Source organism: Lissotriton vulgaris, chromosome 3_1 (genome assembly GCF_964263255.1).
Source record: "Lissotriton vulgaris chromosome 3_1, aLisVul1.2, whole genome shotgun sequence".
NCBI classification, from domain to species: domain Eukaryota; kingdom Metazoa; phylum Chordata; class Amphibia; order Caudata; family Salamandridae; genus Lissotriton; species Lissotriton vulgaris.
This window is the reverse complement of record NC_141689.1, coordinates 141,847,750-141,991,928: the sequence shown is the minus strand read 5'-3', so window position 1 is coordinate 141,991,928 and position 144,179 is coordinate 141,847,750. Positions and strand designations below refer to the sequence as shown.

Below are 144,179 nucleotides of genomic sequence, written 5' to 3'. Positions count from 1 at the left end.
CTCACCCTATACTCCTACTTGCCACCTTTGATCTATGGGCCAGCATTTGGCGGTTGTACCTAGGGTGAGAAAGTCACGCACAGGAGGACGATCCTTCAGCATCCTGGCAGTGAAACTTTGGAACTCTCTCTCTGTAGTATGGATAACTATCTGGTTTTTTGCAAGGTCATCCCTCCAACTTAGGATCTGCCCTCTACGGCTGCCTCCCATCCTTCTTGGCGCTTAGCACTGGAACGCCACTTTGCTGGGGCAGCTATGCTCTTTATAAAACTCTGTAACATAACATATTGCCCCAATTTGAAATGGCAGTTGCACATCATGCGCAATGACAACATTAGTGTCACAACTCATGATGAGGCTGCCTTTGTTTTTAAAAGGTCTTTATTGCTTCAAAAGTCCGTCAGCAATATGGCCACCAGTATTGGGATAGCTATGTAGTCCCTCTTCTATGTTGGCAGTGTCCTTAGATTGCTTTACGGAGAACGTTATAGTCGGTCACCGAGTAAGAGAGCGGAGTCCGGAGCTCCCCATCCTTGTGGTCACACACCCTGCTGGGGCAAGAGCTGAGGTCGCACCTCTCATATCCCACACTGAGGTTTACATAGGAAAGCAACATTTTGGTTGAGGGTTTCTTCCCTTTATTTCTGATACACTTGTGCTGCAGGCCGACCGCTTCCCTCTTCAGGGGTTGTAGGTAACAGAAACCCCTCAGTGGCTATTCGCACCCTCCTGCTCTGTTGTTTTGCATTATATATATTTAACAGCAGGGGACTTGAAATGTATTTGGCTGCGGGAAGTGTCCTTCGGTCCACTGCATTCATGGGCTCAGTTTTATAAATCCAGCACAGCAGGTTCATAGCCATCCATGTTTGAGCATCTTGCACTTTTTTGGTCACAGAGAAATAAGGATTAAAATGTTTTCATAGATGAAAGCAGTGTTTGGGGTGACGCTGAGTCCAATTGACCAATATGTTAAGAGGATATTGGTGGAGCCTCAATTCCAAGCAATGTTTAAAAAACATTGGAAGTGACGCATTAATTACGCGTATTGATCTAGAAACATTGGTTAGAATAGATTGAAGTTTGGCATTTGCAACACTGGACAGTTTAATGGGCTCTGAACTAAGAAATGTTAAGGATACGTTTTTAAGGACACTGTGTCGCTAACAGTGTTTTGAACTGGATGGGATTTAAAGTCAATTTTGCAAGTTTGGTTGATTTATGTGGGGCTAGTAACTCAGTGAGAAAGTGATTGTCTACAGGGAATCATTTTTTGGTGCAGCACCTTCTTGAGAAGTAGCATTGTGCATATATTCCTTCTGGTTTAGATTGTATTTTTATTGTTATTTTATAGCATTCTATGTGGATGGACTCTGTGGAGAACTTGTCGCTGGCCAGCACCCAGAAATCAATTATTCTTTAATTAATATAACTTAGGCATATTTAATCTATCAATCAATCAATCAGGAGTTTGTACAGCACACTGCTCACCTGTTAGGGTCTCAAGGCACTATGAGGGCTTTGTTGGTGTCACATGAAGACCTAGGTTTGTGTTTTTTTCTGAACTGGAGCAGTGCGGGGTATTGCCGGATGTGGAAGTCATTCTATGCCTTGGCTGTGAGGTAGGAGAAGGACCTTCCACCCGTTCTGTTCCGGTAGATGTATGGGAGAGAGGCCAGGGAGAAGTCGGCTAAACAGAGGTTTCTCTTGGGGGTGTAGAAGGAGAGACAGTGGTTGAGATATTGTAGTCCGATGTTTTGTAGGGCCTTGTATTTATGCATGAGCAGCTTGAAAGTTATTCTTCTTTCGACGGGGAGCCAATGGAGATCGCGTAGGTGTTGGGTGATGTGGGTGTACCTAATATGTTACCTAAGGTATAATAATGATCGTAAAACATCAATATTAGATACAAGAGGACAGGTTTTAGAAATTCTCAAATGCACAAAATAAAAAGCAGTAACTGGTCCATTATTTGACATGCCCTCCTAGCACCACTCAACCACGTAGATTAAAAAGAATATGTGTTGATTGACTGGCCTGGGCGTAGTGAGCGTAGTGAGCGTAGTGAGGCTACGCGCAGCTACGCTACGCAAAGTGGGCGAAAAACTATGCCCACATGCGCACTTCGCGTAGCCCCACTACGCATGCCCCCCTCCCGAACATACCTAATTTTTAAGAAATGGGCACATAAAAATAATTAAAAGACACTTACCTTTTCCGCGGCATCCCGGGGCTGCCTCTGCTTGTTCACGCCGTTCACGCCGCCGTCTGCTAACCAGTGCGCATGCGCGGATAGCTGCGCATGCGGATTTCTCACGAGAAATGCGCATGCCACATCTTCAACAAAGCCGATGCCATCATCGCACCCCATCTCCAAGACATCATCAACTCCTCCTTCCACGCCGCCACCTTCCCGGAGAGAAACCAACAGCGGACCCCACCGACCTCAAGAACTACCGTCCCATCTTGCTCCTTCCTTTTCCGGCCAAAGTGATCGAGAAGGCCATCAACAAACAGCTTGCCGCCTTCCTCGAGACGAACGGATCCCTCGACCCCTCGCAGTCCGTGTTTCGGGCCAACCACAGCACCGAGACCGCCCTAATCGCAGCCACCGACGACATCAGTACCCTAATCAACAACGGGGAAACAGCGGCCCTCATCCTCCTGGACCTCTCTGCGGCGTTCAACACTGTCTGCCACCGCACCCTAGTGAAGCGCCTCAGCAACGTCGGAATCCGAGAGAAAGCGCTGGAGTGGATCATCTCGTTCCTTGCCCGAAGAACCCAGACAGTCCGCCTCCCTCCGTTCGGATCCGAGGCCACCAAAGTCATCTGCGGCGTACCACAAGGATCTTCACTCAGTCCAACCCTCTTCAACGTCTACATGAGCCCCATCGCAGCAATCGCACACCAACACAACCTCAACATCATATCCTACGCCGACGACACCCAGCTGATCCTCTCTCTCACCAACGACCCCACCACCGCCAGAGCCAACCTGCACGAAGGGATGAAAGACATCGCCGACTGGATGAGGAACAGCCGCCTTAAATTGAACTCAGACAAGACGGAAGTCCTCATCCTGGGATCATCACCCGCCGCCTGGGACGACTCCTGGTGGCCCCCGGCCCTGGGCACCGCTCCCAAACCAACAGACCACACCCGCAACCTGGGCTTCATCCTGGACTTCTCCCTGTCTATGACCAGAAAAGTCAACGCCGTCTCATCCTCATGCTTCAACACCCTACACATGCTCCGCAAGATCTTCAGATGGATCCCCACTGAAACCAGGAAGACCAACACCCAGGCACTCGTCACCAGCCGACTGGACTACGGGAACACCCTCTACGCCGGAACCACAGCCAAACTTCAAAAAAGACTCCAACGCATCCAGAACGCCTCCGCACGACTCATCCTGGACATCCCCCGACACAGCCACATCACCGGACACCTGGGAGACCTGCACTGGCTCCCCGTCAGCAAGAGAATCACGTTTAGAGTCCTCACCCACGCACACAAGGTTCTCCACGGCCTTGGCCCCAAGTACCTCAACGACCGCTTGACCTTCTACACGCCCACCCGCCAGCTACGATCGACCAGCCACGCACTCGCTACCGTACCACGCATCCGCAGAGCCACCACTGAATCATTTTGTCCACCATAAGCGTGGAAGGGTATGCTCAGACATGAGTCCCTTGCTCACTGCACCATCAGGATTCAAGCAAGCCAGGCCGAAGACGGCTGTGAAAAAAATTGGCTTGGTAGTTTGGTCTGCCCTGTTCCCATGATGCACTGGGCCAGGGACAGACTAATTTGCATGTAGCCAGGTTCTGAGCTGGGATGGTGCAGTGAGCTAAAAAACGGTGATGGATCAAGCCCTGATCTGTTGACTGGGTAGGAGTGTTCTGCTTGATTCAGATAGTCTGTCCATCACCAGCCCCTTTTCTGAATTGTTTTGTCCACCATAAGCGTGGAAGGGTATGCTCAGACATGAGTCCCTTGCTCACTGCACCATCAGGATTCAAGCAAGCCGGGACGCAGACGGCTGTAATGCCAGAAACCGGTCCCCGGAAGCATGTTTCCTTTCCAGTAAAAGAATTGGCTTGGTAGTTTGGTCTGCCCTGTTCCCATGATGCACTGGGCCAGGGACAGAATAATTTGCATGTAGCCAGGTTCTGAGCTGGGATGGTGCAGTGAGCTAAAAAACGGTGATGGATCAAGCCCTGATCTGTTGACTGGGTAGGAGTGTTCTGCTTGATTCAGATACTCTGTCCATCACCACCCCCTTTTCTGAATCGTTTTGTCCGCCATAAGCGTGGAAGGGTATGCTCAGACATGAGTCCCTTGCTCACTGCACCATCAGGATTCAAGCAAGCCGGGCCGAAGATGGCTGTAATGCCAGAAACTGTTCCCCGGAAGCTTGTTTCCTTTCCAGTAAAAGAATTGGCTTGGTAGTTTGGTCTGCCCTGTTCCCATGATGCACTGGGCCAAGGACAGACTAATTTGCATGTAGCCAGGTTCTGAGCTGGGATGGTGCAGTGAGCTAAAAAACGGTGATGGATCAAGCCCTGATCTGTTGACTGGGTAGGAGTGTTCTGCTTGATTCAGATAGTCTGTCCATCACCAGCCCCTTTTCTGAATTGTTTTGTCCACCATAAGCGTGGAAGGGTATGCTCAGACATGAGTCCCTTGCTCACTGCACCATCAGGATTCAAGCAAGCCGGGACGCAGACGGCTGTAATGCCAGAAACCGGTCCCCGGAAGCATGTTTCCTTTCCAGTAAAAGAATTGGCTTGGTAGTTTGGTCTGCCCTGTTCCCATGATGCACTGGGCCAGGGACAGAATAATTTGCATGTAGCCAGGTTCTGAGCTGGGATGGTGCAGTGAGCTAAAAAACGGTGATGGATCAAGCCCTGATCTGTTGACTGGGTAGGAGTGTTCTGCTTGATTCAGATACTCTGTCCATCACCACCCCCTTTTCTGAATCGTTTTGTCCGCCATAAGCGTGGAAGGGTATGCTCAGACATGAGTCCCTTGCTCACTGCACCATCAGGATTCAAGCAAGCCGGGCCGAAGATGGCTGTAATGCCAGAAACTGTTCCCCGGAAGCTTGTTTCCTTTCCAGTAAAAGAATTGGCTTGGTAGTTTGGTCTGCCCTGTTCCCATGATGCACTGGGCCAAGGACAGACTAATTTGCATGTAGCCAGGTTCTGAGCTGGGATGGTGCAGTGAGCTAAAAAACGGTGATGGATCAAGCCCTGATCTCTTGACTGGGTAGGAGTGTTCTTCTTGATTCAGATACTCTGTCCATCACCACCCCCTTTTCTGAATCGTTTTGTCCACCATAAGCGTGGAAGGGTATGCTCAGACATGAGTCCCTTGCTCACTGCACCATCAGAATTCAAGCAAGCTGGGCCGAAGTCATCTGCAATGCCAGAAACCGGTCCCCGGAAGCTTGTTTCCTTTCCTGTAAAAAAATTGGCTTGGTAGTTTGGTCTGCCCTGTTCCCATGATGCACTGGGCCAGGGACAGACTAATTTGCATGTAGCCAGGTTCTGAGCTGGGATGGTGCAGTGAGCTAAAAAACGGTGATGAATCAAGCCCTGATCTGTTGACTGGGTAGGAGTGTTCTGCTTGATTCAGATACTCTGTCCATCACCACCCCCTTTTCTGAATCCTTCTCCTACCTGGCAGCCAAGACTTGGAACTCCCTCCCCACTCACCTTCGACGAACCCAAGACCATCTCTCCCTCAGGAAGCAGCTCAACACCTGGCTGTTTGAGCAGTAACATACCCCTCTCCCCCAGCGCCATGAGACCCTCCCGGGTGAGTAGCGCACTTTACAAATGCCGTGATTGATTGATTGATTGATGCGTGGCCGCCCGTGCATGCGCATTGGTTTGCAGACGGCGTCGTGAACGAGCAGAGGGAGCCCCGGGATGCCGCGGACAGGGTAAGTGTCTTTATTTCTTTTTATGTGCCCATTTCTCAAAAATTAGGTATGTTCGGGAGGGCGGGAGGGAGGCGGGTGGCGGGCAACTTCGCTACACCCAAGAAGTGGGCGTAGTGTTGCCTGTTTCCCCTACTTTGCAAAAGGCGAAGTAGGCAATACTACGCCCACTTCGTGGGCGTAGCGAAGTTGCCCGCCCAGGGTTACTAGTAACTAATTCCAGACACTGTATTCGAATGTGCACAATGTGGAGATTTAAGCCTTATAGCTTTTGTATCAGCAATAATGTTTGCCCTTTTAATTTGCACCTGCAAATATAACCCTAACTGCATAAAGAGTTCAGGAGCATGTTATGTTATGCTATATTTACTAGTTTCTAAAACGCTCAAATACCCGGATGCATCTTGGCGCTGTCCTAACCAATTGCAGGCGTAAGATGTGGCCCTCAAATAAAAGAATATACAGGGATTTGTATAGCCAGTTCTTTAACAATTACAGGCAAGTATATTGGGGGCTTTCTTGATGTGAAGGGGAGGGTGTTTTTCTGGCTCCAATATAATGCTTTTTCCTCCCCAGGTTCCCTTTTGAACCTGGAGGGCACCACTAGTTTGGCTATAGCTCAACGTAAAGTCCTGCTAGGGGTATATCGTACAAAGCTCTGTTGAAAACCAAAGAAGGCCATGACTGTGTAGCGCTTTGTAGGCGACGCATAGTACCTTAAATGTCATTCTACATCTGATTGGGAGCCAATGCAATTGTCTTGTGCCTGTAAGGCTGAATGATGTTTGGGGATTTTGTATAGATGCCTAACAGCTGTATTCTGAAGCGTTACCACTTGGTTGGCAGATAAACCATTACAGTATTTCAATGTCGTCATGATCAGTGATGTCACAAGAGTTTTTTGTATCAAGCTTCACAATGGAATTTCACTGTGCATCCATGAAATTATATATATTTTGTTTTAATAATTGGAATTGCTTTCTATACTACTCTGGATAGCACACTTCACCACCTTAATTGTTTTACAGATTACTTGTTGCCCTGTCCTGATGAAGACCCCTGTTTAAGGAATTAATTGGGCTGTCTTCCTTTTGAGCTTGAAACATCGACATATATAAATAACCTGTACTGGAGATATGATCCTCATCTTAACGTTTTTCCATAACAAAGGTTTCTAAGTAACACATTGGAAATTAGAATTCCAGACGGGCTCCTCTTGTTTTGTATGAATCTGTATATATTTGTTTTCTGTATATTGGCACTTATACCTTTGCCTTTCCCTAGATTTCTTTCATGAGTACTCTCTTCAATCACTTTCTCACTTATCTTTGAGCAACTTTTTGTATAAGAAATGAATGCATACATTTGTATAAATTATCGAATTTATGATAAAGGGTTAAAAACCATTTTTGCATTCATTTAGTGTCTGTTTTTGATGGTGTGGGTACCTTTCACAAGAATATAACCTGTTTGGGACTGATCCAGCGCTCTTACTAAAATTCTGCATAAATGATGTCACTATCTACCACCAAACTTACCAATCAATACCAGGCCCATAGAAATAACAGAGCAGCTGAATCATGAGGCGAATGGATCTAATATGTTTGTTTAAGACATTCACAATAAACAAGACCAGCTTGTCATTTTAAAAGTTTATTCCAACATATTCAGGAAAACTTAGGTTTGGAACTTTATTAAGCAAGCATTAGAAAAAGTCATAAGAAAGTTTTATTCAGCATTTATAAAGAGAGCTTAATTCAAGAAAATATTAATCATTAGCAGAAATAAGTGAAAAGAGCATTTCAAAAATCCTAACTAACTCTCTGTCTCTACCCTCATCGCCTCAAAACAAAGTCTTAAAAAGTTACATTTCCTTACGTGTATTCATCGAACAGCAGAACACGTCCCTCTGGAATCAAGAAGCGTAAGCCAAAAAATCTGCTCCTGGAGCCTATTCTTATACCCTAAATTAAGCTGAGCTAACTATTTTTCACATTCCATCAGCTGAATTCTGGCTCCCCATTGGCTGAATCACCTCACGCCACAGTAAACTGTGACATCTTCCACCACGAGACCAGGCTTTTACACAGAGCCATTGTTCATGCATAGAGTCCTGGCGACAGTTCCTTAGTCTGCTACATTTTGTGGCAAAGATGTTCAAGCAATACAAAATCTGTCACGTCTCTTCCTTTCAACCTTGAGCCTGTCAGTTCTGAGCTTTCCGTGGCACAACCAAACCTCTCCACAGAGTCGTCTTTAGCAGTTCTTTTTCAAAGTTTTTCATAATAAAAGTTTATAAGCTTGTCATCCTTTTTCAAAATAAATGTTCTCCTGTGGCTTAACATTCAGCAGGCTTTTTCTGCGCCACTTTTGCTTGCGTTACTGCGCCACTTTTAGCTTGCGTCTCTTTCCAGAAAACTATTATTTAAACAAACACAAAACAATAATTAATTCAGGTAATGAAAGTCATTCTGTTTCCAACCTACATAGCTAATGTTAACCCATTAGTATAAGTCACCTAGCAGAAGCACACAAATAAAGCTGCACATTTAATATCTACCATTCTTCATAGATTCCAGCTTTAGGTTTCTGAAAGAGTAAAAAGATGATTAAATAATACACAGACAGACAATCACAACATAGGAAAAACATGTAAGCACATATAATAAAGCGCATGCCATGAATGATCAGCGGCATAATAATAGTGACAAAGACAATAGGACAGACATGACAAACAAAACAATATTAATCACATGTTACAAAACAGACTTACAAATGCAACAAGAGCACATATTATTAGTTTCCCACGTGTTTATGTGTGGTGCAAACTTAATCTAGGTTGAGTTAATTAAACAAATCATGCAACAGCTCATTAATTGATTAGTTCATGTTATAGGGAAATGAATCCACGAATCAGAATAAAATAATTTCTGAAGCTCGCTTCATCAGGACTAATTGTTTCTGTATCACTTTATACCCAGGTCTTATAGCTTTTGAGTAGGTAGCTACCTGAGAGGATTTTTTTTTGTAATTATTTTTTCCCAGGATTACTAGTAGCATCAGTAATTCCTCACCTAAAGTTTGCGATTGCAATGTCTGAAAATGAGACACTTGATTACACAGAAGAGCATATTAATAGGCTGATACGAAGACAAACAAACACGGGGTTCCGGAGCTCAGAACCTTCCTCAATTGATTTCACTTTGAATGATATGACCAATAGGCTTGAGTGATTAGAGTAGAAACTTATAAGGACAAGGCTACATGGTCACTTATTAACAAAATACCTACAGGCTAAAATATTTTCACTTGGATTACAAGTTAAAAACGAGCCTGCTATCTTTGTGGACATCCCTATGTTTAAAGAGAACTTTAGCTTCATATCAAGCAAATGTTCCCGCCATTTAATGGTTCTCAGTGTCGAAATATCTTTGGAACTAGTTGAAAAGCTGATAAAATAAATAGTCGACCTTAAACGTGAAATCACAGAGGATACTAACTTTGGTATGCTAGCCCGAGCTATAGTCCCCCTAGGAGAACCGGCACTTGGCTTCCAACCACACCTAAGGGTTTTTTATAAGTGCGGAATGAGCTGTGTGTGTTGCTTCGCCATGAATAAAACTGTAAAATTTCAATACAACAGCGCGAAGACATATGAGGTAAATCATTTTATAAACTGCAACTCAACACATGTAGTATACGGTCTTAAATGTACTTGTAATAAGATCTACATCGGTAGTACGATAAGACCCCTAAAGGAAAGAATTCAAGAGCAAATTCGGGCAATTCGTAACAACAATATGCAATACACGTTTGCAGTGCACTTCAACACCATACATGCTAATACTGAGATCTATAAAATAGGGTTTCATGGCATTGACTTGGCAGTAGCGGGAAACCGAGGTGGGAAAAGAACTTCCAAACTACGCCGAAAGGAGAGCAAATGGATCATATCATTACGGGCTGTGGAACATGGGATCAATATAGACAAGGAGCTGAGAGTATAGAGGGGGGATGATATTTCTGGATGGTAATGGCGCTACAACAAATATCGGCAATTGTAGGAATCTTCCTTAATATAAGTTACAGTCGTTGGGTGCCTAGGTATGGGTTATCATCCAAACCCTCCGATGATCCGTAGATCTAATACTAATTCATGAAATTCCTATCACACCAACTTAGATTATTCTGTTACAATCTCCAAAGTATCATTCACAAATACAATATAGAATTTTAAGAACGGTATATCAATAAATACATATAAAAATAAGTATAGGATCATATGCGTTATGAAGATTATAAAAATGTGTAAAAACATACTTATAAAAAGGAGAGCTAAGGATCATGTCCATTATACAGTAATGTGGCAGTTGGAACTAGGCTAGGAATTGTGCTGGTGAGAAATCGCGTACTTGGGACTCCTCACCAAGTTTTTTTCTGCTTGTTCCAAAAACCTTACTTGGGCACAGTTTAATTTAGTGTTCCGAGGGTCAAAGCAAGCCAAGACTGCTGCTCTGCACGATCTAATCATGTTTGTGTTCCAGAGTTTCCTTAGGAGGGACCGTCTTTCGTTCAGCAGGTTTGGGCAAAGACAACTAGTTAACTGAACTGGACCCCTCCTGCGGCGACAAGCCGGGAGGTAGATTGCTGCAGAATTTCATACGTTAACCTGCTGAATGCGAGTGTGAGTTAACAGGAATTTTAGACGGCGTATTTTAAAAGTTAATTTTCATTTGTTTGCACATACCTAATAATCTGCCCTCGATAGTCCCTTTCCCTGCACTTTCACGGCTACAGCCGATTTTCGGGCTGTGTAGCAAGTTGAAGGGAAATATTTACAACGGCAGACATCTTGGGTGGGAGGCAGCAGCTTCGACAGCGCTCTAGCCATCCCGATATAAGGATACGGCAATTCTCCGCGCTAGCGGACGCGTTTAGTAGACGCGCCTCGTTCAGCGCCAGAGTCACGCCAGAGTCAGCCCGTCTGCGCCTCGGACGTGCCCATGGCCATGGATTACCCTGTACGATATCCTATTAATGTACTACAGGGATCATCCGGGGAAGAAAGCTATAAACCTAAGACAGCACCCCTGCTCATAAAATATTCCTTCGAGCAACTGAAGGCTCTGAGACCCCCAAGACATTTGTCCTGTAGTCTTTTTGAGTTACGCAGGGAGAAAGCTATATGCCACAATTGTACCTTTGCCATAAATCCTGTTGGGACGAAAGCTACAGAGGATAAAGCCAGTAAGAAATACCCTAATTATGATCCCAGATCATTCTCTTTCTTTAGCCTGAATTGCCGTACCCTACCTAGGCATAAGACTGAGATTTTTAATTTACTATTAGATGAGACACCTGACGCCATGTTCATAACTGAAACCTGGCTCCAAGAAAGCTCCGGACCTGATATTGCTATGGCTCTCCCGGAATCATACGCGATTATGCGACTTGACCGGAAAAATAAGTTAGGTGGAGGAATAGCAATCATTTAAAAAAAAAATTACAACTGCGAATTTATCAAACTCCCATGCTCCGGCTGTGAAGGCGCTACCTTTAAACTTATACTTGCCCCAAACTTCACTTTCTCAGGAGCGCTTATTTATCGACCGCCAGGTGCGGCGTCAAACTGGTTGACTAATATGTCACAATATATTAGCCCCTTAGTAATGAAAGCTGCTAATTTCACAATCCTTGGTGATATGAACTCACACTTGGATAAAGAGGATTGTACAAATGCCACCAAACTTATTGCTGATCTAGCGTCCCATAACTTAATTTTGAAAAACTCGGGACCTACACATACCGCGGGTCACTTATTGGATCCCATCTTTTCCAATATTATTAACATCGTCACCTTCCCTGCCCTGCCTATTCCCTGGTCAGACCATTTCCCTATCAAATTTTCTTTTCAAGTGCATTCGTCGAATAAGGACATAACTTTGGTCCCAACCCATGTTATTAGGAAGTGGAAAAAATTAGATATTAACACCCTCAACAATTTTTTAGAAGATCATATACCATGCACCAAGTTAAGGGTACAAGATTTATCGACATCAGTCCAAGAATGGCTCATGATAGCCATTGACACATGTTTACCTAAAACAAAGTTAAAAGGCAACAATCAGCGTCCCCCTGCTCCGTGGTTCAACGAAATCTTAAAGCAAGAAAAAACCAAATGCAAAAATGCTGAGCGTCAGTGGAGGAAGACTTATTCTTTAGAAGCTAAGAAAGAATATAAAACTAAATTAACACACTACCAAATGATGTGTAGTAAAGCCAAAGCTGAATTTGTATGTACCAAAATCACAGAGACCCTAAACCAATCAAAAACACTTTTTAAAATCGTGAAAGAGTTGGCAGGTTCAAATACCTCACAAACCCTGCCAGACCTCAATAAAACACAGTGTGATCAACTAGCCAATTTCTTTGTCAATAAAGTGGATACAAAATATCAGGGCATTAAACAAGCTCAAAATGCAAATCTGAATGTTCTTAAAACCTTTCCTGATAAACTGAACAATCAAACTGATACAATAGACCCCAGTGTCCAAGATAACTCCATCGCCACATTATAAAACTGGCCTATGCTTAACACCGATACCGTTGTTGATTTACTCAATACGATTAAATCAGGTTGGCCTAAAGACCCTTTGCCATGCTCAGTCCTAAAACAACTAAATAAGAAAGCTTTGACTGTTATTACCGATCTCTTAAATTTATCTCTTCAGGAAGAACATCTACCTGATGAATGGAAACATGCAATGATTCATCCCCTGTTGAAAAAGGCCGATGCCGACCCAAATCTGCCTTCTAACTTTCGGCCAATATCCCTTCTGCCCATTTTTGCAAAAATTCTGGAGAAACATGTTCACCGGTCTCTCACGGAATTTATTACCACTCATGATTTGTTGCCTTCCCATCAATCAGGATTTCGCTCGGGTTTCTCTACTGAGACTACTTTGCTTGGTGTAACAGGGAATATCCGAGCCTTGATGGATAGAGGAGAAACTGTGGCACTGGTGCTTCTTGACCTCAGTGCCGCATTTGACACTGTGTCACATGCGGTACTTATGCAGACACTCCACTCTATAGGCATTCGTGGTGCTGCCATTAACTGGATTAAATCATTGTTAGAAAATCGTACGTTCCAAGTCTATTCCCAATCCGCTTGTTCAGACACCATGACTTTTAAACATGGAGTACCACAAGGCTCGATTTTGAGTCTGTTACTTTTTAACTTATACATGAGCCCGCTTGCTAAAGTAGTAGATGAGACTGGATTACAAATGTTTTCCTATGCTGACGATTCTCAGCTTCTCTTCTCTCTTTCCGCTGCCGGAAATGATAAACCCTCTATTTTAAAAATAGATTTAGTAAAGATCGCAGGGTGGATGCAAGAAAACTTTCTCAAGCTAAACGGTGATAAAACCGAGCTAATTGTTCTGGGAAAAAACAAAGAACTCTGGGGACCCCAACATTGGCCATCTGAAATGGGTACTCTCCCCATTCCAACTACACAGGCTCGAAATCTAGGTGTCATAATCGATGACTCGCTAAATATGCACCAGCAAGCTGTGAAGACCTCGGCCACTTGCTTTGCAATATTAAAATGGCTAAAAAAAATAGCTGGATGCTACCGGAACACACCAGGAAAACAGTCATCAATGCCCTAATAACATCTAGGCTTGATTATGGCAATGTTTTATACTTGGGAGCAAAAAAGGCAACGATCCGTAGACTACAAACAGTGCAAAATGCAGCTGCAAGACTGTTATGGAAAATCCCTAACTCCTCACCCACCTCAAAATACATCCGAGAACTGCACTGGCTGAGAATAGTGAATCGGATCAAATTTAAATCCCTATGCTTTATGCATAAGATCTTCACTAAAACAGCCCCCAAGTATTTACAAAAACTAGTCCGTCTCTATCACCCCTCTCGGGCTTTGAGATCTGCAACAGCAAATCTTTTTGTTATCCCTAAAATAAAACTTGCACGCATGGGTGGTAAATCCTTTGCTTTACTTGGACCCTCACTTTGGAACGCCATGCCACTTGCTCTGCGATCAGAGGTGAGCTATATAAAATTCAGAAAAGCCCTAAAAACATGGCTCTTCAACATCTAAATATGCCTGTCCAACCATCTACTACTGAATCACTAGCGCCGGGAAACCCTTTGTTGGGTAGCTGTTGCGCTATATAAGTTAAATAAATAAATAAATAAAGGATGTGTACTATGTCTTCTTTTTGATTCCCGCAGAGTCTGCATTGTTCCTGTCTGTGAGCTCTTTTCCATTTTGGCAAATGGACTAACATGTTGAATACTCCCATTCTCAACTTTAGGAAACTTAATTTTGTTCGAGCAGTGAATGGTTGAGTTAGGTACTCCTGTGGGGTCAACTGGACATAGGATTGCAAGGACATCCATCCGTGACTTCTTTTTGCCAGCCGAGCCTTGTCTTCCACGGAAGAGAGCTTTTTTGTGCTTGTAATTGTGAGATATAATTCAGCACCATTTGACAGGTCAACAATATTCATTACACAAACAATTTTCTATTTGTGATCAATATTTTGTTTATAAATGCTAAAGAATGCATTGTCCTCATTGTGTCATCATTAAAAGTTTGATTTTTTTATACATATATTTTTTAATTTTTTTATAATTCAAACTAATGTGGCCTCATTAAATTTTGAGACCCAATATCCCGTACAGAATCATTTATGCTTCTTTCACTGTTGTTCCGTCACTGTGTGGATGTGCGGAAACGCCCCTTTTCCTGAAGCCCGCCAATGCGTGACTTCACAGCAGATAGCGACTGTACCATTAGTAATTAGGTGCATGCACGCCGACTGGCCGGCTCTGTCACATTTACGTACATTTTTTTCGGGAAGCTCTCAGTCAGATCCTATTTCCTTGGAAGACATCTTGGAAATTAACCCCTTCTATGCTCTTGACGGCTTTGTTCTTTTCCGTCATGACCACAAGTGCAAATGTGCTCATGACGGAACCATTCCATCATGAGCACATTTGCAAAAAATCCCTCTGCTGTAAACAGCAGAGGGATTGCCCATTTTTTTCTTTTGACTTGGGAGGTAGAGAAGAGCTTCCCAACCTCCCAAGACATAGTTTTGGTTTTCCTTGCAATGATGAACGTGAGCAATGCGAGCTGTTGTCATTACAATAAAAACAAAACTGACACTTAGTTTCAGTTTCACAGTTTTGGTGCTCGTGGGGCTATATCAGCGCCCCAAGCACTGACATTCATGAGAGGGGTATTATTGGAAAGGGAAGAATGTCCTCTTTCTAAAGGTACCACTCCCTAGTGGATTCCTGCTTGGTGATCTGCCCAGGAGGGCGATCCCAAAGCAGGCATCCACACACTTACAACCAGGGAAGGGGGAGCGGCCCCTTGAGCGATCCTCTCAAGCCATACCCCCCTGGACTCCCCTGATTATCTAGCTTTCAGAAATGTGTGGCTTTGGTAGGTTTCTCTAGATGGCCACCGAGCCCAGGGCCAAAAACCCAGGTACCCTCTTGCAAAACAGGGTATTTTTCTGGTAGGTAATTTTGATTTTGAGGTCTCCTCAATATGTTTTGGGCCCTTGCCTGCCGCGGGTACTTAGTCCACCCATGGAAGTGAGGTACCATTTTTATCAGGACACCTGGAGGAATGCTGGATGATAGGAAATTTGTTTCAGCCCGCTGATTCCACTACTTTCCCTCACATACATTTTGAGAAAAAGAAAACATTTTCAGCTGAATATGACAAGCCCGGAGAATCAAGAGGCACGCACTTAGGACCCGCCCCTGTCACTGGTGGTTGGTCGGCCGGGGCGGCCCAATCGGCGTCCGGCCCACCCACTTCCGGGTCAGGCGATGTCACGTGACCTGGGTGATAGGGGACGGAGACATTTGGCCTATTTAGGGTCAACTCCATGTGACTGGGGTCTCTGTTCCCTCTACCACTCCAGGATACCTGACTGCACACGCCAGCACCTGGCCATTCTCAAGTTCCAGGCCGGCATTCTGAAACTAGAAGCAGAAGGATCGGGCGTCGTCCACGTGGCCAGGTAAGGAGTCGAGTGCCTGGGGGGCCTCGTGGGCAGCCGTGAGTCACGGTGGGTGCTGGGACGGGTATAGGATTGTCGCTGCCTTATGGGGTTTACGGCTGTGTGCGGGGCTCCTTCAGGGTGCAGGCTCTTGCCGGGCGGCGTGGACGGTCCTTGGGGAGGGACCGAGAGCAGGGAAATCTTGGCACATTAGAAGCAAAACAGAGCAGGCCTCACAAGGCTTTGCAAGTGGTGCGCGGCGCGGCATCAGGGTAGCAGCTATCTCGAGTTAGTGCGTGAGCGCGAAGTACAGACAGCATGGCACCTAGGAAGGGAGGAAAAAAGAGGAAGGATTCTGACTTGGAGATAGCACAGATTATGAAACTACTTCTGGCAAAATTGAGCAAGGATGCTCCAGAGAGCGGAGAGGATAGTGATTCCTCGCAGGAGGATCAGCCTGAGATAGTGGAGCGGCCTCGCAGGGAGGGGGTGCCACCTAGGGCCGCTTTCCCTCCACTAAAGAAGAAAACCAAAGCTCAGCCAAGGAGGACGGGGGGAGCAAAACAGAAGAAGAGTAGGCCTAGCCCTGCCGGGGGAAAGGAGGACGAGGGATCAGCAGGTCCCGTCCCCACTCCTCCATTAGATGCAGAGGCTGTTGAACCTTCCACACCCATTCCGGCTGTGCCACAGGTTGTAGTTCCCGCGCCATCAGACCCAGTGAGGTCAGTACTGTCTGAGATTAGGGAGGTGGTGAAGGCATTGGCTCCGGGAAGCCGGGTACCAAAAACCGTGGACCCGCCGGCCCCACTCCCACCGCAGCCGGTGGCCGCAGTGGCGGTCACGCATGACCCAATAGAGAGCTTGCTGGCATCAGTGACCACATTAGTGGGCCAATTATCTACTCCAAATAAAGTATTAGAGAGAGTGAGCGCTGGAGCGGCGGCACCTTGGGTTCCACCCCAGTTTGTAGAGCAGGGCGCAGTACAGGACATTCAGAGGCAGTTGGCGCTCTTAGTTGAATCGCGCAAGTCTACCCCCAGCGTGGCAATTGGAGCGCAGCCCCCCGCGACAGCATTAGCTGCAGCAGCTACAGGAGGTAAGCCTGGTGACACAGCAGTGAAGAGCAGCGAGATAGGGGGTGTGCAAGGGAATGTGTTGTCTCAGTCAGGGATGTTAGCTACACACGTGACTGTGGAGGTGCGGGAGAAAATCTTGAAGGGCGCTTAAGGAGATATATTCTCCCTTATCAGGCCCAAGAGAAGAGATGAGGATTACAAGGACAGGGATGGGAAAGAGCACTCCTTCCGGGATCGGAGACCTAGGATCGAGGAAACGATAATGAACTGGCTTTTCGGTTTTCATGTGTATGTCACAGTATTGTTAGAGAAAAGGCCAGAGTTGGCTATCCAATTGGTGTTTTACACTAACAAGATCGTGAAGGCACACTCCACACACCCGGGCTCAGTTTGGTTGACTTACGATAGGGAGTCTTGTTGGGCGAAAGAGGAGAACCCAGCCATTTGTTGGGATCAGGTAGTGGTGAATGCCTGGTTAGAAAGCGTGAGCAGTAGGGAGCACCCCGCTAGGCAGCCTTTTCGGACTACCCAGGGAGGGCCGGGTGAGAAGAGAGGGACCTGCTGGGCATTCAATAGCAAGGGGTGCACATGGCCCCCGGCAATGCAAGTTTAAGCACGCATGCGCCTTTTGTGGTCACCCCTCTCACCCCGAATTCAAGTGCAACAAAAAAGCCAAAGAGTGTGGGGGTCCTACTCCCAAGGATATCAAGCCCCCCCCAGGTGTAATCTGCCTACCCCGGTGGATATTGGAAGACTGACTTATTGGCTGATCGAGTACCCAGACTGGGCTGCAGCCAAGGTGTTGTTTGATGGTTTTTCTGAAGGTTTTCATATCCCAGCGATACATGTCCCCCCTATGAGCCAGTGTAGCAACCAAGTATCTGCGAGAACCCATTCCTCTGTAGTGGCCATGAAGGTGGACAAAGAACGGGCCTTAGGCCGAGTAGCAGGCCCTTTCTCGGCTCCTCCATGGGAGAATTATGTGTGTTCCCCACTGGGAGTGGTGCCCAAGAAGGAGCCGGGGGAGTTCAGGATGATTCATAACCTCTCTGCACCAAAAGGTGCGTCTGTAAATGACTCCATTGATCCGGCATTGTGCTCAGTGACGTACTCGTCCTTCGATGCTGAGGTCCAGAAAGTGAGGGACTCAGGTCGGGGGGCATTGTTAGCTAAAACGGACATTGAGTCAGAATTTCGCATGTTGCCCGTTCACCCTGAGGATTACCATTTGCTAGGCTTCTAGGTGCAACAGCAGCTTTATTATGACAAATGTATGCCGATGGGGTGCGCGGTCTCCTGCAAGTACTTTGAGACCTTTAGCTCCATGCTGAAGTGGTTTTTTCTTCTCATAGGTCAGGGTGTACAGATGTGATTCATTTTTTGGATGACTTCATGGTGATGGGCCCGGCGGCATCGGATGCGTGCACCCTGGCTCTTTGTCAACTGGTAGCTATGTTTCAGGAATTTGGAGTGCCGCTGGCACCGAACAAGACAGTGGGCCCCGAAACATGCATGTCCTTTCTAGGCATCGAGATTGATACGGTAGCAGGGGAGTGTAGGTTGCCGATGGATAAAGTGATAGCCTTTTCCCTAGCCATTTAAGCAGCCCTGGCAGGTCCTAAGGTGACCTTGCACCAGAGTCAGGTGTTGTTGGGCCAGTTGAACTTTGCTCTGCGAATCATTCCCATGGGGCGCCCTTTCTCGAGGTCTATAGCTAGAGCGATGGTAGGTCTTACCCAGAAGCACCACCGGGTGTGGTTAAAAGCGGAAGTTAAGGAGGACCTCAAGGTGTGGCGCGATTTCCTTAGGGACTTCAATAGGCGGGTAGTGTGGCCCGCTCCGCCGGTGTCCAGCGTTAAGCTTGGCCTGTACACTGATTCGGTTGGATGCATTGGTTTTGGGGCGATTCTGGTACCCGCCTGGTGTGGGGCGGTTTGGCCAGCGGCGTGGCACAAAGCAGGCTTGACAAGGAACTTAGCCTTTCTAGAACTTTTCCCCATTTGGGTGGCACTCACGATCTGGGCAGAGCGCTTCAGGGACAGGGCGGTGACTTTCTGGTCAGATAACATGGCAGTTGTCCAGGTTATCAATCGGCAGGGGGCCACTTGCCCGCATGTGCTAAGGTTGTTGAAGCTGTTGGTGCTGGCATGCTTGAGATTGAATTTGACTTTTAAGGCTGCGCATATACCAGGTGTTGATAACCATGCTGCTGATGCTTTGTCTCATTCCAAGTTGCAGGACCTCCGGAGGTTCCATCCGCAGGCGGAAGAGCGCATGACTACGTTCCCTACGTCACTGTGGACAATTGGAGCCCCGCTTTGGCGGGGCTGGTAGGTGCCGCTCTGAGTGATCGCACCAAACGTGCCTATCAGTTGCATTTTAACGCTTACAGATCATTTGCAGAACAGGCAGGGACAGCGAGGATCTTTTCTCCTGAGACGATCTATGCATTATGGGATCAGGGCAGAGCGGTGGCATATGCTAGGGCCTCCCTTTCAGCGATAGGCTTCTTTGCAAAACTGGCGGGGGAGCGGGACCCTGGGGCCTCGTTCTTGATCAGGAAAGCATTAGCAGGGTGGCCAAACTCGAGGGGCCGCGGCGGGACTGTCGTAGGCCTTTGGATCTCCCGACCTTGATTGATATTCTTGGGGTGTTACCCTCTATCTGCGATTCTCTGTTTGAGGGAGTCATGCTGGGGGCGGCCTTCTGCCTGGCCTTCTATGGGGCGTTCCGTCTGGGTGAGATAGTTGGGGCCTCCAGATTAGATCATGGGGGGGGCTGCAGTTCCGGGACACCACCCTTTCCCCGGGCGTCTAGTGCACCTTCTGAGACGTTCCAAGACAGATCAGGCAGGGAAGGGGGCCACCATTCGTTTGCAGCCAGCACCTGGGGTAGCGGCCTGCCCCATATCCCGTATGCAGGCGTACCTGGCCCTGTGCCCAGCTGGGGGGGGGGGGGGTAGGGGGGGCGGTGCTTTTCATTCATGAAAATGGGGATTGCCTGTCTCAATACCAGTTCAAGGCAGTGTTTGGTTTGGCTCTAGGGAAACTGGGGCTAGGAGCAGCAGGTTACTCCTCACATTCCTTTAGAATTGGCGCTGCCACTCTGGCGGCCAAGGTTGGTCTCGCCCCTAACGCTGTAAAGGGCATTGGGCGCTGGACGTCCGAGTATTATAAGAGATATGTGAGGCCAGAATTGTTGTGACAAAATGTGCATATTGTGTCTAACAGTTCCATTTCTCTCCTTCTGATTAGTATGCCCGCGTCGGTGGTGTGGGTACTCGGGCACTCGTTTGTGCGTCACGCGACGGTGCGCTTGCAGCAACGAAAGGTGGTGAAGCCAGCTGAATTGGACGAGACCGAATTCCTGTGGTGTGGCGTTGGGGGGATGCAAATCTGGCACTTGAGGCGGCTCGTCGAGGAACTCAGGGTGCAGGAGGGACACAAGTCACCTGATTGGATTATCTTGCACTTGGGAGGCAATGACATGGTCGACAGAGGACGCTTAGCGGTCAAGGAGGCCCTTCTGGCAGAATTTGCCTGGTTGGGGCCTAATATTTTCCATCAGCTAGGATTCTTTGGTCAGGCATGCTATCACGCAGGACATGGGGTACAGGAGTGGGTACCAGATCATTGAACGTTTCCGTAAGACGACTGAACGGCGAATTAGCAAGGTTGTGCTCAGTGAAGGGCCGCTTGCGCTACATTCAACACAGGATGATTTCCGGAGAAGCGATGCACCACCAGGATGGGGTGCATTTGTCGGACTTAGGAACAGACACTTTTATAAGAGAACTTTGGTCATTTATTCTGAACGCAAGTGGGGAGGGTGTCAGACCTGTGGGCCTTGGCCACCCTTGTGGCTGAGAAGAGACCTGCGATCAGTAAACAGTGACTAAACAAAATGGATGGGAGGCCGCCTGGCGAACTCCATAGGCCAGCTCTGAGGGGGGATATGGTAAGCTCTCCGCTGGGAGGAAGTGACTATCGGCTGGGGAGGCTAGGGCGACAAATTTCGAGCCTCCCGAGCATCCCTGGGCAGCCTGGTGGTTGAGAGGTAGGCCCTGGTAATGGCGGTCAAGGACCGGAGGTTGGGGCCCACCACTCTAAGGGGCAGGTGCGTGGCACCTGGCGTAGGATACCCAGTTGCGAGATGTGAGCAAGATGGGGTTCCTCCATTAGGGCTGGGAATGTGGAAGGAGCATGATATGTTCGTAAATGTAATTGTAAATATCAGACATGCATGTTATTTGCTTGTCATGTTTATACAATGTTGTGATTAGGCATGGCCTTTTTTACCCCACCCGAATTTCTTGGTGATTTCAACGAGGGGACTCTGCATGTCTATGTCAAATTTGAGGGAGGCGGGGACATATCTGGAGGGTACGGGTCCTATGAGGTTTGCAGGGGATTCTGGGTAAGACAATGTTGGGGGGTCCATGCAAACCACAACTCTATGCACTCCCCCAGGTGTCTAGTGTTCATAAATGTGGGTTTGGTGGTTTTTCAAGTTGGCCGATGAGCCTGGAGCCAAAACCGCAGGTGACCCTCCTTGCAACATCAGGTTGTTTTGTGATAGGTAATTTGGTTGTCCACTTAATGTGTTTTCGGCCCTTGCCTGTCGCGGGTACTAGGCCCACCCACACGAGTGAGGTACAAATTTTTTGTTTGAGCCTTACTCGAATTTTAGTAAAGTATTTTAAAAAGTGCTACCTACTAGAGGCTTTGGCTGGCCTGAAGCATGAGTGCACATGCGCGTGCACGCGCGCAGCCGCCATTTGTCTCCTCCGTCACGGGTCATTACATTGCTTTCCCCTCTGCCTCCGTCTGATTACTTTAACTTTCACTTTTGTTGCTTGGCTTGTTTTTTTTCTTTTGCTTTTAGCAGTCAGCCTTCAGCTTCATTTGTGTCTTCAGCATTCAGTGCACGCTTCCACCAGGCACACACACCACCAGCTGTCAGTGCACGCTTTCACCGGGCACACACACCATCAGCCGTCAACGCACGCTTTCACTGGACACACATCGCCAGACGTCATTGCATACTTTCACCAGGCACACACACTACCAGCCGTCACACACTACCAGCTGTTGGTGCATGCTTCCACCACGCACACACCACCGGATGTCAGTGCATGCTTTCAAAAGGCACACACACTCCACCAGATGACAGTGCACGATTTCACTGGCCACACACACCACCAGCCATCAGTGCAGACTTTCACAGGGCACACACACCACTTACCGTCAGAGCACACTTCCACCAGGCACTCACACCACCAGCCATTAGTGCACACCTCCACCAGGCACACACACCACCAGCCATGACTGCACACTTCCACCAGACACACACTACCAACCGTCAGTGCACGCTTCCACCAGGCACCCCCACCGCCAGCCATCAGTGCACACTCCCACCAGGCACTCACACCACCAGCCATCAGTGCACGCTTCCACCAGGCACACACACCTCCAGCCACCAGTGCACACTCCAGCCAGGCACACACAGCACCAGCCGTCAATGCACACTTTCACCAGGCACACACACTACCAGCCGTGGGTTCATGCTTCCACCAGGCACACACCACTAGCCATCAGTGCATGCTTCCACCAGGCATACGCACCTCCAGCCACCAGTGCACACTCCAGCCAGGCACACACAGCACCAGCCGTCAATGCACACTTTCACCAGGCACACACACTACCAGCCGTGGGTTCATGCTTCCACCAGGCACACACCACTAGCCATCAGTGCATGCTTTCACCAGGCACACACAGACTACCAGCCATCGGTGCACACTTCCACCAGGCACACACACCAGCCTTTCATAGCCGCTTTTACCAGACACACACACCGCGAGCCATCGGTGCACGTTTTCACTGGGCACATGCACCACCAGCTGTCAGTGCATGCTTTCAGAAGGCCCACACACACCATAAAGCCATCAGTGCATGCTTTCACCAGGTACACACACTACCAGCCGTCGCATACCACTAACCTTTGGTGCATGCTTTTACGAGGCACACACCACAAGCCATCAGTGCATGCTTTCACCAGGAACACACACACCACCAGCCGTCTGTGCACGCTTCCACCAGGCACACATCACCAGCCATCAGTGCACCCTTTCACCACACAAACACCACCAGCCGTCGCTGCAAGTTTTCACTGGGCACACTCACCACTAGCCGTCAGTGCACGCTTTCACCAGGCACCCACACCACCATCTGTCAGTGCACGCTTCCACCAGGCACACACACCACCAGCCATCATTGCACACTTCCACTAGGTACACGCACCATCAGCCGTCAGTGCATGCTTCCACCAGGCACACACACCAAGAGCCGTCAGTGCATGCTTCCACCAGGCACACACACCACCAGCCGTCATTGTACATTTTCATCAGGCACACACACCACCAGCTGTCAGTGCATGCTTCCACCAGGCACACTCACCACCAGACGTCAGTGCACGCTTCCACCAGGCACACACACCTCCAGACATCAGTGCACGCTTCCACCAGGCACACACACCACCAGCCGTCAGTGCACGCTTCCACAGGGCCCACACACAACCAGCTGTCAGTCCACGCTTTTCACCGGGCACACCCACCACCAGCTGTCAGTGCACATTTTCACCAGGCACACACACCAGAGTTTCTTGATAAATATGTGTTCGATGCCTGGGAGGGAGTGGGTCGAGTTTCCTTAAACCATGCTGATTATGCAGGTGCAGTGCATGAACTCCTGTGTGAGTAAGTAATGCTGCCTGGGGCTCACTCACTCCACACTTGTAAATTGTGCTTGCACCAGACATTTTCTCATTTTCAAAGTGTGGCGTATGCCCACAGCTAGGCGGCCCCCATACCCCCGGGAATGACTGCTCCCTACAACCAGGATGGAAACAACATTCAGAGCAATGTAAACAAGTTCATTTGATGCAAAAACCATGTCCAGCTATTGTAGATTTGCAACTTAAACAAAACAGCAACAAAAAACAAACTAGCATTGGCATAGCCAATAGAGCGCGCTTTTTGGTCAACAATATTCATTACACAAACAATTTTCTATTTGTCATCAATATTTTGTTTATAAATGCTAAAGAATGCATTGTCCTCATTGTGTCATCATTAAAAGTTTGATTTTTTTATACATATATTTTTTAATTTTTTTATAATTCAAACTAATGTGGCCTCATTAAATTTTGAGACCCAATATCCCGTATAGAATCATTTATGCTTCTTTCACTGTTGTTCCGTCACTGTGTGGATGTGCGGAAACGCCCCTTTTCCTGAAGCCCGCCAATGCGTGACTTCACAGCAGATAGCGACTGTACCATTAGTAATTAGGTGCATGCACGCCGACTGGCCGGCTCTGTCACATTTACGTACATTTTTTTCGGGAAGCTCTCAGTCAGATCCTATTTCCTTGGAAGACATCTTGGAAATTAACCCCTTCTATGCTCTTGACGGCTTTGTTCTGTTCCGTCATGACCACAAGTGCAAATGTGCTCATGACGGAACCATTCCATCATGAGCACATTTGCAAAAAATCCCTCTGCTGTAAACAGCAGAGGGATTGCCCATTTTTTTCTTTTGACTTGGGAGGTGGAGAAGAGCTTCCCAACCTCCCAAGGCATAGTTTTGGTTTTCCTTGCAATGATGAACGTGAGCAATGCGAGCTTTTGTCATTACAATAAAAACAAAACTGACACTTAGTTTCAGTTTCACAGTTTTGGTGCTCGTGGGGCTATATCAGCGCCCCAAGCACTGACATTCATGAGAGGGGTATTATTGGAAAGGGAAGAATGTCCTCTTTCTAATGGTACCACTCCCTAGTGGATTCCTGCTTGGTGATCTGCCCAGGAGGGCGATCCCAAAGCAGGCATCCACACACTTACAACCAGGGAAGGGGGAGCGGCCCCTTGAGCGATCCTCTCAAGCCATACCCCCCTGGACTCCCCTGATTATCTAGCTTTCAGAAATGTGTGGCTTTGGTAGGTTTCTCTAGATGGCCACCGAGCCCAGGGCCAAAAACCCAGGTACCCTCTTGCAAAACAGGATATTTTTCTGGTAGGTAATTTTGATTTTGAGGTCTCCTCAATATGTTTTGGGCCCTTGCCTGCCGCGGGTACTTAGTCCACCCATGGAAGTGAGGTACCATTTTTATCAGGACACCTGGAGGAATGCTGGATGATAGGAAATTTGTTTCAGCCCGCTGATTCCACTACTTTCCCTCACATACATTTTGAGAAAAAGAAAACATTTTCAGCTGAATATGACAAGCCCGGAGAATCAAGAGGCACGCACTTAGGACCCGCCCCTGTCACTGGTGGTTGGTCGGCTGGGGCGACCCAATCGGCGTCCGGCCCACCCACTTCCGGGTCAGGCGATGTCACGTGACCTGGGTGATAGGGGACGGAGACATTTGGCCTATTTAGGGTCAACTCCATGTGACTGGGGTCTCTGTTCCCTCTACCACTCCAGGATACCTGACTGCACACGCCAGCACCTGGCCATTCTCAAGTTCCAGGCCGGCATTCTGAAACTAGAAGCAGAAGGATCGGGCGTCGTCCACGTGGCCAGGTAAGGAGTCGAGTGCCTGGGGGGCCTCGTGGGCAGCCGTGAGTCACGGTGGGTGCTGGGACGGGTATAGGATTGTCGCTGCCTTACGGGGTTTACGGCTGTGTGCGGGGCTCCTTCAGGGTGCAGGCTCTTGCCGGGCGGCGTGGACGGTCCTTGGGGAGGGACCGAGAGCAGGGAAATCTTGGCACGTTAGAAGCAAAACAGAGCAGGCCTCACAAGGCTTCGCAAGTGGTGCGCGGCGCGGCATCAGGGTAGCAGCTATCTCGAGTTAGTGCGTGAGCGCGAAGTACAGACAGCATGGCACCTAGGAAGGGAGGAAAAAAGAGGAAGGATTCTGACTTGGAGATAGCACAGATTATGAAACTACTTCTGGCAAAATTGAGCAAGGATGCTCCAGAGAGCGGAGAGGATAGTGATTCCTCGCAGGAGGATCAGCCTGAGATAGTGGAGCGGCCTCGCAGGGAGGGGGTGCCACCTAGGGCCGCTTTCCCTCCACTAAAGTAGAAAACCAAAGCTCAGCCAAGGAGGACGGGGGGAGCAAAACAGAAGAAGAGTAGTCCTAGCCCTGCCGGGGGAAAGGAGGACGAGGGATCAGCAGGTCCCGTCCCCACTCCTCCATTAGATGCAGAGGCTGTTGAACCTTCCACACCCATTCCGGCTGTGCCACAGGTTGTAGTTCCCGCGCCATCAGACCCAGTGAGGTCAGTACTGTCTGAGATTAGGGAGGTGGTGAAGGCATTGGCTCCGGGAAGCCGGGTACCAAAAACCGTGGACCCGCCGGCCCCACTCCCACCGCAGCCGGTGGCCGCAGTGGCGGTCACGCATGACCCAATAGAGAGCTTGCTGGCATCAGTGACCACATTAGTGGGCCAATTATCTACTCCAAATAAAGTATTAGAGAGAGTGAGCGCTGGAGCGGCGGCACCTTGGGTTCCACCCCAGTTTGTAGAGCAGGGCGCAGTACAGGACATTCAGAGGCAGTTGACGCTCTTAGTTGAATCGCGCAAGTCTACCCCCAGCGTGGCAATTGGAGCGCAGCCCCCCGCAACAGCATTAGCTGCAGCAGCTACAGGAGGTAAGCCTGGTGACACAGCAGTGAAGAGCAGCGAGATAGGGGGTGTGCAAGGGAATGTGTTGTCTCAGTCAGGGATGTTAGCTACACACGTGACTGTGGAGGTGCGGGAGAAAATCTTGAAGGGCGCTTAAGTAGATATATTCTCCCTTATCAGGCCCAAGAGAAGAGATGAGGATTACAAGGACAGGGATGGGAAAGAGCACTCCTTCCGGGATCGGAGACCTAGGATCGAGGAAACGATAATGAACTGGCTTTTCGGTTTTCATGTGTATGTCACAGTATTGTTGGAGAAAAGGCCAGAGTTGGCTATCCAATTGGTGTTTTACACTAACAAGATCGTGAAGGCACACTCCACACACCCGGGCTCAGTTTGGTTGACTTACGATAGGGAGTCTTGTTGGGCGAAAGAGGAGAACCCAGCCATTTGTTGGGATCAGGTAGTGGTGAATGCCTGGTTAGAAAGCGTGAGCAGTAGGGAGCACCCCGCTAGGCAGCCTTTTCGGACTACCCAGGGAGGGCCGGGTGAGAAGAGAGGGACCTGCTGGGCATTCAATAGCAAGGGGTGCACATGGCCCCCGGCAATGCAAGTTTAAGCACGCATGCGCCTTTTGTGGTCACCCCTCTCACCCCGAATTCAAGTGCAACAAAAAAGCCAAAGAGTGTGGGGGTCCTACTCCCAAGGATATCAAGAGCCCCCAGGTGTAATCTGCCTACCCCGGTGGATATTGGAAGACTGACTTATTGGCTGATCGAGTACCCAGACTGGGCTGCAGCCAAGGTGTTGTTTAATGGTTTTTCTGAAGGTTTTCATATCCCAGCGATACATGTCCCCCCTATGAGCCAGTGTAGCAACCAAGTATCTGCGAGAACCCATTCCTCTGTAGTGGCCATGAAGGTGGACAAAGAACGGGCCTTAGGCCGAGTAGCAGGCCCTTTCTCGGCTCCTCCATGGGAGAATTATGTGTGTTCCCCACTGGGAGTGGTGCCCAAGAAGGAGCCGGGGGAGTTCAGGATGATTCATAACCTCTCTGCACCAAAGGTGCGTCTGTAAATGACTCCATTGATCCGGCATTGTGCTCAGTGACGTACTCGTCCTTCGATGCTGAGGTCCAGAAAGTGAGGGACTCAGGTCGGAGGGCATTGTTAGCTAAAACGGACATTGAGTCAGAATTTCGCCTGTTGCCCGTTCACCCTGAGGATTACCATTTGCTAGGCTTCCAGGTGCAACAGCAGCTTTATTATGACAAATGTATACCGATGGGGTGCGCGGTCTCCTGCAAGTACTTTGAGACCTTTAGCTCCATGCTGCAGTGGTTTTTTCTTCTCATAGGTCAGGGTGTACAGATGTGATTCATTTTTTGGATGACTTCATGGTGATGGGCCCGGCGGCATCGGATGCGTGCACCCTGGCTCTTTGTCAACTGGTAGCTATGTTTCAGGAATTTGGAGTGCCGCTGGCACCGAACAAGACAGTGGGCCCCGAAACATGCATGTCCTTTCTAGGCATCGAGATTGATACGGTAGCAGGGGAGTGTAGGTTGCCGATGGATAAAGTGATAGCCTTTTCCCTAGCCATTTAAGCAGCCCTGGCAGGTCCTAAGGTGACCTTGCACCAGAGTCAGGTGTTGTTGGGCCAGTTGAACTTTGCTCTGCGAATCATTCCCATGGGGCGCCCTTTCTCGAGGTCTATAGCTAGAGCGATGGTAGGTCTTACCCAGAAGCACCACCGGGTGTGGTTAAAAGCGGAAGTTAAGGAGGACCTCAAGGTGTGGCGCGATTTCCTTAGGGACTTCAATAGGCGGGTAGTGTGGCCCGCTCCGCCGGTGTCCAGCGTTAAGCTTGGCCTGTACACTGATTCGGTTGGACGCATTGGTTTTGGGACGATTCTGGTACCCGCCTGGTGTGGGGCGGTTTGGCCAGCGGCGTGGCACAAAGCAGGCTTGACAAGGAACTTAGCCTTTCTAGAACTTTTCCCCATTTGGGTGGCACTCACGATCTGGGCAGAGCGCTTCAGGGACAGGGCGGTGACTTTCTGGTCAGATAACATGGCAGTTGTCCAGGTTATCAATCGGCAGGGGGCCACTTGCCCGCATGTGCTAAGGTTGTTGAAGCTGTTGGTGCTGGCATGCTTGAGATTGAATTTGACTTTTAAGGCTGCGCATATACCAGGTGTTGATAACCATGCTGCTGATGCTTTGTCTCATTCCAAGTTGCAGGACCTCCGGAGGTTCCATCCGCAGGCGGAAGAGCGCATTACTACGTTCCCTACGTCACTGTGGACAATTGGAGCCCCGCTTTGGCGGGGCTGGTAGGTGCCGCTCTGAGTGATCGCACCAAACGTGCCTATCAGTTGCATTTTAACGCTTACAGATCATTTGCAGAACAGGCAGGGACAGCGAGGATCTTTTCTCCTGAGACGATCTATGCATTATGGGATCAGGGCAGAGCGGTGGCATATGCTAGGGCCTCCCTTTCAGCGATAGGCTTCTTTGCAAAACTGGCGGGGGAGCGGGACCCTGGGGCCTCGTTCTTGATCAGGAAAGCATTAGCAGGGTGGCCAAACTCGAGGGGCCGCGGCGGGACTGTCGTAGGCCTTTGGATCTCCCGACCTTGATTGATATTCTTGGGGTGTTACCCTCTATCTGCGATTCTCTGTTTGAGGGAGTCATGCTGGGGGCGGCCTTCTGCCTGGCCTTCTATGGGGCGTTCCGTCTGGGTGAGATAGTTGGGGCCTCCAGATTAGATCATGGGGGGGCTGCAGTTCCGGGACACCACCCTTTCCCCGGGCGTCTAGTGCACCTTCTGAGACGTTCCAAGACAGATCAGGCAGGGAAGGGGGCCACCATTCGTTTGCAGCCAGCACCTGGGGTAGCGGCCTGCCCCATATCCCGTATGCAGGCGTACCTGGCCCTGTGCCCAGCTGGGGAGGGGGAGGGGGGGCGGTGCTTTTCATTCATGAAAATGGGGATTGCCTGTCTCAATACCAGTTCAAGGCAGTGTTTGGTTTGGCTCTAGGGAAACTGGGGCTAGGAGCAGCAGGTTACTCCTCACATTCCTTTAGAATTGGCGCTGCCACTCTGGCGGCCAAGGTTGGTCTCGCCCCTAACGCTGTAAAGGGCATTGGGCGCTGGACGTCCGAGTATTATAAGAGATATGTGAGGCCAGAATTGTTGTGACAAAATGTGCATATTGTGTCTAACAGTTCCATTCCTCTCCTTCTGATTAGTATGCCCGCGTCGGTGGTGTGGGTACTCGGGCACTCGTTTGTGCGTCGCGCGACGGTGCGCTTGCAGCAACGAAAGGTGGTGAAGCCAGCTGAATTGGACGAGACCGAATTCCTGTGGTGTGGCGTTGGGGGGATGCAAATCTGGCACTTGAGGCAGCTCGTCGAGGAACTCAGGGTGCAGGAGGGACACAAGTCACCTGATTGGATTATCTTGCACTTGGGAGGCAATGACATGGTCGACAGAGGACGCTTAGCGGTCAAGGAGGCCCTTCTGGCAGAATTTGCCTGGTTGGGGCCTAATATTTTCCATCAGCTAGGATTCTTTGGTCAGGCATGCTATCACGCAGGACATGGGGTACAGGAGTGGGTACCAGATCATTGAACGTTTCCGTAAGACGACTGAACGGCGAATTAGCAAGGTTGTGCTCAGTGAAGGGCCGCTTGCGCTACATTCAACACAGGATGATTTCTGGAGAAGCGATGCACCACCAGGATGGGGTGCATTTGTCGGACTTAGGAACAGACACTTTTATAAGAGAACTTTGGTAATTTATTCTGAACGCAAGTGGGGAGGGTGTCAGACCTGTGGGCCTTGGCCACCCTTGTGGCTGAGAAGAGACCTGCGATCAGTAAACAGTGACTAAACAAAATGGATGGGAGGCCGCCTGGCGAACTCCATAGGCCAGCTCTGAGGGGGGATATGGTAAGCTCTCCGCTGGGAGGAAGTGACTATCGGCTGGGGAGGCTAGGGCGACAAATTTCGAGCCTCCCGAGCATCCCTGGGCAGCCTGGTGGTTGAGAGGTAGGCCCTGGTAATGGCGGTCAAGGACCGGAGGTTGGGGCCCACCACTCTAAGGGGCAGGTGCGTGGCACCTGGCGTAGGATACCCAGTTGCGAGATGTGAGCAAGATGGGGTTCCTCCCTTAGGGCTGGGAATGTGGAAGGAGCATGATATGTTCGTAAATGTAATTGTAAATATCAGACATGCATGTTATTTGCTTGTCATGTTTATACAATGTTGTGATTAGGCATGGCCTTTTTTACCCCACCCGAATTTCTTGGTGATTTCAACGAGGGGACTCTGCATGTCTATGTCAAATTTGAGGGAGGCGGGGACATATCTGGAGGGTACGGGTCCTATGAGGTTTGCAGGGGATTCTGGGTAAGACAATGTTGGGGGGTCCATGCAAACCACAACTCTATGCACTCCCCCAGGTGTCTAGTGTTCATAAATGTGGGTTTGGTGGTTTTTCAAGTTGGCAGATGAGCCTGGAGCCAAAACCGCAGGTGACCCTCCTTGCAACATCAGGTTGTTTTGTGATAGGTAATTTGGTTGTCCACTTAATGTGTTTTCGGCCCTTGCCTGTCGCGGGTACTAGGCCCACCCACACGAGTGAGGTACAAATTTTTTGTTTGAGCCTTACTCGAATTTTAGTAAAGTATTTTAAAAAGTGCTACCTACTAGAGGCTTTGGCTGGCCTGAAGCATGAGTGCACATGCGCGTGCACGCGCGCAGCCGCCATTTGTCTCCTCCGTCACGGGTCATTACATTGCTTTCCCCTCTGCCTCCGTCTGATTACTTTAACTTTCACTTTTGTTGCTTGGCTTGTTTTTTTTCTTTTGCTTTTAGCAGTCAGCCTTCAGCTTCATTTGTGTCTTCAGCATTCAGTGCACGCTTCCACCAGGCACACACACCACCAGCTGTCAGTGCACGCTTTCACCGGGCACACACACCATCAGCCGTCAACGCACGCTTTCACTGGACACACATCGCCAGACGTCATTGCATACTTTCACCAGGCACACACACTACCAGCCGTCACACACTACCAGCTGTTGGTGCATGCTTCCACCACGCACACACCACCGGATGTCAGTGCATGCTTTCAAAAGGCACACACACTCCACCAGGGTATAGAGACAAAATATCGACTCCAAAATATCGACTGGACATAATATCGAGTTTAAAATATAGACTGGACAAAATATCGACTGGACATAATATCGACTACAAAAATATCGTTTTTCAGGTAAGTGAAGTAATATCGACTGTATAAAATATAGATAGCAAAAATATCGATTTTTTAATAATATATAATATTTTATAGTGTATTTTTATGTAATAATATGTGTGAATAGTGTGTATTAATGTTATTAAATATTTTATTACATGAATTTTGTTTTGATAATAATTGCGTAATGTAATTCTGTAGCGGGTTGTGGGTTTATAGGGGAATAGGGTGGGAAGTAATTTAATAATAATTAATTAATTAATATATGTTTGTTATTATTTTTAATTAATAATTAATTGATAATTAATTAATATTAATTAGTTAATTAATTAATATAATTTTGAATATATTTTGTATTAGTAAATAATTGTTAATTAATTAATTGTAATTAGTTAATTACATTAATTAGAGTACATTTTTTATATATATATAATTTTGTGTTATTTTTAAGTAATTAATTTTGATAAAATAATATTAATTATTAAAATAATTACACCTAATGTTCTAATATATTTACTTTATTGTTAATTAATAATTAATTGGTAATTAAATAATATTGATACATTTTGGGTAAAGGAGCATTTTTAGGGTTCAGGGTCAGTTTTCAGGTCATGGGTAAAGGGGTATTTTTAGGGTTCAGGGTCAGTTTTCAGTTCATGGGTAAAGGGGTATTTTTAGGGTTCAGGGTCAGTTTTCAGGTCATGGGTAAAGGGGTATTTTTAGGGTTCAGGGTCAGTTTTCAGGTCATGGGTAAAGGGGTATTTTTAGGGTTCAGGGTCAGTTTTCAGGTCATGGGTAAAGGGGTATTTTTAGGGTTTAGGGTCAGTTTTCAGGTCATGGGTAAAGGGGTATTTTTAGGGTTCAGGGTCAGTTTTCAGGTCATGGGTAAAGGGGTATTTTTAGGGTTCAGGGTCAGTTTTCAGGTCATGGGTAAAGGGGTATTTTTAGGGTTCAGGGTCAGTTTTAGGTTTTTGGGTAAAGGGGTATTTTTAGGGTTCAGGGTCAGTTTTGGGTTTTTGGGTAAAGGGGTATTTTTAGGGTTCAGGGTCAACAAATAAGATTTAAAAAAATTATTTTTATATTTTCATTTAATTTTTTATTATTATAAATTAATTTAAGTCGTTTTAAGTATATTTTAGTAATTAAAATTTAATATTAATTTAATTTAACACTGTTTTTAATAAAGTCGATATTTTTTACATCTATATTTTTGTTAACGATATTTTGTACTCGATATTTTTGTACTTACCTGTTTGTAGATACAAACTCGATATTTTGACTGTCGATATTTTGTCCACGATATTTTGGCAAGTCGATATTTTGGCAGTCGATATTATTTCAGTGATCCCTCCACCAGATGACAGTGCACGATTTCACTGGCCACACACACCACCAGCCATCAGTGCAGACTTTCACAGGGCACACACACCACTTACCGTCAGAGCACACTTCCACCAGGCACTCACACCACCAGCCATTAGTGCACACCTCCACCAGGCACACACACCACCAGCCATGACTGCACACTTCCACCAGACACACACTACCAACCGCCAGTGCACGCTTCCACCAGGCACCCCCACCGCCAGCCATCAGTGCACACTCCCACCAGGCACTCACACCACCAGCCATCAGTGCACGCTTCCACCAGGCACACACACCTCCAGCCACCAGTGCACACTCCAGCCAGGCACACACAGCACCAGCCGTCAATGCACACTTTCACCAGGCACACACACTACCAGCCGTGGGTTCATGCTTCCACCAGGCACACACCACTAGCCATCAGTGCATGCTTCCACCAGGCATACACACCTCCAGCCACCAGTGCACACTCCAGCCAGGCACACACAGCACCAGCCGTCAATGCACACTTTCACCAGGCACACACACTACCAGCCGTGGGTTCATGCTTCCACCAGGCACACACCACGAGCCATCAGTGCATGCTTTCACCAGGCACACACAGACTACCAGCCATCGGTGCACACTTCCACCAGGCACACACACCACCAGCCGTCAGTGCACACTTTCACCAGGCACACACACTACCAGCCATCACACACTACCAGCTGTCGGTGCACGCTTCCACCAGGCACACAAACCAGCCTTTCATAGCCGCTTTTACCAGACACACACACCGCGAGCCATCGGTGCACGTTTTCACTGGGCACATGCACCACCAGCTGTCAGTGCATGCTTTCAGAAGGCCCACACACACCACCAGCCATCAGTGCATGCTTTCACCAGGTACACACACTACCAGCCGTCGCATACCACTAACCTTTGGTGCATGCTTTTACGAGGCACACACCACAAGCCATCAGTGCATGCTTTCACCAGGAACACACACACCACCAGCCGTCTGTGCACGCTTCCACCAGGCACACATCACCAGCCATCAGTGCACCCTTTCACCACACAAACACCACCAGCCGTCGCTGCAAGTTTTCACTGGGCACACTCACCACTAGCCGTCAGTGCACGCTTTCACCAGGCACCCACATCACCATCTGTCAGTGCACGCTTCCACCAGGCACACACACCACCAGCCATCATTGCACACTTCCACTAGGTACATGCACCACCAGCCGTCAGTGCATGCTTCCACCAGGCACACACACCAAGAGCCGTCAGTGCATGCTTCCACCAGGCACACACACCACCAGCCGTCATTGTACATTTTCATCAGGCACACACACCACCAGCTGTCAGTGCATGCTTCCACCAGGCACACTCACCACCAGACGTCAGTGCACGCTTCCACCAGGCACACACACCTCCAGACATCAGTGCACGCTTCCACCAGGCACACACACCACCAGCCGTCAGTGCACGCTTCCACAGGGCCCACACACAACCAGCTGTCAGTCCACGCTTTTCACCGGGCACACCCACCACCAGCTGTCAGTGCACATTTTCACCAGGCACACACACCAGAGTTTCTTGATAAATATGTGTTCGATGCCTGGGAGGGAGTGGGTCGAGTTTCCTTAAACCATGCTGATTATGCAGGTGCAGTGCATGAACTCCTGTGTGAGTAAGTAATGCTGCCTGGGGCTCACTCACTCCACACTTGTAAATTGTGCTTGCACCAGACATTTTCTCATTTTCAAAGTGTGGCGTATGCCCACAGCTAGGCGGCCCCCATACCCCCGGGAATGACTGCTCCCTACAACCAGGATGGAAACAACATTCAGAGCAATGTAAACAAGTTCATTTGATGCAAAAACCATGTCCAGCTATTGTAGATTTGCAACTTAAACAAAACAGCAACAAAAAACAAACTAGCATTGGCATAGCCAATAGAGCGCGCTTTTTGGACGCTATAAGTATTTAGTTATGCAGCAGAATATCCTTGGTGCAACAACACCAACTGTTGCATGGCTAAAGACTTATAAGGACCCAAATGCGAGACCTATTGGCTATGCCAATGTTTGTTATCTGAAGACTTTGGGGAATGTGGGGAGGGTGGAATTGTGTGGATTCCAGAACTTTCGATCACAGAAATGTGAGTAAAATGTATTTTTGGGACAAAGTTTGAGGTTTGCAGGGGATTCTGGGTAACAGGACCTGTTGAGACCAACACAAGTCACCCCTCCTGGATTCCCCTGGGTGTCTAGTTTTCAAAAACTTTTGCTAGGTTTGGTAGGTTTCCCGGCAGAGATAGGGTTCAACATCTACAGCTTGGCACTTTGCCCAAAAAGGATTTGTTTTCACTGTAAAAATGTGGTGTGTCCACGTTGCATTTTGGGCCATTTCCTTTCAAGGGCACTAGGCCTACCCATAGAAGTGAGGTATCATTTTTATCGGAAGCCTTTGGGGAAAGCGAGATTGGTGAAATGTTTTGGATCCATGTAGATTCTAGGACTTTTCTTCACAGAAATGTGAGGAAAATGTGTTTTCATTACAGAGTTTGAGATTTGAAAGGGATTCGTAGTAACAGAACCTGGTGAGAGCCACTCAAGTAACCCCTTCCTGGATTCCCCTCTGTGTCTAATTCTCAAAAATGTATAGGTTTGCTCGGTTTCCCTAGTTGCCCGCTGAGTTAGCGTTGGAACTCTACAGCTTGACACAGTGCAAAAAAAGGGCCTGTTTTCACTGTAAAAATGTGGTTTGTCCACATTGCGTTTTGGGCCGTTTCCTGTCATGGGCACTAGGGCTACCTACACAAGTGAGATATAATTTTTATCGGGAGACTTAGGAGAACTCAGAATTGTACAACAGCTGTTTTAACCTATTGACTTTATATGCATTTCTGCCTTCCTAATGTAACACAATGTGTAAAAAAGAAGTCACTTTGGAAAAATGTCTTTCAATTTACAGGCTAGTATGGGTAACCACAATTTCGGAGATGTATTGATTCTAAACTAAAGTTTTGTTCCCATTTCGGAAATATGTAGGTGTCTTTGATCCTTATTTTCCACTCTTTATATTTTACCAAATGAACTGCTATATACCTGGTACACAATGAAAACCCACTGCAAGACCTGCTCAGTTATTGGCGCTGGGTTCCTCGGGTCCTATATATCCCCACAACCTGTAAGGTCCAGTGGATGTAACAGTATATTGCTTTTAAACATTGTCATACTTAGAAGAAGGTGAAAAGGTGAAAATGTTGGCACAAATGGATGTTTTTTTCAATTAATTTTTATTTTTTCTTATTTTCAACTCTTAATTTCTATAAAAAAAACTTTGAAGGATCTATGCAAATGACCCCTTGCTGCATTCAGAATTCTGTCTACTTTTCAGAAATGTATAATTTTCCAGGATCCAATATTGCTTTCATAACCATTTCTTCCACTAACTGGAAGTAGATTGAAACCACAAAAAGCAGCAAAAATAGGATATGTCCCAGTAAAATGCCAAAATTGTAAAAATGTGGTTTTCTTACAAAATTTTGATTCTTCCTGAAAGCTGGGAAGATGATTATTTCAGCGCCACAAACCTTTTTTTGATACCATTAGCAGGTGAAAAAACTGACGCTTTCTTCTGCAGCACTTTTTCCTAATTTTTCCCCAAAAACTAAATTTTGCTGTATTTTGTCTAATTTCTGGGTTCCCCCATGGGAATCCACAAACCTGGGCACTTTTAAAATCCCTATGATGTTGGAAGAAAGGGGTGCAAATTTGGCATAGATACCTTATGTGGACAAAAAGTTTCAGGGGGCCTAAGCACACCAAATAGCCAAAAAAAGGCATAGCACAGGGGGGGGGGGTAAAAGACCTAGAAGAAAAAGGGTTAAAGATATGTGCGAATTCCCATGGAGTGTTCTTTCTAGATTCAATTGGCTTGAATTGAATGTTATTTCAAGGCAATTGGAAAACCCTCCCCTCTGAAGCCTGACTAAACGTACATGGGTAATTACCCCCTGGTACACTTTACCACTGCATTCTTCCATTAATCCGCTACCATTGTCCTATCCCACTCATATTCTGATTCCGGTGTAAATTTATTGACAGCCACACCCCTGATAGGATCCCCTCTGTACCTCCGCCTCCCCTTTTCCATTTGTGGAACAGCATAGCTCCTAATTCAGATCCCTGTACATCCGGTGTTTATAGTTAAACACACCAAGGTGAGTTTTGCCCTCTATTCTGTGCCCTTTATAATTCATGTACTATACTTTGTTCTGGTTAATTGACCTGTCTTTAAATATTCCAGCCCATCCACAGATTGAATCCTTGCAGCCCATTCTTTGAAGTGATTTATTGGACCCCGGAACTGTCTGGCCCTGAATGTGCGGTCCTCCACCAGTCTTTGCCGGTGGTCTCTAGTTGAGTTTAATCAACTATAAGTAGTACCCTTGACAGACACCCCAATGATCTCCGTACTGATTAGATCTCCCCCACCTTACTTGTTTTACAGGTTGCTCATTGTCCTTTCATAATGAAGACCCCTGTATAAGTAGTTATTTGGCCTGCCTTCCTTTTGGGCTTGAAACGTCAACATATATAAATCACCTGTACCGGAGATACGGTCCTCTTCCTAACTTTTTTCCATAATATAGGTTTCTAAGTAAGCTGTTGGAAATTAGTTTTACAAGGAAATTCCAGACAGGATCCTCTTGTTTTGTATGAATCTGTATAGATTTGTATTATGTATATTGGCACTTATACATTTACCTTTACCTTGATTTATTTCACGAGCACTCTCTTCAGTCACTTCTCACCTTTGAGCAACTTTTTTTTATGTGAAATGAATGCATACATCTGTATCAATTATCAAACTTATGATAAAGGGGTAAAACTGTTTTGCATTCCTTAAGTGTCTTTTTTCATATAACCAGTTTGGGACCAATTGTTTCTGTACTACTTTATACCCATGTCCTACGTCTTTTTTTGAGTTTCCCCATTGTTTAGTAATTGCTATGTGGACTACAGTGCTGTAAATTGGCAGCAATGGGTTAGCATTAGCAGAAGACATCCTGTATTTAGAAGTTATCTTATCCGTTTTGTGAAAGCCATTTTGTATTTCTGGCAGCCATTTTGTTTGCCATGTGCTGCCACGTGCTCGTCATGTGCTCTGTCCTCCCTCATTGTTGACTGCTCTTGTAATCTGCCTAGAAATGATCTCTATGTAGCATCTCCCACCTTCGCACATGCCCAGAAGGGCCTAGCTAGTAGAATGCACCTGTTTCTCTAGTATAACTATCAGGCTATTTTTGCTGCTGAATGGAGAAGAAACTCTCCTCCCACTTTACTGAGCAAGCAGATCTTGTATGCCCATCTTAGTCATTTTGCATGCTTACATGAGCCAGGACTGCCCCTTGGTTTTATGCTTACTATGTAACCCTAAGCATTTATAAGGCCTCTGTTTTCTGTACTCCTCAGACTGCCTCATTCAGTTGCTAAGGCTTCTGTGTGACGTAGTCTCACCTCATTTGAGGTTAATAAAGATGTTCTTTTATAATTCAGCTTCTGTGCCAATTTCTTCTTTTTTGGTTTAAAAGGACCAAGTATCATGGGACCCCTAGGAAGGTTATTTGATTTCATCAAATTATGCGCTCCAACTTGGGGCTCATCAGAGAAGTGGCTATCGAAGGGAGTGATCTTGTCAGGAGACAGAAATCTACTGATGAGGACAGGACAGGATTCTACTAAGGAGGTACTCTGTGCAAGGAGATTCTGGGGATTCTCTGTCTCTGCAGCCCAGTATATTTCTGATATTCCTGATTTTAATCCTCCACATGATGTCACTCCTGACTGAGAACTTTTTGAGTATTTAAAAAAAAGACCGTTAGGTCATTCAGAACTTGGCAGTTAGAATTTGGACAACCATTTGTTTGGTAAGAGTCGTTCTGCAGCACTTGCTATTGGTTTTGATGCCTTTGATTGGTAAGGTAGTTTTGTAACACTTACTGTGGCTTAGATTTGCATTGGCCAACTTTTGATTAGTATGTATGTAATATGTAAATTGCAATTTATGTCGGCAGGTAATGAGGAGATTTTTCTCTGTTTGACTTTGTTTGAACGGCACAACGTATGAAGAGTACCTTAAGCTTTACTTTGATTATATAATATTTGCATATTTTGCAATATTTTTGGCATGCCTGTTTCAAGCACACATCGAAGAATTTGTTGCTTTTTGGAGGTACCATAGTGAGATGTGAAGTGAATTAGCTGTCTCCCCTGAGAGAATAGCTAGATAGGTTTAGGTATGAAAACATATTTCTTCCTTGGGGACTTATCCCCAGGGAATTAAAATATGACAGAAATACAGACAAGGATCCTTTTTCTACGCACGTTTATGAATGGAGATATACAGAACGATTATTTGGAGTTCTGCCAGCCAAAGCTAGTGAATTGAGTGTATTTTGGCTTCTTGGAAGTAAAACAGTTTGTTGGGCTGGTTTTTTTGCAGTCTTTTGGAATATTATTGAGAAGCGCTTCATGTAAATATGACTTACAACTAGTATTTACAAATGGTTTGGTTTTAGTACAGTCTGTGGGTTGTCCTTTGTTTCTGTCTTAAGTGTTGATTTGTGGGTTAAATGTGTGTTTAAATGTCTATGTGCTTTGTGGTTTTACATTGCAACTTCTGTAAGTAAATAGCGATTGCGCTCTTTGTGTAAGGATTGCTAGCCTTAAGCACGCTGGATTATGTGTCCTGAGTGTCTGACCCCTTCTCTATGTGTCTAAAATGAGCTCAATGTGTGTGTTAGTGTTTTTTCTTGTTGTCATCAGTCTGTTATGCAAAATGTAATTTAATTAATATTAAATAAAATTTAAATAAAAATCCAGAAATGAACCATGTAATGTGCTGAATAATTATATGTTACTATTTAATTGATAAGAGTAAGCAATTATTCACATGTACAAACTGCCAATACTTAAGAGATAAAATTAGAATTCACATTCAATTGGAATAAAATAGGACTCAAAACGAAATTGTGTGTTTTGCAATAAATAAACTTACAGCATTTGTATTAGATATTATCAGGCAAACACATCATCTGACTAAATTGGATGTGCTGAACTGCACACACATTTTAGAACTAGAAATGTCTCAGTTTTAAATATACTTTCACTGTGATTACATTTCAACAATAAAAAAACTTTACTCAGCTGTGTTTTAACTGCCGGTTAGCAGCAGCTGCTGTTTTGATTGTAGGCCACGGAGAAACAGGAATGTTGCCTCAGTCAGGACTTGGTCAGTTAAGCACGGGGTAAAATCCTGCATTTCAGAATGCTGTTTTAAAAAGTTACAAAAATCAGATTCATTATTTTAGATATGAGGAAAATGTTTAAGGTAGGGATTTCCATTCTTAAAAGCCTTTTTTATAAGCATATTCATGGTTCTGATATTAAAATAATTGTCCTTTCAAAAAGTGGCGCAAGAATTTGCCATGTTTCCAGTTAGGCTTCTGTGCTTAGGCTTGTGAATGAATGTGTCTAAATATGATAGGCAAGAGATGCAGCTTGCTTTTCATGTGGAATTATCAAAAATGATTGGTTTTATTAAAAAATATTTTTATTAATTATGAAAAAAATATTAAAAATAATTGTTTTTAAATTTGTTTTTTAATATTTATAAAGCTTAATACTCATACTGTGACCTCCTAGCATTAAAATTAAATGTAAGTTGTGTTGGACCACATAATGAAGACATTTGCATATGCAATATCACTCTGTGCAGGCATTATAAACTCATTTTTCTAACGGTTAATTATACTATATGTCTAATTTTTCATTTCTGGGCTATCTAAAGAACATTCTTTATAATGAATATTATACAAAAAAATTATAGGATATTCAATTTTAAGTGCCCCAAATATCAAAGTCAAAATTTGGTAAAAAGCACTATTTAAACAGCATTTTTTCCATTTAGAGTAGCTTTTAAAGTGCCTTAGGCTTCAGTAAATGCAGACATTTAGGTATAATACAAATAGCTGACTTTTATATTATTAGACAAGTATATTGCACACTGCTTATAATTGAAAAAATGTATAAAAACCTAGCAGAAGTTATTGAACTGACAAACAGGGGAATGGGTCAGTTTTCTGCTTTAACTGTGACTTTGAATTAGGGAAAGCTGCATTCGCACACAGAATAGGACAGCTGGGAAGAGTTAAATGTCAGTTCTATATTTAGAAGCCTGGCAGGGCTCCCAGAGTAAAGTCTTGCTTTGACATTTTGACATCTTTATCTTATCCGTTTTGTGAAAGCCATTTTGTATTTCTGGCAGCCATTTTGTTTGCCATGTGCTGTCACGTGCTCACCATGTGCTCTGTCCTCCCTCAGTGTTGCCTGCTCTTGTAATCTGACTAGAAACAAACTAGATTTAGAATCTTCCTCCTTCGCACATGCCCAGAAGGGCCTAGCTAGTAGAATGCACCTGCTTCTCTAGTATAACTGTCAGACTATTTTTGCTGCTGTATGGAGAAGCAACTCTCCTCCCACTTTGTTGAGCAAGCAGATCTTGTATGCCCATCTTAGTCATTTTGCATGCTTACATGAGCCAGGACTGCCCCTTGGTTTTATGCTTACAATGTAACCCTAAGCATATATAAGGCCTCTAATTTATGTACTCCTCAGACTGCCTCATTCAGTTGCTAAGGCTTCTGTGTGACGTAGTCTGACAAATTTGAGGTTAATAAAGATGTTCTTTTATAGTTCAGCTTCTGTGCCAATTTCTTCTTTGTTGGTTTAAGAGGACCAAGTATCAGTGGGACCTATAAGAAGGTTATAAAAACCAGTGCTATGACAGTGACTGCAAAAATTCCATCAACAACGGCCTACAACAAGGCTGTGTGTTAGCCCTGCTGCTCTTCAATCCCTACACCACTGATCTGCTTATGACTCTGGAAGGCGCAAGTCTAGTCACCCCAAAATTTGAGAGCTTATGCCTCCAGATTATGCAATATGCTGACAACATCGTCTTCATGGACCAAACAAGAACGGGTATACAGAGAGCCCTCAACGCCCTCCACACATATAATATGATGAACAAACTCCTTGTGATTCACTCTAATACCAAAGTAATGGTCTTCAGCAACTATTAACTAAAGAAATCTGCGCACTGGCAAAAAGGAGATCAGCGAATAGAAACCTGCACCAGCTTCAACTACCTGGGTGTTTGGCTTAACACAAGGGCAAATCAAGCGGCTCACCTCAAACACCTTAGGTCCAAGGCAGCCGGGGTCATACTCAGCCTGAGACGCTTAAACTCTCAAGTACACAACCTAAAAGCCTAGCCAATATTAAACATTTTACGAGCCAAGCTGCTGCCAGCACTGTACTAGGGTCATCTAGCCTTTCCAGGTAAAGTGGGCCCATGCCTTATGAACTACCAAATATTACCGGAATAGAAAACAATATTCTCCATTCTCTGGCATGCAAGGAGGTCTAGGATAAGTATGGAGCTGGGCCTGGTAAGCGCAGACCTCCACTGTGTAGGAGACATAGTGAAAAATGTCATCTGCATCCTGCACGCCCCAGCCCTATCACTAAAAGCTCGATCACAATCCATATTTTCTGACAAGCTTTCCCCATGGCACTCGCAGCTGCAATCAGCCATCAGTACATTAAAAGTTGAAAAAACAAACTTGGTCAATCCAGCCACCTCCCTGTCAATGGGGAAAAAACAATAAATGAGCAAACCACTCAAGCATCATACGAAAGGGGCATTGAAAGACTTCAACATAAGCCCCTCTTTACAGCCCCGGATGCCTTGTACATCCTGGGGAAAGCACAACCATAATTTGAGCACCCCCTTGCAACAAAATCCTCTACATGAGGCTGCTAGATCTTTCAATCCATGATTTCAATCCAACGCAGCGATGGGCAGCAATCACACAGGCTATGCAACTACCACCTTGAGTCTTGGCCACATCTGCACTGCTACTGCCCCCAATTTACTAACAATCGACGTTGCCTCATAATTCCACTCTGCCGGGGTGACTCCTATAGGTGCTGCGGGGAATTATCAGAATTATGCCTCACCAAGAAGACAGCACAAACCCTCACAAGGTTGGGGTAATTCACCAACATCATCCAAGAGGCACTGCACACAGCCTAGCACTGCAAACATTGATAAAGGTAGGAGGAGAGATATAATGCGGAGGACCGTCCAAGCACCATTCAATATCCTGACGCGCCACCTGTTAAACTCAATGAGCACTATAACTTTATTTGGACTGCCTACATTTCACTCATAAACTTTGTCTTATCTTTAAGAAAACATTTTTGAATGTATTATTTCAATTTTACAACAAAATACACGATTGTAATGACTGTTTGTAAAACTTTGTAAGTGGCTTTTAATTACTGACTGGCATTCTGTTTTTATGGGCAATGGAGTCATCCCATTTACCCACATATAATGATTTTTAATAATCGAAAATGGATAAACAAATACTATAGTGAGTTTAATTCTCATTCAGTCCCTGGTGCTTGAAAATGAACACGCACCTAAGTGATCTGAACAATTACTTACCAAAGAAATGGAGCTGAAAACTGTATTAAGTAATATGCAGTGAACTTTATTGCTTTACAGATTCCAATCGCGAGAAACTAAAGCACATGCATGATTTAGGATAAAATACAAAGACGTTGGTGTACATGTTTTAGCTAACTTCTGAACAATAATGGCATACACAATGATTAACTTCTACTTAACACATTGGGCCTGTGGAGCGCTTGATCTAGAAACCTTCTACTATGCAGGGATATGTTCTGACTTCTGAGGTAATGGTGCTTTAAATCCAGAATTCTTGGTCAGGGCAAGGCAAGACATTCAGAGGTACCTGATACCACTTTGAGCTCAAAGGCTGGAATATCTGAGATGCTATTGAGTCCAAGAACAAAGGTAAGTGTCTTGCCTATAATTCTAATATAACTGTATCTTGAGGTCTTTTAATTGTAGGCTACAAGGACAAAGATACTTAACAGATCTTTGATTCCAAGGCTGAGGTATTTCAAATGAATGATCATGTATTTAGAGCGAAAGACTTGATACACCAACTGTAAAGGGCTTGCCACCAACACCCATGGGAATGAAAACATCTTCACCAAGTGACTCCAATTCATTATTGTTTAAGGTAAACTTCAGAGAATTAAACATGAGTTAAAGAGAATATGCTGGCCTCTTAGAAATATTCAGATTGGTCTACAACCATGTTACTTGAACCCTTTGCAGCGCTGGCCCCTGCATTTACAACCTCCTTGATGCTCTTCTTCTCTTCTGCTGATAAGGGTGGGATGGCTGCGGCCAGCTGGCAATTGATTTTCGCAACTCTCGCCTCAATACCTTGGTCAAACTCTTTTCTTTTTGAAATCACCAAATCTTGGATTGACTTTTGTGCCTCTTCACAGCCACTTTGTAACTTCTCCCGCTCAAGCTTGAACTCTGGGCTTGAGGAAGGCATAGTAAGAAGCCTTCCTAACGCGCTTACGCGGTTCATCAGGTAGCGTTGGGACACCTCGCAGTAGGTAGAGGAGATCATGTTGACTAAGTGGGCAATGTTGCTGGCTGCGAAGGCTTGGTTGTACAACATGTCTTTCACAAAGGCATCAGTGGAATAGTTGGGAATGTTCTGCACTGATGTAGCAGACTCCACCAATGTATTGACATCTTTTGAGAGGCAGGACTCAATGAGGCTGGATATCATCTGGAAGAAGCAGATCATCTTCTCCCACTGCTCCTTTACCTTCCCCAGAGCTTTCAGGCCTTCAATGAGCATATTTTTGGCTGATTCAAAATCAATCTTTTCCAGATTATGGCCCCTCATTTCAACCAGGATCTGTGTTAGTTTTTCATTTTCTTTTTTAAGGGTCTCAAAGGATTCCTTGTACATGTCCTGAGTTCTTTGTAATTGAAGGTTGGCTTGTTCTACTCGTGCCTGGGCCATTTGTGCAGAGTGAGTGCCTATGCCAACCTTGTCTTGAGTGCTGGCTGCATTCGGTGGCTTTTTCTGCACAGGCTGAGAATCAGTTTCTGTTTTGCAATAAGTATCAACTTTTAGTGACCTGCTAAATACTGAATTTATCCTTTGAACAATTAATTGTAAGTAGCTCACGTCTGTTTTATTAGACAATGCAGCGCTTTCCAAGTCTTCACATATAGCAACAGCAGATTGCAAAACAGAATTCATTATTGTTTGTGCTTTACACTCAGCCTCATCGTCTATATCATCTTTCAAAGTCAATATCAGTCTTTTTACATAGTTTGTTGTCACTGAGTTCTCTCTCTCATCATAAACAACCGTTATGTTAATAGTTGTGCCTGTACTATCCAAGACTTTTCGAAGGCCGTCTGTGATAGCTGTCATTTGATTGGACTTGGAGCAGATATTGTTAGTCGCCTGGATGGTCTTTACATCACCTGTACCAGCAGCACCAGCAGGGCTGTCCGTGTCAGTGCTTCTGGGTACCATATTGTGTGAAGACATAGTCAGTGCGTCAAGAAGGCCACCCACAAAATTAGCAGCCAAGGTTTCCCACACAGAGGGCACTTTATTCAGAGCATCCTTGTAGGCACCTGCAGCATCCTTAAGTTGTGTCTCAGTCATCTTCTTGAACTCCTCTGCCATTTGCAAAGATTTGTTTGCAGATGCTTCTCTAATGCTGAGCTGCTCCAGGGCGATCTTCACATCGGCCAACTTCTTCTCGTAGCCCTTCTTGGAGTTCACACAAGCTTCAAGCACCTCCTGGATTAGGTAAATTGTGTTAGCAAAGCTTGTCTCCACAGACTGAGCCAAGGATATGCATTCCCTGGATGAACTGAGAAAAGCGCTTAGGCGATGTGGGAGCAGGGCATTAACAGTGGCAGTGGGCTGGAACAGAATTTTCACTATTTCTTTAGCAGCACTTGGCATGGCACCTGTGAGGAGCCTGATCTGATCCATGTTTTTGTTTGCTGTGCTGAAGGAAACCCAGGCTTTATTGCAAACCTGCATTAGGGTGGCAGAAAAGGACTCTGGGTACTTCATGTACTTGAATCCATCCTCTGGTGGATTCAGATTGATAGAGAAGTCCCCACTGGCTGATGAAATGGCCGCCAGCTCTCCCAGGATAGCGATGGAGATGGGGGCCGGCATCAGAAACTCCTCCCAGTTAGCGTACGGCGCCATCTTCTGTGCAATATCCTGCCTCACGTCCTCTGCTTTGGTGACACTCCGGATTGCATCGTTGAGATTTGCAGCTGATGTTTTACACTCAACTTCCCTCTTGGATCCTAGAGAAAACGCATTGCAGAAAAAGTTGTATTAGTTAAGTTAGTAAACATTATGCATGGGAGAAAACTAGTGGTAACAACTAAAATCTGGTGTAAAATATGTCCAGTGGGAAGGGCTCTCACATTATTTCTGACATTCAATCACAACAAAAATAATCTTCCTATCCTGCTGCTGAAGTAATCTCCCTCACAACTAGACTTCAATTGTAGTGATGGAGCAAGGTTTTGCACGTAAAGTGACTTGCTTGGACTCAACCCTCTCTAAATAAACAGTATTGTATTAATTAACATGTTTTGTTTAATAATAATTGCACCACAGAACATTTCTAGTATCTAGGGAAAGCTTTTCTATGAACTTTTACTAACAGTAAGGCAAATGCATTAAAATGGCTGCTGCAACGCAGGAATTTCACTGCCAGTATGACAGTAGGAGCAAGGTTTATCTTCTCATTTGAAAAGATATTTATTTGGGATAAATGTAACATTTTATCTATAATACATAGCAGCAAGAAAGCATGGGTAAATAAACACTCTACACACTTCATTAATATAGCATAACTAGATCAATCTATTTCTCTTGCATGCAATGGCGATGATAAAGAGTATATTCTCTTCCGTGTGACACAAGTGTACATCTTGTCCAATGGCTTCTCCCTCTTTGATGCCTTAATTCATGTATCGGCATGCCCTGATTGAAAAAAGGGACTACTAGAAAAAGGAAGCATAACTTAGACATAAATTATTGTAGCAGTGAATGTGAGATGCTACTGCTAGGATTAATGGTGGCTTCTGGCAACACTAAGTGGCTTGGCAGCGCATAGGGAAATAATAAAGAAAAACACTCACCTGCCTCTGCCAAACATGGTCCTGCTGCCGGCCGCCTTAGTGCTCCACTGCTCCCGGTGGCCACACAGCACAAGCTTCCAAACTCCCCACACAATTCAGACACTGCTCTTTTGCTATTACCCAGAATTAGAGCAATGCTGAGATTGGCTTGAGCCGCCTAGTTTAATGATAGCTCAGGCACGGGGAGTGTGGGCCTTTTATCCACCTGGCTGTACAACACAGCGAATGTATGACATTACATTGCGGTTTTTACAACGCAAGTCGTTACAACGACTTGCGTTGAAGGGTGCTGGACTTAAGAGTAGTATAATTTACTATTCCAACTCCAGTCTACGTGCAGTAGGGAAGGTGTTGGATATTAAATTATACAATTCCTTGTCCTAGAGCGCCATCCAGCGCAAGTCGTTGTAAGGACTTGCGTTGTAAAAACCGCAATGTAGTGGCATCACAAAGTAATCCCCGCGTTGTAAACAATGTTTCCCCTACACAGCTGGCTTGGAGAAATCAAAGTGTGTATGTCGGTTTGGCCATCCAAAGATGGGCAGCCAAACTGACATGCGCACTTACACTGCCCACCACTCCTCCTCCCAGCTGTCCATGGAAGATGGGCTGGCCCTGCCCCACCCTACAGTCGTGGCATTGACTCTCTCAGTCAGAAAACGAAAAATAAAATGAAAATAATATCGTTTTGTTATCATTTTATTTTTCATTTGCTAGCGCTGAGTGAGCCAAGGCTGAACTTGCAGTAGTTGGCACCAAGCATTTTTCCAGTAGGCCGTCAAGGTGTGGGCTGGTTTTTGACCCATGGGGGCAGTGCTGCAATATCACCCCGTTGTAACAAAAGCAGCAGTGGTGCTTGAAACTAGCACCAACCCCCCCACCCTCCAGGCTGGCGCTTCTCTCAGTATCCCCCCCCAGGCCAGTCGAGCAGTATTGCCTGGGCTGGTTTCTGTTCGAAATCCGGCGTGCGCTGAGCAGTAAGGCAACGCTCCTCCACCATTACAGAGAAGTTTCCTCTGGTTAGGAAAATGTAACTAAGAGGTCATTATTGTGTCAGAAACAGTTAAACATATTAGTAGACATAGGGACCCTAAGACAAGACTAAGTATGGGCTGAAAATTCGTTCCGCTCGTGGAATTTGCGGATTTTCCGCGATTTCGGGATCCACGAATCTCGCGGTAAAATCTGCGAATCCGCGAGTGGGATGAATTTTCAGCCAAGCACTTACAGGGTTACAGCAGCAGGTGCAAAAGTTGAAGCAAATTTTTTGTAACCTTTTACAAAAGGGTTACAAAGAAATTAACTTCAACTTGGGCACCTGCTGCTGTAAGCCTGTAAGTACTTCCTGGCGCCTCGTTGCCTACTTGCAACTATTCTCTGACCCTGCTCTGACCCTTGAAGCAGGGTCAGAGAATAGTTACAAGTAGGCAATGAGGCGCCTGTCACGAAAATTAAACCTCAACAGGAAGCACTGACAAATATAAAAACAAGCATTTGCAATGCAATAGGTCTCGCATTAGGAAAGTTTAAGCTATTGGTCTTGTAAATTACAATTTTTTTTATTTATGTGTTGGTTTTGAAAATAGCTAAATTAATAGCTTTGTCATTTACAATGCCAATAGTTATAACTTTTGCAAATGTGACACCTATAGCATTTGTAATGCAACATGTTATGTATTTACGTGACTTAGATGTATTGATATTACAAATTAGGAATGGCTTTTAATTTTTTTAAATAATTAATACTTAAATAAAAGTGATTTTAATTTTTAACGGCAATAGCTTAAACTTTTGTAAACAACTTTTGTGAAGATTATGTTCAGTGTATTTTATTGTGACGAAAATCCAAGAACAGAAGTGAAATATGAACATCTTTTTGTGACATTTGTAATAAAGCTTGAAACATTGAGAGAACATATTTGAACCAGTTGTTGTTGAATGGTTTCGCCGATTGATGCTGGGGTGGCGCTGAGTGGTGCTGTGGTGGTGCTGAGTGGTGCTGTGGTGATGCTGAGTGGTGCTGTGGTGGTGCTGTGTGATACTGGGATGGTGCTGAGTGATGCTGGGGTGGTGCTGAGTGGTGTGTGGTGGTGCTGAGTAATGCTGAGTGGTGCTGTGGTGGTGCTGAGTGATACTGGGATGGTGCTGAGTGATGCTGGTGTGGTACTGAGTGGTGCTGTGGTGGTGCTGGGTGGTGCTGTGGTGATGCTGAGTGGTGCTGTGGTGGTGCTGAGTGATACTGGGATGGTGCTGAGTGATGCTGGGGTGGTGCTGAGTGGTGCTTTGGTGGTGATGAGTGATGCTGTGGTGGGGCTGAGTGATGCTGTGGTGGTGCTGAGTGGTGCTGTGGTGGTGCTGAGTGATAATGTGGTGGTGCTGAGTGATAATGTGGTGGTGCTGAGTGATGCACAAAAACGAGTCTAACAGGGGGCAGAAGGGCAGAAAAACAAGGGAAAAACGAGTCTAACAGAGGGCAGAAGGGCAGAAAAAAAGGGAAAAACAAGTCTAACAGAGGGCAGAAGGGCACAAAAAATTAGTCTAACAGGGGGCAGAATGAATCCCGCCCTGCGTGTTTGTCCACGAAGATGCCACCATTTTGTGCAATACCTCTACTTAACTGGAGTACTTTCTACTGTCTAATCAGTATGTGCTCCCTCGTTGGCTAAATGTATAGGGGCAGATTTGCAATAACTGGCGCATCCCCAGGGATGCGCCAGTTATTGTGCGCCGCAGCTCCGCCACCCATGGTGCGCTGCATTTACAATGCAGCGCACCATGTGGCAAAAATGGCACAGATGCGTCACGCATCTGTGCCGTAAAAGCAGCGCATTGCTGGAGCTGCGTCGCAAGCGCGATGCAGCTCCAGCAATGCCCGGGGGGGCCCTATCTCCCCAATGCTGCGCCGGAACGCCTCCTGATGGCGCAGGGCTTTACAACGTGATGCATCTCTCAGATGCGTCACGTTGTTAATACCTAGCACCATGGCGCATGTTTTGTGCTGCCGCTGCGTCACAAAAGTGACACAACTGCGGTGCAAAAGAGGCGCAAGCTGCTTGTAAATCTGCCCCATAGTGTTTTTACAACACTGCAGCTGTGTAAAGGGCCAGAAGATGTGTCTCCAGTGACCATGTGTGCCTGTGCTTGTGTTACAGGCACACATGGTCACTGGAGACACATCTTCTGGCCCTTTACGCAGCTGTAGTGTAGTAAAAGCACTATACATTTGCCCAATGCAGGAGCACTTAATGGATTAGCCAGTAGAAAGTACTCCAGGGCAAATAGCAAAAAAATCAGCGGAAAAATTCACGAATTCAAGGATTTTTTTTGCGATTTTGCAGGGTAATCCGCTAATTCGCAGAACGCGAATTCGCAAATTTCGCCCATGCTTAGACAAGACAGATACATAGTAGGCATGAGAAAACACTAGTACACCCAGGCATACTTTACATAGACATAATACACATAATAAATGTACATAAGCAGACTAGGTGTACTGATCCCACTTCACAAAGTCATTTTCACTTGTAAAAATAATTTACGAGAGAAGTATCAGGATTTGCAGCTCATCCTAATAATGGTGGGATGTTTTCTCCTGTTGAGAGAGAATACATTTCCAGGGTAAGAAGAACACCCCCAGACTTCAAGCAGTGTCAGGTAAGGCATTCCCCAAGGGAAATAATAGGTTCTACTTGGAGAACAAATTTAAACAAAACTTCAACTCAAGCAAGCCTAGAAAACTTCAATGTTGCCCAGGCTTCTAGATGAAAGTTTTATGAACTGGAGAAAGTAGAAACTTGACCACTGTGCAAATGTGTAATTGTCATACCAGAAGGAATGTTCATACTAGACATATACCAAGTAATGTAATTTAATGTAATGTAACCAGAATTTATAAAGTGCTCTATCACCCTACGGGTTTCCTGGCGCTGAAAAGACAGAGGTTCCTCTACACACACAGAGATTACCCACCAGAGGCGATGCAGGCACTACACCCTAAGGAACAGGTAAGTTTTAAGTTTCTTCCTAAACTGTGGGAACTTCTCTACTTATCTGATATAAGGTGGGAGGCTGCTCCATAGCTGTGCTGCCAAACAGCTGAAGGCTCTGCCTCCATATCTGGAATTTCTTGCTCTAGTGGATCAGATGAGCAGAAGAAGAGCGACGAGTTTGTGAAGGGGCGTGCCAGACAATTATTTTCTGCAGAGGTCTGGTTTTCATAAATGTATGGGTTTACTAGGTTTCCCTAGGTGCAGGCAGAGCTAGGGCACAAAATCTACTGCTTGGCACTTTGCAAAAAAATTGTCAGTTTTCACTGTGAAAATGTGGTGTGTCCACTTTGCATTTTGGGCCATTTCCTTTTGCGGCCACTAAGCATAACCACACAAGTGAGGTATCGTTTTACTTGGAAGACATTGTGGAATGAGGGGTGGGTGGAATGTTGTGGATCCACGCAGATTCCAGAACTTTCCACCACAGAAATGGGAGGAAAATGTGTTTTTTTAGGACAAATGTTTAGGTTTGCAAGGGATTCGGGGATACAGAACCTGGTGGGAGCCAGTCATATCACCCCATTATGAATTCCACCTGGTGTCTAAACATCAAAAATGTATAGGTTTGCTAGGTTACCCTAGGTGCCGGCAGAGCTAAGGTTCAAAATCTACAGCTTGGCACTTTGCAAAAAAAGGGTCTGTTTTCATTGTGCTTTGGGACATTTCCTGTCACAGGCACTAGGCCTACCCACACAAGTGAGGTACCATTTTTCTCAGAAGACTTTGAGGAAAGCAGGGTGGGTAGAATTGTGTGGACCCACGCAGGTTTCTGAACTTTCCACCACAAAAATTTTAGGAAAATGTGTTTTAAACAAAATATGTTTGCAAGGGATTCTGGGTAACAGAACCTGGTAGGAGCCAGTCAAGTCACCCTATTCTGGATTCCCCTGGGTGTCTAGTTTTCAAAAATGTATAGATTTTTTCCATTTCCATAGGTGTTCAGCAGAGCTAGTGATGAAGCAAGGTTGCACACATACAGAAATGTGCTGTATCCAACCCTCTTGAAATAACTAACTAACTAACTAATATATTAATCAACATGTTTTTTCCATTAATATTTGTATTACACGACAAATTTAGTAAACTGGGGAAGTTTGCGTATGTGCTTTGATTAACAGTAACCCGAGTGTCCTAAAAATGACCGCCGTAAACGTGGGAACTTTACTGCACATGCGTCCGCTACATCTACGTGGTATGACTGCCCTTTGCTTTTGGTGGGAAATTTCTTGATTCTGTGCACTAGTGCCAGAAATGGCCGCTTCAAACTTCACATGCTAATGCTTATGCTGCTGCTTGTACTAAGCTTGTACTAGTTCTGCTTAACTATTAATGCAAAAGTTAAAATCAAATAATGGGGGTAGAGTAGAGATAAATGGTATACGGTGCAATCATTTATGATTGTATTCTAATATGTTTCTCTTTGACTTTGGTGATAGCTCGTATTTGGGCATGAGGGTAACCTGAAACACCATTTTGAGTATACATAGCGCATGTGCAGGGAGAACTGAAAGACCTCGAGCTGTGGCATTGAAACAGTGCCAAGGACTGTCTTACCGGCGGTGCACTTGGGAACCTCACCCCAAGACCTGTGAAAAGGGTGACAACTTGCTAATTTGTACAACATTGTATGCTAAAATGAAATGATATTGGTGGGCGGAATAAAGTAATGGGAAAATAAACTGGGGGTGGAAACTTGATCGATATAAGTCAATTGAAATGACCTTATCTTAGTATGGTGTGTTGACCTTTCTCGTCTTTCTGACCGATCACTGAAAGGCAACACATACATTTGCAACATTTAGGGGTGGTACATTGCCCTGGAAATGGTATAACTAAGGTAGGCTTAGATAGAGAAATTGTCCGGCTTGTCCGAATAGCTGACCTGTCACTGACACTGACCCAATGCACGCTATAGGAGATGTAGAGCAAAGGTGCTGGTGGAGCCCTCTGTCAGAAAATTGGAGGTGTTTGCGGGGAAATGATTGATTACCCGATTGGGGTACTTTGAATTGGCTTACTGAGAGAGAGGGTGTGACGCTGGCGTTGCACTTAGCAGAGGTCACCTGTCCTGAACTGTACCTGGCTTGTCCCATGGGCACCTGATTAATTGGGAGCCTGGTCTTTTTGCCCCAGCCCGTGGCCAGGATTGGTCCGTGCACCATTCTAGGTAAATATAATCCATGCGGTATGTCCTTGTGCTATTTCCCTTTCTCACCCTTTCCAGGTACCAATGTCTAAAGGTGGTACTGTGATTTCTTGCAAACTTTAAATCTTATTAATCACATGTTACTTATGAAATGTATGGTCTCTGTAATTTGGCTGAAGACTCACTTAAACTTGCATAGATAAAGCATTTAAAACTTTCTCCCGAGTCTGTGGTTATTACAGGAAAGGCAATACTGTTTAAATACTGTCTGTTTATTCTAACTCCTTATTCGATCCCTAGGACATATAGCAAAGGTGACGAGGATTGGTAAGTCATGGTTTAACCGGTATAAGTCCTAAAAGGACTCAAAGTACTGATAGGCGTTAATAGTAGTAAAGGCAGGACCACTAGTTCAAAGTGTGAATGTTTATGGGCACAGGTGAGTATGGTGAAATTGAGCTAATGGTCTTGCGTGCTATCACTAGGAATTAAAAGCTAAAAGTTGGCACTTTGCAAAAAAAGCATCCGTTTTCACTGTGAAAATGTGGTTTGTCCACGTTGTGTTTTGGGCCATTTCCTGTCACGGACACTAGGCCTACCCACACAAGTTATGTACAATTTTTCTCTGAAGACTTTGGGGAACGCAGGGTTGGTGGAATTTTGTGGATCCACACATATTCCAGCACTTTCCACCCAAAAAAATGTGAGGAAAATGTGTTTCATTTTTACAAATATTTTTGTTTGCAAGGGATTCTTGGTAACAGAACCTGGAGTGAGCCACTCAAGTCACCCCATCCTGGATTTCCCTGGGTGTCTAGTTTTCAAAAATGTATAGGTTTGCTAGGTTTCCCTAGGTGCCAGCAGAGCTAGGATTCAAAATCTACAGCTTGGCACTTTGCAAAAAAAGGGTCAGTTTTCACTGTGAAAATGTGGGGTCCACGTTGCATTTTGGGCCATTTCCTGTCACCGCCACTAGGCATACCCACACAAGTGACATATCATTTATCTCGAAGGCCATTGGGGAATGTGGAGTGGGTGCAATTTTGTGGATCCACGCAGATTCCAGGACTTTCCACCACAGAAATGTGAGGAAAATGTGCCTTTTTGGACACATTTTTAGGTTTGCAAGGGATTCTAGGTAACAGAACTTGGTGGGAGGCAGTCCAGTCATCCCATTTCCTGCCCAGGCACTAGGCCTACCCACACAAGTGAGGTACCATTTTTCTCTGAAGACTTTGGGGAACGCAGGATGGGTGGAATTTTGTGGATCCACGCAGGTTCCTGAACTTTCCACCACAGAAATATGAGGAAAATGTTGTTTTTTTTTAGGTTTGCAAGGGATTCTAGTGACATAATTCAGGGAATGTGGGGTGGGTAGAATTTTATGGATCCACGCATGTTCCTGAACTTTCTACCACAAAAATGTTAGGAACATTTGTTTTTTTTCTAATTAGGTTTGCAAGAAGATTCTGGGTATGTGAACCTGGTGGGAGCCAGTCAAGTCACCCCATTTTGGATTCCCCTGGGTGTCTAGTTTTCAAAAATGTATAGGTTTGCTAGGTTACCCTAGGTGTTCGGCAGAGCTAGGATTCAAAAACTATAACTTGGCACTTTGCAATAAAAGCGTCTGTTTTCCCTTTGAAAATGTGGTGTGTCCACATTGTGTTCTGGGCCATTTCCTGTTGCCGGCACTAGGCCTAACCACACAAGTGAGGTACAATTTTTCTTGGAATTTTGTGTGTCCACACAGGTTGCAGAACTTTCCACCACCGAAATGTGAGGAAAATGTGTGTTTTGGCAAATATTTAGGTTTGCAAGGGTTTCTGGGTAACAGACCCTGGTGGGAGCCAGTCAAATCAGCCCATCCTGGATTCTGCTGGTGTCTAGTTTTCAAAAATATATGGCTTTGGTAGGTTTCCCTAGGTGCCGGCAGAGCTAGGGTTCAGAATCTACAGCTTGGCACTTTGCAAAAAAAGGGTCTGTTTTTACTGTGGAAATGTAGTGTGTCCACATTGTGTTTTGGCCATTTCCTGTCGCAGGCACTAGGCCTACCCACACAAGTGAGGTACACTTTTTCTCAGCAGACTATTTGGAATGCAGGATGGGTAGAATTTTGTGGATCCACTCAGGTTCCTGAACTTTCCACCACAAAAATGTGAGGATTTTGGGTAACAGAACCTGGGAGGAGCCAGTCAAGTTACCCCATTCTAGATTCCCCTTGGTGTCTAGTTTTCAAAAAAGTATAAGTTTGCTAGGTTTACCTAGGTGTTCGGCAGCGCTAGGAGTCAAAATCTACAACTTTTCACTGTAACAAAACCATCCGTTTTCACAGTGAAAATGTGGTGTGTTCACGTTGTGTTCGAGCCATTTCCTGTCTGGGCACTAGGCCTACCCACACAAGTGAGGTACCATTTTTCTCAGAAGACATGCGGGAACGTTGGGTGTGTGGAATGTTGTGGAACCACACAGATTACAGAACTGTCCACCACAGAAATGTGAGGAAAATGTGTTTTTTGTCAAATATTTAGGTTTGCAATATATTCTGGGTAACAGAACCTGGTGGGAGCCAGTCAAGCTACCCCATCCTGGATTCCACAAGGTGTCTAGTTTTAAAAAAGGTGTAGGTTTGCTATTATTCCCTAGGGGCCTGCAGAGCTAGGGTTCAAAATGTACAGCTTGGCACTTTCAAAAAAAGGGTCTTTTTTCACTGTGAAAATGTGGTGTGTCCACGTTGTGTTTTAGGCCATTTTCAGTCATGTGTGGCCCCATACTGGATTACCCTGGGTGTCTAGTTTTCAAAAATGTATACATTTGCTAGGTTTCCCCAGGTGCCGGCAGAGCGAGGGTTCAAATCTACAGCTTGGCACATTAAAAAAAGGGTCAGTCTTTACTGTAAAAATAAAGTGTGTCCACGTTGCGTTTTGGGCCATGTCCTGTCGTGGGTTCTCAGCCTACCCACTCAAGTGAGGTACCTTTTTTATCAGAAGACTTAGGGTAACACAGAATTGTAAAGCAAATGTTATTACCTATTGACTTTCAATGTATTTTTGCCTACTGAATGACAGACAATGTGTAAAAAAGAAGTCATTTTGAAAAATAACCTATAATTCTCATGCTTGTATGGGTACTCCCAATTTTGTAAATGTGCAAATATCTACTGTTTCTAAACTCTATATTTTGTTCCAATTTCAAAATGCATAGGTGTCTTTCATACCAATTTTTCCATGCATATATTTTTCCAAATGAATTGCTATATTCCCGGTCCATAATGAAAAAACATTGCAAGAGCCTGCTCAAATGTTGCCTCTGGGTTCATCAAGTTCTTGGTGAACCTACAAGTCCTATATATCCCCACGACCAGAAGGTCCAACGGTATATTGCTTTAAATTTGTCCTTTATTTAACTGTTAATTTCTATAAAGAATCATTGAACAATCTACACAAATGACCCCTTGATAGTTTCAGAATTGTGTCTACTTTACTAAAATGCATAGCTTTCCAGGATCCATTATTGCTTTCATATCCATTTATACCATCAACTGGAAGAAGGTTGAAAGCACAAAAAATAGCAAAAATAGGCTATATCCCAGTAAAATGTGAAAACTGTGTAATAAATGTTGGTTTTCTGACAAAAAGTTTTCAGTCCCAAAAATCTACCTACGAAAAAAGCACCTGGACCACATGCTGGCAATGTTTGTCTGATTAGAGAATATTAGAATAACAGGTGTTTATTAAGTCAATATATATTCAAATCGACTAATACTCCCAAGTCATTCACATAGCCTCGGGGTTCTCAAATAGCCTTGTTAGACCTGTCTGACTTTTTGGCGTAGTCCCTCCAATTTATTATTTATTTTGTCCCCTTTTTGCCCCTCATGCCTTTATTTATTTTTGTGTCCACTAGCTTTTTCAAGGTGTTGGTCTAGGGGATAGGTGCTTTTTCACCCTCATATTATCACCCGCAGATTATGGTATCCCTGACCCACTCTGTGAACGAAGCCGCATCAAACTTTAGGGCCTGCATGCAACTTGTTGCAGAGTGGATGATTTCCAACTCCCTAAAGTTGAATGGGGATAAGACAGAGGTCCTGGTCTTTGGCAAAGTCCAGGGCATGTGGTCAGGTGAGTGGTGGCCTCCTTCTTTAGGTAGCTGCCCCACACCCACACAATCTGCCAGGAACCTTGGTGTAATCTTTGACACCCAGCTCTCCATGGAGCTTCAGGTCAACAGAACGGTGGCTACCTGTTGGGGCGTCATCAGGACCCTGAAAAGGATCGTCCACCATCTTTCCCCACAGGCACGGAAACAGGTGGTGATCGCCCTTGTTGGCTCAAGGCTCGATTACTGTAATTCACTGTACGCCGGGGCCAACAAGGGCCTTCTGCAGCGTCTGCAGGTTATACAAAATGCGGCAGCGCAGTTTGCTCTCGCCCTGCCTTGGTTGGCATCCATGACCTTGGCTAGGAAGAATCTCCATTGGCTCCCTATTCCCTCAAGGATCACGTTTAAACTCCTCTGCCTAACATATAAGGCTCTAACTGCAGGCTCGGCTGATGCCCTTGGATCGCTACTTACTAGATACGTTCCGAGCAGATGCCTACGTTCCAGTGAGCTTAATCAACTGGTAACCCCTAGAGCCAAGAAGGCTAGATGGGGGAGCAAAGCTTTTTCTATACTGGCACCTCAGATGTGGAACTCACTCCCCCTGGAAATCAAGTCACTGCCTTCCCTCGACCTTTTTAGGAAGTCACTGAAAACTTGGCTTTTTATTAAAGCATACCAGTAAGCTCTGTTTCTGTCTGCTAACAGCCTGTTATTTGACTTAGGCGCCTTGACGCCCACTGGGCATAGCTGCGCATTACAAATGCCATTTCATTCATTCATAGTTTTTCACCTCAGGCCTAGAGGCCTTTCCTGACAGGAATTCCCTTGGAGTCACAAAATGGTGGCTACCAACTGTCCCAACTGTCATACCTGGAACCTGTCCCATAGGATAGAGTAGGGCATTCCAGAACCTTCTGGTCCCTTCTGGACCTCTGAGGGTCAGCCTATAAAAGGCGGAATGCTGGTCAGCCATTTGGTCTTACCAGAGGGAGTCAGCTGGAGGACAGGCTGTAGCTGAAGGTGGGGGTAGGATAGTCAAAGGGTTGACCTATTGATTCACCACCCTTCCTCCCTTGGGTTACTTGACTTGTCCCCGCTGCTTTGGATTGCTGGAGACCCTGGGCACCTGACCAACCCCTAGTCTAGAAGTACGGGGGTGTGGAAAGGAGAAGGAGACTGCAGCGCTGTGGAGCGCAGTCCTCTGCCTAGTGGAAAGACTTGAGAGAGACTTTTGCTGAGCATTGCTCAGAAGGAGAAGGGCTAACCTTTGTGTCCCCCTTGTTCAGTTCCTCAACTGAATCCTGCCCCTGGTTGCCGTGGTTTCTCCTAGTAATAAAATCCCACAGAGTTCCACCTCCTACCTGCTGTGGCCGATTACTGGCTGTGGAGAGGAGCAAGCACTGAGGGAGCGGAAGCGGAGTGAAGCCGAACCGGTCTGCTCGCGAGCCAGCGCGTGGTGAGCAGCGCAGGATCGGAGCTGTGGCCACCGGTGCTGTGAAGAGGGGAGAGGTGTAGCGAGGAAGTTGCTTCATTGCAGGAGCAGCCCTGTTGTGTTTTCCCCGGTCCCGGAGTGAGAGGAGCGGAAGGGGAGGCACCGTCCGGAGAGCGCGATCTCCAGTGAGGAGACACTGCACCCCTGCGCATGTCCGGTGGAGCCGACGGGCTCTGAGAGGAGGAGTCGGCCGGAATCAAGGACGAGGTACAGAGCGGCTCCTGTCAGCGGAGGCGCGCCCTGCCTGCATCAGCCCAGAGGTCGAGGGGCTGGGTAGGCGGAAAGTCCGCAGTCATTCCTTGGCAGAGGGGAAGTGTCATTACCGCTCCTCCCCGCGCCAGCACCGAGTTTGAACAGCTGGCTGGGCGGGAAGTAGCGGATTCAACTGCTGCCGATTGGAGCTTCGGCGGAGCCCTCCTGTCGGCTCAGCCCCCTTGAGAGTCGGACCCTAAAGTCTCTATCAGAAGTAAGAAGTGTGTGGGAAGAGGGGAAGGTTAATCACCCCAAGGGACTGAGTAGTGGTACTTAAAAGGAAGTCTTCCTGTGTGGGGAAAAGCTAATCTTTGTGCATAAGCACGTGATTCAGTACTACTGTTCGTTTCCCCCCCTGACTGGGAGCTAGTAACTGTTTATTGACCCAGTGAAGTAAACCTCGTCGAGTTCAGATCCAGGAAAGAACAGCCACTGAAAGTAGATTCTGGGGGTAGAAGCAGCTGCCAATGTAGTGCTGAGAGTACCTGCTAACTAAGTAGGAGTATAAGTACCTCATAGAGGCTGCTGGTGCACATGTAACATTCTTGTATATCTGAAACCTCTCATTGGTTGTGTACCTTTTTGGTGGTTAGAGGTGCTGAGGTGGAAAAGTATAGAGCACTTCACAGAAGTCGAGTCTAACCAATTTTGAAGTCTAATATAATGTACTGTTGATGTTGGGTAACAATATAATTTAGCAACTGGAAAAGTATTATTATTATTTTCATGTCAAACTGTAAAGTGCTAAGCTGTGATTTCTAAGGACAAAAAGAGCAAAGAATATTTTTATAAACAAGCTCGTATTTTTCCAAACTTTGGTGTAGTGTCATTTTTGAATGACATTGCGTTGATTTACTGCTGGGTGGTTTGCAACCTTTACACATGTGCCTTTAGTGATTGTGTCTTACCCTAGGCCAGGCTACCCTAGGTGACCTGACATACTTAGGTTCCAACAAGTTGGTGTCTAGCGGTGGGATCCTGACTGTGGTTGCAGCTACTCAGTAGTAATTGAGCGTAATTCACTAGCCTACACCAGGAGTTTTCTCCTAGCGGCCCTCCTAATTTTTACTTTTGTTTTTCCAAATTTGTTCCTGGTGGTGGGGTGGAGGTAGCTTCAGGTTGCCCTTGCAACTCAAATTTCCTTGTGTGTATAACTTGGTATTGCTTGTTGAAAAATGGAGTTTGCACTAGAGAAACTAGACACCTATTCTGTGGCTCAGCTGAAAGATTTCTGCCAACAAATGGGGGTATTTTTTAAGCATGGTGCCAGAAAGGGGGAACTCCAGACCAGTCTAAGGGCTTGGGTGGAGGCACACAAAGAAGGAAAGGAGGAGGATGAAGGGGCAGACCGGCACACAGTGGTGGAGATAGATGGATTATTCCACTCTGAGGGGGAAAACCTACTCCCAGGACCAGTGTCCTACTCCAGAAGGGGCAGTAGCGCCTCTGGGGGAAGCTTAACTGAAGCAGAGCTCGCTGACAAGAGGGAAAAGAGGCAATTAAAATGGGAGTTGGCTAAGCTGGAGCAGGAGAAGGAAGAGAGGAGGATGGCTCACGAGTTCAGGTTGAAGGAGCTAGAACTCCAGGCCCGACAACGGGGGTCCTCTCCTGTGATGAATGGTGGCAGCGAATCCAAAGACACAGCCAGGGAGTCCAGACCCTATTTGCCAAAAGACCTCATTGCTAGCTTTAGTCAGGGAGATGACATAGCCAAGTGGTTGGCTGCCTATGAGGTCTCCTTAAGAGCCCATGGGGTGCAGGAGAAGCACTGGGGGGGTGGTTTGTATAAGTACATTCCTCCTACTGGTCGGGACACCTTGTTGGCCCTGGAACCAGAGGAGCAAACCAACTACCCCACCATGAAGCTAGCATTGGTAAGGAAGTTTGGGCTTACCCCAGAAAGGTATCGCAAGAAGTTCAGGGGGAGCCACAAGTTAAGCACCCAGAACTGGGTGAACTTCCTTGATTACGCAAGAAAGGCATTGGAGGGCTGGGTCAAGGGCAGTGAGGTGAAGGATTATGAGGGGTTGTATGATCTATTTTTGAAAGAGCACCTCCTCGAGAAATGCTTTCCCGAGGTGCGCCAACACCTGGTGGACAGCAAGCTGACCAATCCCCGGAAGCTTGCAGAGGAGGCGGACAGCTGGGCAAGTACCCGGGTGTCCTCAAAGGGGACTGGAGGGGATTCCCAAAAGGCCGGACAGGGCGCCCCCCAGAAGAAGGAGGGGGGAGATAAAAAAAAGGGAGTTCTCTAAAGGTCCCCAAAACAATTTCCAAGGAAAGGGAACAGGTTTCACCCCTAAGGCAAACCCGCCCAGAAACCCTAATCCTGGCCAAAGCCAGCAGCCAAGGGTTCTCCACTGCTTTGAGTGTGGTGGTGTTGGACATTTTAAAGGAGATGTCAGATGCCCAAAGATACCACCCCCTCCCACCGGAGGAAAACCACCGGGAGTAGCTAGTGTAGCGCTCGGGGAGGAGTTGCCCTTAGATAAGGGGGGTGAGTGGGCGGGTGTCACCTTAGTGTCCCTGGGAGAACGGGAGATGGTTCCTAAGATCCAGGTGCCCCCAAATACTGCTAAGTATGGGCAATAGGTCACCATCAATGGCCAGCGAGGGGAGGCTCTGAGAGATACAGGAGCCAGTATGACTATGGTGAGAAGTCAACTGGTGTCTCCAGAGCAGGTGGTTCCCCATGTACTCCACCCTGCCGCGATGGCTGACGGCAGAATGGGCCACTATCCAGTGGCTGAGGTTCCCTTTGAGTGGGAAGGGGTTGCAGGTTCACTTCGAGTTGCCGTAAGCCCTGCCGTGACAGTTGATTGTCTGCTGGGGAATGACATGGAGCACAACACTTGGAGAGAGGTGGAATACCGGACGCACTCTGCGATGCTGGGTACACCTGACTTGGCCTGTGTGAGCACACGGTCTGCGACTGCCCAGAGAGGGAGTTCGCCTGGGTTGGAGCCTGGAATAATGGCCCAACCCGCTGCCAAAAAGGGACAGACCCGAAGACAGGAAGAGCCTGCTTCGGCTTCCACACCCCATGTGACAGATCGGCTACCTGCGGTGGTGGACCAGGAGTCCATGGAGGGGGAAGTAGACTCTCTGGAGGATTTACTCATCCCTGCTGAGTGGCATGTGGAGGGAGGTCCTACCAGAGAGGAATTCTGTAAGGGGCAGAGGGAGTGCCCTACCCTTGAGGGACTGAGGCGACAGGCTGAAGCCCAGGCAGAAGTTGATGTTACGGGACACTACAATATTTACTGGGAGGATGGACTCCTCCTACAGTGAACCCAAGGTACCCTTACCTGGTTCATCAAGGGCCTTGGTAGTCCCGCAACAATACCGAGCCTTTCTGCTGGAATTGGCTCATGCTATACCCTTGGCAGGACACTTAGGTCAGGACAAGACCGTTGCTCGGCTTGTCATCCACTTTTACTGGCCTCAGATGAAAGTGGCGTCCAACACTTACTGTCGGACATGTGTATCCTGCCAGGCCAGTGGGAAAACAGGGGTGAAGCTGAAGGCTCCCCTGGAACCACTTCCAGTCGTTAGCACCCCCTTTGAAAGGGTGGGCATCGACATTGTAGGGCCTTTAGATCCACCAACAACAGCTGGTCACAGGTTCATCCTGGTTCTGGTGGATCATGCCACACGGTACCCAGAGGCAATTCCTCTGAGGACAGTCACTGCACCTGTGGTGGCTAGAGCCCTAATGGGGATCTTTACCCGAGTGGGTTTCCCCAAAGAAGTTGTGTCTGACAGGGGGACCAACTTTATGACAGCTTATATGCGGGCAATGTGGAGGAAGTGTGGAGTGACCTACCGGTTCACCACTCCTTATCACCCCCAGTCAAATGGACTGGTTGAGAGGTTCAACAAAACCTTGAAGGGCATGATCAGAAGTCTGCCCGAAAGCCTGCGGAGGAAATGGGACGTCCTCCTACCCTGTTTGCTATTTTCCTACAGGGAAGTGCCACAGAAGGGAGTGGGCTTCAGCCCCTTCGAACTTCTGTATGGGCACCCTGTACGCGGTCCTCTCAGCCTGGTGAAGGATGGTTGGGAGAAGTTTCCCAGGAAACCCCCCCAGGATGTGGTGAGCTACATGCTGGCCTTCAGAAGCCGAATGGCGAAGTTGTGGAAGCAAGCTTCTGACAACTTGGAGGCCAGCCAGGCAGTCATGAAAGAGTGGTATGACCACAATGCTCACCAGGTGGAATTGGAGCCTGGCCAGAAAGTGTGGGTGATGGAACCTGGAGAGCTTAGTGCCCTCCAGGATCGCTGGACAGGCCCATTTGAGGTGTTGGAAAAGAAGGGTAAGGCCACATACCTGGTGGACCTTAAGACCCCTCGACAGCCCCTACGGGTGCTGCATGCCAACCGACTCAAACCCCACCATGAGAGGCCCGAGGTCATTTTAATGATGGTGACTGATGGGGAAGAGGAAGCGGAAAGCGAACCTCTCCCAGACTTGTTCTCGTCTCAAGAGAAGGATGGGTGAGTGGAGGGAGTGATTCTCTCTCCCACTCTAACTCCTGAACAGCGGGAGGACTGCCACCAGATACTGGAACAGTACTCTACGTTGTTCTCCCTTGTCCCGGGAAGGACTCACCTGTGTACCCATGATGTGGACACAGGGGACAGCCCACCAGTGAAGTCGAAGACCTACCGGCTGTCCGACAAGGTGAAGGCTAGCATCCATGGAGAGGTTGCCAAGATGCTAGAGCTGGGAGTTATAGAACCTTCTAACAGCCCTTGGTCCAGTCCGGTGGTGCTAGTGTCAAAAGCCGCTCCACCAGGCACCACACCAGAACTGAGGTTCTGTGTGGATTACCGGGGACTGAACTCAGTTACAAAGACTGATGCTCATCTGATCCCTAGGGCGGATGAATTAATTGACCGGCTAGGAGCTGCCCAATACCTAAGTACCTTTGACCTCACTTCAGGGTACTGGCAGATCTCCTTGACAGATAAAGCAAAGGAAAGGTAAGCCTTCTCCACGCCTGAGGGACACTTCCAATTTTGTGTAATGCCCTTTGGGCTCAAAAATGCCCCTGCCACAATTCAGCGGCTGGTGAATCAGGTCCTCTCTGGAATGGAGAGATTCTCCGCTGCTTACCTGGATGACATTGCTGTCTTCAGTAGCAGTTGGGAGGACCATTTGCAACATTTGCAAGCAGTTCTCCAGGCCCTGAAACAAGCTGGCTTGACAATCAAGGCCAGCAAATGCCAGATTGGGCAGGGGTCGGTTGTGTACCTTGGACACTTGGTGGGTAGGGGGACAGTGCAGCCCCTGCAGGCAAAGATTGAGGCAATCATGGCCTGGGAACCCCCCAAGACACAGACTGAGGTCCGAGCTTTCCTGGGCCTCACAGGCTATTACCGTCGCTTTGTGAAGGGGTATGGCACTATTGTAGCGCCTCTCACAGAGCTCACCTCTAAGAAACAACCTCGACGGGTAGTTTGGACGAATGCTTGTCAGCAAGCTTTTGAGAAACTGAAGCAGGCAATGTGTGCGGCACCGGTCCTGAGGGCCCGAGACTTCTCCAAGGAGTTCATTGTCCAGACAGATGCATCAGAACATGGCATTGGGGCAGTGTTATCGCAACTGAATGAAGAGGGCCTGGATCAGCCTGTAGTCTTCTTATCCAGGAGATTGCTTCCCCGGGAACAGAAGTGGAGTGCAATTGAGAGGGGAGCTTTTGCGGTGGTGTGGGCTCTGAAGAAGCTGCGGCCATACCTGTTTGGCTCGCACTTCCTGGTTCAGACTGACCACCGTCCCCTTCGTTGGCTAATGCAGATGAAGGGGGAGAATCCCAAGCTGTTGAGGTGGTCCATCTCCCTACAGGGAATGGACTTCCGGGTGGAACATCGGCCTGGAGTGGACCACGCCAATGCAGACGAACTTTCCAGGTATTTCCACCTTAGTGATGAGGACTCCCAAGGGGTTGGGTAGCCCTCCCCACTTTCAGCTGGGGGGGACGCGTGTTAGACCGGTCTGATTTTTTGGCATAGTCCCTCCAATTTATTATTTATTTTGTCCCCTTTTTGCCCCTCATGCCTTTATTTATTTTTGTGTCCACTAGCTTTTTCAAGGTGTTGGTCTAGGTGATAGGTGCTTTTTCACCCTCATAGTTTTTCACCTCAGGCCTAGAGGCCTTTCCTGACAGGAATTCCCTTGGAGACACAAAATGGTGGCTACCAACTGTCATACCTGGAACCTGTCCCATAGGATAGAGTAGGGCATTCCAGAACCTTCTGGTCCCTTCTGGACCTCTGAGGGTCAGCCTATAAAAGGTGGAATGCTGGTCAGCCATTTGGTCTTACCAGAGGGAGTCAGCTGGAGGACAGGCTGTAGCTGAAGGTGGGGGTAGGATAGTCAAAGGGTTGACCTATTCATTCACCACCCTTCCTCCCTTGGGTTACTTGACTTGTCCCTGCTGCTTTGGATTGCTGGAGACCCTGGGCGCCTGACCAACACCTAGTCTAGAAGTACGGGGTGTGGAAAGGAGAAGGAGACTGCAGCGCTGTGGAGCGCAGTCCTCTGCCTAGTGGAAAGACTTGAGAGAGACTTTTGCCGAGCATTGCTCAGAAGGAGAAGGGCTAACCTTTGTGGCCCCCTTGTTCAGCTCCTCAACTGAATCCTGCCCCTGGTTGCCGTGGTGTCCCCTAGTAATAAAATCCCACAGAGTTCCACCTCCTACCTGCTGTGGCCGATTACTGGCTGTGGAGAGGAGCGAGCACTGAGGGAGCGGAAGCGGAGTGTAGCCGAACCGGTCTGCTCGCGAGCCAGCGCGTGGTGAGCAGTGCAGGATCGGAGCTGTGGCCACCGGTGCTGTGAAGAGGGGAGAGGTGTAGCGAGGAAGTTGCTTCATTGCAGGAGCAGCCCTGTTGTGTTTTCCCCGGTCCCGGAGTGAGAGGAGCGGAAGGGGAGGCGCCGTCGGGAGAGCGCGATCTCCAGTGAGGAGACACTGCACCCCTGCGCATGTCCGGTGGAGCCGACGGGCTCTGAGAGGAGGAGTCGGCCGGAATCAAGGACGAGGTACAGAGCGGCTCCTGTCAGCGGAGGCGCGCCCTGCCTGCATCAGCCCGGAGGTCGAGGGGCTGGGTAGGCGGAAAGTCCGCAGTCATTCCTTGGCAGAGGGTAAGTGTCATTACTGCTCCTCCCCGCGCCAGCACCGAGTTTGAACAGCTGGTTGGGCAGGAAGTAGCGGATTCAACTGCTGCCAATTGGAGCTTCAGCAGAGCCCTCCTGTCGGCTCAGCCCCCTTGAGACTCGGACCCTAAAGTCTCTATCAGAAGTAAGGAGTGTGTGGGACGAGGGGAAGGTTAATCACCCCAAGGGACTGAGTAGTGGTACTTAAAAGGAAGTCTTCCTGTGTGGGGAAAAGCTAATCTTTGTGCATAAGCACGTGATTCAGTACTACTGTTCGTTTTCCCCCCTGACTGGGAGCTAGTAACTGTTTATTGACCCAGTGAAGTAAACTTTGTCGAGTTCAGATCCAGGAAAGAGCAGCCACTGAAAGTAGATTCTGGGGGTAGAAGCAGCTGCTAATGTAGTGCTGAGAGTACCTGCTAACTAAGTAGGAGTATAAGTACCTCATAGAGGCTGCTGGTGCACATGTAACATTCTTGTATATCTGAAACCTCTCATTGGTTGTGTACCTTTTTGGTGGTTAGAGGTGCTGAGGGGGAAAAGTATAGAGCACTTCACAGAAGTCGAGTCTAACCAATTTTGAAGTCTAATGTAATGTACTGTTGATGTTGGGTAACAATATAATTTAGCAACTGGAAAAGTATTATTATTATTTTCATGTCAAACTGTAAAGTGCTAAGCTGTGCTTTCTAAGGACAAAAAGAGCAAAGAATATTTTTATAAACAAGCTCGTATTTTTCCAAACTTTGGTGTAGTGTCATTTTTGAGTGAAATTGTGTTGATTTACTGCTGGGTGGTTTGCAACCTTTACACATGTGCCTTTAGTGATTGTGTCTTACCCTAGGCCAGGCTACCCTAGGTGACCTGACACACTTAGGTTCCAACAAGCCTGAATTGTTACACTTGTAGGGTGTGATGTTTGGTGGTAGTGTTGATTCTGTCGTTGGCGGCGCTGGCAGGAGCAATTGGATAAGTGGCCTCTTAAGGAGGTTCGTGGCATTTAATTTAGTAGTAAAGCTGAGAAAAATCCTAATTTTAAGACTTTTGGTATTCACAGAAGGCCTTTAGGAGTCCGAAAGTTAAGAGCTCTAACTTTACTACTACTAAATTGAGAAAAATCCTAATTTTAAGACTTTTGGTATTCACAGAAGGCATTTAGGAGTCCTAAAGTTAGGAGTCCTAACTTTACTACTACTAAATTGAGAAAAATCCTAACTTTAAGACTTTCGGTATTCACAGAAGGCATTTAGGAGTCCTAAAGTTAGGACTCCTAACTTCGGTGAATACCGAAATGAGTAAGTGCCTTCTGTGAATACCAAAGTGAGTAAGTGCCTTCTTTGAATACCAAAATGGTAGTAAGTTAGTTCTGTGAATCGGGCCCTAAATGAGGATCTGCTGGTGGAGTGCAGGAGTATGTGTACTGCTTTGGTTTGGAGGATAGAGTTTGTGATAATGCCATCTTGAGTAAAGCAACGCACCGTCTCTGGATAGGTTACTAGCTTTTGCCCAGAAAAGTGATGGGTTCAGTGGGCACAGAGCACCAAGGCTGTGCTAATCATGATGGACAGTGTTCTTAAATGCTTCTTTTTCAGGAAGAGCCACGAGTTGCTTTTGTCTCTTCCTCTGGACTGCATAAACCATGACGTATTGATATACTGCATGCAGAGATGCCACATGGCTTGACTTCCTTTCTGTCAACTACCCAATCCAGCGGCTTATACACACACACCGCTTTCTTCCCTGTATACTAACTTATCAAATCATGACTTTACGTACATGGATACACTCTTCTCTGTGACCCTGGGGCTCCCGTTTAACAGATGCTAAAGGGCACAACTTTCTGTTGTGTCAATTTGGTAAACACAGTAATAAGTTCAACCCTCTTTAAATTAGGAGAAATTTGAGTGTGGAAAATAACCTGCAGGAAAATAGTGGTCCTAAATCGGGTGCAAACTCCTGAACCATAGGTAGAGCAGCTCAGAGAATAAAGCCTCCTGTGATCATCACCAACCAAGAGCATGGGTACTATGGAGACATCATTCAAGCTATTTAAGCTGCAACATGTGTGTAGTGTGTCATTGACTTCATGAAATCTGAGGTACCTCCAAGGAATGACTCCACCACTGAGGTGGGTATGATCCCTTCTTTTTATTAGGGTGAGATGGCCTTCAGCCCTCTTTCTGTGGAGTGAGTGTGTCTAATAGTGTCATGAGCACCGTTATCACTGCATGAAGTCACTCTTTATTATAACGTAAATGAGACTCCTGTGACAGACAACTTACTGTAAATGGCAAGTGGACCAGAATATGAACTTTCTAGGATGGAGAGCAGGATAACCAGTGAGTAAATCAGTATTCGGGTCCCCATGGTGCAAGGTTTGAGTGATTTGCTAGCCGGGTCTTCTTCCTGCATAGGAGAGCAGAAAAATACCATGAATCACTTATGTAGGATACACAGACAACGTTAAACCTTAAATATCTGAAGCAACGACTATCAAGTACGGTATTGTGCCTAAAATTTGACGAGATGGAAATTTGTTCTTGGAAAGGTAACAACATTTGCAGGAATTTGCCTCTCCCTCAGCTCATCCATTCTCCTGAAGAGCTACACTATTCTGATTAGAGCCTGAGAACATAACCCTTACTGTCTCAGAAGCTTTGTTTCCTAGTTTAACAGAGGTTATGTACATTCACTGCCCACCACTTCCATGCCGGATATTCAATGTCAGAAAAGTCTTCCCCAATTACAGGCAGGGTGTACAGTAACTACTCACCTCCCTCTCTGTGTCTACTGTGTTTGTGGCGTGATTTTAAGGAGTTATATACAAGCATTGTGAACTTGTATAATGAGAGGGAGCTGTCTGCATTGGTCTACTACCAATGACACTGGAGTTGTGAAATAAGACATAACCCAATGTGAGGCTATTTCCTGTCACTATTTTCATAGAGATAGGCATCTGAGATAGGCTGCACTCTGGTCCAATTCATAATTAAAGTTTGGAAGGCCCAGGAAATGATCCACCATTCCAACATAACAAAGCCACTTCTGCACCTGTTTGCTGTCTTGTATCTGCTCATTATGGTCCAAGCAAACCAGAGAGAGCAAGCTCTATGACTGCAAAATACCTTTTTTCAGCTTACCAAGATTTTACAATGGCTTTAAAGCTGGCCCATTGTTTATTATTGTTTTGCCTTTTTGCCATTTTCAGTTACTTTCTTCTCATTCAGTTACTAGGCTTGTCCATATTGTGTTTGTTCCTCCCCTAGATAATAGCATCTTCACTTGCATTCTTGCACTGCTCACTTTCAGATGAGCTACTTTTTTTATTTGTGCTTGAGCACTCCACTAGAGTGCATGTATTTTCCACCTGTCGTCCTCATGTGAAACAGCAAAAATGAGAAGAAATTAAGCATTTCTCCTTGTTTTGCCATTTTTAGACCAGGTTTTCCCTGGTCCTAATTTTGGCACCGCCTACTATTTACGCTACCCTTGTAAATAGGAGGCAGCATTAAAATCAATGGGTAATGCTGTGGAATGCCCACCGCAACACCCATTGCACACCCATTTCAGGCTAAGTGTAGTATAAAAGGGGGCCTTATTACAAGGTGGTGTGAAGCCACTTTAAGTGGCAAAATGCCACCTTGTAAATAAGGCAAAGGTTTTATCGCCACAGGAACAACATAAAAAGTGACATTCCTGTGATGATAGGGACTTGTAAATATGCCCCTAAGTTTTCAAACTTCACAGTCTCTATGCTTCATGCACAAGCACCTTTAACATGTGATGCCTGCTTTGGGGCACTGGAATAATGCAGCAATGGACAACAAAATTATGTTGCAGTGTTGACTAAATAGTGCAGCAAAAAAAGGCTGCAGCGTAATGCGGTACATTTTCTGATACTCTATTATTTGGTTCTTTCATACACATTCTACCAGCCTCTAAAATGATTTTGCCTCATTAGAACCAGTGTAACATACAAATGCAGCAGTGACAAAAATGACCAGTCAACCTTTTCAAAGGAGCCTCCACTTGCCAGCAACACAAATCACACTTTTTAGTAACTGTTGACCCATTTGATCGACTACTGGGTATGATAAGACTAGTTATCTTGCTAGAAACATCTTTTTTTCTTTATTAAAAAAACATGAAATGTAGTCTGTGGCTATTGTGAAGTTCTTTCTCTTATGTCTTGGAACAAGCTTTGTGCTATATAAGACTGCCAAGGTAAAATAGTGAAAATCTTCTGGTTACTTAAGGTAAGTGTATGTATGAATGTATGTGTATCTAGCTAGGGCTATATAAAACTCTCAAATAAGTACATTAATAATTTGTTAGTGTTATGAGTGTGTGTGAGTGTGTGAATGCACCTGTTTATGTGAGGTGAATGTTTGGCCACCACACCACTACCTGGTAAAATTACCTGCCACCACTGCTTTTAACACAGAGATCCTTTTGTTATTTGTAGCTAATATGTCACAATTCTATATTAGCACAGTGAGCCAACATCAAGGAACTTCACGCGAACTGAAAGGCATTACTTTAGAAATCAGTATGTGAGTATGCAGGGTGATCAGTATGTGGGTTTCCAGGGCCACAGTGTTTGAGTGTGCAGGGCCAGCAGTGTGTGAATATGGAGGGTAATCAGTATGTGGGTGTCCAGGGCCAGCAGTGTGTGAGTATGCAGGGAGAGCAGTGTGTGAGTATGCAGGGTGAGCAGTGTGTGAGTGTGCAGGGGGAGCAGTGTGCGAGTGTGCAGGGGGAGCAGTGTGTGAGTATGCAGGGTGATCAGTATGTGGGTGTCCAGGGCCAGCAGTGTGTGAGTTTGCAGGGTGAGCAGTGTGTGAGTGTGCAGGGTGAGCAGTGTGTGAGTAAGCAGGGTGATCAGTATGTGAGTATGCAGGTTGATCAGCATGTGGGTGTCCAGGGCCAGCAGTGTGTGAGTGTGCAGGGTAAGCAGTGTGTGAGTATGCAGGGTGAGCAGTATGTGGATGTCCAGGGCCAGCAGTGTGTGAGTGTGCAGGGTGAGCAGAATTTGAGTAAGCAGGCTGAGCAGTGTTTGAGTATGCAGGGTGATCAGTATGTGAGTATGAAGGGTGATCAGTATGTGAGTAAGCAGGGTGATCAGTATGTGGGTGTCCTGTGCCAGCAGTGTGTGTGTGCAGGGTGAGCAGTGTATGCGTATGCAGGGTGATCAGTATGTGAGTATGCATGGTGATCAGTATGTGGTTGTCCAGGGCCGGCACTGTGTGAGTGTGCAGTGTGAGCAGTTTGTGAGTATACAGGGGGATCAGTATGTGGGTGTCCAGGGCCAGCTGTGTGAGAGTGTGCAGGGTGAGCAGTGTGTGAGGGTGCAGAATGAGCAGTATGTGGGTGTACAGGGCCAGCAGTGTGTGAGTGTGCAGGGTGAGCAGTGTGTGAGTTTGCAGGGTGAGCAGTGTGTGAGTATGCAGGTTGAGCAGTGTGTGGATGTCCAGGGCCAGCAGTGTGTGAGTGTGCAGGGTGAGCAGAGTGTGAGTATTCAGGGTGAGCAGTGTGTGAGTATGCAGGGTGAGCAGAATGTGAGTAAGCAGGGTGAGCAGTGTTGGAGTATGCAGGGTGAGCAGTGTGTGAGGATGCAGAGTGAGCAGTATGTGGGTGTACAGGGCCAGCAGTGTGTGAGTGTGCAGGGTGAGCAGTGTGTGAGTATGCGGGGTGAGCAGTGTGTGAGTATGCAGGGTGAGCAGTATGTGAGCATGCACAGTGATAAGTATGTGGGTGTCCAGGGCCAGCAGTGTGTGAGTGTGCAGGGTGAGCAATGTGTGAATATGCAGGGTGAGCAGTGTCTTAGTTTAAAGGGCCAGCAGTGTGTGAGTGTGCAGGATGAGCAGGTTGTGAGGGTGCAGAATGAGCAGTATGTGGGTGTCCAGGGCCAGCTGTGTGTGAGTGTGCAGGGTGAGCAGTGTGTGAGGGTGCAGAATGAGCAGTATGTGGGTGTACAGGGCCAGCAGTGTGTGAGTGTGCAGGGTGAGCAGTGTGTGAGTTTGCAGGGTGAGCAGTGTGTGAGTATGCAGGTTGAGCAGTGTGTGGATGTCCAGGGCCAGCAGTGTGTGAGTGTGCAGGGTGAGCAGAGTGTGAGTATTCAGGGTGAGCAGTGTGTGAGTATGCAGGGTGAGCAGAATGTGAGTAAGCAGGGTGAGCAGTGTTGGAGTATGCAGGGTGAGCAGTGTGTGAGGATGCAGAGTGAGCAGTATGTGGGTGTACAGGGCCAGCAGTGTGTGAGTGTGCAGGGTGAGCAGTGTGTGAGTGTGCAGGGTGAGCAGTGTGTGAGTATGCAGGGTGAGCAGTGTGTGAGGATGCAGAGTGATAAGTATGTGGGTGTCCAGGGCCAGCAGTGTGTGAGTGTGCAGGGTGAGCAATGTGTGAATATGCAGGGTGAGCAGTGTCTTAGTTTAAAGGGCCAGCAGTGTGTGAGTGTGCAGGGTGAGCAGGTTGTGAGTATACAGGGTGATCAGTATGTGGGTGTCCAGGGCCAGCTGTGTGTTAGTGTGCAGGGTGAGCAGTGTGTGAGTATGCAGGGTGAGCAGTGTGTGAGGATGCAGAGTGAGCAGTGTCTTAGTTTAAAGGGCCAGCAGTGTGTGAGTGTGCAGGGTGAGCAGTGTTTCAGTGTGCAGGGTAAGCAGTGTGTGAGTATGCAGGGTGAGCAGTGTGTGAGTATGCAGGGTGAGCAGTGTGTGAGTATGCACAGTGGTCAGTATGTGGGTGTCCAGGGCCAGCAGTGTGTGAGTGTGCAGGGTGAGCAGTGTGTGAGTATGCAGGGTGAGCAGAATGTGGATGTCCAGGGCCAGCAGCTTTTAAATGTGTACATGGTGAGCAGAGTGTAAGTATGCAGGGTGAGCAGTGTGTGAGTATGCAGGGTGATCAGTATGTGAGTATGCAGGTTGATCAGTATGTGGGTGTCCAGGGCCAGCAGTGTGTGAGTATGCTGGGTGAGCAGTGTGTGAGTGTGCAGGGTTAGCAGTGTGTGAGTGTGCAGGGTGAGCAGTGTTGGAGTATGCAGGGTGATCAGTTTGTGGGTGTCCAGGGCCAGCAGTGTGTGAGTGTGCAGGGTGAGCAGTGTGTGAGTATGCAGGGTGATCAGTATGTGGGTGTCCAGGGCCAGCAATGAGTGAGTGTGCAGGGTGAGCAATGTGTGAGTATGCAGGGTGAGCAGAATGTGGATGTCCAGGGCCAGCAGCTTTTAAATGTGTACATGGTGAGCAGAGTGTAAGTATGCAGGGTGAGCAGTGTGTGAGTATGCAGGGTGATCAGCATGTGAGTATGCAGGTTGATCAGTATGTGGGTGTCCAGGGCCAGCAGTGTGTGAGTATGCTGGGTGAGCAGTGTGTGAGTGTGCAGGGTTAGCAGTGTGTGAGTATGCAGGGTGAGCAGAATGTGAGTAAGCAGGGTGAGCAGTGTTGGAGTATGCAGGGTGATCAGTTTGTGGGTGTCTAGGGCCAGCAGTGTGTGAGTGTGCAGGGTGAGCAGTGTGTGAGTATGCAGGGTGATCAGTATGTGGGTGTCCAGGGCCAGCAGTGTGTGAGTATGCTGGGTGAGCAGTGTGTGAGTGTGCAGGGTTAGCAGTGTGTGAGTATGCAGGGTGAGCAGAATGTGAGTAAGCAGGGTGAGCAGTGTTGGAGTATGCAGGGTGATCAGTTTGTGGGTGTCCAGGGCCAGCAGTGTGTGAGTGTGCAGGGTGAGCAGTGTGTGAGTATGCAGGGTGATCAGTATGTGGGTGTCCAGGGCCAGCAATGTGTGAGTGTGCAGGGTGAACAATGTGTGAGTGTGCAGGGTGAGCAGAGTGTGAGTATTCAGGGTGATCAGTATGTGAGTTTGCAGGGTAATCAGTATGTGGGTGTCCAGGGCCAGCAGTATTTGAGTGTGCAGGATGAACAGTGTGTGAGAATGCAGGGTGAGCAGTGTGTGAGTATGCAGGGTGAGCAGTGTGTGAGTATGCAGGGTGAGCAGAATGTGAGTAAGCAGGGTGAGCAGTGTTGGAGTATGCAGGGTGATCAGTTTGAGAGTATGCAGCTTGATCAGTATGTGAGTAGGCAGGGTGATCAGTATGTGGGTGTCTCGTGCCAGAAGTGTGTGTGTGCAGGGTGAGCAGTGTGTGAGTATGCAGGGTGAGCAGTGTGTGAGTATGCAGGCTGATCAGTATGTGAGTATGCAAGGTGATCAGTATGTGGGTGTCCAGGGCCAGCAGTGTGTGAGTGTGCAGGGTGAGCAATGTGTGAGTATGCAGGGTGAGCAGTATGTGGATGTCCAGGGCCAGCAGTGTGTGAGTGTGCAGGGTGAGCAGTGTTGGAGTATGCAGGGTGATCAGTATGTGAGTATGCAGGGTGATCAGTATGTGGGTGTCTCGTGCCAGCAGTGTGTGTGTGTGCAGGGTGAGCAGTGTTTGAGTATGCAGGATGATCAGTATGTGAGTATACATGGTGATCGGTATGTGGGTGTCCAGGGCCAGCAGTGCGTGAGTGTACAGGGTGAGCAGTTTGTGAGTGTACAGGGTGAGCAGTTTGTGAGTGTACAGGGTGATCAGTATGTGGGTGTCCAGGGCCAGCTGTATGTGAGTGTGCAGGGTGAGCAGTGTGTGAGTATGCAGGGTGAGGAGTGTATGAGGATGCAAAGAGAGCAGTATGTGAGTGTACAGGGCCAGCAGTGTGTGAGTGTGCAGGGTGAGCAGTGTATGAGTATGCAGGGTGATCAGTATGTGGGTGTCCAGGGCCAGCAGTGTGTGAGTGTGCAGGGTGAGCAGTGTGTGAGTATGCAGGGTGATCAGTATGTGGGTGTCCAGGGCCAACAGTGTGTGAATGTGCAGGGTGAGCAGAGTGTGAGTATTCAGGGTGAGCAGTGTGTGAGTATGCAGGCTGATCAGTATGTGAGTATGCAGGGTAATCAGTATGTGGGTGTCCAGGGCCAGCAGTGTGTGAGTGTGCAGGGTGAGCAGTGTTGGAGTATGCAGGGTGATCAGTATGTGAGTATGCAGGGTGATCAGTATGTGGGTGTCTCGTGCCAGCAGTGTGTGTGTGTGCAGGGTGAGCAGTGTTTGAGTATGCAGGATGATCAGTATGTGAGTATACATGGTGATCGGTATGTGGGTGTCCAGGGCCAGCAGTGCGTGAGTGTACAGGGTGAGCAGTTTGTGAGTGTACAGGGTGAGCAGTTTGTGAGTGTACAGGGTGATCAGTATGTGGGTGTCCAGGGCCAGCTGTATGTGAGTGTGCAGGGTGAGCAGTGTGTGAGTATGCAGGGTGAGGAGTGTATGAGGATGCAAAGAGAGCAGTATGTGAGTGTACAGGGCCAGCAGTGTGTGAGTGTGCAGGGTGAGCAGTGTATGAGTATGCAGGGTGATCAGTATGTGGGTGTCCAGGGCCAACAGTGTGTGAGTGTGCAGGGTGAGCAGTGTGTGAGTATGCAGGGTGATCAGTATATGGGTGTCCACGGCCAGCATAACAAACCCCTTGTGACATGAATACGTGTGCAGTGTCTTGCATGTCAGGATTACTACCTCGAGGTACCTCATTACCTTAAACTCCACTCTGCCTTGAGGAAACTCATTTGTGGCGGGCCATGCGTGGCCCTGGTCCCTCCTGTATGAAGGTTCATAGTTTCCAGGACAATACACTTGTCAGCAGTCTGCTATATCATCGGCAAGCTAGGACTTGTGCCGCCTCCCTACAGCTGGTCTTTAGCTTTAGCAATGTCATGCTGTATTTTTGGGTGAAACTACCATGCTGGTGGGTCTTGTGGCTCAAATATTGATTACATGCATGTATGGAATATCTGCAGCATTCTCTTGGGTTCGTTATAACAGATATTACATGTATTTGTCGCAGGTAAGGTGGAGCTTTACTTCTCTCCCGGTCCTCATCCCCATCTGATGTCCTATAAACCTTTGTCAACCAAGGTCCGACAAGGCACATCTACCGATGCGAGCAAACATTTTGAGTTCAATTTGGTACCCTCAAATCGACCTTCAGATGACTTGATCACCTGGATGGGAGGGTGCGAAGCGATGGTCAGCACTCTCCAGAAGTGTTGTGCAAGATCATTTTAGGCTGTTGCATGTTGCACCACATTGAATGGGATGGAGCTTTCTAGTAAAACTTACCCCTGAACTACTGTCCCATCCTGGTTTGTGGGATGGGGACACATACCAGTGGTCAGGGTCTGCAGATGTATGATTAGCGGCTACACATTGCACCTGAGCTGCTAATTGGAGCACTTCACAAAATCACCAGTTGCATTACACAAGGTCAGATTATTTTTTTTGTTTTTAGGTGCATGGAGATTTACAGCCTGATTCATCATTCTCCCGTTTTGCGAGCCCCTAATAGCGATTCATAACGAATCGCTATTAAGGACTTGCAAAACGGGATTCATGTAGAAATTGCAATCATTATTGCGATTCCTACATGTTCCTTATTTGTGATTAGCAAATTGCTAATCGCAAAAAAGGAATAACTCCCCATGCATTCCTATGGGCCTACAGGCCCATAGGAATGCATGGGGAGTTATTCCTTATTTGCGATTAGCAATTAGCTAATCGCAAATAAGGATGCGATTTCAAGGGTGCAGGGGTGTCCAAAGGACACCCTGTAGCACCCCTGAAATGTAATCTACATTGGTGTTGCGCACACACATGTCCAAAGGACATGTGTGTGTGTAACATGCAACTTAGAAAAATGCATTTAAATGCATTTTTCTAAGTTTTTGCTATTTACCGAGAGGTCTGACCTCTCGGTAAATAGCGGCCCAAAATTGCCATTTCGCAATTTTAAAATGCTTCATGAATTGCATTTAAGGTATCTCAAATAGAGATTCCTTAAATTCAATTCTTCGCAAATGTGCGAATTCTTAAATAGCGAAATTTGCATTTGGGATGATGAATCCCAAATGCAAAAATTGCACTCGCAAAAGGCAAGATTCTGAGAATCTTGCCCTTTGCGAGTGCAATTTAGCTTGATGAATCAGGCGGCTAGTGAGGCCAAAGCCTTTCCTATTTATTCATTATTGCCCTTCTACCTAACAAATGGAAGCATGTTGTTGTTGCTATGTCTAGTGCCCCTTTACCCAGAGTCTGGGACAGAGGGCAAAGCTGGGAGCTTGCTGGTAAACGGATGGTACGAGCAGTGTTTTGAATGGAAAAGTCTGGAGAAATATACCTAGCGAATACAGGCCTTGGGGAGGAGGGATGTGGCATCTTCGCCATTGGAAAGTACTTCACTGTTTTTTTTCATAGATCATTCAATACTGTAGTGATGATGCCCCACACAGAATATTATAGTGCTGTTGACTTGCCTCGATGCACTTATATTTCTGTCTGTGCACTAAAAAGCCTTGTTTTCATAGGCTGCTCAATACTGTAGTGATGCAGTTGCATAAAGAGGGACTATTTATGATGTTTGTCCGTAGGCCAATGGCCGCTTGTCGGAGGCTTACCAACAGACATGGTAGGCTTACATTCCGACCGCTGAATAAATTATGTTGGCGGTCAGAGTGTAAACCGGCTGAGGAAACCGACTGAGTTCTGAGAGGCTACAGTCGTAAGCCGCTCCTAATCCCTTATGGACGGCATTTCTGCTTTCGGGGTTATGATGTTGGTTTCCGACAGCCTTCCCATGTTGGCCTTTCTACCATGGAAAGGCTGTCAGAGAGTGAATTTGAGAGCCCCTTACACGGCAATCTTCTCCCCTGGCCCTGGTTGGGGATCTGAGTTGCCCCCCATCACATTCCTGCACCAAATGGCAGGCACCTCATCGTGAGCAGCCTGCACACAGGCATTGATGTGCAAAACCTTACAAATTATACGATGGGAGCTTGTGCTGCAGTCGGTTTTTGGAACACTGCACAAGCTCCCATTGTAAAATGCACGTTTGCACCATGTGCGGCCACATCCTCATTCAGTAAGCGGATCTGTCGAACTATGGTCGGGTGGTTCCCTCACCAAAATGGTATAAGGCAGACGCAAGTCCGCCCAACATCGTAATGAGGGCCAGAATGATATATTGCTGTTGACTTGCAACGAGTCGCTTGCCTTTCTGTCTGTGCATTAAAAAGCCAGGGAATGTGTACGTAAATGTTTCCTGGGGCAAGCATGCATTCCTGCATCAATCTGCAAGTCCCAGTATGTAGTTGTTGTATAGCTCTTCAATCCCTGGTGGCACAGCACCCAGGATAATGTGCTGAATGGCTGAACACTTATATGGTCCCAAAGGTGAGACATATTGTCTATGACAATGCTTGTTGTGCTTCTCTCCCACATCCTGCACTCTGTGTTTCCCTCTCTTGCCTCTGTGTTTTCTCCCTTTTGGGTTTCTCCCCTCTTCCCTAAATATTCTGCTTTTCTCCTACCTACTTTCCACCCCAAACTTTCAAGAACAGTGGTTCTTTTCCTAAGTGGAGTTTTTATGCTAAAAATCTACGGGCATATTAAGGAGCCCCTTGCACCTTTGTAGGGCCAGTTGTTTTGATGCTCGGGTAATGGAAACTACAAAATCATATTTATGAGGTCACGCTAAGCCAGTTTGTGTGGCTTTGAATGGCCTCGTAGATGTGGAGTAAGGTAAGGCAGTGCAAATCTCTACGTTGTCTTATTCTGCGCTAGGGAGGCGCTCCATGAGCATCATGGTAGGTTTTCCCATGCAACACCAATGGGTTTTGATGCTTCCCCAGATTTACAAAACCATGTAAACACGAGGATGTGCCAGTTGCTTATGCCTCCCTAGTGGAGGCACAACAAGGAGAAATACATTCATTTCTTCATCCTTTTTCTTGGCCTGGGCGGTAAATTCCGTTCCGCTTGCTGAATTTGCAGAATTTGGGTAATTTTATGTTCCACGGAGAACGCGAAATTGCCCAAAATTCTGAGTTCTGTGGCTTCGCGGAATTCTTTGCTTGTTCCTGTTCTCAAAATGGGTGTTTGCAAGATATTTCCCCTGAGCATGCAAACAGCATTCGCAAACAGGAAAAAATCATTGCAAACAAGCAATTCTGCGTGTTCGTGGAATTTCTGTGTGCTCGCGGAGATTTTTTACTGTTTCCTGGAGCTTTGCATGGCATGACAACGCAAATTCCGCCCACCCATACTTTTTTCGTCTTTTCATGTGTGCTGCATTCTGCAAGTACACATAGAAAGAGGATAAAGCCTGCTAGGATTGTTGTTGTACAGGAATGTGGTCCTTTCTGCACAAAAACAATTGTTGCCGACAACACAGGCTCCCTTGCACCGTGGCGGTAGGCTGCTGAAAAGAGACCAGCACTGGGGGAAAGAACAGGAATTCTTTATATTGGATAAATGTAATGCATCCTGCCCCTTCACTTTGACCTATGGCAGTGGTGCAAGGTGACTTCAGGGAGTCCGCGGAAGGTCACCACTACACCCCCTTACTCCTCTACACTTAAGATAGTCATGAGCTATTGAGGGGGCAGCCTGTGTGAGCAAAGGGGTGCAATGCAGAAGAGGCGCATCTCCCCCTTCCTGAGGTGGGCCTACCTGGGTGTAACAACATGTTCAACTGGCGCAGATGTCACAACATCTGTCCATGATGAGGGGTGTCCTGGAATATGTATAATGCAAATTTACTGAGGTGATTACTTGCATATTATTTGACCATTCTAACAAATAAATGCGTTTTGCTATTTTTGTGAATAGTCTAGCCTAGCCCAATCAGAAGGTTGGTTAGCAGCATTTTGAGGTCATTAAGACAGCAGTGATAAGTGCATGGAATCTGCTCCCAAGGTATGCCCACGGGAGATCTTTGGGACCAGAAGCTCATGTGTATCTACACAACAGAACTTGTGTGAATAAAGCCCATTTTGCACCTTTCCGGATTTGCTGGCGCACCCAAATGGCCATAAATTATTGTTTTTCTTGATGTCCTATCTTGATCCAGCCTTAACATTCAGTAAAGAAACTCTAAACACAGGGGGCCTCATTTATGAGGCCCCTTGCGCCATCGGAACTTCACTTGTCATGAAGTTCCGTGGCGCAGAAGCCTGCGTGGTATTTATCAGGCAGCAGTACGCCAGTTTTGGTGGCGTACTGCTGCCTGATAAATATCAGTCCCTTTAACGCAGTGTTCTGCGTTAAAGGGGCGTGCAATGGGTGTTGCTGGGGGCGTTCCCAGCAACATCCATGCCCTTTTGACACTGCCCCACATGTACCAGAAATCGTAACTCTGAAGCAGTGCCAAAAGCTTACGCCTCCCCAGGGGAGGCGTAATGGAGGCGCAACAGGGAGAAATGTCTTTATTTCTCCTCGTATTTCCTTTTTCTATGTGTGCTGCATTCTACAGCACACATAGAAAGAGGAAAAGCCTCTTGTGATTATTTTTGTACAGAAAGGTTTCCCTTCCTGTACAAAAATAATCTTCCCCGCAACGCAGGCACCCTTGCACCATTGTGCAAGGGTGCCTGCGCTGGCGCAGGCAGCCCATTGTGCGCCGGCGCAGGGAAAAAGGACAGGAATGCGCCGTATCTTATAGATACGGCGCATTTCTGCCCTTTTCTTTTGCCGTACTGAAGCGCAGCAGGAAGGCCTGCTGCGCTTCCCTGCGGCAAAAAGTCATAAATGAGGCCCAGGGACTTTTTGGGCAGGTGGGTCAATACAAAGCTAGACTTTCAAGGATCTTAAGTCTTTGAGTCACTCAACAAAGGATGAATTAAAGTATGCGTTAATAGGCTACATATCTACGCACTGTACATTGCACAGGCAGCTGTGGATGTAGGGCTGGAAGAGTGTGTGTTAACCATTGTGTGAGGACGTGAACTTCATTATTATTATGTTTTGTGCAGTTTTAAAAAAGCAAACTTGGCCTAAGGGCATCATAGCACTTTACATGAGAATTAGTAAGATTACTACACATGCACATGCTGCTTTTTTAAGCATCTTTTTTATGCACTAAGCGCATTTTCAGAGTCAGAAATGTTGAAAAGAAGTTTGTTAAAGAGTAGGCAGTAGTCCAGGGGATCCCGGCCATATCACAAGTAAATAAAAGAACAGAGAACTGCTCTTTTTAAACACAGTTCTGTCTCCTCTAAAGAATACAGGCTGCATTAATAATATATTGCTTTATTAAAAAAACAATCGCAGGGATGGTGTTCTCCTGCCACAACAGGCCTCCATCCCTGTGATGGCCTCTAATCATTGTGAGTTGCAGTTTGCGACCTACCTAAATCATGAGGTAAGTCACATTCCTACTCACTACTATGAGGAACAGCACATCTGGCCCCTTCTCCCTCAGTGCCGAAGCTCTCGCCCTTCTGCCACCTCTTCAGGAAGGATAGTCAGATTTGGGTGATAATGTAAAATATGTAGACAGGAGATAATGTTACCAGAATTATTGTTAGTATTTGATAATGAACACATCATGTTTGCAGTGGCAGTGAGTATTTTATCTGTGACATTATTCTTAAACACAGAAGAAGACAAGCAACACCCAGGAAAAGGCCTCTTTAGCTCCATCCCATTTCAACCATCGTGTCGGGACAATGATACACTAGTTTAAAAGGGTCCTTTATCTCATTAGAGCATGTAGTACATTAAGAGGCATATGTATAAGGAAATGGCGCAGCGCTGCGCTGGGTCATTTCCAGAATGCAGGGATGCTTCGTATTTACAAGAATATGGTGCACCTGTATGTTTTCCCTAGCACTGGGGGCTAAAAATAGCTGCCTAACACCAACATAGACAACATTGTGACATTGTGCAAAGGGACACCTTCCTGCTCAGAAACAATAATTATTGGCACTTTGCCCTTTCTATGTGTGCTACAGAATTCAGCACACTTAGAAAAAACAAACCAATGTATTCCTCCTGCCTGCACCAATCTAACTCCTGTTTTTGCATTTTGTTAGGTTTTGGTGCTGGCTAAGATTTACACATCCTTGTAAATCTGGGACAGCGTCAAAAAGCCATGGGTGTTGCGGCGGAACGCCCACAGCAACACCCACTGCACGTCACTTTCATGCAAAACCTGCGTGAAAGGATACCAGGATTACAAAGAGCCATGCAAAGCGGGGTAACGCCACTTTGTGAATATGGTGCAGGGCATTGTGCCACCAGAACGTTGGAAAAAGTGATGTTTCGGAGGCGCAATTCCCTTGTACATATTCCCCTAGGTTTGTGGTGGGGCTTTGTTGCACTAATGCAACACAGCATGATTCCTTAGTGAAGTTGGTGCTCACTGCTGATTTCTTTGTTGCGTATATGTCACAGGTTGGATTTTTGTCTAGTCTAGCTTAGCCTTTCAATATTCTAAGACCGATGAATTGAGTAACAAACAAGTGAGTAATAGTAGCTTTGATTATTTACAATACTTAGACCTGCTAACATTTGCTAAAGTGAAGTAGTGTGGCTCACTGGTTAGAGGCGGCAGACCCGAGAGCAGAGGACGGCCCGGGACCAGGGTTCGATTCCCGGCGCGGCAGGTTTCTGGACCAGGGTTAGCGGACTCGATAATTCTCTCGCCTCGGTGCCCACTCTGATCAGCGACCACACTCGGCAACTCTGGGCATTAGCTTGCCTCATCTTCACTAACGGCCCCACCAGACCGCCGGGGATGCCTGGTCTCACCCTGGAGATACCCATTAAGGGACCATCTCTCAGGGAAGCCAGGAAGGGTTTCGCAGCGGTCGAAGCGCCTTGGGACCCTCCGGGTAAGTAGTGCGCTATATAAATGCCTATACATACATACATAAAGTAATAGTTTTACAAAACACGCTTTTCGCACATCTGGCTTGCCTGCAATACCCCAAATTCAGAGGGTGGCGCTATTGATCCTTGATTTAGAATTGTGAAGCAGAGAGTAACTGTGGCCACCACATATGCAATATGTTGTTACTCTGGTAGTGGGGAACTGATTAGTGCTGTCACCAGACAGCCACAGATGTGTGCAGGCCGGTGCTGACAATGTATTTATTATTAAAATAGGGTAATGCCAGCATGTCTTCACACCACCTGCTCTTAGACACTCATTTCCCAGGATTGATGTGTGTCCACTATGTTGCAGAAGGGTAAAGAAATGGTGCTTTGTGATAGGGCGGTGCCAGATTTCAGCAGAATGACGTCATATGCTGTAGGTCAATGTAGGCTGATCTCAGTTGCATTGCAAGACCCACAAGAGACCCATCCCAGCATTTCTCAAGAGATCAGACATGCATTGCAGGACTGCACTGACATGTTACATGTGGACTGTACTAATGGGCCTCAGTGGAAGTGCAGTGCAGTGCAGTGGACTGCTGACGCTTCCGCGTGTGATGCCATGTAGACGCTAATACAGTGCACTGACTCTCTCAGCAGAGCTCTACTGGTGATATAGTCACAGTGTCACTGTGCATAGGTGCAGGGTGCCTAGAACACAACAGTGTGCTATCACAACAGTGCTAAACAGCACACCTTCTCCATCATGGATACAAGTATCCCGAAGGCCTCTGCGGTGCTGTGGGATCAGGAAGTTAGAGAGGGTTGCATGATCCACGTAGATAGTGTCAGGAGTGAAGGTGGCCAGAATCCGAGCAGCTCACTTGGAGGTGAAAGGGCGGCAGTCTTGACCTCTTAGTGTCCCATGGTGGAAATATCAGGGCAGAGTATGTTGGTGAGTTGATGGGACCACTTATGATATATGAATTCCTCCTGTAGGCTTACATGTCTACACATTTCCTAAACATTTCTTGCAGAAGTCGTCTTCTGCATAAAAAAGGTTTGCAATGTACGTTTCATTCAAAACATGTGTAACAAATTCGATTTTTCTTATTTTGCTGTAGATTCCCCACACAAATAAACATTTCCTGCTGTGAAATCTGCTTTTTTATCTATTCAAACTACATAATGTTGCAAAAAAGAAACCTTTCTACATCCTTTCTGCTCACCTTCTGTCGGATTACTCGCCTTTGCCTGCTGCTCTCTTCTGTCAGCTGGGGGGGCTCTCCCACACCCAGTGAGTGATGGTGTCAGGTCTCGCCTCTGCCTGCTGCTCTCTCCTGTCGGCTCAGGAGGGATCCCCCATGCTGAGTGAGTGATGCAGGAGGGGGGCTCTCTCTAGATATAGAACCTGCAATGCAAAGTAAGGGGGCGGTCTGGAAGTTAAACATTTTTCCACAGAAACAGAGCGATCAATCACCTTCAAGGAGCTGGAAGACAGTGAGGTATCTCGGCAAATATTTGAAAGCAAATGTCTTGTTTTATCACGTTTAGGCCTGTCATGTGCACCTCAGACCGGACTGTAAGAGTAAGAGACGCGATTCGAACGCGAACAAATCCAAAATGGGTCTCGCACCTTGTTTAAGAATAGCAGCGCCCTGCCTGTGCCTTATATCATATTTAACCCCCCCCCCCCCCCCAATGAAAGGTGCCCTCTCCAAACGAGTCACTCGATGCTACCGATGCAGCTTCCCGGGTTCATGTAGTAAGGATGTCACCCAAGGTTCAGGAGCCCAGGACATGTATAACATTCTGGAAGACCGGAAGTGGCATCGAAAGGCAGGACATGTTTTAAACTGTGACTTAGCTCTAAAACATCATTTGAACTCCTGATTTGGCTACCCTGATTCATTGTTATGGCATTTCATACAAAAGGGCCTAATGACGTATTCCTTAGTGCAATGAACACCCAACAATCTGGGTCCGGGTGTCTTTGTCATCTGGTGCCGCATTGCGCCAAGATGCGAGTGCGCGTCATTCTGCGCAAATCTCAATGCAACTGAGACTGGCGGGAAAGTTGAATTGCTGCAACTTTACATGGCATCAGGGCTTTAAGTGGGATGAAAAAACTGGGGGGTCTCTCAAAGGGGTGTGGCCAGTGCAATTAGGGGCGTGGCTTTAAAACACTTGCTAAAAATCTGTGTTTAGCATAGTGTGCCGCCCGACTTGTATTTTGGTGTTTCTGTCATTGCATCCAGATATGTGAGACAAGTAACATCATACCTACAAAAAGTAAGGACTATTGGCTTTGTCAATGGTTATTAGTTGCATAAGATAAATAAGCTGCAACTACGGCTTTTTGCAATTTATATTGAAAAAGCTTCCAATTAAAGCCCTGGTGACCCTACCACAATGTTGCTGTTCTTGCGTTTCGGAAATGGAAGTGAAATCCAGAGAGAAAATGACTCCCTTTAAATGATTTCCCTTCCCACACAATGCTCACCTGGCATGACGTCCACTAGTGAGAAGTGAGCAGTGTGAGCAGCGCACATCGATGTGCCTGCTGTCTCGAAACGGGTCTCAATCGGGCTGTTTTGCCCCCTGGCACTTTTGGCCTGACTGCAGTAACAGCAAACTGCTGTCTCTGCAGTCCGGAAAAAAACGGAGAGCCTGTGCCAGGGCTCAAAACAGAGCCCGATAGAGACCCGTTTCGAGGCCCCCTTTAAAAAACTGCCGGTGCTCAGACCCCTTGAGACCCGGCCCACTTAAAGCCCTGCATGGAATGTAACAGCAAAAGGCTTTGCATTAAGATGTGTGTGTAGTGAGGAGTCCACAAGAATGATTCCTTAAAGTTGAGTTTATGTAATACAGACAGGGGCAAGCAGGGAGCACGCACGTCCTTCGCGCAGGAAGTCCGCACAACTGCACCCCCCCCACCCCCCTCACACGGAACCTACACATATTCATGAGATAAACGTCTGCACCCAGCAGCTCCACAGTGTGAAGCCAGGGCCGGCTTTAGCCCCCTCTGCCTTGGCCTCCCTCACTACCACCCTTCAATGGTGCCCCTCAAGCCTCTGTAACCACTCTCTCTCAGATGCAGTTAATTAGGTTTACAGCGCCGCTCATACCAGTGTAGGGTTTCAGAGCACTTCACCTCACACACAATAAACAGAGACGATCAATCATAGTTTAAGAGTGCTTGGTCTGGAGAAGCAGAAACTCAGAATTTAAAATGCAACAACCTGGCTGTGGGCTCTCTGAAATAATCAGAACTGATCTCTATCCAAATGAACCGTTTTTCCAACATTAGGATAATAAAAGATGGTAAAAATTCATAATACTCTCATCAACACCTTGGAAGTTTGCAAGCAGCTCTTAGATTACAGTTACTAGCCTACGGTTCAAAGTTACTGCAAGTCAAACAAGCATTTGCAATGCAATACGTATCAGATTTGCCTGAGTTGAAGCTCCTGGCATTGCAAAATGACAATGCATTTTATTTATGTGTTCAAAAGCAACTCATAAATAAGAGACATTGTCATTTAAAAAGGCAATAGTTCAAACTCTTGCAAATGCGAGACCTATTGCTTTGCAAATGCTTGTTATATCATACCAGCTGCCTTGTGTCAACTTCTGTGTTAGACAGAAGTACATTTTCTATACCCTGATTGATATTCTGCACTTTTACCACCAGCTAAAGTTTATCCTGTCATAACAAGCCTAATATGTCCTAAATGCAACTGTAATATGAATTATGATGTTAATTAAAGCAGCCCCTGTGCTGCACCCGTTTAATATGTCCAAGGTCACAAGGGATGCAACGCACAGACAGGGCAGACTGAGAGTGTGCATGAGGGAGGCGAGTCAGAGAGAGAGTGTTAAACAGAGTCTGTGAGAGAAGGGAACCCATCAGAAAGCATGTGTGAGAAATGGGTGAGAGAAATATGTGCGTGAGAGAACTTGGGTGCGTGTGTTTGAGAGAACGTGTGCGTGAGAATGTGTGTGATAGACAACTTGAGAAAAAGTTTAAAATGTCTTTGAGAAAATGTGTGTGTGTTCATGTGTGAGAGAGAGGGGGATATTTTCAAAGTGTAACCGGAAATGTACAGCCCATGCAGAACCCGTGGAAACGCCCCACCACGAGCATGTACCCCAACATGCTCCTAAGTCACCCCCACCCCAACCGCCCCCACACAAGGGAGTTGTAAACTCTGCTCCTTGCTTTATTAATGGTTGGCAGCAGTGGTAGAAGTGGGCGGGAACGGAAGGGCACGGCGTGCCCCTACTTCTAAAAATTATTTCAGTCCATTCCCCTACTTCTTACTTTCAAAAAAGCATCCCGGGACGGCAAGAATAGTCCGACTTAAAAACAATCACTTTTTTTCATTAGATTCCAGGGGCTGCTCAGACTTCTCTGTGAACTCCAGGGGCTGCAGCAGCCCCCACCGCCTTGAGCTCGCAAAGACAGAGGGAAGGCCCATTGTCATTCCGATTGAGGCTGATTACCCCCTTTCGAATGACAATGCGCCCGCCCTCTGTCTTTAGCATATCAGTGCCAGTGAGATCGGAGTTAGTGATTACATGTGAATGGAACATTGTATTATCACTGGAAAGAAAAGAAACACAGAGGTACACTGATAGATATTATAAAATAGAGGAAACACATGGAAAAAAGAAAGAAACAATTAGAGATCTGTAGAAACGGCGAGAAATAAAAAATTGTAAAATAAACAAGCACATGGAGCAGTGCACACGCCGGGTACTTAGAACTACCCGCGTTTTACACGCATGGAGCGAGAGGGAGCTGAGAGGGTTTGAAAGGGTGCCACACAGAGGATGCTTGTGGTGTGCCACCACATGAGAAGAAGCACCCCCCCATGGACATGGCACCCTAAAGCATTTTCATGTGCACTAATGTGTGTGCATTCCTCCATTTGTCACGCCACACGAAGGGCATAGATGGGGGAGGAAGAGGGAACAAAGGAGGAAGCTGTAGTGTCGGCGCAGGCCCATAAACTACGCAGACAACATTGTAGGTAGGGAGCTTCTTTATTCATGCATCTTACATGCCTCGTGGTCAGCAGTGAACTGCCCTTTCGTTCCCCAGGTCCTCCCTTTCCTCGCCCTCGGCCTTCCCTCGGGCTGGTCCTAGTTCCTGACCAGTGTGGTCACTGGGCACTGTCCATTGACGATATTACACCTCCCCCCTCGGTGGAGGATGACACAATGACAGGTTCTTGGTCAATGTTCACGTTAGTAGTTCGTTTCTTTCATGTTCTTCGATCAGACGCGACGGTTTCGTAATCATGCGTCTGGGGCGTGCTTGAGGATCGGGGTTATTGTTCTCATTCCCATCAGCGATCCCCTTTGGTACTGGGGCGTTGGTTGTCGGTGTCTCGTGGTCTTCCGGCTCCAGTTTGGGATTGTCCAGCAACCTGTTGACGGTGGGTCCGCACTTTTTGAAGTACGTCACATTTCTGGTGAGTCTCTTTCCTTCGGTCTCCGCGGTGATCATGGTTCCCTTTTGTTGGATCACTTTGAGTGGGACTTAATTATATCTGCAATCTGTCTTCCTGTGCTGCTCTTGTCTTGCTAACACCCAGTCTCCTTCTTTTATTTGCGGGGAGAGCCGCGTGACGTCGCTCATCGGCGTATTGTTTCATCTTTTCCTTCTTTTCGTTGTCTCTTGCTGCGATCTCTTCGTGTTCAGAGTCGGAATCCAGTTCTGACGTGTTCAAGTTCATCATTGGTATTCTGGTGCGCACTGGACGTCCTAGCATGATGGTGGCAGGACATTTGCCCGTGGTGGAATGAGGCGTGTTTCGATAGGCCCTCAGTACCTCATCGAGTGTTGTCTGTGGGCGTTTTCCGGTGAGTTCTGCTTGCTGGAGGGTCCTCTTGATCGTGGCCATGAAGCGTTCAATCATTCCGTTGGCTTGTGGCCATAGTGGCATGATATTGCGGTGTGCAAGGTTGAGGTGTTGGGCGAACTCTGCAAAGTCATGGCTATTGAAAGGTGGTCCATTGTCCGACTTCACCACTAGGGGAATTCCACAGGCGGCAAACACTTCTTCAAGGATGGGTATGGCGCTGGATGCTTTCGTGGAGGCGCGCAGTTGTGCGATGGGGAATCTGGAGTATTCGTCCATGATGACTAGGACATATTGGCCCGATTTGATTGGCCCAAAGAAATCGATGGCAATATGTTGCCTTACGCCCTCCGGTAGTGGGGACATTTGTAGCGGTGCGGGGGGGTCTGGACGACTGACGAGTTGGCATTGCGGACAGTCCTTCAAAGTCGCCTCCACCATCTGATCTAGTGTTGGGAACCAGACCCTTTCGCGGAGTGCTCTTTTTGTAGCTACCACACCTCAATGTCTCTCATGTGCTAAGTTGACAACCCCTTGCCTGAGTTGTCGTGGTATTACTATTCTTGTGTCTCGTAAGATGAGTCCGTTGGCGGCTATGGACAGTTCTTCATGAAAATGTTTGAATGCCGCTATGTCCGTGTTGTCGTGGCCAGTGCTTGACTTGTGTCTCCAGCCGTTTGTTTGGATCATGTGCTTCACCTCTTGCAAGGTGGCATCCGTTTGTGTTGCTTTACAGATGGCCTCCAGTGGGACAGCCGGAGGCCTCGCTTGATTGACTACGAAGTGAATGTATTCATCTGCGATGGATTGTGCTGGTTTGTTGTCTTTAATGGGGTGTCGTGACATGTAGTCTGCCGGGTTTGCGTCCTTGCCTGGCTTGTGGATGATGGTGTATGTGTATTCTTGCAATCTTAGGCCCCATCTCTCTATTCTTGGTGGCATTTTTGCTTTCGGGTTTCCGAAAATTGTGATTAGGGCCTGGTGGTCGGTTATGAGCGTGAAGTTTTTTCCAAAGATGAAGATGTGGCAGTGTTCACATGCCCAGACGACTGCCAGGCTTTCTTTTTCTGGCTGCGAGTAGGCCCTCTCTGTGTCCGTCAGGCTTCTGCTAGCATACGCTACTATGTGTCTTTGGTCTCCTTCCTTGTCATACTGTGCTAGGATGGCTCCTAATCCTACTGGACTAGCATCTACCATTATCTCCGTCTTCATTGTTGGGTCGAAATACGCTAGGTTCTTTGCCGACTCGACCGTTCTCTTTATTTCCCGAAATGCCCCTTCACACTGGGTGGACCACTGGAAAGGTTGCCCTTGTTTGGTGAGCTTCCGTACCGGGTAGCTTAATGTGGCATAGTCGGGAATATACCTGGAGCAGTAGCTGGCCATGCCTAGGAAGGATCGTATGTCGCCAACGTCCTTCGGGCTTGGCGTGTCATTTAGTGCTGCTACTTTTTCTGGGTCTGGTTTCATTCCGCTTCTAGAGAATAGGTGTCCGAAAAATTTTAGCGTTGGTTTGTGCAGTTCACATTTAGCTTCGTTGAGTGTGAGGTTTGCATCCATCAGTGCTTGACAGACCTGATTCAGCGCTTTGTTGTGTTCAGCTGTCGTTGCTCCATATACGAGCATGTCATCACTGTGGTTCAGGACCTGGTGAATGTGACTAATTGTTCGCCTGATTGCCTCTTGAAATATTTCTGCCGCTGATGACACTCCGAAGCTTAGCCTCTTATATCTGAATAGTCCAAGATGTGTCGAGAACGTCGTGCTGTATCTCGACCTTTCATGCAACTCTAGCTGATGGTACCCTTTGTTTAGGCCCAGTTTTGAGAAGATCTTTGCTCCGTTGAGGGACGTGATCATGTCGCTGATGTGTGGGCCAGGATGTCTCTCTCTTTCGATGGCCGTGTTGGGCGCCCTCATGTCTGCACACAGACGAACTCGGCCAGTTTCTCCTTTCTGTGGGACCACCACGGGGAGACCCACGGGGTCGGCCCCTCAGTTCTCTTGATGATGTCTGCTTCTAGCAAGTCTCTGAGTTCCTTCTCCACAGCTTCTTGTAGATGAAATGGAATTTTTCAGTGGTGTTGTGCCACCGGCGTGACTTGTTCATCTATGTTGGGTTTTATTTGACAATTCTTCAGTTTTCCTAGGCCGTGGAACAACTTTGGGAATTTCCGGATGAGTGCTAGTTTGTCAGTGACTCTGAACAGGATATCCACCAGTTTCAGCCGTTCGGCAGTTGCCAGGCTCAGGAGACAGTCTGCTTTGGGCCCTTCAATGACGTGGATGTACTCTGGTATTGTACGGTCTTCGTATGAAAGGTCAGTTTCGAACTTTCCAAGGCACGTCAGTGGCTTTTCAGCCCTCCACGTATATACTTGCACATGGGCCTCCCTTAGTTCGGCCGGTGGATTCATCCGGTGGTATTCCGCTACGGGTAGATAGTTTAGCGTTGCCCCACTATCGAGCACAAACTGGGTGGGGTGGGAGCCAACGTTGATGTCTAGACGCGGGTATTCTTTGAGTTGGTCCAGGTCTGCCACCCGATAGAGGTATTCTTTCCGGGGAGCAGGTGGAGGAGCTGGTGACGGAGATCGGGAGTCTCTTGAGGATGATCGCCGAGACTGACACGCCCTGCAAGAGCGGCCGCTTGATTGTGACGACCCGGAGGACGAGTCGCGTTTGTTTCCAACAGCCCTGACCTGATGACGGTTGTTTGGATTCAGATGTCGTCGGTGGCTTCCCTTGTGATCACCCTTTAACACTGCCCGACACATGCTTTCGAAGTGATTGTCTCTCCCACATTTCCGGCATTGTTCTCCCAGCGCTGGGCATGCGTCTGCATGTGGGAAGTCGTAGCCACATCGGTAGCATTTGTTGTGCTTGTCCGAGCGTCCTTTCGTGTATCTCGTGTCTTTGTGCCCTCTATGAGACTGGTGATGGTGTTTCTTGAACCGGGACGAGCGATCACGTGGTGGGGACTGTCGATGTTAACGTCGAGACTGCATCCTGAAGACTTGTTCCGATCGCTCGCTTTACCCACTCTCCATGCTCTGCATGCTCGTCAGCTTGTTCCTCTATTCTCGTCATGTGCACAATTTTCCACTAGTGTGTAACTTTTCCTCAGTAGCTTGCGTCTCAGTGGTTCGGAGAGGCATCCTTCTATTGACTCTTAGTCGCAGAGCGTCTTCCTTCGAGAAGTCGTCAAACTCGCAAACTCGCAGTGCTTTGCTAGGCAGTTCAGACAAGTCACGAATGCCTCCATTCGTTCACCTCTCTCTTGCGCTGCCTGGTTGAAAGTGTACCGTTCATAGTTGACATTCCGTTTGTGCAGGAATTTACCGTCCAGGGCTTCCTGTGCTTTAGTGTAGGATGCCACGGATTCTTCTGGCAGTTCTTTGAGGATCCTTCCTCTTTACGTCTCTCGACTCCAAGATACAACTGCCTTCCTGCTCTGGAGCTGCCCCAGTTATAGGGCTGGTGTGCTTTGATGTCCGGACCCTCGCACTTGGAGGTCGGGAGGTCCGGGATGAGGGAGTCCAGACACCCAGCAGGGGGGTGGAGCCAGCGCCCGGGGAGGCGATGGGCGAGCGGCACTGGGCGGGGGAGAGCCATCGGCACCTCTTCCTCCCATTGACTTGCCAAGTAGCCCGCTCACCTCCTGGGTGGAGGGTGGTGCCGGAATGTCTGAGGCCGGGCTAGGCCCCGGGTTGAGGTCGATCGGGGGCCAGGCGGCCTCGTGGTGAAGTGTCCAAGATGGCGGCCCGGGCTGGGCGCGTGGGCCGGCAGTGGATCGGATCCACGAGGTTAACGTGCTCGGGGGCAGGGGTCCCTGAGGGGACGGAGGACGTGCAATGGTGGTGTGTGGTACTTGCGTGACTGGGCTCGGGCCTGGTTGAGCCGGGGGAGAGCGGCCCTTCGTGTGGCCTGTCCAACATGCGTCCCCCCCAGCTGAAGGCGGGGAGAGTTACCCATCCTCCTGGGGACTCTCCTCGTCGAGGCGGAAAAACCGGGACAGGCCATCCGCGTTGGCGTGGTCTGACCCAGGCCGGTGTTCGACTGTGAAGTCCATACCTTGCAAGGAGATGGACCAGCGTAGCAACTTTGGGTTTTCCCCCCGCATATGCATCAGCCACTGCAGGGGTCGGTGGTCGGTCTGCACCCGAAAGTGGGTGCCAAAAAGGTAGGGCCGGAGCTTCTTGAGGGCCCATACCACAGCGAAGGCTTCCCTCTCTATGGTGCTCCAGCGTTGCTCCCGTGGTAGGAGTCTCCGGCTGATGAAGGCCACCGGTTGATCAAGGCCTTCGGTGTTTACTTGAGACAGGACCGCCCCAATGCCCTGGTCGGAGGCGTCCGTCTGGACGACGAACTCCCGGCTGTAGTCTGGGGCCTGGAGCACAGGAGCGGAACACATGGCGGCCTTCAACTGTTCGAATGCCGCTTGACACTCTGGGGTCCAGTTCACCTTCTTGGGCTGATTCTTTGACGTGAGTTCGGTGAGAGGCCCCACTATGGTACCATAGTCTTTCACGAACCTTCGGTAATAGCCCGTGAGGCCCAGGAAGGCTCGTACCTCGGTTTGGGTGATAGGGGGCTGCCAGTCCTGGATGGCGGCAATTTTCAGCTGTAGAGGGGCCACTAGGCCGCTTCCCACCTGGTGTCCGAGGTAGGTCACAGATCCTTGTCCAATTTGACACTTGCTGGCCTTGATCGTGAGGCCAGCTCGCTGAAGGGCTTGCAGCACTGCTCGGAGGTGGTGGAGGTGCTCGGTCCAATGGTGGCTGTACACAGCGATGTCGTCTAGGTAGGCGGCGCTGAACCCTTCGAGTCCCGCCAGGACCTGATTGACGAGCCGCTGGAAAGTCGCTGGGGCATTCTTCATGCCGAAGGGCATGACCGTAAAATGGTAGTGGCCATCGGGGGTGGAGAAGGCAGAACGTTCTTGTGCTCGGGGTGTGAGGCCGATCTGCCAATAACCTGCTGTCAGGTCGAAGATGCTGAGGTAGCGGGCAGCTCCCATTCGGTCGACCAGTTCATCTGCCCGGGGGATGGGATGTGCGTCCGTTCTGGTGACTTCATTCAGGCCCCGGTAGTCGACGCAGAACCGGAGTTCTGGTGTGGTTCCGGGGGCGGCTGCTTTGGGGACCAGTACGACCGGGCTGGCCCATGGACTGTCCGAGGGCTCGATGACCCCGAGCGTGAGCATCTTAGCCACTTCCGCCTGGATGCAGGCCCGTACCCGATCAGGTACGCGGTAGGCCCGGTGGCGGATAGGAGGGCTGTCTCCGGTGTCCACATCGTGCACACACCAGGAAGTGACACCTGGGGTGAGGGAGAACAGACTGGCGAACCGTGACAGGAGGGCTTGGCACTCTTGGCGTTGTTCTCCGGTGAGGGTCTCCGAGAGTCGGACCCCATCCACGGAGCCGTCTTGCTCTTGGGTCCGCAGGAGGTCAGGGAGAGGCTCGGAGTCGTCTTCAACCCCATTGTCTGTGGCCATCAGTAGGCTGAGTTCTGTTCGTGCAAAGTGGGGTTTCAGTCTGTTGGTGTTGAGGACTCGGAGTGGGTTCCGGGAGGACTCCATATCGATCAGATAGGTGGCAGGACCCTTGCGCTCGATTACCTTGAAGGGTCCCGTCCATTTGTCTTGGAGAGCGCATGGCTCCGTGGGGGACATTACCCATACCTGTTGCCCCGGCTCGAATTCAATGGATGAGGCGTTCTGGTCATACCATTTTTTCATGTCCTCTTGACTGGCCTCTAGGTTGGCTTTTGCTAGGTCTCTGAACCGCCGGGACTGGTTGCGGAGGGTGAGGAGGTACCGGAAGACATCTGGAGGGCTCTTGGCCGGAGGCATCTCCCAGCCTTCTTTGATCAGGCTGAGCGGCCCCCGCACTGGGTGCCCATATAGCAGTTCGAATGGGCTGAAGCCTAGGGATTTCTGTGGGACCTCTCGGTAGGCGAAGAGGAGGCACGGCAGCAGCACATCCCACTGGCGACGGAGGGGCTCTTCCAATCCCCCGATCATCCCTTTTAGCGTGCGGTTGAACCGCTCAACAAGTCCGTTCCCTTGGGGGTGATAGGGGGTCGTGAATCGGTAGGTGACCCCACACTGTTGCCAGAGGGATTTCATGTATTTAGAGATAAAGTTCGTGCCTCTGTCGCTGACGACTTCTCGGGGAAACCCCACACGGGAGAAGATCCCCATCAGGGCCCGGCCGACCACTGGGGCTGTCACGGTCCGGAGAGGAACAGCCTCAGGGTAGCGGGTGGCGTGGTCCACTAGCACCAGAATGAAGCGATGGCCTTGTTTTGTACGCGGGTCCAGGGGTCCCACAATGTCTATTCCGACCCTCTCAAATGGGGTCGTGACTACTGGAAAAGGTTGCAAGGGGGCCTTTAGTTTGCGGCCGCTCTTCCCACTGGCTTGGCACGTGGGGCAAGATCGGCAATGCTGGTGCACATCGTTTCTCATTTTGGGCCAGAAGAAGTGGGTCACTAGGCGACTGTAGGTTTTATCTTGTCCCAGGTGCCCTGCCAGGGGGACATCGTGGGCCAGGTTTAGCAGGAAGTCTCTAAAGCGGAGGGGCACTACTAGTACTCGGTTGGCCCCCAGCTCGGCGATTCGTTGCTCGCTGTACAACAGATCATTGTCCCAGTAGACCCAATGAGTTCCGGAGGTATCCCCTGCGCTTTGGGCGAGCGCTTGTTGGCGGAGTCCCTCGAGGGAGGGACAGGTCTTCTGTTCCTGGCGAAATTGTTCTTGTGTGGGTCCCCCCTCTTGGGCCCACTGGTCAAGGTTAGCGAGGTCGGAAGGTTGAGCAGGTTCGAGGGGGGTGTCATGGTCGGGGGTCTCGGCTGGGGCGACCGGAGGCGGTGGCGCCGGCCATTCGGGTTCTTCCGGGTGATGATTGGCACGGGCGGCCATGGACCGGGTGGTGACGCACGCCCAGTCCGGGACGCCCAACATCCCCAAGTGTTCTTTTTGCTCCACGGCTGCCCACGGGGAGCTCTCCAGGTCATTTCCGAGGAGGCAGTCCACGGGGGCGTCGTCTCGGACCGTCACCTTCAACATGCCGGAGACCCCTCCCCACTCAAAGGGGACGCAGGCCATCCGACACAGACTTTCCGAGTTGTCGGCTGATCGCACAGGGCAGAGAATGTTCGGTAGATATTGTTCCGGGGTCACCAGGTGACAGCGGACGGCTGTCACACTGGCCCCGGTGTCCCGAAGGGCTTCGGCCCGTTGTCCATTGATGCTCACCCATTGGCTGTACTTCTGGGTGTTAGCGGGTAGGGGGACCCGCGGGACCATGTCTCTTCCCCCTAAGCACGCGAGAGTCATGGCGGCTGGCTCCCACTCTTGATACTCTTGCTCGTCTGTTTCTTGTTCTTCGGAGATCTGTTCTTCCCCTAGGGCCGCGGCGGCCACATGGCGGGGTTTTGGACTCTGATACTGCGGGCAGCTTGGGTCGTTTGCATAGTGGCCGATTCGTTGGCATCGGTGACACGTGACATTGGCTCTGTACCCCGGTCGCGCCGGGGTGCTGCCCCGGTTGGCCGGGGGGGTGGTGCTGGTAGCGGGGGCGGCCGGAGTGTTGTCTCTTCCTCGTCCTTGGCCCCCTCCTCCTCCTCTGGGTCGGTGGTGACCATTGTTGTTCCTGTTCTGCTCGTAGGACCCATTCCGGCCCACTCTGGTGATCTCCCACCGGTCAGCTTCGGCTGCGAGCTGCCGGGGATCGGTTAACTTGCTGTCGAGGAGGTGTTGGCGTAGTTCAATGAAGCAATTGTTGGACAGATGCTCCCATACCATCAGATTGAACAGCTGCTCGTAGGTCGTGACGTTGTTCCCTCTGATCCAGCCTTCGAAAGCTCGGCTAAAGTACGTTACATAGTCCACCCAAGTTGTACCCGGGATGCGTGTGCAGTCTCGGAACCTCTGACGGTACATCTCGGGCGTGAGGCCATAGCGGGTGAGGAGGGCCGCTTTCATATGGTCGTAGGAGGTCATCTGGTGGTCTGGGAGCTGTAACAGGGTATCGCGGCCCTCATTGAGGAATCTGCCCCATAGGCCGGCTCCCCAATCGTTTCTATCGATCCGGTGCGCAGTCATAGCGATTTCATAGGCCTTAAACCATTGCTGGATGTCGTCCTCTCGAAAATATTCTTGGACAACATCCTTGGGGATGTGTACTTTTTTCTCCGTGGTCCCTGGGGTGTGTGGTCTCTCGGGCACCCCTAATTCTTTATTCTGCTTGCGCAGGTTGATCTCGGCTAGGTTCCGTTCGTGCTCGTACGCTAGTTTCTTTTCCTCGAGCTCCCTTTGTCTCTGTTTCTCCTCTCTTTCTTCTCGGATACGTAGGTGCTCTAAGTTTATTTTTTGTTCGGCCAACTTGAGTTCTACGTCCATCTTGAGTCGGGCCATTTCTAGCTCGTGTAGTCGGGTTTTTTCTCTTTCTTGGATTTCGTCTTGCGAGAGGCCGGTTCTTTGCTCTTCAGGGGCCGTGTTGGTTTTTTTCGCGGTGCTTTGCTCAGGGGCTTCGGTATCCCCGGTCTCTGCCCAAGATTCTAGGGCATGCTTAAAATCGTCCTTGGTGCTTAGTCCGGTGGTAGCGATACCTAGTTCGATGCAGAACTGCTTTAGTTCACGATGGCTGTACTCCTCTAGTTTTTCCATTTGGAACTTCTCAGTTGATCCGCTCTCTTTAGTTGTCATTGTGGTTCGTTGTGGGGTGAGCTACTCTCTGTACGTTATGCGGTGATTCGGATCGCGCCGCTGGCCACCAATGTTAGACGGACCGGGAGGGTCGGCCGAGATTACGGGGAGAGGTCTCCAGGGAGAGCCGTCTCCAACGACTGTACAGACAAGTAACTTCCCCCCCACAGACGGACACCACACAAGATTGAAGGTTAACGAGACTTTATATGCAATTCTTAGGTTACGTTGGTATGATACAAGGAGGTCTGGACTCAGGGGTCCCCTCGATTCTAGTCTTTGGTTGAGGAAAGGGGTAGCGGGACAGTCTTAGTTACCAATGAGTACAAAATAGCTCTCAATCCTCGAGCTCGGCGTTCTAGATGATCGGGCCGTGGAGGAGCCAAGCAGGTCCCGAGATGGATGAAGAAAGGACGACGGTCCGCGGCGGAGCCTGCAGGTCCCGGTGGAAGATGACGGTTACAACGGTCCGCGGCCACGCCAGCAGATCCCGACGGCGATGAAGGATGAAGGTTACGACGGCTGTGGCAGCGCCAACAGGCAGGACGATGGTGCACAGGACAGAGCTATGGCAGCGCCAGTAGTCCGTCCAGGATGAGTTCCTCTTTACGTCTCTCGACTCCAAGATACAACTGCCTTCCTGCTCTGGAGCTGCCCCAGTTATAGGGCTGGTGTGCTTTGATGTCCGGACCCTCGCACTTGGAGGTCGGGAGGTCCGGGATGAGGGAGTCCAGACACCCAGCAGGGGGGTGGAGCCAGCGCCCGGGGAGGCGATGGGCGAGCGGCACTGGGCGGGGGAGAGCCATCGGCACCTCTTCCTCCCATTGACTTGCCAAGTAGCCCGCTCACCTCCTGGGTGGAGGGTGGTGCCGGAATGTCTGAGGCCGGGCTAGGCCCCGGGTTGAGGTCGATCGGGGGCCAGGCGGCCTCGTGGTGAAGTGTCCAAGATGGCGGCCCGGGCTGGGCGCGTGGGCCGGCAGTGGATCGGATCCACGAGGTTAACGTGCTCGGGGGCAGGGGTCCCTGAGGGGACGGAGGACGTGCAATGGTGGTGTGTGGTACTTGCGTGACTGGGCTCGGGCCTGGTTGAGCCGGGGGAGAGCGGCCCTTCGTGTGGCCTGTCCAACAGTTATCTTGGAGGCTTTCATGAAATCATCAAAGTCTTCTATTCATTCTTGCCACCGCAGGCTCATACTCCTGCCCGATTCAAGAATGAGCGGCTCGGGGAGCCGCAGGAGAGATGCTCGTGACATGCTCTCAGGGGCAGGATCAACCATTGTTTGGTAGTAGTTCCAGACGCCTTTTTCAGTCTGCGTTCACTCTCCTGTCCGTTCTCGTTGCACTCGCCAGTGCTTGTTTGTAGACTTTGTTGCACTCGCCAGTGTTGGTTTGCTATCCTCGTTGCACTTGCCAGTGCTTTTTTGTAGTATCCGTTGCACTCGCCAGTGCTTGTTTGGTATCCTCGTTGCACTCGCCTGTGCTTGTTTGTAGATTTTGTTGCACTCGCCAGTGCTTGTTTGCTAACGCCGTTGCACTCCTTTTTTTTTATATTTATTTTTATTAGAGTACGTGTATACATTATACAAGACAAAATCCATTTGTTTCCAGATTTGAACATACTACATAGCGAAGAAATAGTAAGCCTAAACAATTATAAACATGTGTAAAATAAAACATAAAATCCAATGGGAGAAAAGCTTTCATAGTTGAGTCCTTTTAAATCTTAACCAGTACTTTGGCTCACATTCCCCTGACCACTCATCCTTATAGTTCTCCATCTGGCCACTGGTGCCCACAGTCGTAACCCCATCTCTCTTGTTTTTAAACCCTTGTGCTCGTATAGGGCACCCTCGATGTTATGGATGCCCAACAGCCTACATATCCACATTTGAAATGTTGGGGCCTCTACATCTTTCCAAGCAGCTGTTATTAATATCCGTAGTACTGCTACTGCTATAAAAATTAAAGCTTCCTCCTCAATCCTTAATTTTAAATTAATATCACATCCAAAAATGAATAGGGTTGGGGATAAGGTAATTTTAACTTCTAGGAGCCCCTCTAAGAAAGCCAATATCTCCGTTTTAATAGGGTTGAGTTTCTCGCAACCATAGAACATATGAACAATGTCTGCAGAGCCTCTGCCACATCTGGGGCAATTGCTATCAGCCCTCATCCCCCACTCAAACAACTTAGATGGAGTATAGTACAAATTAAATAGGGTTTTAAAATGTTGAGCTTTAAGGTTAGAGGAGCGCAGAAATCTCTTATCAAAAGTAAGAGCTCTATCTAAATCAATCTCTGGGTCCACCAATTTCTCAGCACAGGCTGCCTCGATCTTAAGCATGTCATCTGGGGAACTTTCCATAAGGATTTTATAAAGTCCATTAATTTTACGCCCACCTCCCTTCAGATAATCCAATAGAGTACTTCTTTCCCCCAAAATAATTTGTGGTCGTTGCACTCCCCAGTGCTTGTTTGTAGTATCTGCTGCACTCGCCAGTGCTTGTTTAGTATCCTCGTTGCACTCGCCAGTGCTTGTTTGTAGTCTTTGTTGCACTCGCCAGTGTTTGTTTACTGCATCAGGCCCCGTGCCTGACTTCAAAATGGCAGCCGGCAATCCCTCGCAGGGGATTGGTCGAGGCTGCCTGACTTCAAAATGGCCACCGGGAATCTCGTTTCTGGCGGGATTTCGGCCGATTTTTCAATTTTCCACCGGGAACCTGGCTTGGTCGGTGATTTCCACTTACCGGCGTCGGGCTCCGCTGCTGAAGACACAAAGGAGGTAAGGAGGCAGTCTTCTTCCTCTTCCACCGCCGAGGTGGGCACTCGGTGGGTGGTTGCCTTGCCACGCTTCCGCCGCCGAGGAGGGCACTCGGTAGGCACTCTTCTGTTCCGCGTCACGCCACTTTGTCGCCGCCGAGGTGGGCACTCGGTGGGCGACCTGCTGATCCGCTTTCGCCGCCGAGGTGGGCACTCGGTGGGCGTTGCAAGCCGGACTTCGTCTTCCGCTTGGTCGTCGTTCGCCGCCGAGGTGGGCACTCGGTGGGCGTTCTCCCTGGGCACACGCCGCCGAGTTGGGCACTCGGTAGGCGCTGTAAACAGTGCAACTTCGCCGCCGAGGTGGGCACTCGGTGGGCGGTTTCGTTTCCTTGGGCCACACGCCGCCGAGGTGGGCACTCGGTAGGCGCTTTGATCTTGCAATTTCGCCGCCGAGGTGGGCACTCGGTGGGCGTTTTCTTATGAATTACACGCGCAGGGTGTCATTAGTCCTCGTCACCAGTTGTAGTGTCGGCGCAGGCCCATAAACTACGCAGACAACATTGTAGGTGGGGAGCTTCTTTATTCATGCATCTTACATGCTTCATGGTCAGCAGTGAACTGCCCTTTCGTTCCCCAGCTCCTCCCTTTCCTCGCCCTCGGCCTTCCCTCGGGCTGGTCCTAGTGCCTGACCAGTGTGGTCACTGGGCACTGTCCATTGACGATATTACAGAAGCCTGCTTCCAAGCAGGTTTCATTAATTAAGACAGCACCGGATTCACGCGAATCAGAGCAGCCGGGGAGGCAGGGGGCGTAATTGAGCATATTTAAACGATAACAAGCATCATGTAAACAGAAAACAGATCACCAGCACAAGATGAATCAGCGTGTTCTTACTCGTAATGTGGACAGCATACCATTAAGCAGGCACCATAGGGAATCATAAGCAGGTAATATACCAAATAGTCCCTATGGGAAGAACTAACCAGCTGCAGCGTAAGTAAGCTGTAGTTGGGTAATAAGGAGCCAGGAAAGAAGAGTAGCGGAGGAGTGAACCAATCCCAAGCAGCAGGCGGGATTTCACTCAGTATAGTGTTTACTGTAGGTCTTGAGACCGTGCATGCGCTGTCTAGGCTCAACCTATGAAGGATCCCTTAGACAAAAGCAAGAATCCACTGACCTATTTACACTCTACGCACTTTGTGATCTGCATGGTACAGTTTTGGAAAACTTCTACTAGACAAACCTCTAATTTCTCTCTATGAAGAACATTTATCCTGGAGTTACGTTGACATTTTTATTGTTGCCTGAAAATTGCTGGAGGCCAGGAAAGCTGGCAGCAGGTGCTTTTAAAACAATAACGTGACGCCCCCAACCAAAGTCATTGCCCTGTGCAGTAACACCAGTTGCACCGCCCTGGAGAAGGCCCTGTGTGAAACATCTGTCTTGTGCACTGATCTATGCCATACATGCACGCCTTTACTATGCGGACCCACTGTACAAGTATTCTAGGTCATTTTTACAATGTCTATATACCAACAAGAGAGATAGGGCTCGAGTAAACACTCCTGTACCCCATAAAGTATATCAAAAACAACTAAGGAGTGCTTTTGTGAAACGTAACATACGTGAAAAACAAAAACAAAATCAAAGTGACAGGTTGTTCCAGGACCCCTACCTGGTTCAGGCAAAACTGGGATTTAGCATGTCCAATTCTAACAATCCGTAGGCAACAACCCTGTGGACAAGACTTTTCGGGCAGACGGCAGTCCCTGAACATAAGTGCTGGGCGGGGAGTCGCCAGCGTAGAAAGGACGCCGTGTGAATATTTCCCACGCCGCTCTGACCCAGGAAGTCAAGGTTTTTCTCCGAACCTGTATCTTTGGCTACTGTACTCCACAGTGTGCCGGCACGGGTAATATCCGTGATTAACTACCTTTTCACTATTTTATTTTTATATTTTTCACATTAAGTGCCTCACAGGAGGGTGTACCTTAGCGCGTACATACCACCAGAGTGCCATTTAGGTGTGGTCCTGACGAATGCTGTGCGATCCCGCTTTTTGACAGCAGAAACATGTTGACCAGATATTGTAATTAAGGACACTGGTCTCCTAACAAAGAACCCTTGGTTGTCCGACTTTCACGCTTTTAACCCTAATACGGGCTGGCCCGCATTAAATATTTTGTTTGGGCTCCAACCTTGTATTTTTTAACCTTGCACTCACATATTTTGCACATTCTTTTGAGTTAAATCAGTATTACACTCACCATCAACCCGCTCCGCTGTAACTCAGGCGTTGTAGCACGCTGGGGCGGCATTCGGCCACCCCAGCGGGGACCCGAGGATGAAGCATGTCATCAACTAGTGGTGAGTGAGGGTCCTTCTAAACAAGAGGTTACTTGCCTTGCCCTGTTGGATTCAGTCACTCTTGCCCACAGGGTTGTTGCCTCCTGATTGTTAGGATTGGACATGCTAAATCCCAGTTTTGCCTGAACCAGGTAGGGGTCCTGAAACAACCTGTCACTTTGATTTTGTTTTTGTTTTTCACGTATGTTACGTTTCACATAAGCACTCCTTAGTTGTTTTTGACATTTTTATGTCCTGGCCTTGCACACTTCACAGTACATAAGACATACGTCTACTTTTGGTATTTATTGTGGATCCTGCCCTAGCTCTCTTCTCCTAATTGGACAATGGAAGGGAATGCTTTTGCCTCCACCATGCATTGTGCCTGATTACACTGGTACAAGTACTCTTACACATGGGTGTAAATGTGCGGGTTATGGAATTCACAAGCATTCCCAGTAGGATGTCTGAAATACTGTGCCTTTTATAGCCTTTTACGTGCACTACAAGGAATGTCATGTGCCAAATGCTATTCTCCCAATGTGACTCCTCAATTTACAGTGCAAATTGACAAATGTTATTTATTTTTGTTTTTCCTCCATGAGCAAAACAGTTCTCCCTTAGAGAAATGTCATCCTTACCGATATTCCATCGCACTTCTCTCCCCGGAAGGTGAATTTTAAGAGCCCTCTACTGGTATACATTTTTAACCATTTTAAACCATTTCCGGAGCGAGAAAGGGTCAAAGAGCAGTTTGCATGCAGGTTTCTTACTCTGTGATTGTGCAGTCATAACAAACAATTCAGCATCAGTGAAGTCATTTCTGCCAGCTGGGTATCATTTTGTGGATTCTGCTGAATGTTAGAAATTTCAAAATATTCGAAATGAACGATTTATGACATCTCACCCACCCATACTGTATTCCAGCTTTGTGCAATGTATACTTTGAAGCATGCATTGCTCGATCAGCTCTGTGTTGCGTTGCTAAGTCTCTCAATGGGGCTTTGCGTGACTTGGTAAATCTGGCTTTTTTGTTGCATCGTGCTTGTACCCCCTTGTGTGGCACAAGTTAGACGCATTAACAATGATAAATAAGCTCCTATCACTCTTTAGAAAGCAGACTCAGTAAGCCAGTTTCAGATGTAAATAATTACCCAAGACCATTTACATTTTTTTACCTTCTCATTCATGTGTGGTAGTGAAGCAGGGGTGACATGAGCCATAATGAGTACAAAGCCCTTGTGCTCCTGGTTGGAAAGACCCTTGTACCCATGCTGCAGTACTGTGTGCTGCACTAGTAGCAGCATGCCCTGCCTCCGACCCCGGCCATGTGGACATATATCTCTAATCACATATATACAGGAATAATCCTTTACATCGCAGTGACTACATCGCGATGCAGTTGCAATGCAGTTGTTACAACGCAAGTCGTTACATCGACTTGCACTGGATGGCGCTATTACCTAAGGAATAGTAAGATTTACTATTCCCACACCTTCTCAGTCCTATTATTCAGGCAGGGACCACAGGTGCTTCGCCGCCTGCGAATATAACGCGGACCCATATCATATGCCCATCGTGGCATTCGTGGATATCTGGCTCCCAACATATCAGAACAAACCAATGGTACCATTAAGATAATTGGCCCAAAACCCTTTAATTTGCAAGTTCCGCTGAATTTTTTATCGTAATTCTAAAAAAAACCTTCCAGTTCTTCCACGGGAATATATACTGTATCTCCTCAAAGCATTTATAAATTCTTTCCTAAGTTCTGTCCCAGCCTTCCCAAACATATGAAAAAATAATTTTTGCATGTGCCACAGTTTTCTAGCCAAGTGATATATTTCATCATGGCTTCTATAAAAGGATGGGTGCCTGTTGAAATTCTTCCCTTTCCTCAACCAAAGTAACTCAGTAGCCAAAATGTAGGCACATGAGGATTATCAGTAAAACGTCTACTACATACTTACCCGGCCTAACCCCCTAACTTACCCTGCAGTAGAGGAAATTAGTTTCCTTTCCTTACTGCAAAGCAAATGTATTTGTTGGAAAAGCAAATTGTAAGTGTGGTGGAGAGTGAGACCAGAGAGAATAGCAGGACTAAGTAAATGCCGTGACTTTTGCGGTTGGATAGTCTGTGATGAATGTGTCAAATACAATCTATATTCTGTTCCTTAATCCTTTCCCTGTATTGCAGTGTATCGCGTTTCCCACTTACTTACTTAGGGCAGACAGGATGTCCGCATGATTGATCTTATATGTAATGTGTTTCAATATTCATCTGCTTTGAAATCAGGGTAAAATTGAAAGACTGTTAGAACGTGGATTATTAGATGGGGCAAATGTGCATCTGCCACTGGAAATAAGGCCACTAACACAGTATTGGGCTCAGAATAGGTTTTAGAAATTATTCCTATGCTTAACCCTTGGCAGCTTGTCTGTGAGCAGGCTGACTTAACTTCAAAGACAGGCATGTAAAGCATTCAATGAAATCAGTTCAGTAACTAATTAAGTGACAATGTATAATAAAAATCCGACACCAATTTATAAAAATAGCAAATATTGTTATCTTTAAAATGACATGCAAAGAACAAAAATCCCATTTTGGGAACAGGAGATATGAATTTTCAAATAGCTGGCATTATCTAGCTCTTAGAAACTTAATGCGCCTTATTGGGATATCCGGTTGTGATAGACTGGCTCAAAGTCAATGTTTCAGGCCGACTATGATAGACCTCTGCTCGGCTACCACTAGCGGTAGGTCCCGGTCACAGTTTTTAACTTCGGACTTAGAAACTTTTCTGGAGCTTTTTCTCGCGGGGTCCCTTGTTGCTCTTCACCAGGCCAGATTTGGTGAGGGTTCTCCGGCCTCCGATTTCACCTCCTCTCGGTCAAACTCTGGAAGTCAGACCTACAAAGCTTTTCAGCGGGAGGAACGTGGATGGCAGGCCAGCTATAGGTTGAGGCAAGTGGCTTGGCTGGCCAGGTTGGGTCGGTCCCCCTATGGAGCTTTTTTCCAAAGTTGTTTAAACGTTCTCCCAACTCCTGGAACTTCTTAATGAAGTTCCTTAAATGGTCTCAAAATGTCTCAATCTCACTCCAAGGGTCTGAAAGCTCCATGATGGTCCTTGAAATTTGAAGACTTCATATCCCACAACCCACTTGGACAAACCCCTTATAAATCCCCTGGAAGTTCTCTGGGTTGTGGATCTTTGATGGTGATGTTCCAGGTGGGCTCTGTTAACCTGTAGCTTGCAGGGTGTCCACTCTTTAGTCCTTCTTACAGCAAGGTAAGTCACAGGGCTATAGTTCAAGATGGTGCAAAATGTGCAGTTTACAGAGTGCAGCCCTTAGGAAATGCACATTAAACTTCTCAGCATGGCACCTCTTGCTTTCGTAAGATTCAAGCAGCAGATCTGAGGGGCTTTGCCCTTCTCAGATACTTATTCTAATTTCTCTGGGTCAAGCAGGAAGTCACTCCTGTCCAATGGACTGCAGGGTGCCACCCAAAGGTCTGAACACATCTGTAATGTGTGGCCAGAGTGCACCAATGCTTAGCCATTCAATATTCTAAGACCGATGAATTGAGTAACAAACAAGTGAGTAATAGTAGCTTTGATTATTTACAATACTTAGACATGCTAACATTTGCTAAAGTAATAGTTTTACAAAACAAGCGTTTCGCACATCTGGCTTGCCTGCAATACCCCAAATTCAGAGGGTGGCGCTATTGATCCTTGATTTAGAATTGTGAAGCAGAAAGTAACTGTGGCCACTACATCTGCAATATGATGTTACTCTGGTAGTAGGGAACTCATTAGTGCTGTTACCAGACAGCCACAGATGTGTGCAGGCCGGTGTGACAATGTATTTATTATTAAAATAGGGTAATGCCAGCATGTCTTCACACCACCTGCTCTTAGACACTCATTTCCCAGGATTGATGTGTGTCCACTATGTTGCAGAAGGGGAAAGAAATGGTGCTTTATGGTGGGGCGGTTCCAGATTTCCGCAGAATGACATCATATGCTGTAGGTCAATGTAGGCTGATCTCAGTAGCATTGCAAGACCCACAAGAGACCCATCCCAGCATTTCTCAAGAGATCAGACATGCATTGCAGGACTGCACTGACATGTTACATGTGGACTGTACTAATGGGCCTCAGTGGAAGTGCAGTGCAGTGCAGTGGACTGCTGACGCTTCCGCGAGTGAATGCCATGTAGACGCTAATACAGTGCACTGACTCTCTCAGCAGAGCTCTACTGGTGATATAGTCACAGTGTCACTGTGCATAGGTGCAGGGTGCCTAGAACACAACAGTGTGCTATCACAACAGTGCTCAACAGCACACCTTCTCCATCATGGATACAAGTATCCCGAAGGCCTCTGCGGTGCTGTGGGATCAGGAAGTTAGAGAGGGTTGCATGATCCACGTAGATAGTGTCAGGAGTGAAGGTGGCCAGAATCCGAGCAGCTCACTTGGAGGTGAAAGGGCGGCAGTCTTGACCTCTTAGTGTCCCATGGTGGAAATATCAGGGCAGAGTATGTTGGTGAGTTGATGGGACCCCTTATGATATATGAATTCCTCCTGTAGGCTTACATGTCTACACATTTCCTAAACATTTCTTCTTCCAGAAGTCGTCTTCTGCATAAAAAAGGTTTGCAATGTATGTTTCATTCATAACATGTGTTAGAAATTCGATTTCTCTCATTTTGCTGTAGATTCCCCACACGAATAAACATTTCCTGATGTGAAATCTGCTTTTTTATCTATTCAAACTGTTCTGCTCACCTTCTGTCGGATTACTCGCCTTTGCCTGCTGCTCTCTTCTGTCAGCTGGGGGGTGGGGGGGGGGCTCTCCCACACCCAGTGAGTGATGGTGTCAGGTCTCGCCTCTGCCTGCTGCTCTCTCCTATCGGCTCAGGAGGGATCCCCCATGCTGAGTGAGTGATGCTGGAGGGGGGCTCTCTCTAGATATAGAACCTGCAATGCAAAGTAAGGGGGTGGTCTGGAAGGAAAACATTTTTCCACAGAAACAGAGCGATCAATCACCTTCAAGGAGCTAGAAGACAGTGAGGTATCTTGGCAAATATTTGAAAGCAAATGTCTTGTTTTATCACGTTTAGGCCTGTCATGTGCACCTCAGACCGGACTGTAAGAGTAAGAGACGCGATTCGAACGCGAACAAATCCAAAATGGGTCTCGCACCTTGTTTAAGAATAGCAGCGCCCTGCCTGTGCATGATATCATATTTAACCCCCCCCCCCCCCCCCCAATGAAAGGTGCCCTCTCCAGACGAGTCACTCAATGCTGCCGATGCAGCTTCCCGGGTTCATGTAGTAAGGATGTCACCCAAGGTTCAGGAGCCCAGGACATGTATAACATTCTGGAAGACCGGAAGTGGCATCGAAAGGCAGGACATGTTTTAAACTGTGACTTAGCTCTAAAACATCATTTGAACTACTGATTTGGCTACCCTGATTCATTTTTATTGCATTTCATACAAAAGGGCATAATTACGTATTCCTTAGTGCAATGAACACCCAACAATCTGGGTCCGGGTGTCTTTGTCATCTGGTGCCGCATTGCGCCAAGATGCGAGTGCGCGCATCATTCTGCGCAGATCTCAATGCAACTCTGCAAAGTATATGGGAAAGTGGAATTGCTGCAACTTTACATGGCATGAACAGCAAAAGGCTTTGCATTAAGATGTGTGTGTAGTGAGGAGTCCACAAGAATAACGCCTTAAAGTTGAGTTTATGTTATACAGACGGGGGCAAGCAGGGAGCACGCACGTCCTTCACGCACCTCCTCCCCTCACATTCCAACAGAACCGACACATATTCACGAGATACACGTCTGCGCCTAGCAGCTCCACAGTGTGAAGCCAGGGCCGGCTTTAGCCCCCTCTGCCTTGGCCTCCCTCACTACCACCCTTCAACGGTGCCCCTCGAGCCTCTGTAACCACTCTCTCTCAGATGCAGTTCATTAGTTTACAGCGCCGCTCATACCAGTGTAGGGTTTCAGAGCACTTCACCTCACACACAATAAACAGAGACAATCAATCATAGCTTAAGAGTGCTCGGTCTGGAGAAGCACAAACTCTGAATTTAAAATGCAACAACCTGGCTGTGGGCTCTCTGAAATAATCAGAACTGATCTCTGTCCAAATGAACCATTTTTCCAACATTAGGATAATGAAAGATGGTAAAAATTCATAATACTCTCATCAACACCTTGGCAGTTTACATGAAGCTCTTAGATTACAGTTACTAGCTCACGGTTCGAATTAGGATTTTAAGTCATAAACTGCAAGTCAAAAAAGCATTTGCCATGCAAAAAGGTCTCACATTTGCATGAGTTTAAGCTCCTGGCATTGCAAAATGACAATGCATGTTATTTATGTGTTCAAAACCAACTCATAAACAAGCGACATTGTCATTTAAAAAGGCAATAGTTCAAACTCTTGCAAATGCGAGACCTATTGCTTTGCAAATGCTTGTTATATCATACCAGCTGCCTTGTGTCAACTTCTGTGTTAGACAGAAGTACATTTTCTATACCCTGATTGATATTCTGCACTTTTACCACCAGCTAAAGTTTATCCTGTTATAACAATCCTAATATGTCCTAAGTGCAACTGTAATATGAATTATGATGTTAATTAAAGCAGCCCCTGTGCTGCACCCGTTTAATATGTCCAAGGTCACAAGGGATGCAACGCACAGACAGGGCAGACTGAGAGTGTGCATGAGGGAGGCGAGTCCGAGAGAGAGTGTTAAACAGAGTCTGTGAGAGAAGGGAACCCATCTGAAAGCATATGTGAGAAATGTGTGAGAGAAATATGTGCATGAGAGAACTTGGGTGCGTGTGTTTGAGAGAACGTGTGCGTGAGAATGTGTGTGATAGACAACTTGAGAAAAAGTTCAAAATGTCTTTGAGAAAATGTGTGTGTGTGTTCATGTGTGAGAGAGAGGGGGTTTAGAGGTTGAGAGGTGAAATTGGTAGTAGTGCAGCCGGATATTTTCAAAGTGTAACCGGAAATGTACAGCCCATGCAGAACCTGTGGAAACGCCCCACCACGAGCATGTACCCCAACATGCTACTAAGTCAACCCCAACCGCCCCCACACAAGGGAGTTGTAAACTCTGCTCCTTGCTTTATAATGGGTGGCAGCAGTGGTAGAAGTGGGCGGGAAGGAAGGGCACGGCGTGCCCCGACTTCTAAAAATTATTTCAGTCCATTCCCCTACTTCTTACTTTCAAAAAAGCATCCCGGGACGGCAAGAATAGTCCGACTTAAAAACCATAACTTTTTTTTCATTAGATTCCAGGGGCTGCTCACACTTCTCTGTGAACTCCAGAGGCTGCAGCAGCCCCGCCCCCCCTGAGCTCGCAAAGACCGAGGGAAGGGCCATTGTCATTCCGATTGAGGCTGATTACCCCCTTTCGAATGACAATGCGCCCGCCCCCTGCCTTTAGCATATTAGCGCCAGTGAGATCGGAGTTAGTGATTACAGAGGAGCTTATATAGAATACGTGGGGAACTTGACACCTTGTGTAATTTGTTAATACTGTACACAGCCTGAATTGGGCAGGAGTAGTGACCAGAAAGAAGAGGTGACAGGAGCGGCAGGAAAAGAGAGGTACTAGGGCAGGAGTGGTGCCATGATGGGACAGGTGCGGTGATCAGGCAGGAGTGCTGACCAGACAGGAGAAGTGAACGGTCAGGAGCAGTGAACGGGCAGGAGCGGTGATGGGGCAGGAAAAGTGACGGGTCAGGAGCAGTAACGTGGCATGCGAGGCAACAGGAAAGGAGAGGTGATGGGCAGGAGAGAACTGGGTAGGAAAAGTGATGTAGAAGTGACGGGGCAGGAGAGGTGACGGGCAGGAGAGGTGATGGGCAGGAGAGGTGATGGGGCAGGAGAGGTGACGGGGCAGGAGAAGAGATGAAGCAGTAGAAGTAATGGAGCAGGAGCGGTGATAAGGCATGAGCAGGAGTGGTAACCGGGCAGGAGCAGTGAACGGGGCAAGAGCAGTGAATGGGGCAGGAGCACTGAATGGGGCAGGAGCAGTGAAGGGGGCAGAAGGGACGGTGCAGGAAAAGTGACGGGATTGGAGAAGTGACAGAACAGGAGAAGTGACGGGACAGGAGAAGGACAAGTGACGAGACAGGAGAAGTGACCGGACAGGAGAAGTGACTGGGACAGGAGACGTGACTGGGACAGGGAAAGTGACGGGCAGGTGATGTGACGGGGCAGCAGAGGTGACAGGGCAGGAGAGGTGACGGGGCAGGAGTGGTGATGGGGCATGATAGGTGATGGGGCAGCAGAGGTGACGGGGCAGAAGCAGTGATTAGGCAGGAGCAGGAGCAGTGACCGGGCAGGAGCGGTGAACGAACAGGAGCGTTGAACGGACAGGAGCGGTGAACGGGGCAGGAGCGGTGAACAGGGAAGAAGTGGTAAAAAGGGCAGAAGCTGTGAACAGGGCAGGAGCGTTGATTAGGGCAGGAGCAGTGAACAGGGCAGGAGCAGTGAACAGGGCAAGAGCAGTGAACAGGGCAGGAGAAGTGACGGGTAGGAGAAGTGATGGGTAGGAGAAGTGACGGGCCAGGAGAAGGGAGAGGGCAGGGGAATTGATGAAGCAGGAGTTTTGATCGAGCATGAGCAGGAGTACTGACTGGACAGGAGCAGTGAAAGGGCAGAAGCAGGAGTTTCCCAGGGCGACTGGAAGGGTAGGGGGCCAGTTTAGTTTGGGGGACGAGATTTGTACAAGTGCAGGAGATTTAAAAACACTGCTAAGTTCTTTGTATATTCAGCAGGTTTCGGTCAATAATACAAGTGCCAAGATAACCTTGGTGATCAATGTACCTGCTGGGTAGAGATGGGAGCATGTTTTGTCTAGTGGCTGTTTTCCTCATACAAGGTAGTGCAGAGGGGTAATAAGCCTGCTGTAAAGAACATGTACCATGCATATCAAAGAACACTATGTTATGTGCATAGTTCAGTGGGTACTGCTTTGTGTTCACTTCACTTGAATCCATATTGCCTGGCAGTTCGGGCTGGACTGTTCCCAGTGGGCACATAATCTAGACTGATTTGCATATTGCTGGGTCCAAACTGGAATGGTATGGTGAGCAAAAAACAATGGATTTAAGCCCAGATCTCTGAACTGTATGACATTGTTCTGCATTTGTCCATCAATTGTTCTTTTAGCATTTGTCACCCTAGTGGGACAGGTATGCTCAGACATGAGTCCCGTGCTCTCCATGCCGCTGGAATCAAGCTATCCTGGCTGATGAGGGCTGAAAGCCCGAAACCGGTCCTTGGATGCTTGTTTCCAGTCCAGGAAGGACCTGGCCTGGCAGTTCGGGCTGGACTGTTCCCATTGGGTGCAAGATCAAGACTGTTTTGCACATGGCTGGGTCCAAACTGGAATGGCATGGTACGCAAAGAAACAATAGATTTAGACCCAGATCTCTGTACTGGGGGAATGTACGATATTGTTCTGCATTCTGTCCACCAGTTGATCTTTTTGCTATATTATGATTGAGCAGCTAGCTTGCTGATATGAATATAAAGGAGCTTTTGTGGGTTTCCGTGAGTCTAGATTCTCCTGAAGAGTCCCTTTCTCTTCTGAGCCCTGCTTAACACATGTGTACAGGAGGAGCCCTGTATTCATGACCTCAATGTTTGAGACAAAAAATATGCATGGAATTCTGAACAAAGAGTAAAAGCATGAAGGTAACATGTTGTTCCTGCTTATATTTCACATGCTTTACATAAACCTGTATTCCCTATGAGTGTTTGCTTTTTCCTGAATTAAACCTCAAATAAACATGTTTATCCATTGTTTTAATTAAACAATGTTATAAGCTGTAACTCGTCAGTGAAATGCTAAAGGTACTAAACATTGGTATGTTTTGCTATGTCTAGCCACACCCCTGACTCCGCCCACTGATTCAATCTTCGATTATTTCCGCCCCCTGATTCTTCACCCACAGTTCCCCTACTTTTTTCCCCCCACTTCTACCACTGGGTGGCAGTAACTGGTCATTGTTGCAACTCCTTGGGTCTCAGCAGAGGTGCCAAGTCTTTCATATGAAAGTAATGCTACCCCTAGGGGGCAGATTCTTAGCACCCCCTGTATGGCACCTCTGTCAGAACTTCACAAGGCGGGTTAGCAGACGCAGGCAGCAAAGACCAACTTGCACAGAGAGTACAGCAAAGGGACCTTGTGCATGAATGGAACATTGCACTATCACGGGAAAGAAAAGAAACACAGAGGTATGTTGATAGATATTATAAAGTAGAGGAAACACATGGAAAAAGGAAAGAAACAATTAGAGATCTGAAGAAATGGCGAGTAATACAAAATTGTAAAATAAACAAGCACATGGAGCAGTGCACACGCCGGGCACTTAGAAGTACCCGGGTTTTTTACACACATGGGGGGGGAACTGAGAGGGTTGAAAGGGTGCCACATGGAGGATGCTTGTGGTGGGCCACCACATGAGAAGAAGCACCCCCCCACGGGCATGGCACGCTAAAGCAATTTCATGTGCACTAATGTGTATGCACTCCTCCATTTGTCACGCCACACGAAGGGCATAGATAGGGGAGGGAGAGGGAACAAAGGAGGAAGCATGCTTCCAAGCAGGTTTCTTTAACCCCTTCCACGCTCATGACGAGCTGGGCTCGTCATGGCGTAGCTTCCTCGCACGCTGATGACGAGCCCAGCTCGTCACGTAAAGTGCGGTTATTGATGCAGCAGTGATGGTGTTAATTAAGACAGCGCCAGATTCACGGGAGTCAGAGCAGCCGGGGAGGCAGGGCGCGTAATGGAGTATATTTAAATGATAAACAAGCATCATGAAAACAGAAAACAGATCAACAGCACAAGATGAATCAGCGTGAACCTACACGTAATGTGGACAGCATACCATTAAGCAGGCACCATAGGGAATCACAAGCAGGTAATATACCAAATAATCCCTATGGGAAGAACTAACCAGCTGCAGCGTAAGTAAGCTGTAGTTGGGTAATAAGGAGCCAGGAAAGAAGAGTAGCGGAGGAGTGAACCAATCCCAAGCAGCAGGCGGGATTTCACTCAGTATAGTGTTTACTGTAGGTCTTGCGACCGTGCATGCGCTGTCTAGGCTCAACCTAAGAAGGATCCCTCAGACAAAAGCAAGAACCCACTGACCTATTTACGCTATACGCACTTTGTGATCTGCATGGTACAGGTTCTGAAAACTTTACTCTAATTTCTCTCTATGAAGAACATTTATCCTGGAGTTATCTTGACATTTTTATTGTTGCTTGAAATTGCTGGAGGCCAGGAAAGCTGGCAGCAGGTGCTTTTAAAACTATAATAAATTTGCAAAGGTGACGCCCCCAACCAAAGTCATTGCCCTGTGCAGTAACACCAGTTGCACCGCCCTGGAGACGGCCCTGTGTGAAACATATGTCTTGTGCACTGATCTACGCCATAGCTGCACGCCTTTACTATGCGGACCCACTGTACACGTATTTTAGGTCATTTTTACAATGTGACAAGCTCCAGGACATTGCTTCTGCCAAAACTTCTCACTTTTTAAGGAAAGCAAGAGATAAACCCTACCTAAGTAGAGTTTGCATAATAAAAACCCTGCACTGATCTACTTGCAATGGGCACATTTAAATTCATAAAGGTTTTTATTGTACTGGAAATAATTTTTTCAAAAAACTTAGCCCAAACCATGAACTTCACAAATATATATAGTTGCAGCTGTTACTTACCTCTGCCAGAGAAGTTCTTCATTTTATATTCTTTATTTTATTTAGAGTGTTTCATAAAGCACACATGACCTAAGGGTATCAGAGCCCTGTACATAGGGTTGAATGAACAAAATGATAGGTATAGACAGGTACATCAAACGTAAAGAGCCACAATAGGCCATTGCAACAGATATCACATTAAACGACTGTCATCTCATTAATATTCCCTTTGTCCACATTGATCTAGCATCTTCATTGTGGTTATTTGCTGCAGCTCTGAACTATTCAGATCCAGGTACCCAGCCGTGCTGCCGCTGGTTCTCCTGTAAACGACATGCATCTGACCAAACTCGAGAATGCTAAAATTGTGATCCCTGGGGTGGGGCTCTCCGAGTCAATATATATTCATTAGGATCTTTTAATTTCTTTTTTGAAAAAGTGGGTTGATAGGTTTAAATGCACCATGGGTGGTAAGGAGTTCCAGATCCTTGGCGCCGCTCCCAAGAAGGAATGTGTGTACATTTTTTATTTTCTGAATCTAGGAGGTTCCAGCCAGAGAGAGTTAGCACTTCTGAGGTAGTGCCGGCCACCGGAGATTCAACTCTTTTCTGCCAGGTAACTTAGTTCGTTAAAATGCAGTGCTTTGTGTGTGAGGCGGGCAATTTTCAATTGCATTCTTGCCTCGAGGGGAAGCCAGTCTAGATACCTAAGCGATGGACTGATGTGGTCAAAGCATCTAATTTCCTGTTACCAGTCTTTTTTTTTTTTTTTTTATAAATTTTTTAAATGCAAAATAATTAAACATAAATTAGATGCACCCCCTTCACTTAATTAAAATTATCCCGCAAATACACAGGTGGCCTCCTATCTCTTACACCTCTCTCTCCCACTGTTATTGGAGGAACATTTACTGAATTTGTTCATGAATCTCCACCACATCTCAAAGAAGAAGGATTAACCAAACCATCTCCCAAACCAAACTCTGCATCCTTCATCAGCATGAAACTACTACACCCCTTATCTTCTTTTTTTGTACATTTCCCTCCCCTTTGATACAGTGCAACTCTGCGATGATTCCTTTTTTTTTTTTTTTTTTTGAGAGTTCATACACATACAATGTAATACACAAAAGTTTTCCATTATAAATACATAAATAGATATATACCATCAATGATAAAAAATGTCTCCAGTATTTTAATAAAACGGCGGACCGCGAACCAACTTTCCCAAAAGTTCTTAAAAGTAGTAGACAAACGATGTAGCTACAATAAAATAGCAGCCATTAGACTCTTGCCGCCCTCCAGGCCGCAACTGGAGCCCAGAGTCGTAGACCCATTTCCCTTGTTTTAATGCCCTTTAACTCATATAGTGCTTCCTCAATATTATGTATACCCAGCATCCTACAAATCCACATTTGAAAGGTTGGTGCATCAATATCCTTCCATGCTGCACTGATTAAAATCCTCAATACTGCTGTGGCAATAAAAACTAGAGCTTCAGCCTCAATGCTCATATTCAATTTCACCTCGCACCCAATGATCAACAGGGTTGGAGATAGATTAATTCTGACATCTAGCAGCCCCTCTAAAAACACCTCTATCTCAGCTTTATTAGTGTTCAATTTATCGCATCCATAAAACATGTGTATAATATCAGCTGGGCCCTTTCCGCACCTTGGACAATTACAGTCCGCCTTTTTCCCCCAGGCGAATAGTTTTGCCGGCGTGTAATACAAATTAAATAACGTTTTAAAATGTTGGGCCCTTAGGTTAAAGGATCGCAGAAATCTTTTATCCATCGCAAGGGTCCAATCCAGATCTACTTCCGGGTCCCCCAGCTTTGTGGACCAGGCTGGTTCCATCTTAACCATACCGTCCATTGACTCTTCTATGAATATTTTGTATATATCCTTAATTCTATGGCCACCCATCTTCAAATACTCCAATAATTCACAACTCTTTGTCAGGATAATGCGAGGCCTTATTGATTTAATTCCGTTAACCAGCTGTAAATACTTGAGGTCTTGACAGCCCTGTAACGAATAACGTAGCTTGAGATCTTCCAAGGGTCTACACTCATCCTTTACCATTATTTGCCCCAGGGTAACAATACCTTGTCTCTCCCAGTGCCGCCAAGGTCCATCCCTACCCAAATTTGGGAAGAGTGTTGAATTCCAAAGTGGTGTAAGATGATGGTACAGTTGACCACATCCGCCATACATCTTCCAATATTTTATAACCCAGTTTCCTATAATAACTCTTCTGAGTTCTCCTCAATAGCACACCAATTGCTTCGCTACCCAGTGCTAACTGGAAGATCGAGGGTATATCCTCCTGTCTGAAGGTTGGTCCCCCTGGATGGAATAGGATTGACATGTCAATCAAAAGACATGCCCAGTGATAACTCCTAAGATCAGGCAGCCCCAACCCCCTCTTTCCTGTGGCAATGACATGTATCTACTTGATCTCCTTATTTGACCATAATGCCACAGGAAACTCATAAATATGGCTTCGATTTCCTTGATGACCTTCTCTTCAATTTTGAAAGGGATTGCCCTGAATTTATATAGAACCTTAGGAAACATGGTCATTTTAATGACATTAGCCCTACCGATTATCGACAAATGGAGTGAGTCCATCCTTTTTAAATCTTTTTCCATTGAGTGCATAAGCGGTGAGAAGTTGTCCTTAATTATTTTTCTGGGTTCTGCATCTATTGTTATACCCAGGTAGACTACAGAATCCACATACCTGGCATCCTGCTTGGCTACATTTTTAGAGCACAATATTTGTGTTTTCCCCACGTTTAAGCGATAGCCCGACAAACCACCAAACTGCCCGGTAATATTAACTAGTTCTCTCATAGCAGACTCTGGGTCATTAGTGATAACTGCTAGGTCGTCTGCGTATGCGAGAAGTTTGGTCTGGAACCCGTTGGTAACTACCGGATTGATGGCAACACTATTCATTATTTGGGTAATTAAGGGATCGATATATAGCTCAAAAAGGATTGGTGTGCACGGGCACCCCTGTCTCGTACCCCTTGTTATATTTATCTTCCCGGATCTTTCACCCATCAACTGGATTCTTGCCGTTGGATTGGAGTACATTGTCTGAATTGCCTGTCGAAATCTTGGGCCAAATCCCCTTTCCTCCAAAACCTTCCATAGGAAGCTCCATCTGACACGGTCGAATGCCTTCTCCGCATCAAGTAGGATCATTGCGACCTTCCCCTCCCACACTCCTGGCAGCCCCGATGTCAAATAGAGTAATAGCTCTCCTAATATGGTCAGTAGTACCCCTACCTAGGATAAACCCATGCTGCCAGGGGGAAACCAAGGTCGCAACCTTTCTCCCCATGCGAGTGGCCATGATCTTTGCATAGAGTTTATTGTCGCTATTTATCAAGCATATTGGTCTGTAGGAGCCGGGATTAATCTTTAGTTTCCCTTTTTTGTGAAAAATCACTATATTAGTTTCTGTCCAAGACTCAGGTATTACTCCGGTATTCATAACACCCTTAAACAGATCCAGAAGCATCGGAGTTGTTTCATCCCTTAGACTCTTATAAATCTCAAGCGGTATAGCATCGGGACCCGCAGCCTTCCCACATGCCAGATCTTGCAGGGCCTCTAATACTTCAGACAAAGTAATATCTTGCTCCAAAGAATCTATGTGGGACTGTTGTAGCTTGGTGCCCATATCTAGCCAACTTGAATTTGGAACCTCTGCTTCCGCCTCCTCCTGGTACAGTACTTGATAACATTTTCTAAAGGCATCTAGAATTTCACTCGATTTGTCATACGTTTGACCCTCATATTCTATTTGTGTGACTGTATTCTTGAAAGCCACCTGCCTAATTCGTAATGCCAGCGCTCTTCCTGCTTGCTCCCCCGTTTTGTATAATCTGGACCTCTGCGACTGATATTCTGCTGCCGCTTTTTTAGCCAGTTGTTTCTGAATCTCTGCTTTTATAGAATTTACCCTTTCTAGGCTCGCAGTGGATTCTCCCCCTAAAGTTATATCCCGTCTGTGTTGTGCCTCAGCTTCAATCAACTTGCCCATCAAAAGTTCTCTTTCCTGATTAACCCTTTTCCAAATCCGAGTAGTATAGCTGATGGTCTCCCCTCTTAGTCCTGCCTTGAAACTGTCCCAAACTACACCCCTAGATGCGCTATACCTATTAGCATCAAAAAAGGCCTGGGACCAATCCTTCATATGTTTTACATACTCTGCATCTGCTAATAGTTTCCTATCGAAGGTCCAGGGCCTCGGGGTTTTTCGTGGTTTATTGATATCCATAGTTAGAACTAGAGGGTTGTAATCTGACACAATTTTTGGGAGTTTGATAATTTTCACCCTACTTATTTGGGTGGCCGAGATCATAAAATAATCCAGTTTTGTATATTAATTGAAAGGGTGCGAAAAGTACGTATACCCTGGGTCGCCTGCCTCTAGATTCCCCCACAAATCAGTTAATCCATGTGACTGCATCATTGAGGTTACTGCTGTATATACCCTCGGCTTCCTGCCTACATAGGGACTATCATCCAAAAAATTAGCTGAGATATTGAAGTCCCCACATAATACTATAGGAGTTGGCCAGTCTATCAATTCATTCTCTATACGAGTGAAGACCTCCGGATCATCTATATTAGACCCATACACTGAGCATATAGTATATCCCAAGTTCATTTCACAGATAGCCCACCTACCCATGGCACCATGGGTTATAAAAAGTTCCAGATCCTTGGCGCCGCTCCCAAGAAGGAATGTGTGTACATTTTTTATTTTCTGAATCTAGGAGGTTCCAGCCTGAGAGAGTTAGCACTTCTGAGGTGGTGCCGGCCACCAGAGATTCAAATCTTTTCTGCGAGGTAACTTGGTTCGTTAAAATGCAGTGCTTTGTGTTTGAGGCTGGCAATTTTCAATTGCATTCTTGCCTCGAGGGGAAGCAGTCTAGATACCTAAGCGATGGACTGATGTGGTCAAAGCATCTAATTTCCTGTTACCAGTCTTGCTGCAGCATCAAGAGTCATTTTGAGAGGGTCACTGCACCATATTCTATTCAGGAGACTGCACGTTTTGTACTGCTTGTTTTAAGTCTAAAGGTGGTAGAAATGGTTTCAATTTCTTCAGTAGTTTGAGTTGGAATGAAGCACTGTGTGTGGTAGCACTGATGTGAGCTCTCATGTTTAGACTCTTGTCCAGTGTTACTCCAAGGGATTTCGTGGAGTCAATAATGGTAGGTTTGCAGTTGAGGGCGTGTAGGTGCTTGATCCAATCTCGGATGGGTGTGGAGCTGTTTTGAGGGGAGAAAAGAAGGAATTCAGTTTTCAAAGAGTTCAGCCTGAGGTTGTTTTTTGAGAGCCAGGACTGAGTTTTGACTAGAGAGAAATTTTCGCTCTGCTTGTACTTAGTAACATCTATGCAGTATATCAAAACAATCTCCATTTCTCACGGTGAACCTCCTGCCATGTCTGTCGTAATTTGACAATGGCCGGGTTAGCGCTTAGCTTTTGCTACACGTTATTCCCCTTAACTTGACCATATTAGGAAACGCCATTTTGTATGTTACGGCGGCCATTTTGGGGAATGAGCGGCCTCGTGGTCAGCATGCCCTTTAGTCCTTTGTCCGTGCCGCTGACCATCTGAGTTTGCCCAGCAACAGGCTATTTTTAGTAACGGTCAAGCCTGTACATGCGCAGTCACCACCATCCTCTGGGATCTAGCACTCTTCTTGTTCCTCACTTGCTGGAATCCTGAAGAGGGGCATCCACACATCCCGAACTGCTCCCTCTTGGTACTGCCCTTGCACACTTCACAGTACATAAGACATATGTCTACTTTTGGTATCTAATGTGGATCCTGCCCTACCTCTCTTCTCCTCATTGGACAATGGAAGGGAATGCTTTTGCCTCCACCATGCATTGTGCCTGATTACACTGGTAAAAGTACTCCTATACATGGGTGTAAATGTGCGGATTATGAAATTCACAAGCATTCCCAGTAGGATGTCTGAAATACTGTGCCTTTTATAGCCTTTTACGTGCACTACAAGGAATGTCATGTGCCAAATGCTATTCTCCCATGTGACTCCTCAATTTACAGTGCAAATGGACAAATGTTATTTATTTTTGTTTTTCCTCCATGAGCAAAACAGTTCTCCCTTAGAGAAATGTCATCCTTACAGATTTTCCATCGCACTTCTCTCCCCGGAAGGTGAATTTTAAGAGCCCTCTACTGGTATACATTTTTAACCATTTTAAACCATTTCCTGAGCGAGAAAGGGTCAAAGAGCAGTTTGCATGCAGGTTTCTTACTCTGTGATTGTGCAGTCATAACTAACAATTCAGCATCAGTGAAGTCATTTCTGCCAGCTGGGTATCATTTTGTGGATTCTGCTGAATGTTAGAAATTTCAAAATATTTGAAATGAACGATTTATGACATCTCACCCACCCATACTGTATTCAGGCGTTTTTCAATGTATACTTTGAAGCATGCATTGCTCGATCGGCTCTGTGCTGCGTTGCTAAGTCACTCAATGGGGCTTTGCGGGACGTGGTAAATCTGGCTTTTTTGTTGCATCGTGCTTGTACCCCCTTGTGTGGCACAAGTTAGACGCATTAACAATGATAAATAAGCTCCTATCACTCTTTAGAAAGCAGACTCAGTAAGCCAGTTTCGGATATAAATGATTACCCAAGACTTTTACATTTTTTTACCTTCTCATTCATGTGCGGCGGTGAAGCAGGGGTGACGTGAGTCATAATGAGTACAAAGCCCTTGTGCTGCTGGGTGGAAAGACCCTTGAACCCATGCTGCAGTACTGTGTACTGCACTAGTAGCAGAACGCCCTGCCTCTGACCCCGGCCACGTGGACATATATCTCTAAACACATATATACAGGAATAATCCTTTACATCGCAGCGACTACACCGCGATGCAGTTGCAACGCAGTTGTTACAATGCAAGTCTTTACATCGACTTGCACTGGATGGCGCTATAACCTAAGGAATAGTAAGATTTACTATTCCAACATCTTCTCAGTCCTGTTATTCAGCCAGGGACCACAGGCGCTTCTCCGCCGGCGGATTTAATGCGGACCCATATCATATGCCCATCGTGGCATTCGCGGATATCTGGCTCCCAACATATCAGAACAAACCCATGGTACCATTAAGACAATTGGCCCAAAACCCTTTGATTTGCAAGTTCCGCTGAATTTTTATTGTAATTCTAAAAATAAAAACTTCCAGTTCTTCCACGGGGAATATATACCGTATCTCTTCAAGGCATTTATCAATTCTTTCTCGAGTTCTGTCCCAGCCTTCCCAAACATATGAACAAATAATGTTTGCATGTGCCACAGTTTTCTAGATAAGTGATATATTTCATCATGGCTTCTATAAAAGGATGGGTGCCTGTTGAAATACTTCCGTTTCCTCAATCAAATTGACTCAGTAGCCAAAACATAGGCACATTAGGAGGATCAGTAAAACGTCTGCCTAACGTCTGCCTAACCCCCTAACTTATCCTGTAGTAGAATTAATTAGTTTCATTTCCTTATTGCCAAGCAAATGTATTTGTTGGAAAAGCAAATTGTAAGTGTGGTGGAGAGTGAGACCAGAGAATAAAGTAGGACTAAGTAAATGACTTGACTTTTGCGGTCTGAATGTGTCAAATACAATCTATATTCTGTTCCTTAATCCTTTCCCTGTATTGCAGTTAATCTCTTTTTCCACTTACTTACTTACGGCAGACAGGATGTCCGCATGATTGATCTTATATGTAATGTGTGGCAATATTCATCTGCTTTGAAGTCAGGGTAAAATTGAAAGACTGTTAGAAAGTGGATTATCAGTAGGGGCAAATGTGCATCTGCCACTGGAAATAAGGCCACTAACACAGTATAGGGCTCAGAATAGGTTTTAGAAAATTATTCCTATGCTCAACCCTTGGCAGCTTGTCTGTGAGCAGGCTGACTTAACTTCAAAGACAGGTATGTAAAGCATTCAATGAAATCAATTCAGTATTTAATTAAGTGACAATGTATAATACAAATCCGACACCAACTTATAAAAATAGGAAATATTGTTATCTTTAAAATGACATGCAAACGACAAAAATCCCATTTTGGGAAACAGAGATATGATATTTCAAATAGTTAGCATTATCTAACTCTTAGAAACTGAATGCCCCTTATTGGGATATCCGGTTGCGATAGACTGGCTCAAAGTCAAAGCTTCAGGCCGACTATGATAGACCCCTGCTCGGCTACCACTTGCGGTAAGTCACAGTTTTTAACTTCGGACTTAGAAACTTTTCTGTAGCTTTTTCTTGCGGGGTCCCTTGTTGCTCTTCACCAGGCCAGATTTGGAAGTCAGACCTACAAAGCTTTTCAGCTGAAGGAACGTGGACGGCAGGCCATTGGTTGATGGCAGTTGGCTTGGCTGGCCAGGTTGGGTCGGTCCCCCTATGGAGCTTTTTTCCAAAGTTGTTTAAAAGTTCTTCCAACTCCTGGAATTTCTTAATGAAGTTCCTTAAATGGTCTAAAAATTTCTCGAAGTCACTCCAAGGGTCTGAAAGCTTCATGATGGTCCTTGAAATTTGAGGACTTCATATCCCACAACCCATTTGGACAAACCCCTTAAAAATCCCCTGGAAGTTCTCTGGGTTGTGGATCTTTGATGGTGATGTTCCAGGTGGGCTCTGTTAACCTGTAGCTTGCAGGGTGTCAAGTCAAGTCAAGTCAAGTCATAAAATTTATATAGCGCACTACATACCCAGAGGGTCTCAAGGCGCTTAGGGAGGGGAGGAGGATTACTTGTCGAATATCCACGTTTTAAGTTGCTTTCTGAATGCTAGGTGGTTCTGGGTAAGGCGAAGGTAAGTGGGAAGTGAGTTCCATGTTTTAGCTGCCAGGTAAGAGAAGGATCTACCTCCCATGGTGGTCTTGTTGATACGAGGTACAGTGGCGAGGGCTTGGTTGGAAGATCGCAGTTGGCGGGAGGGGGTGTAGAAGGACAGTCGTGAGTTGAGGCATTCTGGTCAGATTTCGTAGAGTGCTTTGTGTGCGTGGGTTAGAAGTCGGAAAGTGATCCTCTTATTGACGGGTAGCCAGTGGAGGTTTTTCAGGTGACCAGAGATGTGTTCGTTACGCGGGATGTCTAATATGATCCTGGCTGAGGCGTTTTGGATTCGTTGGAGTTTTTTCTGGAGTTTAGCGGTAGTACCTGCGTAGAGGGTGTTTCCGTAGTCCAATCGGCTCGTGACCAGAGCATGGGTGACTGTTTTTCTGGTTTCGGTGGGGATCCAGCGAAATGTTTTTTTGAGCATGCGAAGAATGTTGAAGCAGGATGAGGAGACGGCGTTGACTTGTCTGTTCATTGAAAGTGAAGAATCCAGGATAACACCTAGGTTCCGTGCGTGGTCTGTCGGGATGGGAGCTTTTCCAAGGGCTTCCGGCCACCAAGAGTTGTCCCATGCAGAGGGGGAAGTACCTAAGATGAGGACTTCTGTTTTATCTGAGTTCAGTTTCAAACGGCTGTGTTTCATCCATTCGGCAACTTCTTTCATTCCTTCGTGTAGGTTAGTTTTGGCGGTGCTGGGGTCATTGGTGAGTGAAAGGATCAGTTGAGTGTCATCCGCGTAGGAGATGATGTTGAGGTTGTGTTGGCGGGCGATGGCCGCGAGGGGGCTTATGTATACGTTGAAGAGGGTGGGACTGAGTGAGGATCCTTGTGGTACGCCGCAGATGACTTCAGTGGCCTCTGACTTGAATGGTGGGAGGCGGACTCTCTGGGTTCTTCCGGTGAGGAACGAGGTGATCCATTCAAGTGCTTTTCCTTGTATTCCGATGTTTCTGAGGCGTTGTAAAAAGGTGCTGTGGCAGACTGTGTCGAAGGCTGCAGAGAGGTCGAGGAGGATGAGGGCGACTGTGTCTCCATTGTCCAGTAGAGTTCGAATGTCGTCTGTTCCTGCGATGAGGGCCGTCTCAGTGCTGTGTTTTGCTCGGAAGCCAGACTGTGAGGAGTCGAGGGATTTGTTGGCTTCGAGGAAAGCAGCGAGCTGGTTGTTGACAGCTTTCTCGATGACTTTGGCCGGGAAAGGAAGGAGCGAGATGGGGCGGTAATTTTTAAGTTCGGTGGGGTCCGCTGTGGGTTTTTTCAGAAGGGCGCTGAGTTCAGCGTGTTTCCAGCTTTCCGGGAAGGTGGCGGAGTTGAAGGAGCAGTTGATGACGTCTCGGAGGTGCGGTGCTATGACGGAGTCTGCTTTGTTGAAGATGTGGTGAGGACATGGGTCTGTGGGGGATCCTGAGTGGATGGAGTTCATCAGGCGGATGGTGTCCTCAGTGGAGATTGGGTTCCAGTCGTAAAGGGTGTTCAAGGGGGGTGAATGTTCAGCATATGGTTGGGTGCGTTGGTCGCCGGGTTGGTTGTCGAAGCTGTTGTGGATGTCTGCAATTTTGTTGTGGAAGAATGAGGCTAGGGAGTCGCAGAGGGCTTGGGAGGGGATAATGTCGTTGGAGTTGGCCGAGGGATTGGTGAATTCCTTGACGATGTTGAGAAGTTCCTTGCTGTTGTGGGCGTTGTTGTCTAGTCGATCCTTGAATGCTGCTTGCTTGGCCTTTCGGATTAGTTGGTGGTGTATGCGGGTGGCGTTTTTGAAGGCGTCCTTGGTGCTGGTGGTTGGGTCTTTTTTCCAGGCCTTTTCGAGAGAGCGGCAGAGTTTCTTGGACTTCTTAAGATCAACGTTGAATCATGAGGCCTTCTTGCTGCCAGGTTTGCTTTGACGTTTTTTCAGTGGTGCTAGGGTGTCGGCGCTGTTGGATAACCATAGGGTGAAGTTGGTAGCGGCTTGGTCTGGGTTAGAAGAGTGGGCTGGGGGGTTTAGAAGGAGCGATGAGGAGATCTGGTCGATGGTGATTTTGTTCCAGTTTCTTTGCAGAGTTGGTTGGGGGTGGTTGATGGGTTTCGGCTTGTTGTAGGTGAAGTGAACGCAGCTGTGGTCAGTCCAGAGGAGATCCGTAGTGTGGCTGAAGGAGACATGGTTGCTGGAGGTGAAGATAGGGTCGAGTGTGTGACCTGCGATGTGGGTGGGGGAAGTGACCAGTTGTTTAAGTCCGAGGTTGGCGAGGTTGTCCAAGAGGGTGGTGGTGTTGCGGTCGTTGTTCTTTTCAAGGTGAAAGTTGAGGTCTCCCAGAAGGATGTAATCTTTGGAGGGGAGCGCGTGTGGAGTGATGAAGTCCGTGATGTCTTCACTGAATTTTGCGCGGGGTCCTGGTGGTCTGTAGAGGAGGGTGCCTCTGAGTGTTGTCTTGGGGTCGATGTGGATCTGGAAGTGAAGGTGTTCAGAGTTGGCGAGATTGACGTCAGAGCTGTTTGAGATGTGGATTGATTTTTTATGGACGATAGCGATTCCTCCTCCTGTGTGGCCGGTGCGGTCCTTGCGAATGATCTTATAGTCTTCCGGGATGGCAATGGTGATGTCTGGGGCGGAGGAGGCGTTCATCCATGTTTCTGTTAGGAAGGCGACGTCTGGAGAGATGGTGTCTAGTAGATTCCATAGGTCAATGGCGTGTCTGTGGACCGATCGGGTGTTGAGAAGGATGCATTGTAGGTGGTTGGTGTCGGGAATCTGAGGTGTGATCGTAGTGAAGTTGGTGACGGTACAGATGAATTTGCAGGAGTAGCATGAGAAAGGACCATGAGTGTGTCCAGGAGCGGCTTGGACGCAGTTGGGGGAACGGCCGGGGTTGAGGGCTAGGAGGATGGTGGCATCATAAGTAATGCGGGAGGGCTGGGCAGCGCGAGGGGCAGGGGGTCTGGCGCTGGGCGCGGTCCAGGCGCGGACGGGCGTAGACGGGCTTACCTTTGGCGCACCTTCGGCGCGAATGGGGTGCGGTCGCTGCGCGTGAACGCTGCACGCGGGAGCTACTGTCATAAGTGGAAGGTGGAGGGGGAGGGGCCAGGGCGGCTCAGCTGGGAGGCGGGGCGGGCTGCACAAGACGACCACAACAAACAAAATGGAGGAGGGGGGAGCACAACAGAGCGCTTGGGGAGAACGCGCTAACACAGCAGATAAATGTTCAATCTCAAAGCCAAAGCCCATAAAAAGCAAAGCGGCAGCCAGGCAGAGCTGTAGGCAGTAATAAGGAGTTAAAATCGACAAGAAGCGCTGCCCAACGATACCAGTAGACGCCAGGGGCACTGGGAGCGACCACTCCGGCCACACTTTAGTCCTTCTTACAGCAAGGTAATTCACAGGGCTATAGTTCAAGATGGTGCAAAATGTGCAGTTTACAGAGTGCAGGCCTTTGGAAATGCACATTAAACTTCTCAGCATTGCACCTCTTGCTTTCGTGAATTTCAAGTAGCAGATCTGAGGGGCTTTGCCCTCCTCAGATACTTATTCTAATTTCTCTGGGTCAGGCAGGAGGTCACTCCTGTCCAATTGACTGCAGGGTGCCACCCAAAGTTTTGAATACACCCTGTAATGTGTGGCCAGAGTGCACCAATGCTTAGCCGTTCAATATTCTAAGACTGATGAATTGAGTAACAAACAAGTGAGTAAGAGTAGCTTTGGTTATTTACAATACTTAGACCTGCTAACATTAGCTAAAGTAATAGTTTTACAAAACAAGCTTTTCGCACATCTGGCTTGCCTGCAATACCCCAAATTCAGAGGGTGGTGCTATTGATCCTTGATTTAAAATTGTGAAGCAGAAAGTAACTGTGGCCACCACATCTGCAATATGATGTTACTCTGGTAGTGGGGAACTCATTAGTGCTGTTACCAGACAGCCACAGATGTGTGCAGGCCGGTGCTGACAATGTATTTATTATTAAAATAGGGTAATGCCAGCATGTCTTCACACCACCTGCTCTTAGACACTCATTTCCCAGGATTGATGTGTGTCCACTATGTTGCAGAAGGGGAAAGAAATGGTGCTTTATGATGGGGCGGTGCCAGATTTCAGCAGAATGATGTCATATGCTGTAGGTCAATGTAGGCTGATCTCAGTAGCATTGCAAGACCCACAAGAGACCCATCCCAGCATTTCTCAAGAGATCAGACATGCATTGCAGGACTGCACTGACATGCTACATGTGGACTGTACTAATGGGCCTCAGTGGAGCTGCAGTGCAATGGACTGCTGACGCTTCCGCGTGTGATGCCATGTAGACGCTAATACAGTGCACTGACTCTCTCAGCAGAGCTCTACTGGTGATATAGTCACAGTGTCACTGTGCATAGGTGCAGGGTGCCTAGAACACAACAGTGTGCTGTCACAACAGTGCTAAACAGCACACCTTCTCCATCATGGATACAAGTATCTGCGGTGCTGTGGGATCAGGAAGTTAGAGAGGGTTGCATGATCCACGTAGATAGTGTCAGGAGTGAAGGTGGCCAAAATCCGAGCAGCTCACTTGGAGGTGAAAGGGCGGCAGTCTTGACCTCTTAGTGTCCCATGGTGGAAATATCAGGGCAGAGTATGTTGGTGAGTTGATGGGACCCCTTATGATATATGAATTCCTCCTGTAGGCTTACATGTTTACACATTTCCTAAACATTTCTTGCAGAAGTCGTCTTCTGCATAAAAAAGGTTTGCAATGTACGTTTCATTCAAAACATGTGTTAGAAATTCGATTTCTCTCATTTTGCTGTAGATTCCCCACACGAATAAACATTTCCTGCTGTGAAATCTGCTTTTTTATCTATTCAAACTACACAAAGTTGCAAAACAAATAAACCTGTCTACATCCGTTCTGCTCACCTTCTGTCGGATTACTCGCCTTTGCCTGCTGCTCTCTTCTGTCAGCTGGGGGGGGGGGCTCTCCCACACCCAGTGAGTGATGGTGTCAGGTCTCGCCTCTGCCTGCTGCTCTCTCCTATCGGCTCAGGAGGGATCCCCCATGCTGAGTGAGTGATGCTGGAGGGGGGCTCTCTCTAGATATAGAACCTGCAATGCAAAGTAAGGGGGTGGTCTGGAAGGAAAACATTTTTCCACAGAAACAGAGCGATCAATCACCTTCAAGGAGCTAGAAGACAGTGAGGTATCTTGGCAAATATTTGAAAGCAAATGTGTTGTTTTATCACGTTTAGGCCTGTCATGTGCAGCTCAGACCGGACTGTAAGAGTAAGACACGCGATTCAAACGTGAACAAATCCAAAATGGGTCTCGCACCTTGTTTAAGAATAGCAGCGCCCTGCCTGTGCATGATATCATATTTAACCACCCCAATGAAAGGTGCCCTCTCCAAACGAGTCACTTAATGCTGCCGATGCAGCTTCCCGGGTTCATGTAGTAAGGATGTCACCCAAGGTTCATGGAGCCCAGGACATGTATAACATTCTGGAAGACCGGACGTGACATCGAAAGGCAGTACCTCCTCCGAACTACCTTCTCGACTGGAACCTAATCACCACAGAAGACACCATTCACCTGATGAACTCCATCCACTCAGGATCCCCGACAGACCCATGCCCCCATCACATCTTCAACAAAGCAAACTCCGTTATCGCACCCCATCTCCGAGACGTCATCAACTGCTCCTTCAACTCCGCCACATTCCCAGAAAGCTGGAAACATGCCGAACTCAGCGCCCTTCTGAAGAAACCTACAGCTGACCCCTCCGAACTCAAAAACTACCGCCCCATCTCGCTCCTTCCATTTCCTGCCAAAGTCATTGAGAAAACCTTCAACAATCAACTCGCCGCCTTCCTCGAAACCAACAAATCACTCGACTCCTCACAATCTGGCTTCCGAGCCAAACACAGCACTGAAACCGCCCTCATCGCAGCAACAGATGACATTCGAACACTTCTGGACAACGGAGACACAGTCGCCCTCATTCTCCTTGACCTCTCTGCAGCCTTCGACACAGTCTGCCATAGCACCCTGATACAATGCCTTAGAAACATCGGAATTCAAGGAAAAGCATTGGACTGGATCATCTCGTTCCTCGCTGGAAGAACTCAGAGAGTCCGCCTCCCCCCTTTCAAGTCAAAGGCCTCCGAAGTCATCTGCGGCGTCCCGCAAGGATCATCACTCAGCCCCACCCTCTTCAACGTCTACATGAGCCCCCTCGCAACCATCGCACGGAAACACAACCTCAACATCATCTCCTACGCTGATGACACTCAGCTGATCCTCTCACTCACCAAAGACCCAACCACCGCCAAAACCAACCTACATGAAGGGATGAAAGAAGTAGCCGAGTGGATGAAGCACAGCCGTCTGAAACTGAACTCGGACAAAACAGAAGTCCTCATCCTAGGTACTTCCCCTTCCGCATGGGACGACTCTTGGTGGCCAACGGCCCTAGGAACAGCCCCCACACCGACGGACCACGCACGGAACCTGGGCTTCATCCTGGACTCCTCACTCTCGATGACAAGACAAGTCAACGCCGTCTCATCATCATGCTTAAATATCTTACGCATGCTCAAAAAAACATTTCGCTGGATCCCCACCGAAAGAAAGAAAAACGGTCACCCACGCTCTGATTACTAGCCGTCTAGACTACGGAAACACCCTTTACGCCGGTACCACCGCAAAACTGCAGAAAAAACTCCAACGCATCAAAAATGCTTCAGCCAGACTCATACTAGACATCCCTCGCAAAGACCAAATCTCCGGTCAACTGAAAGACCTGCACCGGCTCCCCGTCAACAAAAGGGTAACTTTCCGTCTCCTCACCCACGCACACAAAGCCCTCTACGAACTCGGACCGGATTGCCTCAACACGCGCCTTTCCTTCTACACCCCCACCCGCCAGCTGCGTTCGTCCAACCAATCCCTCGCCGCCGTCCCGCGCATCCACAAAGCCACCATGGGGGGAAGATCCTTCTCCTACTTAGCAGCCAAAACCTGGAATTCCCTCCCCACCCACCTCCGCCTCACTCAAAACCACCTAGCCTTCAGAAAACAGCTTAAAACCTGGATATTCGATAAGTAAACCTCCCCCCCCCCCTCCTCAAGCGCCTTGAGACCCTCTGGGTATGTAGTGCGCTATATAAATTATGACTTGACTTGACTTGACTTGACATCTTTTAAACTGTGACTTAGCACTAAAACATCATTTGAACTACTGATTTGGCTACCCTTATTCATTGTTATTGCATTTCATACAAAAGGGCCTAATTACGTATTCCTTAGTGCAATGAACACCCAATAATCTAGTCCGGGTGTCTTTGTCATCTGGTGCCGCATTGCGCCAAGATGCGAGTGCGCGTCATTCTGCGCAAATCTAAATGCAACTGAGACTGGCGGGAAAGTGGAATTGCTGCAACTTTATATGGCATGAACAGCAAAAGGCTTTGCATTAAGATGTGTGTGTAGTGAGGAGTCCACAAAAATTACTCCTTAAAGTTGAGTTTATGTTATACAGACGGGGGCAAGCAGGGAGCACGCACGTCCTTCACGCACCTCCTCCCCTCACATTCCAACAGAACCGACACATATTCATGAGATAAAGGTCTGCACCCAGCAGCTCCACAGAGTGAAGCCAGGGCCGGCTTTAGCCCCCTCTGTCTTGGCCTCCCTCACTACCACCCTTCAACGGTGCCCCTCGAGCCTCTGTAACCACTCTCTCTCAGATGCAGTTAATTCGGTTTACAGCGCCGCTCATACCAGTGTAGGGTTTCAGAGCACTTCACCTCACACACAATAAACAGAGACGATCAATCATAGTTTAAGAGTCCTTGGTCTGGAGAAGCACAAACTCAGAATTTAAAATGTAACAACCTGGCTGTGGGCTCTCTTAAATAATCAGAACTGATCTCTGTCCAAATGAACCATTTTTCCAACATTAGGATAATGAAAGATGGTAAAAATTCATAATACTCTCATCAACACCTTGGCAGTTTACATGCAGCTCTTAGATTACAGTTACTAGCTCACGGTTCGAATTAGGATTTAAAGTTATAAACTGCAAGTCAAACAAGCATTTGCAATGCAATACGTCTCACATTTGCCTGAGTTGAAGCTCCTGGCATTGCAAAATGACAATGCATTTTATTTATGTGTTCAAAACCAACTCATAAACAAGCGACATTGTCATTTAAAAAGGCAATAGTTCAAACTTTTGCAAATGCGAGACCTATTTCTTTGCAAATGCTTGTTATATCATACTAGCTGCCTTGTGTCAACTTCTGTATTAGACAGAAGTACATTTTCTATACCCTGATTGATATTCTGCACTTTTACCACCAGCTAAAGTTTATCCTGTCATAACAATCCTAATATGTCCTAAATGCAACTGTAATATGAATTATGATGTTAATTGAAGCAGCCCCTCTGCTGCACCCGTTTAATATGTCCAAGGTCACAAGGGATGCAATGCAAAGATAGGGCAGACTGAGAGTGTGCATGAGGGAGGCGAGTCCGAGAGAGAGTGTTATACAGAGTCTGTGAGAGAAGGGAACCCATCTGAAAGCATGTGTGAGAAATGTGTGAGAGAAATATGTGTGTGAGAGAACTTGGGTGCGTGTGTTTGAGAGAACGTGTGCGTGAGAATGTGTGTGATAGACAACTTGAGAAAAAGTTCAAAATGTCTTTGAGAAAATGTGTGTGTGTGTTCATGTGTCAGAGAGAGGGGGTTTAGAGGTTGAGAGGTGAAATTGGTAGTAGTGCAACCGGATATTTTCAAAGTGTAACCGGAAATGTAAAGCCCATGCAGAACCCGTGGAAACGCCCTACCACGAGCATGTACCCCAACATGCTACTAAGTCACCCCGACCCCAACCCCAACCGCCCCCACACAAGGGAGTTGTAAACTCTGCTCCTTGCTTTATAATGGGTGGCAGCAGTGGTAGAAGTGGGCGGGATGGAAGGGCATGGCGTGCCCCTACTTCTAAAAATTATTTCAGTCCATTCCCCTACTTCTTACTTTCAAAAAAGCATCCCGGGACGGCAAGAATAGTCCGACTTAAAAACGATCACTTTTTTTCATTAGATTCCAGGAGCTGCTCGTACTTCTCTGTGAACTCCAGAGTCTGCAGCCGCCCCGCCCCCCTGAGCTCGCAAAGTCCAAGGGCAGGCCCATTGTCATTCCGATTGAGGCTGATTACCCCCAAGATGGCGGACGCAATAGTGTCCGAGTGAGCAGTGCGGCAGGAGGCTCCCGACCGGCTCCGCAAGGCTCCATAAGGCACCACGATTATAGCAGCAGATTATAGCAGTGAATGTGCAAACAGAGATTGACCTCGCTTCTTGGATTTCCGGACGAGAAATAAATCAAACACTCACGGTTTGCAGACAGTTTTCAGACAGCCGCCGGCTCTGGCATGCGGCTAGATCAGTGGAAAAGCTACTCGCGTGTCCTTCGATCGGCGTGGCATCGGCGGATTCACCCCTCCCCTTCCACCACAACTGGTCAGAGTGTACGTCGAGAAACGCCGGGGAGCGGAGAACGCCAGCAATTGCAGCAGTTACAAACGCAGCAGAAAGAGCTTCAATCTTTTGAGCAAGCAATGGCACCAAAAAACCCCAATACTGGCGTACAAAGGCAACAGAAGCCGAAGACAAGAGCAGCTACAGCGGCAACACAGGAGATTACCCAGTCTACGGGGGAAACAGCACCAACAGTGTCATCAGCAGCAGGCACAGTGAGTACAACTAACACAGTCTCTGTTGGAGCCCCGTGTGTGAATATTTCTCAAAATATGACTCAAAATATGACTGAAACAGCTGTTCTTTGCAACGAGGTTCCTTCAGAAGTACCAATAGTAACAGATGTACAAAACTCGAATATGGTGAATTCTGGGAGTTGTAGGCAAGGTGCAATTCCAAAAATACCAGGGATGTTTATAAAAAAAATCGGCAGTTCAACTAATTCCTCAAAAAGCCCTGATGTCACGAATACAATTAGAGATAAAGCGCCTGTTATGGATTCAGCTAATAATAATATAAATACTTTGATAAATGAAGAATCGAACCAACTTGAGGAGGCACCAGAACAAATGGGCTCTGGACCTCCTAACCTAAGCCAGGATATGGAATCTATAGATTCTGCGGGAAAGTTTTATTCCATGACCAATCTTTCTCAAGCCCTGGACTCGGATGGTACAGAGGACCAGGAGGTGGGAAGAAGGGGTCAATCTCTGCAAGATTTTGAAAAATCTTTTTCTGATCTGGAGCAGAATGACTTAAGTGAATCGGAAGATTCAGATCCAGAAGTATCTCCCAACAAACTAAGACAGGATGACAATGGAGACAATGGAGCAATTTTACCCTCTACCTCTAATTCATCTAGTATAAATAAAGAAGGACCTGAAACACCAGAAGTAACATTGGACATTCTGTATCAGGTCATGTTACATCATAGGGAGGAGACAAGAGCAGAGAACCTCCGTACTCAAGGGGCAGTAAGAAAACTGCAAAATAATCTGAGGAAAGTAATGAAGGTATCTAATGATACAGTGGCAAGAGTTGCAGAGACAGAAACCAGGATATCTCAATTAGAAGATTCAATGGCTCAGCAAAATTCGCAAATAAAGGCAATGGAAGGGATAAAGGAAGATATCAACTGGAAGATGGTTGATTTGGAAAATAGATCACGCCGGAACAACCTTCGAGTCCTTGGAGTTCCTGAAGGAAATGAAGGGTCTAACCCTAGACAATATATGATAGAGCTCTTTACAGATGGGAGACGGAAATCCAGAGGGCTCATAGATTTCCTTTCCAAAAAAATCGACAAGATGCGGCTGCAAAACCTCGAGCTATCCTGATTTCATTGAATAACTTCCTAGCTAGGGAAGCCCTCTACGATCTGGCCAGGCCAAATAGAAAGCGCAAGGGCAAAGATGTTGAACTTTTTGTGCGTCCTGACTTTTGTCACACTACAGTTCAACTTCGCTGGCAATTACGCCAGCTTGTACCCCAATTTCAGGCGAAAGGAGCACAGGCCTTTTTGTTGAACCCTGCAAAACTTAAAATAATTTATAAAGAGCTCACTTATTTTCTAATTTCAGAGGGGGCGGCCAAAGAGTTACTAACCTCGCTGTGAGTAGGAAGGGAAGGAAAAAAAAAAGAGAGAAAAAAAGGAGGGGAAAAAAAAAAGAATAAAAAAGGGGGGGGAAAATCATTTCTTTTGATATGGTAGATGGAAAAAGGGAAAAGAGGGGGTCTGTAAGATAAGGATCTAACTTGTACCAAATAATGTAGCGTATATAGCTCAGTGTATATACAGGTACTATACTTTTTTAATGGAGAAAATGTTACTTATTAGTTTTATTTGATATCTGTATTTGAGCCCTCTCTTTTTACTTCCCTATCAGCATCAAACTTTTTTGCTGAATCTTTCTATAATCATTATCTTTCTACAATGATTAGTACAAAAGTGGTATATCTTATGGTGATAGCGCAAGTGTTTAAGATGCTGGGCTAATGTGATTTCTTTTTTTGTTATGATCTTCGGGTAGTAATAAACATGATGTGGAGCCTTAGGATGAGAGCCTCTTAGCGCTTATCACATCATTAATGAGAGGGACTAATCAGTCCCTTTGCCCTGATAGCTTGGGGGAGGGAGAATGGGTGGGTGGGCTCTGGTTGAGCTCTGGGTGGGGAAGGTGGGTGGTAAGGGGGAAGAAAGGGTTGCAAACAAAAACAGAAACTAATTAAGGTTGTATATATTGGAATTTTCCTTTCTTTTTTTGCTAAATTTGCTTGTTGTTCAAAACTTTCGAAAGATTTCAGACACATAGGGAGATTTAAGATGAACAGCGATATCTATGTTCTCACTAGTATTATATATAGGTTATACTTGGTAGATGGAATGGAAAAAATATATCTATTAAATGGAAAAATTACGAATTTGTTCTTGGAACATATGTGGGATTAACAATAGAAAAAAGCGGGGAGTCGCTGCACAGATTATACAGACTATGAAATTGGATATTTTATGTATACAAGAGTCACATGTTATATGGAATGATAGAAAAATCTATGAGGAGTTGGGGATGAAATTGTTAGTTTGCACTTCACAATGTACAACGACGAAAGGAGTCGCAATCCTAATCAGAAAAGGTTTGGGGACCCCAATCCGTAATAAGGCTGATCAACATGGGAGATGGGCAATAGTAGAGTAAAAAATTGATAGCAAAATTTGGACTATTTGTTCAGTATATGCCCCAAATTCAGATGATCCAAATATATTGAACTTGCTAAATCTAGAATTAGCTAATTGGTCTCCATCATTAATATTTTGTGGGGATCTCAACGTCCATATAGATATTAAGATGAATGTACGTAACATTCTACATTATCAAGGGATAAAAAAATCCTTTAAATCTCTACATACTCTGATAATAGATCATGGTTTGTTTGATGTAGCTCATGAAAAAAATCTCTCGATACCTGGATTTACATATTTTTCTTTTCCCCATAAAAAATCTGTACGCCTTGACTACTTTCTTATTAAAAAAATACTATTATGTGACACCAAATTTGAGCTTTACCCACGAATAATCTCGGATCATAATCCAATAGTAATCGAAATTAGAATCAACTCATGGACTCCCCAGGTTAGGACCTGGACTTTTGACAGAAAACTGTTAGTGGACCCCGAGTACTTAGATATCATGACAAAATGAATAAAAGAATTTTTTGATATAAATAGAGGAACGGTCTCGGTTCAAATGTATGGGACGCTTTTAAAGCGGGGATCAGAGGGGAGTCATTATCGTATGTCATTAAAAAACAAAAAATAATACGAGAAAGGGTAGATCAAGGTTTTAAAAATGTACTATTATGGGAAAAAAAATTATCAATTGCTATTATCCAAAAACATTCAACTGTAGACATTGAAACGAATCTAGCAATTTATAAAGCTGCTTTATATGAATCTTTTGCTTCAAAATTGGCGGGAATAATAGCGACTCATAGATCTCAATTGTACGAGATGGCTGAGAATGCAGGGAAAATTTTGGCTAAAAGAACTAGACAAAAAGAAGTATATAATACAATAGACGCAATCAAAGACGAAATGGGACATATACACAATAATCCTGAGGCGATCCTCGAAACTTTTCGACAATTTTATCAAAAACTATATAAATATAATGATGACTGCTATTCGTCAAAAGAATGTATGAATTTTGCCAGAGCTAACACTTTACCACTCGTGTCTCATGATCAAATGTTAGTCCTAGAAGCAGTAATTTCTTGGGAGGAAATCGAAAATGCATTAACATCTTTAGCATTAGGAAAAGCCACAGGACCTGATGGCATCCCATTGGAATTTTATAGGGTTTTTAGAAATGCTATAAAACAAGACATACTTATTACCTTCCTCGAGGCACAGAGAGGTTCTCCACCGGACTCCTGGGCCCAGTCACTGATAATGACATTTCTCAAAAAAGATAAGGATCCACTAAACCCCACGTCATATAGACCAATATATTTAATAAATACAGACAGCATGATATAATCAAAAATATTAGCAACACGATTGTCAAAAATAATAGCAACAATTGTATCCCGTTGGCAACATGTGTTTATTCCAAATAGGGATACAGCAGATCATGGACGGAGGGTTGTTGCTATTATGGACTGGGCTGAGGGTACTAAGACATCAATGGGGATCACCCTATTGGATGCCGAAAAAGCATTCGATAGGGTGACATGGCCCTATCTCTGGGAGCTACTAATAATAAAGGGCGTTGGTCCGGGGATTACAACCGCTTTTAAAGCTTTATATAGAAATCCAATGTCATCGGTTAAAATTGGGGCTATGAAATCAGCCATATTTCCTATCCAACGTGGAACACGCCAAGGTTGCCCATCCTCCCCTCTCCTTTTTGCTATCTACATTGATATCTTTCTTAACCAACTAAACCAAGACGAACATATCGCTCCTGTGGCCGTGGGTGGTATAAATTATAGAGCCCTTGCCTATGCAGATGATCTAGTGGTACTTACTAGTGATATTGAGAGGACGTTCCCTAGAATTGAAGAACTGGCAACAAATTTTGGCTCCTTCTCAGGATACAAATTAAATCTATCTAAGAGACAAATAATTTATGTGGGTCAAAATCCCCTGACCCTTAATAACATAGTCTGTGAAGCAACATACTTGGGAATTAAGTTAACTACTCCTATATCAAAAATTCCTGATCTTAATTTTGCCCCGATTCTGAGGAAGGCCAATTCAACTTTGGAGAGAATAGACCATTCGCATCTATCTCTACACGGCAGGAATAATGTGCTAAAAATGCTGATACTGCCAAAATTGATATATTTATTTAGAACAATTCCTTTGGAATTCCCGCTTGAATACTTTAAACAACTTGAAAGAATGACAGGAAGATTTTTATGGGGGTACAAAGGTATTAGAAGAGCATATAAAAAAATGATACTACCAAGGGATAGAGGGGGATGGTCTGTTCCACATTTTCTATTTTATTATCTCGCTACAATATTTCCGTGCATTTCACCACTAATTGTGGGCAAAAAAACTCCCACCTTAAACGCACATTCTCCCTCGATCTACGAATTAGTTCTAGGCTTGGATACTAATAATCAATTTCTAAGAATAATAGAACCAAGCTACTTCAAAAAAACAAAATTTAAGATTATATCGGCAGCTTTTAAAACATGGAGAATCATTAAACAATTGGTGGGGATTCCAAAGATTACAAGATACACTCCCCTAAATTCTCCACATTGCTTTCCTCCCATATTCAGAGATGCAGTGATGAAAAGGTGGAATAATAGTGGTGTATATTATTTGAGTGATTCATATTCGGCCAATTCTAATACTGTATCATCCTTTTCCGAACTACAACAGAAATTTAAAATTCCTCCACAAGACTACTTTAAATATTTACAGATATCTAGTTTTTTAAACTCATCGATGCTCAATGATTATCAAGGGTTAAAATTGATTTTGTTGATAGAGAGTCTGTTTGTTAAAAGAAAAATAGGTTATTTTTATAATCTTCTTATAACTTATCTCCCAGATGATCTTTCTGTGATTCAACATAGATGGGAGGAAAAGTTGTGTGCAGATTATTTGATGTTGAAGGAATCAATTATAATAGCTAATACTATTCTGATTACAGGACGATCAAAAACCCAGCACTATATGGCAATGTTTGATCTTTATCATACCCCAGCAAAAATCATGAAATGGGGGGGTACTGCTGGTATAATGTGTAATCGGTGTACACAGATTAGAGCAGATTCAATACACATGTTTTTCTCATGCACCAAATGACATGGTATTATTCAGCAATTACAACTTTTCATTGAAAGAATTACAGGGAGAACAATAACTCTTACACCAGAACTGATTTTATTTGGACTATCATCGGACACATCAGTAAGTGAACAACAACATTTGATCTTTATTATATTAGCTGAATATCGAGCATGCATTACTCAGGAATGGATTAACTCAGTCCCACCATCCTTTTCTATGTGGAGGGCCCGCTTACTAGCAAAATTTAATTTTGAATCAGCTATATATGCAACTAAGGGAAGGAAGAAGACACAATTAGGGATGAAAATTTGGGCTCCGGTACAACAATGGATCCAAGCGGAAATGACTTAAAAATATTCATTTGTGTAAATTTCTATTGTATGGCAATGTTGTTGTGTTGTGTTGATACATGTAACATGTAATTGTGTTAATCTCTGTGTGTTTGCAACCTGAAAATAATAAAAAAAAAATAAAAAAATTTAAAAAAAGATCACTTTTTTTCATTAGATTCCAGGGGCTGCTCGTACTTCTCTGTGAACTCCAGAGTCTGCAGCAGTCCCGCCCCCCTGAGCTCACAAAGATCGAGGGCAGGCCCATTGTCATTCTGATTGAGGCTGATTACCCCCTTTCGAATGACAATGCGCCCGCCCTCTGCCTTTAGCATATCAGTGCCAGTGAGATTGGAGTTAGTGATCACAGAGGAGCTTTCCCCAGACTGAGTACATGGGGAACTTGACACCTTGTATAATTTGTTAATGTTGTACACAGAGTGAATTGGGGAGGAGCAGTGACCGGACAGAAGAGGTGACAGGAGCGGCAGGAAAGGAGAGGTACTAGGGCAGGAATGGTGACATGATGGGACAGGTGCGGTGATCAGGCAGGAGTGCTGACTGGACAGGAGCAGTGAATGGGCAGGAGCAGTGAATGGGCAGGAGCGGTGGCGGGGCAGGAAAAGTGATGGGGTAGGAAATGTGACGAGGCAGGAAAAGTGATGGGTCAGGAGCAGTGACGGGGCAGGAGAGGCAACAGGAAAGGAGAGGTGATGGGCAGGAGAGGCTACTGGACAGGAGAAGTGACGCAGAAGTGACGGGGCAGGAGAGGTGACGGGGCAGGAGAGGTGACGGGGCAGGAGAGGTGGCGGGGCAGGGGAGGTGATGGGCAGGAGAGGTGACGGGGCAGGAGAGGTGACGGGGCAGGAGAAGTGACGAAGCAGTATAAGTAATGGGGTAGGAGCGGTGATTAGGCATGAGCAGGAGTGGTAACCGGGCAGGAACAGTGAACAGGGCAGGAGCAGTGAACGGAGCAGGAGCAGTGAATGGGGCAGGAGCAGTGAATGGGGCAGAAGGGATGGTGCAGGAAAAGTGAGGGTATAGGAGAAGAGACTGGACAGGAAAAGAGACGAGACAGGAGAAGGAGAAGTGATGGGACAGGAGTAGTGACGGGACAGGAGAAGTGACTGGGACAGGGGAAGTGACTGGGACAGGGGAAGTGATGGACAGGTGACGTGACGGGGCAGGAGAGGTGACGGGGCAGGAGTGGTGACGGGGCAGGAACAGGAGAGGTGACGGGGCAGGAGAGGTGACGGGGCAGAAGCAGTGATTAGGCAGGAGCAGGAGCAGTGACCGGGTAGGAGCTGTTAACGGACAGGAGCGGTGAACAGACAGTAGCAGTGAACGGGGCAGGAGCGGTGAACAGGGCAGGAGCGGTGAACAGGGCAGGAGCAGTGAACAGGGCAGGAGCAGTGAACAGGGCAGGAGCAGTGAACAGGGAAGGAGAAGTGACGGGTAGGAAAAGTGACGGGCCAGGAGAAGGGAGGGGGCAGGGGAATTGATGAAGCAGGAGTGTTGATCGAGCATGAGCAGGAGTACTGACTGGACAGGAGCAGTGAAAGGGCAGGAACAGGCGTTTCCCAGGGCAACTTGAAGGGTAGGGGCCAATTTAGTTTGGGGGAACGGGTTTTGTACAAGTGCAGGAGATTTAAAAACGCTGCAAAGTTCTTTGTATATTCAGCAGGTTTCGGTCAACAATACAAGTGCCAATATAACTTTGGTGATCAATGTACCTGCTGCAGAGAGATGGGAGCATGTTTTGTCTAGTGGCTGTTTTACTCATCCAAGGTGTTGCAGAGGGGTAATAGGCCTGCTGAAAAGAACATGTACCATGCATATCAAAGAGCAATATGTTATGTGCATAGTTCAGTGGGTACTGTTTTGTTTTCACTTCCCGAATGAAAGGACACTTGAATACATATACAAATAACTAATTAACAAATGTTAAGACACAAAACCTGAAGCAAGATTCGAGGTTAGAAGCTGATTAATAGCTTTTATTATTTTGCTCAATTTTATCAAAAAAACATTTAGTTCGAAAAAGTAAACAATATTACATGCTAGGTACATAAATAAGGGAAGAGGAAATCTTTCATTATATCAGACATGTCACAGGCATACAACATTCAACCATTCAGGGACGATGGGGAGAATAAGAAGTAATATATTACAGTGAACAATATTTACAGTGAACAAAAGAACACAAAGATGCTGGAACAGGCCACAGTCTGCAGAGTATTTAGAGAAGTATTATTAAAAATTATTTGCATAAACAGTACATTCCTAACAAAAATTCAAATATTCACAGTTTTTTATAAGGTGAAGCAAAAAAATGAACAAGGTAATGTACAGCAAGGGGTGATAAGCAGCGGGGCAATTCAAATAAACTTATCACCCAAGCAGACTTGAGGGTGGTAATGGGCCTACGCGTTTCGAATCCTGCTGGTCTAAGAGGATTCTCATCAGGGCCTTTAGTTCTAAAGAAAAGAGAAAAAGATTGTAAGAAAAAAAAGTTTTTTACAAAATGTGCATTTAGTGGATCAACATCAGAATCCAGACTCAGGTTACACCCCCTCCTACACAGCTTACCAAGAAAAGGTGGAAGTACATCCAGATATTACTTTTCACAGCATCAGGGGGATTTTTGTACCTACAAAGGACCGAAGCAGACCTGGATTACATACAGGACTTTAATTAGGGTGGGCGAAAGATAGCGGACTGGGAAAAACTTTTAATATTACCTGCCTGGATAAAAACAGACGATGCTTTACCAGAGGCGGAATCGCTTGGAGGGGCAGAGGTAGTACCTAATATTCTAGGGCCTTTATTTTAGGTCACTGTCGCCGTTTGAAGTAAGAGTAAAACTGAGTACGAGGTCTCTAAAACAAAAATAGTGCAGGAATTTCAGTTGAATGCGGTAGCCTCAAACTATTAGCGTGACTGAAAACGACTGCTTGAATATCTTACCAGAAAGACTGGAGTTGCAGTTTGGCAATTGGATTAAACCGACACTAGACTTTGGCAAACCTACGAGGAAACCAACAAGGTGCTTGTCAGTATGTTTCGAAATCTAGCCAACCGTTGATTGCATACAGCTAAGAGGACGCGAGGCGGCTTACCGTCATTTAATTACGAAGGGCGTAGTCCGCCAAACGCTGCTTGCAAAGTTCAAACAATTCGCTGGTCCTGCAACAGTGTAACATGACAAATTGTCAGCGAAACGAAGGGGTTGCACTCAGGCAGAAACGCCTTAGCTAGCTGAGCTGCTATGCAAACGCCCTTATAAACCGGCCGCTAGGAGACTTGGTGGGCGTGTACTTATCTTCGACCTGTATATAAGGGCGTTTGCATAGCAGCTCAGCTAGTTAAGTCGTTTCTGTCTGAGTGCAACCCCTTCGTTTCGCCGTCGCCCGAGGTCCTTGATTGAAGCTTCTAATGTGAGTATTTCTATAATGCTTGCCCCGCGTTAGCAGCCAGCCCCAGACAACGGTTGTAGAACTAACTTCTACTCTTCTGCTTTTATTGCAGTAATTATTTTCCACTCACCCTCAGCGTGCAGCGCAGCGTTGACGGTAATACTTTTTCTAAATCTAGTTTTTCTTATCCGTCACAATGGTCCGCTGACAATTTGTCATGTTACACTGTTGCAGGACCAGCGAATTGTTTGAACTTTGCAAGCAGCGTTTGGCGGACTACGCCCTTCGTAATTAAATGACGGTAAGCCGCTTCGCGTCCTCTTAGCTGTATGCAATCAACGGTTGGCTAGATTTCGAAACATACTGACAAGCACCTTGTTGGTTTCCTCGTAGGTTTGCCAAAGTCTAGTGTCGGTTTAATCCAATTGCCAAACTGCAACACCAGTCTTTCTGGTAAGATATTCAAGCAGTCGTTTTCAGTCACGCTAATAGTTTGAGGCTACCGCATTCAACTGAAATTCCTGCACTATTTTTGTTTTAGAGACCTCGTACTCAGTTTTACTCTTACTTCAATGGCGACAGCGACCTAAAATAAAGGCCCTAGAATATTAGGTACTACCTCTGCCCCTCCAAGCGATTCCGCCTCTGGTAAAGCATCGTCTGTTTTTATCCAGGCAGGTAATATTAAAAGTTTTTCCCAGTCCGCTATCTTTCGGCCACCCTAATTAAAGTCCTGTATGTAATCCAGGTCTGCTTCGGTCATTTGTAGGTACAAAAATCCCCCTGATGCTGTGAAAAGTAATATCTGGATGTACTTCCACCTTTTCTTGGTAAGCTGTGTAGGAGGGGGTGTAACCTGAGTCTGGATTCTGATGTTGATCCACTAAATGCACATTTTGTAAAAAACTTTTTTTTCTTACAATCTTTTTCTCTTTTCTTTAGAACTAAAGGCCCTGATGAGAATCCTCTTAGACCAGCAGGATTCGAAATGCGTAGGCCCATTACCACCCTCAAGTCTGCTTGGGTGATAAGTTTATTTGAATTGCCCCGCTGCTTATCACCCCTTGCTGTACATTACCTTGTTCATTTTTTTGCTTCACCTTATAAAAAACTGTGAATATTTGAATTTTTGTTAGGAATGTACTGTTTATGCAAATAATTTTTAATAATACTTCTCTAAATACTCTGCAGACTGTGGCCTGTTCCAGCATCTTTGTGTTCTTTTGTTCACTGTAAATATTGTTCACTGTAATATATTACTTCTTATTCTCCCCTGAATGGTTGAATGTTGTATGCCTGTGACATGTCTGATATAATGAAAGATTTCCTCTTCCCTTATTTATGTACCTAGCATGTAATATTGTTTACTTTTTCGAACTAAATGTTTTTTTGATAAAATTGAGCGAAATAATAA

The 144,179-nt window shown here is 46.8% G+C and overlaps 1 protein-coding gene across 3 annotated transcripts; it reads right to left on the bottom strand.

Moving 5' to 3' along the window:
• Positions 1-43,936: 43,936 nt before the first annotated feature.
• On the bottom strand, positions 43,937-108,002 carry LOC147726104 (uncharacterized). Of its 3 annotated transcripts, XM_086960208.1 has the most exons (4): positions 84,585-84,599; positions 81,920-81,986; positions 68,978-69,101; positions 43,937-46,650 (listed from the first exon to the last, which is right to left on the bottom strand). In XM_086960208.1, exons 3-4 carry the CDS (start codon positions 69,060-69,062, stop codon positions 44,564-44,566), a joined length of 2,172 nt encoding a protein of 723 aa, XP_086816334.1. In that variant the 5' UTR covers positions 69,063-69,101; positions 81,920-81,986; positions 84,585-84,599; the 3' UTR covers positions 43,937-44,563. The 3 variants fall into 3 exon arrangements, with proteins under 3 accessions (XP_086816334.1, XP_086816335.1, XP_086816333.1); XM_086960209.1 differs by lacking the exons at positions 81,920-81,986; positions 84,585-84,599 and adding an exon at positions 107,844-108,002; XM_086960207.1 differs by lacking the exon at positions 81,920-81,986 and having other exon boundaries at positions 84,585-84,738.
• Between the last annotated feature and the right edge of the window lie 36,177 nt (positions 108,003-144,179).

What these genes read in the sequence shown, in the direction of transcription:
- LOC147726104 (XM_086960209.1), bottom strand. Translation starts at nt 69,062, where the DNA reads ATGGGGACCCGAATACTGATTTACTCACTGGTTATCCTGCTCTCCATC. An exon ending in TGGTCCACTTGCCATTTACA is followed by an intron (nt 46,651 to 68,977) that starts GTAAGTTGTCTG and finishes CGTTTTCTCTAG; the next exon opens with GATCCAAGAGGGAAGTTGAG.